The 144,179-nt window shown below is 32.4% G+C and overlaps 8 protein-coding genes, 2 long non-coding RNA genes and 2 other non-coding genes across 17 annotated transcripts; 6 read left to right on the forward strand and 6 right to left on the reverse strand.

Annotated features, from left to right (window-relative positions):
- The first annotated feature begins 5,481 nt into the window (after window positions 1-5,481).
- On the forward strand, window positions 5,482-15,808 carry LOC103485605 (protein S-acyltransferase 8-like). Its single transcript, XM_008443278.3, has 5 exons — window positions 5,482-5,886; window positions 8,947-9,132; window positions 13,029-13,334; window positions 13,469-13,702; window positions 14,774-15,808. Exons 1-5 carry the CDS (start codon window positions 5,848-5,850, stop codon window positions 15,290-15,292), a joined length of 1,284 nt encoding a protein of 427 aa, XP_008441500.1. The 5' UTR covers window positions 5,482-5,847; the 3' UTR covers window positions 15,293-15,808.
- A 6,099-nt stretch (window positions 15,809-21,907) lies between these two features.
- LOC103485606 (ethylene-responsive transcription factor ABR1-like) lies at window positions 21,908-24,162 on the reverse strand. Its single transcript, XM_008443279.3, has 2 exons — window positions 23,159-24,162; window positions 21,908-22,776 (listed from the first exon to the last, which is right to left on the reverse strand). The coding sequence occupies exons 1-2, from the start codon at window positions 23,628-23,630 to the stop codon at window positions 22,076-22,078; spliced, it is 1,173 nt and encodes a 390-aa protein (XP_008441501.2). The 5' UTR covers window positions 23,631-24,162; the 3' UTR covers window positions 21,908-22,075.
- A 25,882-nt stretch (window positions 24,163-50,044) lies between these two features.
- Window positions 50,045-50,118, forward strand: TRNAN-GUU (transfer RNA asparagine (anticodon GUU)). The gene has a single exon. It is a non-coding gene; the product is annotated as a tRNA-Asn (tRNA).
- Window positions 50,119-53,447: 3,329 nt separating this feature from the next.
- On the forward strand, window positions 53,448-53,521 carry TRNAN-GUU (transfer RNA asparagine (anticodon GUU)). The gene has a single exon. It is a non-coding gene; the product is annotated as a tRNA-Asn (tRNA).
- A 40-nt stretch (window positions 53,522-53,561) lies between these two features.
- LOC103485607 (5-formyltetrahydrofolate cyclo-ligase-like protein COG0212) lies at window positions 53,562-57,522 on the reverse strand. 2 transcript variants are annotated; one of them, XM_008443283.3, is made up of 6 exons: window positions 56,967-57,522; window positions 56,759-56,849; window positions 55,527-55,753; window positions 54,849-54,924; window positions 54,220-54,345; window positions 53,562-53,952 (listed from the first exon to the last, which is right to left on the reverse strand). In XM_008443283.3, exons 1-6 carry the CDS (start codon window positions 57,390-57,392, stop codon window positions 53,774-53,776), a joined length of 1,125 nt encoding a protein of 374 aa, XP_008441505.1. In that variant the 5' UTR covers window positions 57,393-57,522; the 3' UTR covers window positions 53,562-53,773. The 2 variants fall into 2 exon arrangements, with proteins under 2 accessions (XP_008441505.1, XP_008441504.1); XM_008443282.3 differs by having other exon boundaries at window positions 56,759-56,872; window positions 56,948-57,496.
- A 3,785-nt stretch (window positions 57,523-61,307) lies between these two features.
- On the forward strand, window positions 61,308-88,588 carry LOC103485610 (uncharacterized). 3 transcript variants are annotated; one of them, XM_051081894.1, is made up of 15 exons: window positions 61,308-62,501; window positions 66,572-66,722; window positions 66,816-66,881; window positions 68,107-68,172; window positions 68,303-68,378; window positions 68,579-68,656; window positions 76,080-76,177; window positions 76,592-76,665; window positions 83,610-83,697; window positions 83,790-83,947; window positions 84,326-84,368; window positions 84,936-85,001; window positions 85,155-85,214; window positions 87,571-87,648; window positions 88,206-88,588. In XM_051081894.1, exons 2-15 carry the CDS (start codon window positions 66,624-66,626, stop codon window positions 88,320-88,322), a joined length of 1,167 nt encoding a protein of 388 aa, XP_050937851.1. In that variant the 5' UTR covers window positions 61,308-62,501; window positions 66,572-66,623; the 3' UTR covers window positions 88,323-88,588. The 3 variants fall into 3 exon arrangements, with proteins under 3 accessions (XP_050937851.1, XP_050937852.1, XP_008441506.2); XM_051081895.1 differs by having other exon boundaries at window positions 61,308-62,494; XM_008443284.3 differs by lacking the exon at window positions 85,155-85,214.
- On the reverse strand, window positions 85,568-86,518 carry LOC103485609 (uncharacterized). Its single transcript, XR_536880.3, has 2 exons — window positions 86,331-86,518; window positions 85,568-85,961 (listed from the first exon to the last, which is right to left on the reverse strand). It is a non-coding gene; the product is annotated as an uncharacterized LOC103485609 (long non-coding RNA).
- Window positions 88,589-96,745: 8,157 nt separating the features above from the next.
- Window positions 96,746-101,655, forward strand: LOC103485612 (protein ROH1). Of its 3 annotated transcripts, none has more exons than XM_051081897.1 (3): window positions 96,746-98,433; window positions 99,490-99,559; window positions 100,542-101,655. In XM_051081897.1, the coding sequence occupies exon 1, from the start codon at window positions 97,144-97,146 to the stop codon at window positions 98,317-98,319; it is 1,176 nt and encodes a 391-aa protein (XP_050937854.1). In that variant the 5' UTR covers window positions 96,746-97,143; the 3' UTR covers window positions 98,320-98,433; window positions 99,490-99,559; window positions 100,542-101,655. The 3 variants fall into 3 exon arrangements, with proteins under 3 accessions (XP_050937854.1, XP_050937853.1, XP_008441509.1); XM_051081896.1 differs by lacking the exon at window positions 100,542-101,655 and adding an exon at window positions 99,712-99,863; XM_008443287.3 differs by lacking the exon at window positions 100,542-101,655 and having other exon boundaries at window positions 99,490-99,863.
- An 859-nt stretch (window positions 101,656-102,514) lies between these two features.
- Window positions 102,515-104,719, reverse strand: LOC103485611 (uncharacterized). The gene is made up of 4 exons (XM_008443285.3): window positions 104,408-104,719; window positions 104,198-104,313; window positions 103,467-103,871; window positions 102,515-102,708 (listed from the first exon to the last, which is right to left on the reverse strand). Exons 1-4 carry the CDS (start codon window positions 104,535-104,537, stop codon window positions 102,640-102,642), a joined length of 720 nt encoding a protein of 239 aa, XP_008441507.2. The 5' UTR covers window positions 104,538-104,719; the 3' UTR covers window positions 102,515-102,639.
- A 4,656-nt stretch (window positions 104,720-109,375) lies between these two features.
- On the forward strand, window positions 109,376-109,720 carry LOC127148598 (uncharacterized mitochondrial protein AtMg00820-like). Its single transcript, XM_051082685.1, has one exon. The coding sequence runs from the start codon at window positions 109,376-109,378 to the stop codon at window positions 109,718-109,720; it is 345 nt and encodes a 114-aa protein (XP_050938642.1).
- Window positions 109,721-112,278: 2,558 nt separating this feature from the next.
- Window positions 112,279-119,911, reverse strand: LOC103485614 (uncharacterized). Its single transcript, XR_007819337.1, has 3 exons — window positions 118,833-119,911; window positions 113,678-113,707; window positions 112,279-112,863 (listed from the first exon to the last, which is right to left on the reverse strand). It is a non-coding gene; the product is annotated as an uncharacterized LOC103485614 (long non-coding RNA).
- A 3,754-nt stretch (window positions 119,912-123,665) lies between these two features.
- On the reverse strand, window positions 123,666-124,055 carry LOC127148600 (uncharacterized). The gene has a single exon (XM_051082686.1). The coding sequence runs from the start codon at window positions 124,053-124,055 to the stop codon at window positions 123,666-123,668; it is 390 nt and encodes a 129-aa protein (XP_050938643.1).
- Window positions 124,056-144,179: the final 20,124 nt, after the last annotated feature.

The raw sequence follows: 144,179 nt of genomic DNA on the forward strand, positions 1-144,179 counted from the left end.
CTCGACTATTAATGATTCATCGAGAATAACCATCAACATGCCCAGCGAATCACTAATGGCATCGGAAATTATTAAAACTATTCCTGACGCCAAGCATGGGACGTCAAAAATCGTGATCTGACATAATTAATGTTTGAATATTTTTTGACGGCCCATGCACGATGTCGGGAATGGTTTTAATTATTCTCGACGCATCACGAGTACTGTCAGGAATAGGGGTGTCCATTCCCGACGTAATGCATTAGGCATCAGAAGAAGATATATATTTTATTAAATTGTGAACTATTTCCAATGCCCTACACCCAGACGCCAGAAATGCCTTTTTGTTTCCCTACGTCCCATTCATGGCATCGGGAAAAGGTAATATTAAAATAATGTGTTCGCTATTTTCCGACATGTGCATAACGAAGTCGGAGAAAAGGTGTCTGTCCCGACTTGTTTTCTTCTGATGCTATTTTGTGCGTCGGGAACCCCCCCTCTCCCCCCGATTTCTTGTAGTGAGAGGACAATCCCTTGTGGGAAGGAGTTTATAATGCACTGGAGATTAAGAATAAGTTGTCTATGCCATCTAATTAGAATATAAACCTATCTGGTCAATGGAGTTATATCTAATGGTTACTATTTCTTGGTCCATTCTTATGCAATCTCATTACATAAGATACCCACACTAACATGTCATCTACACGAACACGTTGGATCCATCGGCAAATTTAGCATAGGCCCAGGGGAGCTCGAGTCCCTCTCAACTTTATTATCTTTATATAATATATATAAAGGAAACTAGCTATTTTTTAATATTTATAGTTAGCTTAGTGGTTATTTTGGCTGTTAGCCCCCATTTCAACCTAAGTTCAAATTTTACCCATGTAGTTTATTTTTCATATTTTTCTTTTAGTCCACTGTCAATATATTTTCTAGATAAGTATGTTTTATGACATAACCTAACAAAACATCCATTAATAGGGTACCCAGTTAGATTGTATGGGTACTCACAATTGCGATCAAGTACCAAAAGTTCATCCCATTCGAGGTTCGCAACGAGGTATGTTTACAAGAATCGAGTTCGTGCTACGGTGCACTAATCGGGCTAAATGGGAATTCAAGGGCCCGACATGTTACTAATTCCCAAAAAAATTGAATTGATGTAAGCATAAGGTTACAAAACATACGTTTTTGCGATTTAGGAGTCATAAAACAGAAATGTCATTACAGATGGGTCATCCATACAAAAACCTCCAATTATCACTCATAAACATACCCTTATTTGAGAAAAAAGAAAAATACATAAATAACTTTAATTTCACAAATGAAGGAGGTTGGAAGAAAACAGTGAAGGGGTGGTTAAGGACCAGGATAAATTACAATCTTTTCAATGTTTTTAAATATAGGAAAATGAACTAAATTATTTTCAAAATATATCAAAATCTTAATGTCTATCATCGATGTACCGTGGGTGATAGACATTGATAAGCATCTATTAGTATTTATCATCTATGTATGTTTATCACTAGTAATAGACACACATAGATGATAAGTATTGATAGACGACTATTAGTGTCTATCGATGTATCACCAATAAATAGTAACATTTTGCTATATTTATAAATATTTTCAACAATTATGCTATTTAAAATAATTAACTTTTGTTACATTTATTTATCTATTTATTTTTCTAATATTTCCTTAATCCCTCTTATATTATACTTAGTTAATGTGAGTCACAATTTATATATATAACTTTTACATATTCGTAAGGTTGTTTTAAATTTATGTATGTATACTTTCTAAAACAAATATTAGTTTAAAATTATACAAAGGTTGACCTACAAGAGAGCTCTTAAAAGACGTACACGCTAAAATAGGTAGTTCAAAAATTTGTACAGTAAAAAACCGATTCAAATGTAACAATGAGATCCAAAGTATTAGTAAATATAGCACAATGTAACAAAAAATGAAGGCATGGTAAACTTTTATATTCAATTTTTTAAAATCTATTAGTGACTATATCATTAGTAAAAGTTTATCGACAATAAAGTTTATTATTGATAGATTTTGCTATATTTATAATCATTTAAAAACATTGTTATACACTTGATTATTATTTACAAAAGTGTTACCCAATGCAATTGTCTTAAAATGTGATGATTTATGGCAATGCAAAGATCAAAATTCCCAAAGAATGTCAGCACCGTCATTTTCTTCTAGAACGAGTAGCACTAGTCTAAGGGATCGTTCACACCGCCTTAATGAACAGGGGTAGAATTGGGAATATTTTTGACAATGAATAGAAATGGAAAGCTACCTTTTCTTGGAATAAATTGGTCAAGGGAGGTGACAAACTTGGATTACCTTACATTCTTAAAAAAAACAAATGGTAAAGGAATCAACCTTTTCAAGGAATTTTTTAATACAACCATTGAAGTAGGGGGATTTGAATTATGACCTCGTAATTACTAATATACTCAATTGTCAGTTGAGTTAAATTATTGTTTACATCAACCCTTTTAAGTTTGTATAATGGTTTTTGAACAATAAGTAAATGTAACGACCCAACTCTTTATACTAAGCTGAGGTCATTACTAAAACGAAACAATGACAAGAGACATTTTTTTGAAACGAGGGTTTCATTAAAAACGGATATTAAAACACTGAAACATAAACGCGGAACAAAACTGAGTCCCCATATGGACTGTCACGGATCCTTCTCTATCGCTCGCCAGCTTTCCTCTACCTTTACCTTCGCCTGAAATGTTAAACATAGAAAAAGTGAGTATAAACATATACTCAGTAAGGGACCTACTACTAGTCCCGCTAGGTGTCTGTTAACTTTCCATTAGAGTCCTGAAAAGGTACCCAATAACTAGCTCATTTCTGAACACGTGCAACATGCGCTCCCGTAGGAACAAAATCTGGTCTTCAGCGTCCCGAGGGAGCACCTAGGACATACTGGTCTATAGCGAACCCGAAGGAAACACTAAGACAATCGGGCTGAGAGGATCCCGTCGAATCACTCGAATCATATCTATATCCATGCTAGACTGGCGGTCCCGTCGGACTACGCAGTCCTAAAAAAGTGGTGATCCCGAATGACACCCATGAGGTACGACTCTAATAGACAAAGTTAACAGAACACCCTATACATAGCATGTAGCACAACATAACATCATAACATGGCATGAATATTAATCTTAACGTCCTTAATCATGTGATTAATATATCATGCATCAACAATCATCAACAGTCATCAACAACATACTACCGATCATTAACATAACATCAGTCATCATCATCAATCATCAAGTTATGCATTTTAGCTACCATCAATGCATAATCATAATTACATGTGGTCTCTTAAATTCAGTTCGAAGGTCTAGTAGGAGAATCTCTTACCTGGAGATTTTAGCCAAACAAAGTACTCCCTAGTTGACAGTAAATTCTCCAATTAACTTGATCCTAATCATAAAAGGAAAACTCAGTATCTTAATTAATGAAATTAGCAATTGACTAACATCCAAAAATTCTCCCAAAATAATTAACTTCTCAAACAAAAGGGGTTGAAACCAATTCAACCTTGATTGGGAAAAATTCAAGATTTAGATTTTAAAAAGTTTAGCCAATTGAACCTTTAAACAAACCCAAAATAGATCCAAAATTATATTAATAAAATATTAATTTAATTTCATTGGCTTACCAAGGTTACTCAAATGGATGTTGAAAAATTCTCTTATCCTTGATGGAAAAATTCATTACTTTAAATCCTCAAACTTTCAAAGAGACCAATAGAGACCAATATTAACTTCAACTGATGAGGCGACGGGAAGAAGATGAATAACCTTTTTCTTTTTCCTTTACTTTCTCACTTAAGCATTTCAATGCTATTTATAAATCCAAATAATAACAATAATAATTATTATAATAAATGTCTTAAATGCACAAAATCTTAGACATTTATAACCATTATTCTACAATAAATATACAATAAATATATATTTATTTAAACAATTATTCTCTCTTATAAATAAATATATATCTTTTTCGTCCAATCAAATCAACCATCTCTCTCTTCATGGATTATCTTTTTTCCAAACAAATATAATTATATTCCATAATATAATTAACTTCACTTTTCCAAATTATTAATTATATATATATATATATATATATATATATATATATATCCATATATATAGATACTTAATTAATTCCAATTCCACCAAAACCAACTTTTCCCTCCAAAATCTCAAATTAACTTAAACCCTCAATTAATTTAATCAATCAAATCTTTTCCAATAAATCACTTATAACTTCCAACATGAATTATCTTAACTCAACCATAACAACTTCACTCCATAATCAAGATTTATCTTTGTGTAGAATAATTAATTATTTTCCATAATAATTAATTATTATTTATCTTTATCCAAAATAATTAATTATCTTTTACAATAATTAATTATTATTTATTTTTCTCCAAAAATAATTATCCTTTTACAAATAATTATATTTTTCCCAAAATACAATTATTTTACCTTTTCTCCCTTCCTAAATATCCTTTTTCCAAAATACAATTATCTTTTCCTTAAATAATATTATATTTTCCTTTAACATAATAATTATATATATATCTACACACATACATATAATTATTGAATATCCAACAAACTTTCTACCCCACAATTTAATTAAATAACATAAATAATTATTTAATTAAATTCGACTCCAACAACACTAAAAATCCACAACTTTACTTAATTCTCTTAACTTACCATTTAATCAAAAGCTCAACAAACACCACATGTCAAAACCTTTAATTAATTAAATATTCATCCAAGAAATATTTAATTAATTTCAATTCGCACATAAATCAAATAATTCTCATTAAGCGAATTCAAAATAACGCCCAATAAATTAAATCTAATTAAACAAAATTAAGATAATTAACTTCCAAAATTATCTTAATTTTTGGGGCATTACAGTAAACTTAGGGATAATCGATCTTTTCCTTTAGAGATGAATGTTTAATCTCCTGATGAAATGGTTTTAATCACATAAAAAAAATGTAAAATCATATAAATTTTTGAACGAGGTATAAACAAGTTTTACATGGTTTACCATTAATCATTGTTTTTCAATTTAAACTATAAGAAACTCTATATGTATGTAATTGAATCTATTAGAACATATATATCCTAACGATTTAAATTCTTTAGTATCAAATCTAGTTGAAGTCAAAAGAAAAAAAATAGGAGACAACACATTTGAAATGTCAACTCCAACCTTATTATTTGTCAAAAGAAAAATAAAGCATACTACATAGGACAACAAATTTATTAATATTGGGAAATAATTAACATTCAAATATTAAATGAAATCATAAAATCCAAGTCAAAGGGGAAGGTTAAATATGTAATTTCGCTAAAAAAAAAAAGAAGAAAAAAAGAGCACGAAAATAGAAGTGCTTTAGTAAACGAGCAGCGTGAAGGAAGAGTTTTTTTTTCCTTTTTCTCGAAGGCCTTTTAATTCAGTTTGTTATTTCGTTCGCAAAGAGATTTTCCTCACAAGTTGAGGGGGAGAAAGAAAGAGGGCGACCACTGTAAAATCTTCAATTCCTCATTTCCCTTTCCAAAATCTCTTCACAATTGGAATCAACAATCGCCATTAGCCGCAAAAACCCAAATCAAAGCTTAAGTTTGCTCCATAAATCGCCGTCGACTGATCGGGGTGAATCGTCCCCTGTGACTTTTTTACCTCGGTCGGTCTGAATGCCGACGAAATGACCATCCATAAGTTCCAAATATTTGACTCTGTTCCTGCTTAGTTTCGACCCGGAACTCCGTGCCTGCCATCATGGCCAAGCGCGTTTATCAAGTTTGGAAAGGGAGTAATGTGAGTTTCTTATAAACTCTGCTTTTTTTTTTTTTCGATTTGGTTATGTTTTTCTTCATCTGCGTACTCTCTGATTTTTCATATTTCGACGGAATTTTGGTGGGTTATGTTTGGATTTTGTATTGGTTTTCATTTTAATTTGATGGAGTTTGGATTTTTGGTCCAATTAGGTTTCATTGGGTTTGTAGCTCATTGTTTTGATGGGGTTTGATTAGTAAGTGGAAGCAACGAGGATAAATTCCAAACTTCCAGTTCCTGTTTTTGTTTTGTGTATTACTTTTCTTGGCCTAGAAATTGTCGAGTTCAATGGCTTTAGTTGACTAGAGAGCTTGCTTTCCGTTCTTGGAAGCAAATGGAGTTCTTTAGATCATAAGTACTCGCTCCCCCAGATCCTTACACCCCTTTCAAATTTTTGCTACGACGAAAGAGCAATTTATTGCATAGGAATAGGCTCTAGGGAGATTGGACAGGCAAAGTATGGTGTAGTCGTTTATCTGAGTAACGTGGGGCCTCAAGACATTTTAGGTGACGTGGCATGCCTTCGACATCTAAAATTGTTGGTTTAGAGTTTAGTACAAAGGTGGAGTTTTCTGAGGCCAGCTTCCGGTTTGTACCTTTTAGCTTGGACGTGTGTGTCTTTTTGTCTACGTTATGAATAATTGTGAGTCTCTTGGAAGGATCCATATTGACGGTGTTTTATTTATAGACAAGAGTTCAAATGCATTGATTGTGAATAGAACTGGGATTTTTTTAATAACAGGTGTCTTTGACTAATTCTGGGTGAAATTTACAAGATCATGGGAGGCCTTTTGGTATATTTTCAAACTATGAGTAAAAAGTTGTGAACGCATATTGCAAGTACCATTTAAATTTTAATGGATTTGGTTTTGTTTGTTCCTCATATTTGAGCTATTAAATAACTATATGTCATCAATTGTCATTTACGAAGAAACCAGGCCCATGAACCTAGGGATAAGCATCTCCCTCACGGTTGTTAACATGGGAAGACTGTTAGATCCACCGTAATAATGATGGAAATAAGTTGAACTCTATTTTGGTTTGGTCGTTTGGAGAGCATGCCTATAGTTGTGCCTACAGTCAACCACGGTTTGATTACTCCAATGATGGAAATAAGATTAGATTCTTGGTTAAAGTATCAGAATGGTTGAAATGGAGCAGAAAAATTGACTTGGGGTTGAACCGTTGAGGTCAGATAACATATCAAGCATACTGGCAAGAAAAGAAATTAGTTTATACTCTTGCTGTCACATTCAACGTAGACATGTTTTTGTATGCATCTCCTTTTCTTTTTTCTATTCTATGTCGTTCTATCTTGGGCTTCAAACAAAGTCTATAATTGTGCTGACCGGAGGTCATAATATATTTATTTTTATATTTAGAATGGTACATCACAATTTCACCTTTAGAGAGGGTGGTTCTCTCCTGAGGCTACACCAATATTACATCAAAAGCATAAACCCAAAACAGCAACTCAAAATACGTTTATATCGGCGCCTCCTAACGCATGTGTGTCTCAACAAAATCAATTATTAAATAGGAGAATTTCCCTTACTACCCCTCCTAACGTATGTGTGTATCACTGGAGGTCTAACACATGCCTTGGAGAAGCCCTAGATTGCATAGTGTGTTGCTGTTAGGATACCGCCTAACAAAAATACTCAGGGACACTAAGAACAACAAAGAACACTAAATATAGAAATATATATTTCAATATCAATGAAGAAACTACAACATACCTCGACACATTCTAGAGGGCTGAGAATACTCTCCCAAATTTTCCAAAGGAAATCCCACAACATTTTTCACAACTCTAACCATACTCTCTACTTATAACCAAAAAACCTAACAAACTTAATGTCTAATTAATATAATATCCCTTTCTGCTAATCATACTAATTATCCCAATATATTCCTAACTAGGAGCCTTACAGTTGCTTTACTCTAGCGGATGCTTTTAGCTTCTTGGATTAATCTAAGTCTTCAGTGCTGTGGTAAAACTACTTCAATATTTGAAGCTTTTGAGGCTATTTGAAATTAGTTAATGTGTTCAGGATTACAATTTTGGCCTCCTTATTTTAAACGAAAATCATTATCAGTAGTTATACAAATTTTCGTTAGTAAAAACCCCTTGGACACCCCAACATTCAATGGATCCGATATTGACAATATTGCTTGAATGACATGTAAAAATGTTGTTTATATCTATCTTACATCATGTGTCAGTTTTCTAACTGTCATCCCGATTCCTGAAATGGAAGGAATCATATAGAGAAGTTGGAATCTGAACAAAAATATTGACAGATTTACACTTTTACGTATGGTAGTTACTTAGACTTCAAACTTATCCTTCTTTTCCTCCATATCTGAAAATCATCCACGCACTTGTTAGGCACCAATTGTATATCAATATTGGAGGAAGGGTAAGTAGGTAGATGCAGGGAGACAAGATCGTTCCATGAAGGGAAGGGCTTTGAGTGATTTCTTATTGTGGGGACCACTAGGTTGTTAACTCTCTTGGATTGGAGAGACGGGAGAGAGAGAGAGAGAGTTTAAAAGTAGGTGTTGTTATATTTCCTTTTTCACGTTGTCAGTTTTAAGGTATTTCTCATAGAGAGAAGGGAGAGATCTCAACCTTCTCAATAGGGTGGTAGTATTGTAACGCCTTAGGGCTATTTTCACTTCTGATATTTTCAGATGCCTTACCTCGTCGTCATGGTTTAATGTGGAATTGCATTTTTGGTTCAGTTGACTGATCTCTTGCGACACTTCTCCACTTTGCAACTGTGGCATCTTTAACGTTGAATTGGATTTTTTGTGTAACCTTTTTCATAAATTTAAATACTCATTCAGTTGCTTTATTATTGGTTTCCAAGTAAAACCATGTTTGATTTCATTCTCTCCGATGACAGAGATTCTTGTTTTATTTGGATCAAGAAAAGCCGTGGAAAGTTTCTGCTTATACAATAGTTTTTTCCTTTGTCCAAACTTATGTTCTATTCGATACATTTTCTGAAAACTTTTTTGACACCTCTCTTGCAGAAGTTTATCCTTGGAGGAAGGCTAATATTTGGGCCTGATGCAAGGTCACTCATTGTGACTATTTCATTGATCACTCTTCCCGTCATAATATTTTGTGCATTCGTTGCAAGGAATCTTGTGCATGAATTTAAACCATATAATGCTGGATATGCAGTTTTGGTAGTAGCTATTGTGTTTACCATCCACGTAAGTAGTATTCTCTGACTTTTCCCTTTGGTCGAGGTGATGTTTTGACATTTATTTGAAGTCATTTAAGACTGTTTTTCCTGTTCATGTTATGGATTTATATGCTTAGATAGTGAATTATGGATTTATATGCTTTGTTCCTTCGAGTTTGTAATATTTGATCATTTGGATGACCACATCTTTTTGGGGGGATAGAATCTAACAACTTTCATTGAGAAAAATGAAAAGAGTACAGGGGTATAAAAAAAAACCCACAAACCCCTCTAAAGGAAGGGTTTCCATCTAAGTAAGATGTCAGATAATATTTACAAAAAAGCTTTGGTACCAAAGCCTAAAGTGAAACATGAAACCTCACGGAGGATCAAACATTCTATTGTTCCTCTCTCCCCAAATATACCAGCAAACCACAGAGGAAAAACTCCTCAATCATCACACAAATATTCCTCTGGCCAACTATCTCAACATCAAACTCCTATACGAAACAATTCCACAGAATTAACACTCCCAGAAAATTGATGCGGGTTTTTCTCTGCCTTCTAATAAAAATATTGTAGAAAGGACCCATTAACAAGAGTTTCTTTCTGACAAGCCTATCCAGAGTGTTCACTTGACCTAGCAAAACTTGCCAAGTAAAGAACTTGATTTTCTTTGGAATTTTTATCCTCCAAACCACGTCAAAGACCGGTTCACTAACATGAGATGGATCTGGGCCATCTGGCAATAACCTATTACAAGAATATCATTCAATAGGGTTAGGACTCCAGACATGAATGTTCCTTCTCCCAGCCCTAGAAATGCGCTTATCCAACAAAGATAGAAAAGAGGCAACCTTTGTTGTTTCTCTACTGGATAAATGATGATGGAATCCGAAAGAAAGGACATAAAGCTCCCCAACCAAACCAAGAAAATCAGAGACCAGACAATTGTTTAATAAAGACAAATGATGTAGATGAGGAAACTCTGAGCAGAGGAGACCATCCTCCACCCACTAATCTTCTCAAACATACATATCCTTACCATCCCCATAATGCAACGGACTAAATGGGAAAAAGTGGAAAGCTTAAAATACCTTTCCATTAGTTTCAGGTTGTGCCTTTAACCCCTTTAGCCACCCAATGATAGGCATCGGCGTCATGTTGACTCACAATAATCCTATCACACAAGATTTGCGCTCGACGCTCACGGCAAAACTCCAAAGCCATTTAGTCCACAGAGTTCTGCTGCGAAGCCTTTAATTTTCAATCTCCAACCCTCCTGATTCACAGGTGCCTTACAACCTCTCACCTAACCAACATCTATCTAACCAGAGTAAGTTTACCATCTTTAGAGAAAAAGCTTTCTTCCACAAGGCAAGGCTAATCTCTTACAGATCTTCTCGGTAATGGGGTTCCAAAATGACGTGGCCTTTGGGATTCCACCCAAGAGAAGGCCAAGGTAGGAGGAAGGAAAGGAGTCATCCTCGCAACCAATCGCATCTGCCCACCCTTTAAGCTTTCCTTGATCACAATTAATGCTCAAGATTTAGCACTTGCTCCTATTAATTTTAAGTCCAAAAATGTCCTCAAAATACCCCACCATATGATTGAATCAAGAAGCAATTCTCATCTGGACTTTAAAAATGGTCACTACTCAAGATTATCAATATTATATATAGCTTCTACGGGCACTTGAATGTTGGAATTTTATTTCTTTTTGGATAAGATACAATTTCATTGATTGAAAAATCCAAAGATATCAAAGGTACAAAAGGTCCATTTCATAGGGTATACAAAAGATGTGTCCAGTTTGCAACAAGAAAGGAAAAGCTGTGGCTATTAACAACTAGTATCTTTCCGCAAAAAGAAAAAAAGAAGCAGTGTGAACGTGTTTAGACCTCCTATTATCCATACCTACAGACGCAGGGGTAAAAAGGGGAATAATCAAGATGACAGCATGGCCAATGATGATAAATGAGGGGAATATCCTTTGAGGGACCCACCAAGGGAATTGGGGTACTTAAGGAATGTTTTTGGGGATTGCTGAGGCTAGGTTATATTTTGGGAAAAAAGCTGCTGAGAGCTTTTGGAGAAGAACCAGCCTTCTCGAAATTGCTGGGGGAGTCTTTTATTAGTTTTCCTTGATAATACCTTGCTGTTCTTATTTTCTTTTGTTCTGGTGTTACATTGTGAACATTATCTTGTTTTGGTTGCAATATATATATATCCACAGAGTACTGTCTCTGTTTCTCTAGAATTGTTTGGGATTTTCTGAGTGCAGGAGGAAGAGTCCTAACAGAACAATAGTATCAAATAATGTCCTTTGTCACTCTGAATTTTTCCTGGAAGATTCTAGCATCTCTCATCCCAAATCTTTGGTAAAACAGCACAAACAATGCATAACCATAAATGCACTTTAGAGACTTTGAAGAGTGGGGAACCTGGTCGGTAAACGAAGCCAACTCTGTGTGTCAAAAGGGAGAACAACCGACCAGTTGAAGGCATAAAAAATCTCATACAAAATCCCTCTAGAGACGGTGCAGTCAAGAAATCATGTTGGACAGATTCGTTGTTGATTTGGCGGAGGCAACATTAAGTGGAAGAGAGGTTGATCCCAGGACTGCTCTTCTGTAACATATCCATGGTATTAAGACAAGAATTAGTGAATTCCCTCGGGAGGAATTTCACCTTTCTCGGGCTGGGGCCAGGGGCATCTCCAAAGTTTCTTGAATAAATCATCTGATACCAAGTTTTGTTAGTAGTGAGGATAGTATATAAAGATTTAGTGGAAAATCCTTTAGATTCTAGCTTCCATGTCAAGAAATCTCCTCTGCCGGTAAGGGTCAAGTTTGGAAGATGGGTGAAGGAAGCCCATTCAGCAATTCATCGTCATTTAAGTGTTTTGTACCTTGAATAGTGGAAAATCCTTCAGAAAAATGAATGCAAAATTTTAGTTGAAGGATGGGTATGGTGATTGGTGAAGATAAACGTGAAATTTAAGTTGAAGGATGAGTACGGTGAAGATCAAAAACAAATGTAGGTCTTGCTTTGTGCACTTGTTTAAATTTTTAGTGATATTGGGGCAACAATCATATTTTGTATATTCTAAACAGTGATAGAATATGCTAATAATAATACAAGATGGCACTGATCAAAGAACCGGGAGAAAATTTTATCCCAGAGATACATATTTTAACCTGGATATTCAGAAGATAGCTGGAATATTCGGGCAATGAATTTAAAGATGGCTGGAGTAAGCACCATTTTATTCATTTTAGTTTATCTTGTTCAGTTTTCAATTGGAAATCTTCGCTGTAGTCACCTAACGTAGTTGGGGTTTTCCCTTATTTCATTCATGAACGACATGTTTCTTATCTAAAGAAAAAAGGGAAAGGTAGTAAGAAAATAGAGGAGGTGACAGATCAGAGTAAAACTGAGAAATTATATAGGCTTTCATTCTGCATAATAGTCTCTAGAGCTATCTTATTAAAATAAAAATAAAAGCCTAAGAGAGCAGAAATAAATTCTGGTCGACTTTCATATTCCTGTGACGAAAAACCTGACGGCTAGAAATGAATTTTTTCCTTATCAAAAGCATCACATGGCTGCTACACATCTTGGCACAGCATACAAAAACGTCTTGCCTCCAAGTCCTACTGGAGTTGTGGCACCACTGAAAATTCTAATTTTTAAAGAGCTAATTCTCTAGTGCCAAATAGTTGAACCCTATGCTACTATGGATATTTACACGTGACTGCATATGACATTGTTTCCAGGCCAGGATTACAAGTATCAGTTTTACTTTTGATGCCGAGTACTCTTTTTAATTAAATTACAAAGTTCTAGTAAACTGTTTTTTTTAGAAGAAAACAAAAAGTGTACAAGATTTGATATAAAGTGATCTCTTGGTTGTTCCCATAGGTATTGGTGCTGCTTTTCCTTACTTCCTCCCGGGACCCTGGTATAATTCCACGGAATCCACATCCCCCAGAAGATGAAATTCGTTACGAGTCTTCTATGCCACCCGAGCATGGGGGAAGACAAACACCAAGCCTCCAGTTTCCTCGAACGAAAGAAGTTATAGTCAACGGTGTTGCTGTGAGGGTGAAATACTGTGACACATGTATGCTCTACCGTCCTCCTCGTTGCTCCCATTGCTCTATTTGCAACAATTGCGTTCAAAAATTTGATCACCATTGCCCGTGGGTTGGTCAATGCATTGGTCTTGTATGTTCTTAGACTTCCTCTCAATTTCATTACTAACTTTAATTTCTATACTGTCCTAGCTAAATTATTCTCAATCTCTGTTGATTTTCTTTTGCATCTTAATACCAATCCAATCACCCTTTGTACTTGTGCAGCGTAATTATCGCTACTTCTTTATGTTTGTGTCATCTTCAACCCTTCTTTGCATCTACGTATTTGCAATGTCAGCCTTTTACATTAAAGTTCTGATGGAGGAAAATAAAGGCACAGTTTGGAAGGCAATGAAAGAGTCCCCTGCTTCAGTGATTCTAATGGCTTACTGTTTCATCTCTCTGTGGTTTGTTGGTGGACTCACAGGCTTCCATCTGTACCTTATAGGCACGAACCAGGTTGGTTAAGTTCTGCCTTTGTCTATAAATCCAGTTTCTGCATCCACTGGTGTTATAACTCAATAGATAAAAGTCTAATTAGTGGGAGAACTTCATCTTTATATACTATCCTCTCTTTCCTTATGTGGGAAAAATGAGGGATTTGGTCAGGATTTTACTGTGTGTTTTTACCCAATTATAAATAGATTTGCTAGCTTACTTATTGAATAACACCGGGAGAACTTTTAAGTTCTAGGATTTTAAGTTCGATTTTAAATTTTGCTTTATATTTAATGATGAACCAAAATCTGCCTCACGACTTTGATATGGGTTTTTCTTCTGAAAGGCAGTAATAGGTAGGAATGCTAGGTCGCTGAATTGTTAAGGCTCCATTTGGTACCAATGCTGTTTTTAGTTCCTTTTTTTTTTTTTCTTTTTTTAATGCTTGTTTTCTCCCAAATTTCATATTTTAGTCCTTGCAATTCTTGAAGAAACGCTTGTAATTGTAGTCAAATTAAAAATAATAATAAAATAAAATGGAAACTATTTCTTTTGGGCCCTTTAGTAACCATTTGATCTTTTTTTCTTTAGTTTTTGAAAATTAAGCTTATAAGCTATGTTTCTCCTCTAATTTTATTTACTTGCTTATCTATTTTCTACCCAAATTTTTAAAAACAAAACTAAGTTTTGAAGCTTTTTTTTAAAATATGTTTTTGTTTTTGGAATTTGTTGGACTAAGAATTCAATTTTTTTACTTAAATGATTGAGAACCATTAGAAGAAATTGAGAGAAAATAGGTTTAATTTTCAAAAACCAAATGGTTACCTGACGGAGCCTTAGTTTTAAAATTTGACTTTGGGTTTGAAATTAAGACAACAAAGAAACTTTAGAGTTGAAGTATTGTTTAATAAGCTTAATTTTCTGAAGTCAAAAGTAAAAAACAAATAGATTATCAAACAAATCAGATTTTCATTTTGAAGTTGTGAACGTTGTGGCTGTAATTTGCAATACACTGGGTGCCTAGCATTGTATTTTGTGTATGCGTGCATGTTTAATTTGTATTAAGCAGCTTAGATCACTCTATTTTTCCAGACCACCTATGAAAATTTCCGGTACCGAGCTGACAGCAGGTCGAATGTCTACAATCGAGGTTGTCTGAATAATTTTCTGGAAGTATTTTGCTCAAAAGTAAAGCCCTCAAAGAACAACTTTCGGGCCCTTGTACAAGAGGAGGTACCGCCACCTCCAGCCCCTCCTCCTTTGCGTGAGATGGGTGCAGCTGAACAAGATGATTTGGGTGGGGATCCACGTTCAAAGGTTGAAGATGATCTGGATATTGGTGAGGACCTACTGAAGATTTCCCAGCGACGTAACATCGAAGACATTAACGAGGATATACGCAGTAGAGGGAGCACTGGTCCTCAGCTTAATGTCTCAGAGGTAGACTCTAGTTTGGGTTCCGATCATCGAGCCCCCACCATTCGATCGGATGCTCGACACTCTAGTTGGGGTCGCAGGAGTGGAAGCTGGGACATTGCATCGGACGTTCTTGCCAATGCCAATGTTACCGAAAGCAGAGGCTATGCCCCTTCAAAAGAAACTCGTCAGTGACAAAGTCTATCGTATCCTATCAGCATTCCCAATAAAAATTATGATTCTAACAATCAAGTCGAAATTGTCAAGAAGCAGAGGAAGAAACAGAACTTCTTCACTCCGGGTATGAATTATACTCTTATATTTTGTGGTAATGCTGGTTATTCTATTTTGCAAAGTATAGGGCATGCTATGCAGCTGCTTATTAATTGTTGTTGGAGGAAGGTGAAAGAGTGTTTTCTCTGCCAAAGTCATTTCTACTTCTCATTCTCCTCTTTGATGTTGATAATTCGTGTAACATTCTCTATGAACTGAATTATTTTCCTTTGTGGTTTATTCTTTGTGTAATTAGTCACTACATGAAGCTGGGACTTCAAAATAGAAAACAAAAGAGAGAGAGAAAAAAAAAAAGATCTAATTGTTAATGCTCCCCTTTTTAAGTTTGAACTCTGATGTATCAGTTGATGAATTGGATGGCAAGAATTGAGACAGAACCATCTTCATAAATCTAGATGGGCTTTGAATTATTGACAACTAGAAATATCCATATAACTGTAGATATTTGCATATAATATGGATTTTTGAAGTATTTGAGTCCATTTAACTGTTTAATATTTACTTAAGTTTTCATACTTTTGTAATTTATAATGGGTTAAATTATTATGTGCGTTACATTCTATTTTAGTTTTGTATCTTTGAATATTCACTTTGAATGAAGTTTTATAATTCATCTCATTAGTATATTCTTTATTTTTAATCTTAGGTTTTGAAAGTATAATTAAAAAGGGTCTTTTTCTTGAATGAAAATTATTATTATTGTTTTCTTGTGGATAAATAAAAATTAGTCCATGGAAATGTTTGTTTCTTTTTTTTTTTTTTTTTATATATTATTATTAATCAAAACTCAAGAGTGCTATATTATAGAATTTTCACGTATGATGCTCATGAATGGAAGAGTTGTACTCCAAAACAATTTTGTTTTTCGTGTTTAATCAAATAAAGAATTGAATTCAATATCTCTTGATCTTGAATATTACTTTGGTTGCAAAAATCTAAGTAGGACTGATCATTTTGTAGTTTGCTTGCTTCAAGGCGTAACAATTAGAATTTAAGCATGCTCAAGTAGAGAATATATTATCCATTCAATTGTTCATTCAAATATTTAATTTGGGTAAATTACTCATAAAAAAACAAAGGTAAATGTTCAAAAGTTGAAGGACTAGAAATAAATATTAAAAAAATGTATAGTTTTTTTTTTTTTATAAAAGAAAAAGAAAAAGAAAAAGAAAAAAGATTTAGTAAGACCTAAATATGATAGAGTAGTAGGGTAGATGGTTTGGAAAGGGTCATAGCAATGGGGGTTTGCCTCAATAAGAGGCACATTTTTGGTGGTGATTTTAAAAAGGGTTTCATTTTTCAAAATATAAATATTTTTTTGAAAATGAAAAAGTTTTATCCCAATTTAGACCATCCATTTTTTAAAACAGAATTAGGTTTACAAACCCAACAATTTTATTTGTGGACATTCTAACTTTATCATTCTTTGTTTCAAGTTTGGTTTGGGTCACTTCTCAATTTCAAACAAATATCTTTTGTTTTCCTTTTCATTCTAAAATGAAAGATGTAGAATTTCTGTCATTTCTTCTTCTGTTTTGTTTTCTCAATCTTTTCATCTGTAAGGTTTGTTTTTTATTGTTTATTGATCTATCCTTTTATTAATTAAAATGAAAAAAAAAAAACAAGTGTTAGGTTTTATTAGGTTCGACTTTTCCTTTTATTATTTGAAATTTTCAAGTATTAGAGTAGGACGTTTGATAACTATTTGGGTCTTGCTTGAGATTAAGCATATAAATATCATTTATATCTCTAAATTTCTTGACTATTTTTCGCTAATATTTTCAAAAATCAATCCAAATTTCGAAAACTAAAAAAAATATCTTTCAAAAAGTTTGTTTTTTTTTCTTTTTGAATTTAAACTAAGAAAGCAATTGTTTTACTCAAAAAAGTTGTATTACATTATAAAAAATTGGAAGGATATAGACTCTATCTTTCAAATACGAAAAATTAATTGATTACCAAACAAGGTCTTAATTTTTAGTTTTTGATCTTTCATAATTGAATTTATAAACACTATTTTTATTTATTTATTTCTTTGTTTTATCATTCACTTTTTCAAATTGTTTTAAAATAAATATCGAAAATTTTCCATCAAGAAAATTAAAGTCGTCGAAAACTTATGTTTACGATTGACTAAATAATCGAGGATGTAATTTAGTTAGTAAAAAAAAATTGATGAAGAAGTTGGATAGAAGACAAACACAATTTTAAAAAACTAAATGGAATTTAATAAATTATTTTTTTAATCTTTTAAGAAAAAGATTAGGATCCAATTGAACTCGTAAAATTTCAATTCTAAATTTAAACTTAAAAAAAATGTAAAAATGGAACTTTTAAAGTCTCGTTTGGTAACACTTTTTTGTTGTTTGTGTTTTATTTTTTTAGTATTAAAATTTTGACTTAAGTTTTTTAAAACCATTTATAAAAAGTAGATAACAAGGTAATAAATTTGAAAGCGAAAGTAGTATTTATGAGCTTAATTTTAGAAAAAAAATGAAAAATCAAATGATTATCAAATAAAAGGTAAACTTTTACGATTAGATTAGATTGTATTATGAGTTTGTTCATGGAATAACCCTGTAAATTGAGAACCCACCTAGGAACAAAAGAGATATGAAGAAGGGAATGAAATATGATAGGCCAATTTGATTTTGAATTGTTCCATATTGAAATTCAACTCTTTTAAGTTCAATTTCAACTAATTCACCTATTAATTCTAACATTAAAATTAATTATTGCTTTTTAAATTTAAGGTTAAATTTTTTGTAACCTTAATTTAAATTTACAGTTAAAAGTTGATGAAATTAATTTTGGGTTCCCCCCAACCATGACTTAAAAATAAAATTCATATATACCCAAAAATAATAATAATAATAATAATTCAAAAAACTACTCATGGATAGGCCTTTATTTTTTCCAAAAAAACATGTTTGTTAGTTCTAATTTCTTTTTCCTTTTCCATTTTTTCAAACCAAGTAGGTGAAAAAAAGGAATAAAAACCCATTTTTCAAAGAAGATTTAAACTTTAATTAGATTCAAATATAAATAAGTAAATAGAATAATCAAAAAGTACAAATAATTGAGAAGAAAAGGAGAAAAACAAACAAAGCTCAACTCATGAATATAATTACCCAACCAAACTTTATTACAAAAAAAAAAAAAAAAAAAAAAAACACAAAATACAAAGCACTCATTAATTAAACAATTTCTCATCTTTCTTCTTCTTCTTCTTTTTTTTTTTTTTAAAATTATTATTTCAATATAATTATCAAACAAGAAATGTAATACTCATAAAATTAGATTATGTATCTATTTACACCCATTCCACTCAATGTGGCGTTTTAATTTAGTTACTTAAGGATTTAATTTGTTTGTAATTATCTTCTCATTTAAATGCTTTTCAAATATTAGAATGTTTTTAATCAAAATTAATTTTGTTCAATTATACTATATTCAAATATGATATTCTATTATTGATTCTGTATGTCTTTTTTAATTAGTTTGCATTTTTAATCACTTGGTCTTTTAGGATTTTCTGTTGAACACTTTTAAAGTATTTTTTTAAAAAAAATAATCTTGGTCATTTCTTTGTAAAAATAATGATAATAATAAATAATCCAACTTTCAAAAATTATTTTAGATGTATTGACCTAAGGAGTTAGAATCGGAACGTAAAGTTATGAACTAATTATTCTTTCTTTACTCTAAGATGTTTGTAGGTCACACAACTAAAATACATCAAAGATAATTATAAATGGTAACAAATTTTAAAGATAATAATTAAATGTATAACATATTTTTAAAAATATTACAAATATAACAAACTCTATTGTCGATAAATTCTTATAGTCTATCGTTGCGGAATAATATATGCAATTTATTAGTATGCACCAATTTAGTATGAGATTCATGTCATATTTCACTTAGGTTATCTTCCGAAAAAGTGTTTAACAAAAATGAAAATAATTTTATTCCGACCAGAGAATATTGAAGCGACAGCTTCCTTACAATACAAATACATAACAATATTTCACATCAAAATCTATCACCTTTTTTCCTCCCAAAATGTCCTTCCCCCCACTTCTAAATCAAAACTAACTAATTTTATGATTTCAATCCTTTCTTCTACCGCAACCTACCTTTTTATCACAACTATTTTCATGCATTTCTTTAGTTACAAAAAAAAAAAAAATATATATCCAAATATTTATTTTTAATGTAGTGTTTACTATTTTATAATTAAACCAAATAGTCTACACATTAATCATAAAATATTATAACTCAAATTAATATAATATATGCCTCAAACAAAAATTATTATAACCCAATTCTAATAAATTTTGACTATGATACTCCAGGCAAAAATCAGCAAATATAAATAAATAATATAGATATATATATATAATGTCTTCAATAAAAAAGAAATATATACTAAAACAATGAAAATAGCAATGGTAATACAAAGGCAATCAGAAAATGGTCAAGGCTGACTGAATGTGACGTGGAAGATGAGTATTGGGTAGAAGACAAAACAGGAGAAAGACTCGTATCCTCTTTCATGGGTTCTCATTAAAACTAAATCATCTGCGGTAGGTAAACGACCAATCCCTCCACCGACCTTCCCTTCCATCACACGTGTAACAATTCCTAATTAATTACGCACGTGTCAATTCTTTCCAAGTCCACATTCCGACACCTCACCCACTTCTTCTTCTTCTTCTTCTTCTTCTTACGTGGATCACACTCCCTTCAAAATCGCTTTTGACTCCTCGATTATATTTTGTCCACGTGGTACTTTGTGACGTCCGAACTAATAATTGATAATGGAAAAAAACCATTTAATTTTGTTTCTTTTTTAATTACTTATGTATAATTAAAAAATTTATTCTTAAAGCTCTATTTATTTTTTTCTTATAGAAACACGTGTCTCTCATTTAGGAATAGGAATAGGGACACGACATGTGTTGGGACCATAAAGATATCTTGAAATTTTTGGGGGCCAAACTCCTTTTTCCCTTTTTGTTTTTGCTAATTTTATGTCTATTCAATTAAATTCCATTTCTTATTCTAATTCATTGCAATACACTACACAAAGCTCAACATTGAATCTACTAAATCCAATAATTTTAATTCAAAACAATAAAATAAATATAAATTCAACCCACAAAAAATTTGTAGAATTATCCCAAGCTCAAGCTACACTTAAACTCCAAGTAAAACAAGTAGGCACACGCATGCATTTCAACAAAATAAAAAATATCAGTCTTAAAGCTTTGTTTGATTGGCTTAATATAGTGCGATCAAATCGAAATAACCATAGTTGCATTCAACGATCCAACACACTCTATAGTCTTGACCGTTGAAAATAACTTTGATGTTGCAAGTATTATACATAAGTAACCAATGAGTGTAAGAATATTATAAATAGTCCTAATTGACAATCTAAACAAAAAATAATTATTATTTTTCGATAATAGCTTTAATCTAATTAACTTCTTGTGTATTTAGCATAATTATAAATTTTTTGTGCAAATCTAAACATGGATGCATGTCAACTTATAAATTGAGACAAACTTGAGAAAAACGAATTGAAATTCTAGTACACCAAAATCTCGAAGTAAGAACGAAAAAAACTATATACATATTATAAGCCAATATTTGAATATAATTTTGTTCTTATTTCAATTATTAATAGGAAATATACTGAATTAAAAGGCAACTTGATAATACCATTGACAAAGAACCGTCCAAGAAAATTTAGAAAGAAAGTTGTAATAATATCATCAATCATTTTCATACATTATTACATAGTTGACCAAAAATATAAATGTGTATACATATATAATATATATATATATATACCAACAACAAGAATATTATCACATACATTGAATAACATGTGTATGATTTTGTAATTTTTTCTCTCCCTTTTTGAATAAAATTTCAAACAACTAATGAACGAGAGAATTAATCTTATTGTTTACAGTATTAAAAGAAGGAACACAGTTATTAATAATAATAATAATTAAAGGGAATGTATGTTTTATTTCATTTCATTAATTATAAAGAAGACTTGCAAGTTACGAAATAATAAAAATAATTAAGTTAAGTTTTTTCTTTAATGAGAGGCTGGCTTCAACTAGATATGGAAAAAATTACCTATTAGATTAAATTTTGCTAACATATCCCAATTAATATAAGAATCTTCTACCAATTTCTATATTACAATTTCAATTTCAATTTCTTATTTTATCGTAAAAAATTTCAAATGTATATGATACTCTCAACTAACATAAAATATATATTTATATTAATATCGGAGAGGTACATAGCTCATATTTTCTAATGACCTAATGTGTCTAGGAAACATATATATATGTATATATATTCATTAATTAAAAAAGAAACGTCACAAACAATTGAACCTTCAATGTTATGAAATAATGCCATAATGTGGCCTTGAAGAGTGAAGAAAATTTCGTGTTCATCATACGATAATTAAAAAAAAAAAAAACATGCAAAACTTAGAATAAAGAAATTTAATTTTTGTAGGGAAAAAATGAAAAAGAAAAACTATCATCTCTCTAAGAACTGAAAAATGGATGGACAAACTCTCGAGCAAAAAAAACAAAAATAAAAATGCTTTTATTTTACTAATGAAAATGGGAAAAAAAAAATGTATAATCAACCGGACGACGAAGAAGGATATTGGCCGCCGGAATCATCCCATGACGTAGCCGGAAAGTAATCGGAGCCACCCTGATTTTGATTATGCGGCGACGGTCGGAAAATCCCCATTTGCTGCTGTTGCAGCGTCGGATTGAAAAAAACAGAATTCGAAACAGAGGACATTGACGGTGCCGGAGCAGGCGACGACGAGGATTCAAATGGAGGCAACTGCGCATTATAGAACATTTGTTGCAGTAAACTCGAAGGCTGCCGGAGAATATCGCCGGAGTTCTGAAGCAAATTGGAATATTCAATGTAATCTCGGTAATTTTGGCTCTGAAACGCCGCTGTCGGCTGCGGAGCAATTTGGGGCAGCGCGGCGGAAGGAACGGCGGCCGGTTGCGGCGGATGAATTAATCTGACATTTTCAGGGAAATTTAGTTTTGCTCTATTTCCTCTGAATCTGAGGGCTGCTTCGTCGTAGGCTCGGGCGGCGGCCTCTGCCGTGTCGAAAGTGCCGAGCCAAACTCTCGCCGCCTTATGTGGGTCGCGAATCTCCGCCGCCCATTTCCCCCACGGACGTTGTCGTACTCCTCTGTATCGTCGTCTTCTCTCGCCGATAACTACCGCGTCGTTGGATGTCAACGACGAGGGTGCAAAGGCGGCGGCGGGATTTGAAACCGCGGTGTGCGGTGGAGGTGGAACTTCTTCTTTGACTAGAGACAAATGGAAGTAATTAACAATGTGAACAAAAAATTTAATACCCAAAAGGGAAATAAAATTGAAATATTTTGTACTGTTATATTGCTGCTTATTAGATAATATTACAAACCCAAATTAAGATGAACTTTCACTTGATATATCAATGCTTCAAATGCTTAATTATGGAGGCTTGTCTAAAAAGAAAGGTTGATTATCTCTTGTTGTAATTATTTATTATGTTAATAAGTTAATAACATTAACATTATTTTGGGAATTCAATATAGGTTATGAAAACTAAAACACATTATTAAAAAAAAAGGGTAAAAAAAGACAAATTAGGAAACTTGAAAAGAAAAGTGGAATGTAATGTAGTGGTTGGAATATGGGGATACGAACCTGGAGCATTGGAAGATTGTCCTTGTTGAGAATGAGAAAAATGATCTTCAAAACCCCTAAAACTAAAACCTCTCGAAACAGAATCAAAATCATGCTGTGTTTCAACACTAATTTCTTCTTCACGCATTCGTTTTTGCCCAACCCAGTAACTCATCCCCGGAACATACCTCCGTTCCGAACCCGATGCCGATGAAGAGGAAGAAACAAAACCCTGCCCCCCGCCGTAGCTCCAATCGGGAGCCGCCTGCCCAGACATTACGTTAGTTAACGTAGACACAATTGTGGAAAATTCTCCAACGCCAGAGGTATAGTCGCCGTCATCACGTTGACCATATAATAATCTATGAGGGTCGTCGCTGCTGCTGCTTCCGCCGCCACCAGTGTCACCGTCTCCATCTCCGGCGCCGCCACTTGGAAATTGTGCCAAGTCACTTCCAATTCCTCGCCGATTCGCCACCTTCAAGGAGCACATACAAATTCTTCCCTTAAAATCGAAAACCTAAGAAAGAAAAAGGGGGGAAAAACAGAGGGTTCTTTTTTTTTTTTTTTTTTTTTTTTTTATAAATAAAAGAATTTGAATTTGAATCGGAGATTTTAAAGAGAAAGTGGAAAAATTGGGGATTTTTAAAAACAGGAAGGGAGCCGAAATACGAACAGTGGAAGTCTCTGTTTTTAAGAATTAGGATTTGAGATTTTTGGAATGATTAGTAATAACCTTAAATCAATAATCCAAAAGAACGAAAGAAAAAAAAAAAAAAAGATTTTTTGGAGATGGGGACTAAACAATTTTTCTTTTTTTTTTTTTTTTAAATTTTGAATATTTGAAGTTTCTTTTGACTGATTAAAACAGGGGATGCAATATTTTGGATATGAATTAAATAATTGTCGGTCATATTCGTTGTTTTTTTTTAAGAGAGATTGAGAGAATTCATATTGGAATTGTTCTCTCATTTTGCCGACTGAAGAATGTCCCAACCTTTTTCTATTTTCTCTTCTTTCTTTTTTTTTTTTTTTTTTTTTTTTTTTATTTCTTTTGTATTTTAATTTTATGGAACTCCTGTTTATATCTTTCCCTAAATAAGACATAATTTATTGCTTCAACAAAAAGAAAAGAAAAAAAAGAAGTTGAATGTATTGGTTGCTTAATTATTGATGGATGGATTATTCATTATTCCAAAATAAAATTAGATGGAGGAAATTAAGGACAATTAATCTATATGGAAGGTGGGATTAAAATTAGAAGATTGTGTGTATGCTATAATGAACAATTTAGTGATATATTTAATTAAAAAATTTCTATCATGATTTATTTTAAGAGCTTTTTATAAAAAAAAAAATAGAAAGAAAACAAACAAACTCCTTGTAAATATTTTGTTGAATTTTTTATTTTTGATAATTTTTCTTAAATTTAATTGCTTTCTTTTTTTCAAAATAAATAACGAAAGAATTTCACATAAGATTTCTCAGAGAATTCCACCATAAACTCCTTGAAAGAATTCATGTGGATGAAGAATGAAATGGGAAGCAAGGAGGGAGATGGAAAATGACATCCCCAACTCACACCACAATATCTCTATGTGCAGGCGATTATATTACTCATTATACTTATTGACATAATTAGAGTATTTTTAGGAAATATTATTCTTAGAAAATATTATATTATTCTTGTATATTCTTTCCTTTAGTGTGTTTTAATATGGTTATATATAGGGCTGTAATCTGTCATTATTATCAATGAATCATCAATGAAATACTGATATTCCATACAATCTAACAATACTAACTCAATAAAAACATAATTACGAGTATATGTTACGATTTTTTTTAATTTTTTTTGGTAGATTTTCAAATGAAAAAATTATCAAAATATTTACGTTTAATAGAAAAATCAAGTATAAAAAATTTTATCGTGTAAATAGTTTGTCAATTTTTTGTAAGAGCCGTATTCAAATTTCAAATTTAAATTTAAAAAACTAAAAATATACATAGAAGTTTTGACCCATTTGTTTTTTATTTTTGAATTTCAAATTCAAATATAAAAAAGTAGTGAGAAAACGAAATATTTAAAAGTAAAAGATTTAAATGGTTATCATAAAATGTCAAATTTATTAATTTGACCTTATTTCATTAGAATATAGAAGAATATTGAAAGGGAAAAAAAGAAGAAGAAGAAAAAAAGAAAAGAGAAGTTGTTCTAATTAAGCCATGTGGTTGATGTAATGTGAATGAAGTAATTGAGATAACCAAGTTGTTATATCAAATACTTCTTTTTTTTAACTTTCAATCTGCAGCTTTTTTCTTTTTTTATTCTATTTATTTAAAGCTATTCCATTATTTCTTAATATAAATTTATTGATTTTAACCGTTGTTATATTATATTATTGATGAGTCGATAGGATGGATGATGATTTTATTATTAAGTTAACTATTAATATTGGGTATTGTTATACATATATATATATATTTATATATATAAAGTCGAACAAACATCACTTGAGTCCTTGGACCTATACTAAATTTATCGTGGAGACGATACAATTCAACTTGGTCTATAATATAGATCGTAGTTATGAAATCATAAGTCTCATTTCTTCTCGCCGATGATCATAAAAAGAAGAATGTGCCACTAAATTTTAAGAGTAAATAGATTAAAATTATAAGTAATAATTCATATTTATTTTTACTTTTACATAATTGGTTGTAATGTAGAAAATTAAAGGAAAACCTATTCATTTAGTCAGAATATGTGTGTTTGGTCCTCGATTTAAAAAAGGTATGTTTTTAGTTTTTGTATTTATAAGAATAGACTCATTTATTTCTTGAATATTTTGAATTTATATTTTTAATCCCTAAGAGGCCGTTTGGGGGTAGGATTATAAAGGGAACCCAACCCTTGTTTGGGAGAAGGGTTATCATAACCCTAGTTTTATCCTCTCAACCCTTCCTCAACCTTTTCTCAACTTTCTCTCCATCTTTTTTTTTTCTTGTTTATAATTTTTATATTTTTGAATTTTGCAATTTTAATCTTTTTATTTTAAAAACACAACTTGTTTTTGAGTTATGAATTTGGTACAATTACATTATTAAAATTTTAATTTTTTCCTTTATTCTTGAATTAGGTAATTTATGGTGGTTACACAATTAAAATTTTAATTTAATTACCTTCAATCAACTCTACGTTTGAATTCATATTAATATATTTATGAAATTAAAATTTTGATATCAATCTCAACCTCATTGTTTTTTTTTTTTAATTAGCTTAAATATCCAAGGAATATCAATTCAATAAAAGAAAAAAATAGCAAAATTTTAACAAACTATCATAAATTGATTACAACAATTAGAAAATTATAAGGACTATTTGATTAATTTAGGAATTGGTAGGGCTGTAATTTCAACAAACCTATTATTTAGATGTGGTTTGTCTATATTTTCCCACTTTCATAACGTTGTTTTGGTCATTAAATTAAGTTTGGTTAAATTAACATAACAAATTCTTTTGTTATAGAGATGGTAGATTCATGAATTTTTTATCCAATAATTATTGAAAAATGACTAAACTAAATATTTTGAGAGTATATAAATCACTGTTAAAAAAGAAAAAAAAATTAAAGTTAATATTTTAAAAGTAGACTAAATTGAAGAGAAACCTAAAATTAGATTCGTTGTAATTTTTCACTAGAAAACAAAACTAGAGTTGATAAAAGCGTTGATTGTTATTTTCTGTTTATGGTACTTTCCATTTCCAATTGTTATTTGCATTTATTTACATATTTACGAGTTACGTGTCACGTTCATGAAAACTAATTTATTGAAACGTAACGTATACTTAAAAAATGTTGAAAAAATGAACAATGTAGTTAAATAAATTAAGGCAAATTATTTTATGAAAACTAGGACGATTTGGTAAATTATTAAGTACACAAAATTCGTGTATTGGATTTAGAATATGAATTTTAAAAAAAATTATTCACACGTAACGATTACTTGACAAAGGTTGAAAATGAACGTCGTCGTATTTAAAGAAATTAAGACAAATTGTTTTACGAAAACTAGGACGATTTTGTAAATTAAATATACGAAATTTGTGTATTGGATTTATAATATGAATTAAAATATATATATATATATATATATATATATATATATATATATATATTTATAACACTACCTACGTAACCCTTCCTTTAAACACATTTTATCATAACACTATCAAAACCCTACTCACATAACCATTTTCCCAAACACATCTTATCATAATACTATCATAACATTTCCTCTATAAACTTTCCTCCAAACACATCTTATCATAACACTTATTCCATAAACCTTCTACTAGCCACATCTTATCACAATTCTAGATTTATCATAACCCTAATCCTGTAATCTAACCCTTCTCTCAAACCTCATAAGTTTTTAAAAAATAAGCTTAAAAGGGGTTATAAGTATCTTTTGTTTGATTTTCTAAAAATGTAATTATAAGATATCTAAGATTGGGAAAAAAAAAGTTTTAAAAAGATAATATGATTTGAGAAATTATACATAATTATTTAAAAAAAAAAAACTTTTTTAAAGATATTTTGATTTCACAAATTTATTCTTGCAATTGATATGTGTGACATAATTATTTAAAATAAAAATAAAAATGATTTGAGAGACTTTTTAAATGTATTAAAAAGGCATGGAAAAATGCAAAAGAAATTATCAATTTATTTCTCATTAAAGTAAAATAAAGTGAAAAAATGTGGTTTATCCCTTATCTCTACATGAATAGTAAAGGAATAGAGTCATAAACTTTATCAATTTTGCAATTCATACACAAGAAGAAGTAGAAGACTCCAGACACATATATACTTTATCAATTTCTTTTACCTAAACTTTTTTCATTTCAGAAATTATATTAGGTGCACTAATTATTTAATTATATGACGTTTGTATTTTCAAAGGGAATTTTTATAAAATAAGAAAAATCACATGTAAAATAATGTATATTAAAATAGACAAAAGATTTTGAAGAAACTTCTCCATCACTTAATCCTTCCCACGTGTGAACACCCATCAGATTAGGAAGAACCAAAGCATCTCTAAACAAAATTATATTGTTATAATATTACAAATTTATTAAATATATTAAAATATCACAATTTATTAGATTATGACAGACTATTATTTATATTTCATAAAAATTTATATTAATTTCTTGTTGTTTCTTAGATAGACTATGGTATTTATTGTTTTATTATAAAAAATGACTAATAATTATAATAAATATATTTCTTTTAAAGAAAACTAAAGGGAAAGAAAAGTACATATCAAAAGAAGTTCAACATCAAGTGAGCACTTTTTTTTGGATATTTTGTTTTTCTATGGGTTCATACACATTTATTTGGACCCCAACAAAAAAAAAAAAAAATCTACTTTTGTATTAAAATATATTCTATTATATCCGTAATTTATCCTTCGATTTATAAAATATATTCAAATTATTCTTCATCAAGTTGAAAGAAACAAAAACCAAAAGAAATGAAACATAAATTTCAATAATAAAAACTAGAAAAGGAAGCAATTATCAAATTGCATCTATAGGATTAAATCAACCTAGACAAAAACATAAAAATTTGCCAAATTTCTTTTTCTCGCACAATCGAAGTTTGAAAAAACTAAAATATTAATATTATTTGTCTGTCTAATTTAAGATCCAACATTTAAAAAATACAAAAGAAATAGACAGAGGATAAGACATGCATTAATACTTTAAATTTTGATTCTTCAATATCCCAAAAAAGTTTTTCATTTTTGTTTAAGAAAATTAAAAAATATGTATATATACATATATAATTAATGAATGAAAAGATAAGATTGTACTAGGTTAGGCTTGTGCATATTGTTTAGCTACTTTGTCCACATCCATATCAAAGAAAATTCTAAAAAGACAGCCCATTAAGTATATAAATTATAATTAATTTTCTTAATTAAATAATAATAATTAAAAAGAAAAAAGGGTGGATAGAGTTTGGGATATGGTGGACTTTGACTAATTAAATTATAAATGAAAATAAGTGTTATTAGATTAAGTCTAATGATGAAGCTTTTCATACTTGCAAGTTACATTTTTTGACATTTCCAACTTGTTCAAAATTAGAGATGTTTTTTTTTATCACGCACTATTTTTAATTAATAATATCTTTTTCTTCTTTCACATTTCACTCCCAAATTTCAAAATCTAAACAAAACTTTTATAATAATATTTTAAATTATATATATATATATATATATATTTTCTTAAAAAAAAATTACTTTGTGGAGGGTTTAGTTGCAAATATATTTAGTTTGGCAGTAAAGTAACGAACTTCTCTTTTATTTATTTTTATTTCTTCTTTTAAAATATGTATTATGTTTCTCTTAAGATTTCGGTGCTTTTTGTCGTATTACTGACTAAGACATTTTTTGTTTCTTCATATCTAATTATTCTTTTTTTTTTTTTCAAAAGAAAATCCAATTTGATTTCTATTGATATATTCATTATATCCCCATCATAACTCAGAGGATAATTATTTTTTAAACAAACAATAAAGCATAAAAGTACACATTTTAAAATTCGAAAACCAAACATAATAGTTTTAAAAAAAAAAGATCTAACTGCACCTTAAAATATTTAACTGTTAAAAAGATAAATGGTTTGAGGTTGTATTCTTAAATGTTAAAAATTCTCAATAAATTTTCTAATAAAGTTTATTATAGCTAAATTTTTTTTCTTATAAATTTTATTTTTGTTAGTATTTTCACCATAATGATGAAAATTATATATACATATTGGGCTTCTTTGTATATAAATTATTGTAATTATTTAATCAATTTGAATAAAAAGTAATATGAAGGGGACCAAAGTTTAAGATGTAATGACTAAAAGTTAAAGAAACTTGAGTGAGTGAATTATGGTATAAAGTTAGTTAGTTAATCCAATGAAACCATTGCTATTAAATAGTTTAAAAAGAAGTGGATGATTTATTTAGAAGTCAATTTAAGTATGTTATATGCTTTGTCGTACTTTGAAATGAGAATTTGGTCAAACTTTGAAATCGTACAAGTGGACTAATGAGGTGGCAGTGGGACCCCTTTCATGAAAGAGATTGCAATTTTTTTTGTTTTTTTTTTTGACGTCTTCTTTTGCCTAATCTATATTTAATAACCCATTATTTTACGATAACTACGAGATTAAGTGAACCCCTACCAAATAATAATAATAAATAATTATAATTTTCTTTTTAAAAACCCAACCAACCAAATCAAATATTTAAATATGCTTGTCGTACGAAATATTTATTTAAGAAACAATACATCAAAGCATCATGTGCATTTAATCAATTTCATTTTCGTTCGTACCATAATTATTCATTTATAACTTTCTTCATCCAACTTGTTACCACCAATATATATCCATAACTATAATTATACATTCAAGTTTTTGTACTGCAATTCTTTCCCTCGTCCATTTTAGTTTTTGATATAGTTCATATAATTTCAAAATAAATTTGTTTACTTTTAGATTTGTTAAGTTTTTGTCACCGTTATAAAATATATCTTCAAAATTAAACATCAACATTTGTTACTTATAACTTAAGCTTAATTTCATTAATCATTTGTTTTTTATAACTAAATTTATTTCTTATCAATTTCCTACCTTCTTATTGTCTTTATTTAGTAAAAAGTTTGATTTTTTAGTCAAACCCCAAGTTCCAAATTTTCTTTTTATTAAATTTCAGTTTTTTGTTTAATTTTTAAAACATTAATAGAAAGTTGATTAAAAAATATATTAGAAATGGAAGAATTACTTATTGTATGATTAATTTCCTTTTTTAGAAAAACTAAGTGATTACAAATTGGAAATATTAGTTTATAAAATTTAAAAACTAAATAATATTTAAGAATTTAGATCACCATGACGTAACATGTAATGGCTTTCATTCCTTACTACTTAATATGTAACGATCCAACTCTTTATACTAAGCTGAGGTCGTTACTAAAAGGAAACAATGACAAGAGACACTTTTTGAAACGAGGGAAGAATAAATTTTCATTAAAAACGGAATATTAAAACATTGAAACATAAACGCGGAAGCAAAACTGGGTCCTCATATGGCATGTCACGGATCCTTCTCTGTCGCTCGCCAGCTTTCCTCTACCTTTACCTTCGCCTGAAATGTTAAACATAGAAAGAGTGAGTATAAACATATACTCAGTAAGGGACCTCTACTACTAGTCCCGCTAGGTGTCTGTTAACTTCCCATTAGAGTCCTGAAAATGGTACCCAATCTCTGGCACGTTCCCGAACACGTGCAACATGCGCTCCCGTAGGAACGAAAATCTGGTCTTCGGAGTCCCGGGGGAGCACCTAGGACATGCTGGTCTGTAGTGAACCCGGGGGTAACACTAAGACAATCGGGATGCGAGGACCCCGTCGAATCACTCGAATCATATCTATATACATGCTAGACTGGCGTCCCGTCAGACCACACAGTCCTAAATAGGTGGTGATCCCGAAGGACACCCATGCAGGTACGACTCTAATAGACAAAGTTAACAGAACACCCTATCCATAGCATGTAGCATAACATAACATCATAACATGGCATGAGTATTAATCTTAACGTCCTTAATCATGTGATTAATATATCATGCATTAACAATCATCAACATCAATCTACCAGTCATTAACATAACATCAGTCACCACCATCAATCATCAACATAATAATCTCAGTCATCATCATCAACATCAATACAATGACAGTCATTATCAGTAGCATCAAGTTATGCATTTTAGCTACCATCAATGCATAATCATAATTACATGCGGTCTCTTAAATTCAGTTCGAAGGTCTAGTAGGAGAATCTCTTACCTGGAGATTTTAGCCAAACAAGGGTACTTCCTAGTTGACAGTAAAAATTCTCCAATTAACTTGATCCTAATCATAAAAGGAACACTTAGTATCTTAATTAATGAAATTGGCAATTGGCTAACACCCAAAAATTCTCCCAAATTAATTAACTTTCTAAAAATTGGGGTTGAAACCAATTCAACCTTGATTGGGAAAAATCCAAGATTTAAATCTTAAAAAGTTTAGCCAATTGAACCTTTAAAGAAACCTCAAATAGATCCAAAATTAAATTAATAAAATATTAATTTAATTTTATTTGCTTACCAAGGTTACTCAAATGGAGGTTGAAAAATCCTCTTATCCTTGATGAAAAATTCATCACTTTAAATCCTCAAGCTTCCAAAGAGACCAATCTTAACTTCAACTGAGGCGGCGACAGCAGAGGGTTATCTTAGAGAAGAAGATGAAGAACCTTTTTCTTTTTCCTTTATTTTCCAACTTAAGCATTCCAATCTATTTATAGACCCAAATAATAACAATAATAATAATTATTATTATTTCCTTTTCCTTTTCCTTTTAGGATATATATAATAACAATAATATTTATTATTATTATTTTCTTTTCCTTTTCCTTTTAGGATATATATATAATACCAAAAAATATACATATATCTTTATTCCCATTATCTTTCCTAAATCAATGCCTTAATCTTAGGCATTTATAACTATTAGTAATAATAATAATACTTCTTTATTATTATTATTTTTCTCTCACCAAAATCTACAATAAATATATATTTATTTAAACCATTATTCTCTCTTGCAAATAAATATATATCTTTTTTGTCCAATCAAATCAACCATCTCTCTCCTTATGGATTATCTTCTTTTCCAAACAAATATAATTATATTCCATCATATAATTAACTTCACTTTTCCATATTATTAATTAAATATATATATCCATATATATATATACTCAATTAATTACAATTCCACAAAAACTAACTTTTCCCTCCAAAATCTCAAATTAACTTGAGTCCTCAATTAATTTAATCAATCAAATCTTTTCCAATAAATCACTTATAACTTCCACAACATGAATTGTCTTAAACCAACCATAACAACTTCACTCCATAATCAAGATTTATCTTTCTGCAGAATAATTAATTATCATCCACAATAATTAATTATTATTTACCTTTCTTCCAAAATAATTAATTATCTTCTACAATAATTAATTATTATTTATCTTTCTCCAAAATAATTAATTATCTTCCACAAAAAAAATTAATTATTATTTATCTTTCTCCAAAATAATTAATTATCTTCCACCATAATTAATTATTATTTATCTTTCTCCAAAATAATTAATTATCTTCCACAATAATTAATTATTGTTTATCTTTCTCCAAAGTAATTATCCTTTTACAAATAATTAATTATTGTTTATCTTTCTCCAAAGTAATTATCCTTTTACAAATAATTAATTATTGTTTATCTTTCTCCAAAGTAATTATCCTTTTACAAATAATTAATTATTGTTTATCTTTCTCCAAAGTAATTATCCTTTTACAAATAATTAATTATTGTTTATCTTTCTCCAAAGTAATTAATTATCCTTTTACAAATAATTATATTTTCCCAAAATATAATTATTTTACTTTTTCTCCTTTAATAAATATCCTTTCTCCAAAACACAACTATTTTTTCCTTAAATAATTATATTTCAACAAATATAATTATCGTTTCCTTTAACATAATAATTATATATATATTTCCACATATACATATAATTATTCAATCTCCAACAAACTTTCCACCCCACAATTTAATTAAATAACATCCATAATTATTTAATTAAATTCAACTTCAACAACACTAAAAATCCACAACTTTACTTAATTCTCTTAACCTACCATTTAAACAAAAACTTAACAAACACCACGTGCCAAAACCTCTAATTAATTAAATATTCATCCAAGAAATATTTAATTAATTTCAATTCCCACCTAAAACAAATAATTCTCATTAAATGGATTCAAAATAACGCCCAATAAATTATCTTAATTTTTGGGGCATTACATAATATTTGTTTTGTTTTCAAAATCACTTTATATTATTACATATTTATTTATTTATTTGTGGATTAGGATGAAGAAGGGTATGAGGCAAATTGGGTGATTAGCTCATAAATGGTCAATTAATTTCATATTTATCTACATTTAAATAATTATTAAAAACATTATATATATAGTTGCACATTTGATATTACTAGAGATTGAATAAATTTAAGGGGTTCCCACCCGTTTCTGCACCAACTCAGTTTAATTAAAAGATGATATATTAATCACGTTTAGATTGTCTGATCTTATTTTAATTAAAACCACTAAATAAAAATATTTTACATTATTATTATTTGCTTTTTGCATGCCAACACAATACACATATATATATATGTGTGTGTGTGTGTGTATTTAGAAAAAAGTGTATGAAAATGTCAATTACGTGTATGTTTTGTTGTTGCAGATTATTATAATATGATAATTATTAAGGAATTTAAAGGCATTTGAATTTGTTGGAAGTTTCAAAGTTGTTTTGAATAGCCAATTTTAAAGAATATTGATAATAATATAATATAATGCCAAATTAGACTAATTAATTATCAATTCCATATTAGTAAATAACGTAAAATTGAGTAAATCACAAAACCACCACGTGACTAATATAACTAAACCAACAAATGTAGATATTATTCAGACCATTGTACTTTTCAACTAACCATAATAAACTTCGTATTTCTTTTTGTTTTTCTTTTTACTCAATAACCGTTGATGTACCATTTGATTCTTTTAAGTCGGATTAACGTGTCTTAATTATTTAAGTTATGTTCAAATTGATCAACATAATTTTTTTTTTATATTTAACCAAAAACTATATTTTGATTATTTATTGTCTATTAATTAATTTCTACCATCTATATATATATATCAACTTTTTTTTTGCAAGGAGACGGACGTACTAAAACACAATAATTAATGTTTTACTAGAAAACTTGAGCGAAGATAATTTAGCTATAATTATCGACATATATATACTTTTATTTTAAAAATAAATGTTCAAATATCTATCCTCTACTATCGTTATAGCTATACATTTTTTTATTTTTATTTTTTGAAAATTAATTAAGTTTGTTTTTTCTCAAATTTCTTATGAATTTTGTGATGTTGGTTAAATAAAAGAGTTGATAATTGCCAAAGCCTAAAGCTTAGAACAAGTTTTTGAAAAATACCTTATGAAACATTTTAAGTCTCTCAAAATATCAATAAAAATTATATCGCACACCAGACAATTTAGCGGTACAAGAAAAAATCATAGGTTAAATTTCTACTAAATTAAAACTATAAATCAAATTATTATTAATAAAGTTTCTTTTAATTTTTTTTTAAAAAAACTCATTTTTATTTAAACACTCTTGATATAAAACTTTTTTAAAAACACACCTAAAAAATTATATTAAACTGTTATCAAATACCACTTAAATTTTGTCCAAAAAAAATAACTTATATTTTTAAAAATTAACCTCCAATATTAAAAATAAATAATGTTAATAGGGATATAGGATGGTATGATAAATGTGGAAAGAAAGGTTAATTTTGAATAGTGGAAGAAAGATTTGGGTAATAGTAGATATAATTAAATAGACATGAGACTAAATTAGGATAAAATTAGAATAGTTTTGGAAGGTAAGACTTAATTAGGGAATGGACGTAGTCTGTTTTGTCCAATGTCTCCGGCCGACAACGAGGAAATGGACGTTTCCATGTCCTTAGTCTTTTTTTTTTTTTTACTTATTTGGTACTATTTTTAAAAATATTTCTTTTATAATCTGTTTTCTCTTTACTACAAATATTTAATATTACAAAAACAAATTTCAAATTAAAAACCATTTCTTTTTTAGTTCGTTAAAAATATAACAATCACATGCAATATATCCCCATATATATATATATATATATATATATAGTAAGTTGGTCACATTGTTGGTAAAAGTCTACACCAACAACCAACAATAAAAGTCTATCAATACTAGACTTTGTTATATTTGTAATTTATTTATGATTAAAAAAATCATTATACAATTAATTATTATTCCTAAAAAATACATTTTTTATTCCAAAGTATGGAAAGAGTCAGTCACCAGATTTACAATCATAGACCTATTTGGTCCTCAAATTTTAATAACAATAGGTTAGTAGGTCGTTAAAGTGATTTTATATTTTTATTTTAAATAATTAGTGATATTTAAAATTAGAAGAATTATTTCTAGAAATCATATTTTCTAAAATTAATTTTTTAATCTTAAATATCATATAATTATTTTTTTAAAAAAATAAAAAAATATATATATTTTAAACCTATTTTTAAAAACTCAACAACTACAAAATTATAATTTAAAAATATACAAACTAAATAAGTATTCACGATAGGAATGATATAATTTTGAAACTCAAAAAACCAAACATACAAATATATTTTTAACACAATTTTATTGCTTTATATTTCGATGAATTAGTAGTATATATATCTTTTTTAACATCAGGTTTTATATTTGTGTACATTTTATTTTTTTAGAAAAAGCATAATAATATATAACCACTTTCAAAAATAGTTATGAAAGAAACTTTGGAATTAAACTATACAATATTACCATACTTATCTTTTAAAAGTAATATAATAAAATAAAATAAAATATTAGTCGTGCTTTATTTTTATTAATTAATTATTATACATATTGGTTCATCTAATTTAGATACTTGGAATTAATTATATTATAATGTTTTTGTTTTTTTGTTCAATGTACAATCTAAATTAATTTAGTCACGTTTTTTGTTATTATTATATGTATGGGAAGAAATTATGATTTATGGATAATTTGATTTTAATTTGCTTTCGGTTAATAGATCTGTGCCTATGTCGGCTAATTCCTTTTTTTTTAATAATAATAACTATAGTTTAAGTATCATTAGCATCGGATTCGCCTTCATTCTTTGCCACGTGTCTCCTATTTCTCCAATAATCCACTCTTAATTAATCACTTCCTGCTTTTTAGCATTGGACATTTACCCATCATAATTAATTAAAATCATCATTTCAATTCTTAATATTCATCTTAAATCATGATTGATGTAGGTAACATCTCAGTTTATATGAACTCAACCGATAATTGTTATTAGAAATCGAGTAAAATTACTTTTGATGACTTTAATTATTGATGAAGTAACCATGCAACCAAGAAACACATAAATGATCTTTGAAAGTTAAATTGATAACAATGTATTTTGTGTACTCTTTTTAAATAGATCTTGTTTCTAAAATTTAAGATATGTTTTTAACAAAATAATCATATTTGAGAAAACTACACAGATTCATTTTTCTTTGTTATGTTTTTGTTTTGCACTTAATTATACATTTATAAATTCATTGTGGATTATTTTTGTGTGTATCTATATCCAAAATTAAGAGAACGAGTTTATAGGACACCATCATTTAATATCATAATTTTTAATTTTGAGTAATTAAATTTAGAGTTTGAAAGTTAAAAAATTCAACACAACCAACAAAATAACAACACTAAACTGAAATAAAATTTAGAAATATAGTGATGGATTTTAAAAAGTAAAAAAAAAAAAAAAGTCAAAATACCATCATGATTTCTATATCTAGAAATTTTTCTATTTTAGTCTATAAATATTTAAATGTCTAATTTTTCTCTTCATATTTTTAACCTATCCATCTTAAATTTCATCTATGTGTTTTAGTTTGTTGATTGTTTTACTAAAAAAAAAATTATCTAAAAATGGAAGACACATTCACATATTTTATATCATTAGAAGAAAATATATATATTTTATTTAATTAATATTAATAAAAGATTAATTTTGAAAAGATAAATTTAAGAGGAAGGATATTAGATTGTTTCAAGTGATTATGGAATCGCGAGAACTAAAATGGTCACCAAAACAACAAACAAAGAGGAAAAGAGCGAGTCCAAAAAACTAAGAAAAACAAGCTTAGTCGGTCTTGTTGAGCCGAAGTCGAGTCCATCAATAATGGCTCAGGGCAGATGAACCTAGCACAAACCTACTAAAAAAATGGAAAGAATTTTAAAAGTGTTAAAGTAAGAATGTTGGGTAAGTCAACCTTGACCTAATATAAGAAATCCACTAAAGCCTAGTCGAAAACTCTAGTCATATATGAAAAAAAAATGTTCAAAATGGAGAAGAATGTAACCATTCACCATCAAACACATACTTATTTTCTTTCCATTTTCTAACTCAACCATCAAAGTAGCTATTAACTTATAGAGTCAACATTTCAATAGAGAGTAGATAGGTTTGTTTGGTCGGGGGGTGCCATTGTCACCCCCTACTACAATACTCATCATTTTAATACCAAAAATAGAATAAAGGAATTTATTTTTAAAAAAATACACGTCACAAACATTACGGAATTCTTCACTAATTCTTAATCAAATTATTATTTGAAAATAGAACAAACAAACAAATAAATAAATAAATAAAAAGTAAGGAAAAGGGAAGGGGACAATGTGGACAAAAACCATTTTAGTTTTAAACTTTTACTATAAACTATTCATTATAATATAAAGTTATCATCGTTAGTATAAAAATCCATCTTTTTATGTGACCCGGGACCCATCCTATTTATTGCAAAAAATAAACTAGGAAATAATATATTTGTTTTTGTCGATAAATTTTAATTATTTTGATTTTTGATCTGTATATAACCTAAGTTCTTAAATTTTGAATATTATTTTATTTAATTCTTAATTTCTAAGATTTAGTCTTTTTAACTTTCATTTTTTTTTTTTGGTTAAATAGTGACTTTGAATTTTAATGTCAATGTCTATTAATTTATTTAAAATAATTAAAACAAACTATAAACACAATCAAGTTTCAAAGACAAGAAAAAAAAAAGGTATTTAAAGTTCAAAATTTTGCAACTTTAAGGAATCAAATTAAAACAAAAACCAAACCTGTATGGTTAATTAAAATTTTAACATTTAGAAATTTATGACTTCATTGAAATCAAATTAGAAAGGGAAAACTTAAGAACTATAAATTAATATTTTAAAATTTATAGATTAAATGAAAACTAATCCAAAACTTAGTTAAAAAATAGGGGTATCTATTTGTTAAAAGATGAAGCTTTAAAATTAGGTTCTTAAACTAAATATTTTTTTACATTCACAAATTTTAAGTGAAGGTTGATTTTATAAATTAAAAAAAAAAGTACAGGATATTAATAATTTTTTTATATAAAAAAAACATGCTTTAATTATAAGATTAGAAATATAAAAATAAAAGAAAATGCGTGTTAATAATTTAGAAAAAGAAAATAAGTTGTAATTCACTCTAAACTATACAATCAATAAAATACGATAGTTAACATTTTGTTTATATATAATTGTATTAAATTATAATGAAGAAGGACATTTTAATCTTTGTAATCTTACAAGGAAAATGTAACCATTTGGATTGTGGTTAGAGATGCGAATATATATAATTCATTGATTAGTATTAATTAATTTAATGTATATAGTTATTTCATTGATACATTGATTAGTAGGTCCATGTTTAATTGGATTAAAAAGTTTATTACTTCTTTGACTACAAATCAATTAAAGGTTAGTTGATCATGATAGGTTAGGGTTTTCTATTTATTTGGGAAAATTTGGATTTTAGTTGAACTATTTTTTGACATGGTTTGGTCAATACAAGATGATTTGATTTTATTTGCTAATTGATTGTAAATTAAAATTGTAGTGGAGAATATTAAAAGCTCATGCATGAATCTAAATTTTCAAAAAAACAAAAAATCCAATAGTCCCCATTCACAATCAAATATCAAACTCATTATAAGAGTATTATATGGTAAATTCATTAGGTGATTTTGACACAAGAGAATAAAAACAAAATAAAAGATACACAAGATTCTAAAATTAATACAAAACCTATAAACTAAAAAAACTCGATCATTCATTGGATGATTTTATTTGTAGTCATATTATATTATCTTTCCGACTATTAATAATATGATTTGATTCTTCAACTCCTACTATCGTACCATTGAGCATAATATATATATAGCACGTGTTGAATAATGTCTTTTTTTTTAAAAAAAAGTATTTAGAATGTATAAAGTTTCGTGTTCTTTATGAATTTTCGAACGTTGTTGAAGAGAGGTATTAAAGATTTGATTGAAGATGTATGATTAGAAAATGTAGAAGAATTTGAATAACAATAATATAAATAATGATATTCCAACCTTATGATAAAAGAAGAATATTAGGAAGATTTGAATGTAAAGTTAATAATAAATATAGAGAGAGAAATGAAGCTGAGAGATTGTTATAAATATTCTTTCTTGATATTCCATTTTTTCTTATATAAATTTTTTCGCAATGATAATTTAGGATGATTTGAACTTATCTCATCTCTGTCAATTTAGAAAAAGGAAAAAGAAAATTAAAGAGGTGTGAAAAAAGAGAGAGAGAGAGAGAATGATTTAGAGAAGGGTATGAGAAAAGAATCTTCATACAAATTTTAATTGACCAAAATAATAATGGATTTTGAGAAATGGGTTTGGCAGTGTCTCTAATTTTAAGTGGATTTTGAATATTATATATATATGCTTTGATTTCCCTTTTTTCTTTTTTTTCTTCTAAAAGGAAAATATGTCTTTCTTTTTTTGTTTTTATAAATATTTCTTTTGAGGTTCAGATCATGTGGGCTTCTCTTCCACCAAACAAACAAACAGTCTTAAGTTTCACAGTCAAAGTCCACTATGTCTTTTTTTTCCCTTTCTATATATATATATATATATCAACGTTTTCAAATATTACAAAATAAATTAAATTATTTAAAAATATTACGATGAATTGCGATAAATCAAAATAGACTCCTATTTGATAGATACAGATAATGGTCTATTAATATAATACATTGTTATATTTTATTATATTTTATAAATATTTTCAATAATTTATAATTTAAATTAACTTCATTAACAATTAATTCAATTATGGGTTTTTTTTTTAATTTTTGTGATATTTTTTAAATATTTTTAGAAAATTTTTAATTTAAAATAATTTCAATAGAAAAGGATTCAATTAGGGTTAATTTTTATTTTAATTTATTTATTTTCAAATGTTTCATTTTTTTTTTATGAAAGGGTATTGTAATACAATTTAGGGTAGGAGAATTAAACCAGAGATCTCTTGTCCTGAGAATTAAACCAGAGATCTCTTGTCCTTCTTCAAATACATATATGTATCAATTGAGCTGAGTTTATTTTTAGATATTTGGACTAAAGATTGATTCATTCACAATTATTTTTTTAATTAAATTGAATAAATTTGATGTGGCTAATTAATAATTTTCATTTAAAGAAAATACAATATGTGCTCTTTTAAAGAAAAACACAATATGATTTGGGAATAAACTATAGAGAAAATGTTAGTAGTAATATCCTTTTAAAAAGATTTCAACAATTATATTTTCAAATATAATAAAATAAATTAAAATTAACATTAGTATATGACTTTTGAATTCAACAATTCCTTTCACATTTCATAAAAAGCAATTTGAATTCTTAAATCCACTTTGAATTTTGAAAACAATAGTGAAAATTCAAAGCAAAGAAATATAGGGATGAGAGTGTTGTTGTTGTTGTTTTTTTTTTTTTTTTTTTTTTTGTGAACTTACTTTTCATAAATAAAATGTTAAAAGTAAAATAATTATCGAATACAATATTTAGAAAAAAAAGGGGTAAAATATAGTAAATATATTGACAATTTGAAAGAAAAGTATCAATTTATTTACAAAAGTTATTTAAATGGTACAATTATCGGTTTCATATGAAGTTTTTTCAAATGGATGGTATACATTAATATAACATAAATACAAAATTTAAATTTACAAATAACTCTTTTATAGTTTTTCTATGCAAAATTTATAGTGTCACATCAAAATATATTTATATTTTATGAAATGGTTGGAAATAGCAAAATAGAAAAAATATTTACATTTCATATAAAAATTAAGTATAGTAGAATTTTTTTTATAGAAGAGAAAATAGTTTATTGATTTATTTATTGATTTATTATTATTATTATTGAAAAACCCATAATACTTATTGAGTTTTGTTTTAAGAATAATATGTAATTAAAAAAAAAAAGAAAAAGAAAAAAACCCTCAAAGAATTAGTTATTTAAAGACTATATATATATATATATATTGGAATTATGAGAAATGGGTTATTAGGAGCTTTCCATGAAAGAGGGTTTATTAATGGTATTGAATGAGTGTAAGTCAACTAATTGACTGAAATGAGTATGCATGCAAGCAATATAGTTATTTGTTAATCATACTTCATTTTAACAAATTTTCTAATGTCAAAAACTTTATCACAAGAATTTTTGGAGAATTAAAATAGTATTATTGAAAGTAATATACTAAATTTGAGTAGCCACTTGTTCCAATCAAGGAAAACAAAGAAGGTTATTTCAACCAAAAGACTTTGAAATTTTAATTCTTTTTTCCCCTTTTCGTGAAAAAAATAGCCTAATTTGCATTCATTTTGACCATGAATAAAAAAGAGAATGTTGGACTATAAGCAAAAAAAAAAAAAAAAGGATTTAAGATAATGAAGAAAAGTGAAGGCTAACTTGAGGTTGACTGCTTTGCTTTCATGGTCTATTGTTTGATTTTGTAATCCAAATTTAATTTAGCTAACGTTGGTTGTTTAAAAAGAATGCTAGAATATGTTTAGGCTCTTTGTAAGTTTAACAAAATTAGTTTGATAAATTAGGTTTATAGTACACCATTTTTAAGTATACAAAAATTACAAATTAAAGCCGGTCCACACTTAAAAAATGTAAGATTACAAAATTACCCAATACAATTTCCCCTGCAATTTCCCTTTTATACCCAAAATTTCAGAGTTTCACTTCAATTGGACAAAAACGAACGAACAGACTTCTTTCGGACGAAAACGAACAGACTTTCCTTCGGACGAAAACGAACAGACTTCCTTCAAACAAACTTGTTATTTTCTTTCCCCCCTTCACGTTTTAACTACTCAAATGAACAAACTTCGGACAACATCTTGTTGACACACTTCATAACTTCGATTCACTTCAATTGAAAATGGCAAGGTATTTCATACACTTTATTCACTTCATAGAGACCATTATTTGATTTTTTTTTCTAACTCATACACTTCTACATTTCTATACACTTCTATTCACTTTACTGAGGTATTTTTAATTTCTTTTTCTAGTATTTTATATTTTTGTTGAATACAAACAACTTTTTGAAACTAATATTTTATATATTTTTATCGAATACAAACAAAATGAAAAAGTTAAAACGGCAAAAAGAAAAATGAATTTTGAGAAGGGTGAAAGTTCAAAGAGTAGAAAAGGACAAAGAAAGAAGAAAGGATCATCGAAGAAAGAGGTAATTACTGATACCAATATATACTGTTGATACACAAATATATGTTGTTGATACACTCAATCAATTACATGCACTTGATGCATTAAGCATGATGCATTTTATGTATTGTTGATACATTTGTTATGGTTTGCTGATATACTTGATAGATTTAATACACTTAATCACTTGCTAAACTTCCTTGATATATATTATTAGTTTGAAACACTTGGTATGTTGTTGATACACTTGCTAAACTGTTGATACACTCAATCAATTAAATACACTTAATGCACTAAGCATGATACACTTTATATACTGATAATACACTTGTTATGGTGTGCTGATGCACTTGATGGATTTATTACACTTGATATGTTGTTGATAATACATTGATTTGTATACATGATCAACTTGATTGAATGAATCATTTTTAATTTACTTAAACAGGTTAATGCTGAGGAGAACCTTGCAAACAAAGTTCATTACTATTCAAAGTTGACAATAATAAAGTCAATTGTCAAAAAGTTGTCCAAAGAGCAAATGCAAATGTTTAGGAAGGGTCCATGTGGGCACATTCTTGATATTCAAATAAAAAAGTGTCCTAGACAATTGTTAGTTCATTTGATTAGAAGAATGTCTAAGCAATCAACTGACGACACTTTGATTTTCAATCTATAGGGTAATATAGTAAAATTTGGATTGAGAGAATTTCATTTAATAAGCGGACTGAATTGTCAACCATTCCCACAATCCACAACTTCAAATATCAAGGAGGAATTCAATAGTGAATTGAGAACCGTCTGCTTTAGTAATATTGATACATTAGACAAATTATTGCAGCCTTTAGTATAGCACAACTTAGTGACCAACTTATGGTTAAACTAGCAAATCTTCTTATTTTAGACTGTTTCATCAACTGCAAACAACTTCATAATGTAGTAGATTGAGAACACCTTAAAATGATAGATGATGAGGAAACTTTGCTAAACTTTCCATGTGGTAGGTTGTCTTTTAACTTAACTGTTGAATATATGAGAAGAGTTGCAGAAGACTTGACTGCCAATTTCTCACTACAAGAATTTTCACATATTTTAGTTTGTTGGGCACTAGAAATCATCCTAAAGCTTTCTGAAAGTCCAAATGGGATAGCCACAAGAATTGGAAATTAAAGCCCAATAATCATAAATTGGAAATTAGAACAGGAACCTATTTGAACATATCTGCAACGGAATTATTTCAAGTCAAGTGATTTAAGTTCTTTTTCTTCTACAACCTAATTAGTTATATACTACATTGTAGGTATATCACTTTGTTTATGTACCTAGTTAACTTCATATGAAGTGTATCAACTAATGTAACTTTTATTTTAAAAATGCAGTATATAGTTATCCCTTTCACTCCAACTAGCGATGAACTAACCTCTCCAAACTTTCAATTCTTCCTAAATGACCCACCAAATGAAGTCGAGAAAGAACGAAGTGAAGAGACAGAAGATGAGAACAAAGTTAAGGTATATCAACGTCACAGACATAACATACAACTTATATAAATGATACTGATATACATCATTTGTTGATACTGATATACTGATATTACAGATTAATGAAGAAGAAATTGAACAAGAAGAGAATGTAGAAGAGCTGGAGCATGCAATCAAGAATATTGATAAGTTCATCAACAATGTAATATACATTTAGTTTACCTACGATAATTTTATTTTTCTTATGGATATTAATTATTCAATTTACTTATACATTTTCATAAATCATAAAAGAATCAAGAAGATGCAAAAAAAAAAAAAAAAAAAAGAGAAAAAAATAGAGACTCAAGAAGTGAATGTAGAAGATCAACCAATGAATGTAGAAGATGAAGACAAAAATGTAAGTAACTTATAATAAACTTTCATAGAACAATAAGGTATATCATTTTATTGTTACACTTGTTTTAATAAAATTTTCTACTTATTTATTAAAAACTGAAAAAGACAATAAAGAAAAACAAATGAACGAAGTTTCAAAAGAAGCACATGACCCAACCATAAGTAATTTAGTATATATTTTGATAAAATATATAATATTAGATATATCATCTGACTTAATCACCTATTTCATACTTTTCATTTAAAGATCGAAGAATCTGAAGAACAGCCAAATGAAAGAGAGTTAGATGGAAAGGAGTTAATGGAAACAAGCCTCAAATTAGTTGAAAACATCCTCAAAATTCAAGAGGTTGTAACTAAACAATATATTTCTAAACTTAAGCTTATGGACTGATACACCTTATTATTCTATGTACATAAACTTGCCGATACATGTTAATTTAACGCCAACAAAATGAAGAAGGGAGGACAAAGGGAAAGAACAATAAAGGCAAACAAGTGGTAAAATTATTTTTAAACTATAATATTTTTTAAATTTTAATTTTCTTTTGTAAAATACTAATAAATAAAATTGTATTTTTTTAAGCTATTAAAAATAGAGTACTTACAAGGAAAGCTTCACAACTTGCTGCTGCCAATGATGAAAAGTGTAAAGTGCAACATGAGCGGCCAAAAAAAAAAAAAAATTGAAACTCACACCAAAAGCTATTGATTTGGAATTGGCCCAAAAGAATAAATCTCTCAGAAAGGGAAAAAAGTCAAACGTTGCATTTGAACCACCAAGATTTGATTTGCTACATTGATAAACTTTTCTTTTGGACACTTTTGAAATATGTTTTGATATGTGATATACTTTATCTTGAATCACATAGGTATTTTTTGTATGTAATATACTTTATCTTGAATCACATAAGTATTTTTTGTATGTGATATACCTTATCTTGAATCACATAGGTATCTTTGTTATGTGATATACCTTATCTTGTTTTGGTATCTTTGCATTTGAAGTATCTTATATTGCATATATCACTTAAAAACAAAATGCTTTATGTGTGTTGATAGACCTTATATTGAGTATATCACATGTATATTGAACTTACCTTATATCAAGTGTATCAATTAAGGACAAAAAAAAAGAATGATTAAAAAAATGAAGAAGAGAAAGAAAATATTCCAAAATAAATTGTTCAAATAATACATCATTGATAATTGCTAAATTTCAAAATAAGTAAATTGTTCAAATAATACATCGATGATAATTGCTAAATTTCAAAACAATTAAATTGTTCAAATAGGTTCAAATGTACAAGTTCTAATATTATGGTCGGCTCTCTTCAACGACTACATTTTGAGCTCTTTGAAACTTCACCAATAGAAGGAATCCTTCTTTTTTTAGGCCTTCCTGCTGGAAGTCTAAATACTGAAGGCAATATATTGTCATTCACCTCCACAACACTCCAATCAGTATGGTTACAAATCGAACAAACTATACCACCATAAGTTGCAGACAATAAAATAGTATAATAATATTATGAAACGAATACGTAAGGATTCAAATTAAGACTACGAATCACAATAAGAGCATGAGCACATGGAATTTCTTCTAGATCCCAAAAAAGACAACTGCAGCTATTACAATTCAACTTTACCAAAAAATTCTTGCCTCCATCAACTACTTAAAATTCAACTTCACTCACAGGATTCACCTGAACAAAAAAATTATGGTATATCATCAGTGTATTAACTAACCGTTACACTTTAATATAGTATATCAATAATTGACTATTATATACAAATATATAAAACACGACACTTACAATGAAGCTTCTTGATTCATGAACTAGCTTTCTTATTAGTCCTTAGGTCCAAGAACTCAAAACACTCTTTGAACATGAGCTGCTTTTCTTCTCTCATAAAACCACTGTTGAAGAAACTCTCTAATGGCCTCAAGCAAGGTTGCAACCGGTAAGTCTCTATCAATCTTCAACTTAGAATTCAAGCTTTCACAAATATTCGTTGTCATTATTTGATATCTTCTTTTTCTAGAGTATGCATGTGACCATCTCTCAAAACCAACTTTCATAAGATATCCTCTAATAGATGGGTATATCGACTCCATCCATCTCATATATAACTTGAAATCATCTATTGTATACGAGTATGCACATTGACGAAAAAGTTTTTCAATTAAAGAGTATTTAACAACTTGACACTCTTCAAAAGATGTTCTGCACAAATGCAATATTGTACCGATGGAAACACATTTAAAACACCCTTCGGAATACTTATATGTTTATCAGAAAAAATAACCAATCCCTCTCGATCTCCAAAAGAAAGTTTTAATTGTTCAAAAACCATTTCCAAGAAGCATCTTTCTCTGAATCTACTATATTAAATGCAAGAGGGAAAATTTTACTATTACCATCCATAGTTGCTGCAATTGACAATGTTCCACCATACTTACACTTTAAAAATGTCCCTTCAACTTCTATATTTGGTCTACAATATCTCCAACCTTCAATTGATGATGCAATAGCCATGAAACAATATTTGAAATGGCCATTTGGATCTATTTCATATGTAGTAAATGAACCTACAAAAAAGGAACAAAATAGAATAATCAATTTAATAGATGCACTAGATAGTAAAACATATAATCAATACTACATACATCATACAATAAGTATACTTCATAATAGGTATATTAGTAAACTGATATAAAACACTAAATAGTAAAACATGTAATCAGTATTGCGTACATCATACAATAAGTATACTTCATAATAGGTATATCAGTAAACTGATATACAACAACTAGTTAGTATACCAGCTATACAAGTAAAATAGTGAATGAAAAATAGCAATAGTATAAAACGCAATAAATTGAACAATATAATAAATTAAGTGATAGAAAAACAAACCTGGATTATTTCTTTTAGCTTTGAGAAGAACTTTGGAATCAAAGCATAAGAATCATTAGCATCTCCTTTCAACAACTTCATAACAAATTCTTTTGCTCTCCAAGCCTTATAATAACTAACAGAAACTCCATAATTCATACGCATATGATGGATGATATCTTTTGGTGTTGAATGAGAATAACTATACCTCAAATAATCAATCATACATTGACCAACAAATTTTGGACATGCTTGCTTATGAAAAGAATGAACAATCATTGAGCAACTATGATCACTAACGTATTTTCAAATCATCCATAATTCACTTCTTTTATAACGCGATGCTCTAACAAACCAAAGACAACCATCTTCATTACATCTCAACTCAATCGATCTTGAATTAGATCTCAATGTCTTAAATTCAAAATTACTCTTGACAGCTATAAAGCGGAATGACTTCAGCAAAATTTCTTTACTATAAAACAAATCCTTCTCCTTAAAAGTCAACTCATTCTACTATTAGTAATATCAACATCTCTAAAAATTGCTAATTCATCTCCGAAATCAACCTCAACTATGGAAGAAGAAGAAGAACCAATTGAAACATCCAAAACTGTATCTACAGAATGAGTAACTAAAGAAAATTGGGTTGATTGATCCTTAACCAATGTCAAGAACCAAGTTACATCTTTATTTTTAACAATCTTTAGAACATGTTGAACACCATTACTACCTATAGGCAACAAAACCGAAAGTTCAATACATGACTCAACCTAAATTTCAGCACGTATCAAGTTCACAAAAGAATCAAATGATGATATAACTCCATCAACCAAAACACAATTTGTTTTGTAATCCACATAGGATTGTTGCTCATCCATTGACCACTATGAAAAACAATTACCGCAAGCTTAACCATAACTACGATGAACTGCAACGATTTTGGTAAAATAAAAAAACGCGTAGTAAGTGTATCAGTCAACTAATACATATAATATAAGTATATTATACTACTGATATAAAAAATTGATACAAATTATAAAAAAAAAAAAAAAACAGAGCCAAATGTAACTAAATAAAACCAAACTAATCTACCAAGCCCCTTTTGATAAAAGATATTAGGAACAAATAAAAGAGATGAGGAAGAACAAATCATAACCCTAATTTTAATAAATAATATATGAGGAATTCACAGAAATAATATTAGGACTTTAAAAAGGGGGGGAAGAAATACATACTAATAGAAAAAATAAGAAGAATAGGAGAAGAAGACGAGGAGAAGATGATAAAAAAAAAAAAAGCCGACGAAGAGAAAGAACCAAACTGAAGAGAGAAGAAAAGGACGGTGGAGAAGAGGCAGAAGAAGACAAGAAGAAGAGAAGTAGGCGAATAAGAAAAACCGTGAAAAAGAACGGTGGAGAAGAGGAGAGAAAACGAAGAATGAAGGAGAATGATAAAAGAAAGAAACGAAAGAGGAAGAGAAAACAATGGAGATGTAGAGAAGGACAATTTTAATAATGAAAAAAATAAAATAAGAAATATCAACCAAAATTAAAAAGTTGCTATATTTGCAAAATTAAAAAGGTTAGTGTTGATATTGCTAAATTAGATTTTTATTGTACCAACCAATACAATTTTCCAATATGTTTTTTGCTTCAATTAGCATTAATTTGATTAATAATTAAAGTTACATCTTTGAATACGAAGGCTGGAATAGCTCAGTTGGTTAGAGCGTGTGGCTGTTAACCACAAGGTCGGAGGTTCAAGCCCTCCTTCTAGCGCTTTCTTTTTTATTTTTCTCTCAATTTTCATTGAAATATCAATGGTGCACAATCAAATCTGCTGCCGCCAATCTTCTGAGATATGAACCGAAAATAAAAGATTTTGCTTAAAAGTCTATTGAGATTCAATATTGTCGTGGTAACTCAATAGCATGCAAGCTATCCATTTGAATCTAAAACAACTTAACATCAAACAACGCCATCGTTCTTAAACCAACATTGTACCTCTCTGTACACATTATCTCATCTGCTTCACAAAAGTTGTCTTCAATCGATAATTTCATGCAAGTAAATTCGTAAACAACCCTTCTCTTTTTCTTGAGGATGACGTTTCAAATATATATACACATATATGTATATATTAGGAAGTCAACTGCTAAACTATCTAAGCACAGCTAAAAGGTGCACAACCTAAGTTAATAGTAAAGAATATTTAGATATTAAGTACTGAAAATTATCTCTACCTATTAAATACTTAAAATCACTTCATTTGTTCATAATTGACCATTTTAAGGACTTTAAAGTCAATCTAAAGAGTTCCTTAGTCTTTCTTAGTTTTATTTATAAACAAGATAGTACTAGTTCACATATTTTGAAGTTTCTCCTCCTCACATAACTTCATGCAGACCTTGTGGAATGCAATTTTTCACATAGACTTTGTAAAGATCCAACATATCCTTGATTGATCTCTCTTCTTGATAAGAACTACAATGTTATTCGGATTAGCAAAAAGTTCCCTCTGTTCTTCTTACTAATATTGTAAACCTTGGAACCAAGAATCCCTAAGTTTTCTGAGGAACTCAAGAGGTAAATAAGGGTGGAGCTTAGTTGGAGAAAAATAGTTTAAGATTGGTGTTGCAAGAAAAATTGAAAAGAAATTTTACTAAAGTTTTGTGGTTGTTAAGTGTTATGAAAGGTTTGTCATTGTTTTAGTATCATGGTTAAAATGACAAAAGGTAAGTGTCATCATAGCCAAAGTAGACTTGAGATATGTGTAAAGTTTGGCTAAGTGTTTGGCTAGGCCTTTAGTGTGCCTAGCATACTTTAGGCGACTAAGGCTTGCTAGGCATCTAAGTTAGAAGGTTTGGCCATGTGAGAAGAGATTAGGCAGCCAAGGGCTAGTCTCTAGATGACATGGTTTGTGGAAAACTTATGAGATGGTTTCAAGGTTATAAGGTGTGTCCTAGGCGTTCTGAAAACTTAAGCTAGGTGGCAAGAATTGACTAAGAGCCTCTCAAGGTAAAGGGGTTGGCGGCCAAGAATGTCCAAAGCATTATGGGTCAATAAGTGAAGTGGAGTATACAAAGTGGCATGACATGCGAGGCACCTAGGTTTTGCCAAGTAGGAGGTGTAAAGTGATTAACATGAGGTAGAAATTGACAAGTATGATGTGCAAGAGGCGAGAAACAGGCGTCGTTAAAGGATCAGCATGCAAGGGCCCCTATATAAAGGGAACTTTAAATAAATTGTGTTCACAATCCATCTGTGCCAATTGGGTAATTTCACTTGAAAAATCTTCTAAATAGAGTCTAGTGTCTAGGGTGGGGCGCCAAATAGAGTAGACGCGAGGAAGGTTATGAGCTGAAGGGAAGAAAGCCACGAATGTCATTTTCAAATAAGTAAAATTGGGAAGTGTTGAGTGTTTTGGAGCTGCAGAACTCACATTACAAGAAGTGGGGCGACTTCTGATGCATAAAAATATCGGCGTAAGTGTTAATAACGTCGGAAAATGAATTTTTGACGCAGAAAGAGACGTCGAGAAACCGATTCCCAACGCATCACCAACAAGGCTTCGGGAATACACTTCTTCCGATGTAATCATTATCAACGTCTTCAATGTGTCGACGACAAGGCATCCCCGACGTCCACAGTTCCAACGACAACTATGCGTCGAGAATAACTATTCTCGACGTTTGTATATCGGACGTCATCCATGAGTCAGCAATAACCATGCTCGACGTGACGTTTGTACCATAGTCTCAACATATGTACTGCGTCGAAAAATATTTTAAATATATTGTTTTTAAATTTTTTTCCTGAAATATTTTCTTGTAAGATTTATTTTTTGAAATATTCGCATTTGTTTTCGATTCAATTAAAGAAAGTTCAAAATAAATTAGTAAATTATGAAATACAAACACAAATTCAACAAAAAATTAAATGTTCATAATACAAAGAAATTAAAAAAAATGTAACAAAGTTCACAATATAAATAAAAAATATTCATTGTAAAAAAAAACACAAAGAAAGCCATACATCTCCTAACGTACGCCATTCTACATCGCGGGTCCTACAATGATACAAAAGTGGCTAAGTTTAGTACATATATATGCATATCATCATCGAATACTATCATTTTCAATAACTTAAAATAATAAAAACATATATACGTACCATAAAGCTAGGAATCATGTGATGATCCTTGTTGTGCCCGACTCATGTCTTTTATGAACTTCCACATTCTTTCTACTTCCAAAACTTAACGCATCGTGATTTCTTGCCTGTTCTAACATATTCAAAATTTTCAAAAAGTAATTCATCTATAAGATATGGATTTGAAATTTGTATTTTTTTTATTTAATTTTTAACATGTATGAATTCAAATTTTGTGTAAAATGTAACACTAAACTCTCAAATTTGCCAAAAAGCTATTAGATGTAAAATTAGAAGTTTAGGAATTAATGGACATAAAATTAAAAATTTGGAGATCTACTTGACATTTTTTTTAAAGGTATTAAATTCATTATATGCCATTAAAAGTTAAAAGGAGCTATTAGACATTTTTAAAAGTTCATAGATTAAATAGATATACAAATTCAGAGACCCTTACAATTTGACCAGACTATCATCATTGACCAAAGAGAGATCGATTGACATTAAAAATCGCCAATTAAACCAGCTAATGAGTGTTCAAATTCATTATCAACTTGAAACGTAGTTTGACAAGAGTAGGTAGATAATGTATAGAGAGCAAACAAGCAAACAAGAAGAACAAGAGAAATCATAAGAGAACAGACCAATAAGTAGAAGAAGCCTCACATCCTTCTTTGGGGAATCCAAATTAACCTTCACGCACTATGAATCCCTCTATACTTTCAGATCACACAACTGATTGCAACTTCATTTCTTCAAGTATTTGCAGAACTCGAAAGGAATAAAAAATTCCAATATTCAAATGATCAAATCAAAACATTTTCTGAGAATTTCCGCTCACTCTATTGGCAGCTGTTAAATATATAATGGCTACAAACTAAAAACATATGTATAAATTGAAAAACAAATATATTAGAATTGTTTTAGTATGTAATATTACAAACTTATTAACAACTGCTGGAATAGCTCAGTTGGTTAGAGCGTGTGGCTGTTAACCACAAGGTCGGAGGTTCAAGCCCTCCTTCTAGCGTCCTCTTTTATTTTTTCCTAATTTTCATGAAATATCTGACTACTGTAGAACTCTTTTTTTTTTCTCTTTCCTTCATTTTGCAAGACAATAGTTATGGTACAACGTGTTACAAATAAAAGACTGAGGGAGGAAAACCACGCCCTCTTTATATCTTCCTCGTCTGTTTTAGGAGAGTGCTTATTCAACATTGAAACTTCATAATGAAGAGCAAAAAAAAACACTGGTTTGTTTCTTTCTCCACTTTCCCCTTGTTCACTTCTTAGAGAATGCACGTTTTCCAGGTCTCGAGGTTCGTTGAGCTGTAGGTGGAAGTTTCTCTGATGGACCACATGGCAGCAGTTTTCCAGTCTCCCTCTCGATCCGACGTTTGAGCTCCCTGAGTATTCGAATTTGGCTAAGCTTCTCAGGAGACAGCATTTCCCAGTAAATGCCTGCAATTCAAAACATTTTGGGTTGTATATATGACTCTATCAATTGATATTACAAACTCAATCATAGACTCATGTCCCTCAAATCTCAAGCAAATTGTTGCACTAATCTTTTGAGATATGCACTGAAAAGAAAAGGTGTCCATATACTCTGATAAATTTTGCTTAAAAGTCTAGAAATGTTGAATATAGATGCAGATACCTGAAGGATCAAACTTGTAATTCGGGGGGGGGGGGGGGGGGGATTAGAAAAGCAAATAAGCTGCTAACCTTGGGGTTTAGGGATTTTCGTGTTGGTTAAAATGACCTGCGTTGGAGTGCATACGATGTCTACAGGCACATCGTGGACTAATAGCTTCTGAACTGGAATATCATCAACCAATTGGCAATCGTGCACTGCAAGAGAATTGGAAGTTTGTATTACGACAAGACATTTGATGAAAATCCACAGCCAAAAGCACCAAGATAATATGGACTTTGAAATGTGTGAAGCAAGGGGAACTAAGCTATCCATTTGAATCTAAAACATCTCAACGTTATATCTATCACCATCATTCTAAACCAACAGCCCGTTGGACACAAAATATCTTAACTGCTTAACAAAAGTTATCTTCAATCGATAATTTTATGCAAGTAAATTTGACAAAAGCTCCCTTTTTCTTGAGGATGAGAGAGGTTTGAAATTTATATATATATAGGAAAGTCTACTCCTGAATTATCTAAACACGGCTAAAGTTGCATGATCTACATTGATAGTAAAGAATATTTAGATATTAAGCACTGAAATTTATCTCCACCAGTTGAATTATTAATTACGTAACACAACATATTGTGGCTGAAAAGAATGGAAAAAATACGAGAAACTACAAAATAAGATTGAAGCAGAGTAGTTACGCAACCAGAAGTAACTATTAGAGTTGAGTCATCAATGGCTCCCATATATCGCAACATTCCATATTCTAATTCTGCAAAACCCTGCATTTTATAGTGTAGAGTAAATTTAAGTTTCGTTTATAAACTTGTAGATTTATATTTAACTTTATGTCTAGTAGATTTGTGAATTATAAAAATATTAAACGCATCAAAGTCCTGTTAGTCAGAAAATTGAAAGTCTAAAAGACCTATTAGGTACTTTTTTAACGTCAAGAAAACTATCAAATGTATTGTTTTTTAAAGTCAAAATAGTAACTTCAGCGCCATAAAGAGGTATAAAGAAGCATAAAAAAAATCAAGCATACTATTTCACTTGCATAAGATTACAACACTTGGGGTTTGTTTGGGTTACTTTCTAACTACTTAATAACACTTCATTTGTATATAAAAACAAGTAAACAACTTTTAAGAACTCAGAAAGTCAATCTAAAAGGGTTCCTTATAAATACATTCCATTTCCAAAGTGGCAAAGAAGTCAAGAAATGAGCTACAGATGTAGGTTATGTGCAAACAAATAGATCATAGGTGGCTGTAGAGAAGATATGGGAACATAATAATAGAGGACTATAAAATCTTCCCAGCAAATATATTTTATATACATCCATTTCGATGTAAAAGGTAAAGCCAACAGTAAAAACTCTTACCTCTCCTTTGCCAAGCCGAGCACCCGTTTTGGGGTCAACAGCAACAGAACCAATAACGATCAGATCAACTTTAATCTTTTCATCCAGTCCAATTGGCTTTCCATACTTTGCTACCCCAACAGAAGTACAAGCTTCCTTAATGGTAGCTGGAGTCAACATCCCAGATTCGACTATGGAGAAAAACCCTGTTCTCAACCGAGGCTGAGGTGTTAACAGTTTTTTGCCACCTGATCATAATCAAAACACCATTTAGTTTATGATTTAATATGAAGAAAGCTTTCTCGCTTATTCACAGTCAAAGACGATATATACAACTCAGTCAAAGCTTACACAGTATTGTTCAACCACCAGAAATAACCAAGTCTGACAACGTCATTGTCTATACTTCCAACCACCACATTTTCCATGGAAATTCATAATCTCAGTAGATCTTATATTTCCTAGTTTTAGTTATAAACTAAGACATCACCGGTTGACATATCTTGACATTTCCTTTTGCCATACAGTTTTGCACATAGACTTCGTAAGGTTTAACGTCCTTCGATGAACTCTCTTCGTGACAAGTACTACTTGAACATTTATTTACCAATCATTGATCATATTTTTGCAGATAAAGGTACATAGATGTGGAATCATGTATAGACAAAATTCTCTTCAAGAAAAGAAAGAACAATAAGTCTAAATTACAAGTTTACTCCCTGAACTTTTAGGTTTTGTATTTGGCCTTTAACTTTGAAAAGTGCTTAATAGGTTTCTAAACTTTCAATGTTATATTTATATATAACAGGTCACTAAGATTTAAAAATGTTTAATAGGTCCAAAAATTTTAATTTTTGTCCAATAGGTCCAGGATAAATTCAAAATTAAAAAAAAAAATGATCTATTAGATATGAATCTAAATTTAGTGTACGATGGAATACTAAACTTTCAATTTAGTGTCTAGTAGACTAAAAGTATCCAACAGGTCAGTGATATATTAGACACAAAACTGAAATTTCAAAGATCTATTAAACGGTTTTCAAAGTTCAATAACCTGTTGGCACAATTGAAAGTTCATAAACGGTTACACACAAGTTCAAAGACTGAATTTTCAATTTGACCTTACAATCATTGAGTGTTCGCTAGCATTGAATGTTCGAATTCCTCAACTTGAAACATAGTCTCTTAACGATAATAGTATATGACAGACGATGCTAGGTAGACAATAATCTAAAAGTATCAGCAGAACTGACCCGTAAGCGTAAGAAGCCTCACACCCTTTTGAGGAGAATCCGGATTAACCTTCACGCACTGTGAATCGCTAAATACTTCCAATTCGCACAACTGATATAACTCCATTTCATCAGCTATACGCAGAAGAAATCAAAATTTCCAATACTGAAAAGACCGACTAAAAATTTTTCTTTCCAAGAAAAACAAACCAGGAATTGGGTAGCTCACTCTATTAGCAGCTTCCATGGCACCGATGAAATTAGGGATACGATGGTGAACGGGACGAGGATTTGCAGCGACATTTTGCGACTCCATGAAATCCCAAATGCGTTTTCGGATGACCCACTTCCAAGCTTTTGGGTCGTCGTCCGAAGCGCCTTCAGTGTCCCTCATTGAAGCTTCGGCCATAGATTTTCTAGCTTGGGCGTCGAGGCGAGATCTCTCGGCCTCGAATGCTGCTTCGTCGAAAGGGAGATCGCGTTGGGTATCAGTGCCGCCATTTTTAGTGCTCTCCAGCTTGAAGTGCCTCCGCTGGATCAAGTGAAGACTTCCTCGGAGGGAGATTGAAGAAATGGAAGGAGGTGTTCGAATTGCGTTGAGGAGTGTGGATTTGAGTGATAGTGGTTGGGATAATTGCATGAGAATTGAATCCATTAACGAGAATTTCAGTAGACTGTTTAGTGTTGGCGCCTCCTCGCCAACGATGAAGAAGATAATATTTTTATATTTATTGTTATTATTATTCACATTTCACATCTTCAATTATGGAATAAACCAAAATACTTTAAAACATACACCAAATTCACATCCAATGCTATCCACGTCTATTAATAAATGTCTGTTAGTACCTATCCACATCTATCATCCATCCTATCTAAAATTTTGTTATATATTTTATAAATATTTTCTTCAACTTTATTATTTACAACAATTTTCTTTATTGTTATTATGATTGTTGTTATAAAAAACGAGATCACAATTGATAAAAGTTTGATCCACAAACTTATATAATTGTTACTTTGAAAATCCATCTTTAAAACTTGAATAAATTTGAGGGCCTAATTTTAAAGTTTAAGGTTATATTTGCGACTGCTATCCTATTTTATGGGTGATTTTTGCAACTTACCCTATTATTTTTGTTTTTACAAAAATTGAAAAATGTTCGTGTGTATAGGTTGAAATTATGAAAATATATTCACATATTGTATTTTAGTAAAGATTAATTAAATTTAACATTTTATTAAAAGTAGAAAAATTTGTAAAAATTACCTCAAAGCTATAGTGGTACTTGCAACTATATTATTAAAATTTCAATTTTAAAAAGTGAATCTTCAAACTTACGTAAGTGTTAAAGTCGTGTCAAATTTATAATTATAAGTCCAACTTAAAGAATTATTGTTAGTTTGAAAGTTAAGTTTTAACCTTTGTTAAAGTTTAGGGGTCCATTTTTTATGATTAAAAGTTCAAAAATGTAATTGCAATTATAATTATATTTCAAGAGTGGCTTTTGTGATTTGTTCTTAAAAGTACGAGGACTAAAATTTAAAATTTCAAAATATAAAACTTAAAATTGACAAAGTTTGAAGGGATCTTTTTAAGAATATAAAAAAACGGCAAAATATTTACTCTATAAAACAATTCCAAAAACGGAGCCCAGAGGCCCACTATGTAAAATACCAAAAATTCCCTTTCAACCACGCCGTTAATAACGCGTGCGTAATATATTTGCGATTTATTCGCGATCGTTTAGATATGGTTCAATATATTCGCGATCGTTTAAATATGGTTTAATATATACGCGATCGTTTAAATATGGTTCAATATATACGCGATCGTTTAAATATGGTTCAATATATATGCGATCGTTTAAATATGGTTCAATATATATGCGATCGTTTAGATATGGTTCAATATATACGCGATCGTTTAGATATGGTTACAATTTATAAGGATTGTTTAGATATGACTACAATTTATACGCGATCGATTAGACGTTTAATTTTGTTACACAATCGTTTAGACTCGTTTAGATTTTTTTACAAGATATGGCTACAACTTTGTTTTTTTCACATAGTACTTTATATTCTGGTTTGCTATTTTATTTTGTATATTTTTTCGTAATTCAAAATAATTACCAAGACAAATCTTATGAATATATATTACTTGATCTATTTGAACAAGAAATCAATTTATTATACTGTGCATTGTATTATTTTGCCATTGTATAGGTGGATGTGATCTCAAGCTAATAATATTACAGATGTCAAAGCGAACTACTCCGACATTATAGGATATGTTACAAGTCTATGTTTGACCGCTTAAGGTAACTGTAACTCATATCTCTTATTGATGGAATTTGATTGTAACAGTAGTTACAATTCCAACATTGAAACGGCTTCCTTCGAATTTGTTTGTAACAATATTTTATGAGATGAAGTATGCTTGAGGAAGTGACTTGGCCAAGTTTATAACAAGCTCTAGGTACCAAGTTACATTTCAGTACTACATTTCATCCTCAGACTGATGACCAGTCAGAACGAACTATTTAGACCTTGGAAGACATGCTTGGAGCTTTTGTTTTGCAGTTTAAGAGTAATTGGGATGCTCACCTACCATTAATGGAATTTGCATATAATAATAGTTTTCGTTCAAGTATTGTAATGGCACCATATGAGGCATTGTATGGTAGACATTGTAGAACTCTAATGTGCTGGGATGAAGTTGGAGAAAGGAAGTTAGTGGGGCAAGAATTAGTACAAACCACTTTAGAGAATGTGAAAATTATTAGAGAAAACTTGAAAACAGCCCAGGATCGTCAAAAGAGCTATGGTAGAAAAGGATCTTGGATTTTGTGAGATGTTGGAATGTATTGGACCATTTGCATATCATTTGGTGTTTCCTATGAAACTCAAATTAGGTTCGTGATGTGTTTCATGTGTCAATGTTGCGTAAATACGTTCCAGATCTATCTCATATTCTTGAAGTATAACCGGTTCATTTGAAAGGAAATTTGTCCTACGAAGAGGAACCAATACAAATTCTTGACAAGAAAGAACAAGTGCCAAGAAACAAAGTCATACTATTAGTCAAGGTTCTTTGGAGGAACCATACTACTGAGGAAACAACGTGGGAAAGTGATCAAACAATGAGAACTTGATACCCACAACTTTTCATTTGGTCACTTCAATTGAATTTCAAGGACGAAATTCTTAAAATGGAGGTAATAACTTGTAAGCCCTCATTCCATTCTCCTTTTATGTATATTAATATTTCCTAAATTGTGAAAAACAAGTTTAAATCCAATTTTCAATTTTTTTTAAGGTTGAATTGTTGTGATAAGAAAATTGAAACAATTATAGTTTGAAACAAGACTTGGAAATTAAGTGTTAAAATGATGAAAAATATAAGAAAATGGTCAAAGTAGAAGTATAATATTAAGTTGGGGGCATTATGGTCATTTCTCACTATTACTATCATTATTATCTTCTTCTTTCCTTTTAGTGGGGTTTTTTTTTTAAAAGATAAAAAAAAAAATAAACAACTAAATTTCTTCTTCTCCAAATCGTGAAGCCCCACCCCTCTCTAGAAACCTCTTCCGCTCACCGCTTCTCTTTTTCTCCTCTAGTCGACGCCACCATCAGCCACCCCCTTGCGACGTTTGACTCGCCGACCAACATAACCCAGTCGAAGCCAGCGTTTGTGTCTTCTTTTTCGTGCGTCAGTTACAACGTGGCTCGCCGACGCCAATCAACCGCCGTCGTGCCGCCCATCTAGTTGAACAACAGCCACACCATGTCGAGCCCTTCGTGGGTCATGCAAATTTGAAGTCTTTAGGTTTGATTGAAGTCATTCTTCAAGCCGAACCACTGCCAGCTTTGTTTTTTTCCAACTCCTTGTCGTTGAAACTAAGTTTTAGGTAAATCTTCTTTATTCTAGTTGGATTTCTTGATGAGTTTCAATTACCTATTAAACTTCGACTTGGTTTTCACGATACCCATTACATTTTAATGCTAGATTTGGGTTTTAAAGGAGTTTGAACCCCTGTTCAGCAGTTTGAAAGCTCGAAATTTAGGCGTTTGACACAACTTGGATAACATTTTAAGCTTTTTGGAGTCGATCTTGAGTACCCATCTAATTTTAGTGATAGTATTGACTAAACCATGATGGTGGATGCTTGATTTTGAACTTAGAAGGTGGTTAGGATGTTGCCCATTGAAGTTAAGAGTACTTTAATTAGTTCTTGGCAAGTTTTGGAGTAATTTAAGTAGATTTTCTTCGAGTTCTTACATGCCCATTGTATCTAAGCATTAAGATTAGATTACTCATAAGACTCGGGTTCTTGTTCGTTAGAGGTCAAGAAGGGACTTTTTTCTAACTTTAGAGTTTTGTTTGGGTGTTGCGTATATATGCTTCGAACACACAATGGTTTTAGATCCTATATTTGAATTTACAAAGGCATTAATGTGTTATCAAGGCGATTTTGACAAGCTTTTGATAAGGTTGTAGATAAATTTAGTGGGTTCTCTCATAGTTCTTAAATACCCATATTGTTTTGTATGAGGAATTGAAGATTGAGAGAACTTGGAAGCATCGATCAACATGGTGAAGGTTGTTTTAAATGAGTTTGGGTAAGTTTCTAAGTTATTTATTTGTTAGTTTGATATTGAGATTGTTAATGGATCTAAACATCTAAGGTATGGATATTGAATATAAGAGTGAGGAGTTAAAAGACGACTTAAGTTTGGATCCTTGTGGCGTTAAGAGTTTAAATTGAAGTCTAAGGGTCCAAAAGTGAAATTTTAACCTAAATTAACGCACTTGGGGAATAGTTCAATCTAAATCTTAGGAAGTGCTCAAGGTTGTTGGTCTTGTGTGATATAATAGATATAAAATCCCAAAACATCTTTAATAATGGAGATAAAAGTGTACCCACATAAAAGACCTGTTAAGCTTTAACTAAGTTGAGGCTCATTGTGTTAAGTAATTAGACTTCAAGTCTAAGGATTCGTAGGTGAAAAGTCTAGTCTAATCTAAGGCAAATTGAGAATTTAGGGACCTTAGAAACATAAAATAGTTGAGTTGGTCTTATGAAGTGACTTGAAGATTATTGCGTCGTCTTGCTTTGTGAAGCATTTGCTTCATGCCAAATTGAGGTGGAAAAAGCGTATAATCTCGGGGGATCGAGTCATTGATAGTGAGTGGCTATTTTCAAATATTTTCGTTATAAATTTATATATGTTATTATAGTACGCTATAATTGTGACGATTACTTGTATGATTGTTTTATGATCTATATGTCAAAAGTGTTTTCAAATATGAATTTCGGTACTATCTTGTATTTCGGAATTGTGGTTGAAACCAACTTTACTAAGCAAGTTCTAGATGACAACTAATTTCTAAAATCTTCATTGATTTATAACTAGATTTGAATAAGTTCTAAAAGGATGTATCAATTGCTAAGGATAAAAAATGATTTGAAATGTGTTTCTAACCATGTTTGGTTTTAAACTTTAAACATGTGATGTTTATGAAATAATGTTGGTGATTTCCCTAAAGGCTACGTGAATGTGTTTCCGTAGCGTTACCTATGGTTATTAGGGGGTTCCAGTGCTGAAAGAGGTCGTGACCGGAGATCCGGGAACCTGAACCTAAGTGAGGATGTGGATGGAGGATTGTGATATGGCTTCAAGCCTAGCATAACCTGTGGTGGGTGGCTCTATATGCACATAGGAGCGAATATGGACGTTGTTACTGTGGTAGGTGGTAAGTTTACGTAAGCTTCGTTTGGCCATGTGTTTCCTTGTGGATATAGAGCACGTGTGAGCTATTCCTGAGTCGTATACTTAGTATGCTATCATGATTGGATTGGATTGGTTAGAAGTTGCCATCGTGGAGGATACTAAAGATGCCTGAGCTAATTTTGGCCACATGATTCTTTGTCATGTGCAAGCTATCTTTGGCTGTATCTTTAGATGCCTTACCATGGTTGGATCGACTACAGGTTGTTGGTGGACTGATGGCTATGAGTTAATGACGTTTTCAATTAATATTTTATTACTAATGCATATTTACAGTTTTTCTCTTAAAGTATATTTTACAAGCTTTACATTTAAGAAACTTACCACTCACTGAGTATTCGACTTACATTTTTAATGTTTTCTCCCCTACTCAGATAGATAGCGATCAAAGGCCAAGTGTTGGTTGAATTCTCCTCATTTATTATAGATCTTCACTGTTCTTTTGTATGTATATAGTTATCTTTTGTAATGCATCATGGAGTGGTTAGAGGTAGCGAGAGTAAGGTTAAGAACTTGTGATTGGGGAGATCCCTCTTTTGATTGAATTATTTTGTACGATATATCTAAATAGAATATGATTTTCTACCTAAAACTCTAGAACTATGGAACTGTCTGAATAAGTGTGTGGTGAGACACACTTATGCGTTGTGGATTCTGTGGTTGTTCATACTTTATAGAAGTGTAAAATTTCTTCCCTTTACAGGTTTGGCTAACCTATATTTTAGGGGAGGTGCTACCAAAATTTTTATAGAATTTTTTTCATATGCATTTTATCAACTTTACGTTTGAAAAGGATTTTTTTAAAGAGTAGATTCACATCACGATTCTAGGTTAAACGAAAATCTTAGAACGGAGTGTGACAATCTATTAGAGTCGTACCCACATGGGTGTCCCTCGGGATCATCACCTTTTTATGACTGTGTAGTCCGACGGGATTACCAGTCCACTATGAGATGATATGTTTATGAGTGGTCTAACGGGATCACTCATAACCCAATTGTCTTAATGTTTCCTTCAAGTTCACTAAAGATTAGTTTTGTACTATGTTCCTTTGGGTTCACCGAAGACTAGAGATGTTTCTACGGGATCACAGATTGCGCTTGTTCGGGAACGTCCCAGTGTAAGGGTACCACTTTACAGGACTCTAATAGGAAGTTAATAGTCACCTAACGGGTAGTAGGTCCCTTATTGAGTATATTTTTATACTCACTCTTTTATGTTTAATTTTTTAGGCAGGGGTAGAGGTAAGGGCAGAGAAAAGCTGACGAATACAAGAAATGACCGTGGCGTGCAATAGGGAAACACTTTTGCTTCCGCCTTATGTTATTATCTTTTGATTTCAGTATTTATGCATTTTTAATTTTACTCCTTTAAAACTAGATAGGGCTCGAGCTAGGATTTTATTGTAGATTTATTTCTACTTAAATTATTCATTCATGATTTTAATGAGTATTTGAGGTTTTGATTATGAATATTTGTTTTATTTATTTTATTTAAGAAAAGTTTTATTTTCCTTTAAGTAGTAATGATTTCAGCTATTGGGTTGTTACACCTCACTCCTCCAAGGATTATTATATATTTCACAAATTTTAATTATGCCACAAACAAATTCATCCAATGAATTTTGTTAGAAAAAATAAATTAGAAAAAATCTACTTTGCTAATAGTTTCTACTCCAAACACAACTTATAATACTAATAGTTTGCATCTCAAATACAGACTATAATAGTTTGCATCATAAACGCAGACTATTATAATTTCCAAATAATTATAATACCCAGACTACTATAATCTCATACTATTATAAATAATTCGTTTAAACAATTTGTTTGAAAAAAAAAAAGAAAAAAAATTAAATAATTATTCTGTGTTTGATTTAAAATATATTTTATTCTTAAAAAGTTATAATTTAAGACCTATCAAAAAAGAAGGATATTTGAAAAAGAAATGTTTTTTTCTAAATTAGATTAAAGAAACAGTTTTTACTTATTGGCTTTTTTTTCTTCATTGTTGTTCATATTTTACAGGAAATGTAAAAGAAAAAAAAAAAGAAAAGAAAATCCACTTCCCCTCCTAAATAATTAATTTTTATGTCATCTTAATACATTTAGAATTTTATAGGTAACCATAACCATTTGAAAAATAATAATAATAAAAAAAAAATCCTTTGAACCTTTTTCTAGTTCTTTTCCTTTCTCTCTCCCTCATTTTTCTTCTTCCTAATTTTCACTGTCCATTCATCTTTCTTTCCTTTTTTTTTTTCTCCCATACTTTCCAACTCCCACAGTACGTAGTGAGACCCGGTCGGGTTATGAACAAGGGCATGCGTGCCTGCCCGAGATACGAAAATTTGAATACAATTTAAAAGAGATGAAGAGTTAGGTAGGGATGAAAAAGGAAGAAAGGAAGAAAAGGAAGGGTTTAATGGCCTTCTCCTGTACTAATGAAAAGTGAGGGTCCATATAAATAAAAATAAAAATAAAAACTTGTTTTTGAGAAAGGGTCTTATTTTCTAAATCAAAACTTAAAAAGTCCTAATAATATCAATTACCCATCCATTTTAACTAAACTTACTTCAACTAAGAGTGGTTTGACATGAACTAAAATTGATTTTTAAAAAGTATAAGATATAACCATTTTAAATTGATTTTGGAATAATTAACAAGGTGGATCATAACATTTAAAGCTCTCTGATGGAGGTTTAGCCATGGGAAACCTTAACAACAAAAACTTGGCTTTACTCTTCAAATGAAACTGGTGCTTTTCTTAAATAGTGAGAAGCATTCACGGGGTTTACATATTTTAATGGCATACTTTTGAAAACTTTGGTCTTAACCTCTAAAGCGTTTGAAGAAGCATTTCAAAAATTGGGAGCTTGCCTCTTATAAATTAGGTGATGGTAGGAAAATAACCTTTCAAACGCTCTTTGGTGCATGAATTGATCCCTCAAGGTTACTTTCCTAGATTTGTCGCATTTCCACTGACACAAACAATAATATACACAACCAATGAAGCCAAACAACATCAACATGGATTCTTCCTTTTCGTCAAGCCCTTGAAGAGGAGGAAGTATAGAGCTTTAAAAAATTATTGACACATCTTCGTGGCGAAACACCATCTCATAACCCAAATTATTGAAGTTGGTCTTTGGATCCTTCAAGCAAGTACGTGGTAAAGTTTCTATCCAATTACTTAGTTACCTCTTGAGAGTATCTAGAAGACTATCTTCCAAGTATTATAGAAGATCAAGGAGTCATCAGTGAATCAATATTCTAATTTGGATTAAGATATTTGGTACTCTAAATTGGTCAGCAACACTTTAGAGCAAGCTTCAAGGCACATCACTCTCCTCCTTTTGTTTACCCTTTTTGTCTAGCAAATGGTGATGATCTACAACACCTATTACTTAACTGGCTTTACTCAACTAATTGCTGGCGAAAACTCAGTGTTGCATGCAGTTAAAGCATTCCTATCAAAATTACGGTTTGAAAGAAATCAAAGATTCTTTCAAAATAAGTCTAGTGATTGGACAGTTCGTTTCGATTCATGTCGACTCCTTGCCTCTTCTTGATGCTCGGCTGTTCACTATCTAAACTTTTTGCGTACTACCCTATTCAAGATGTTTGCCTTAACTGTAATGTTTTTATCTCATGCACTTAGAGTATATTCTCAAATATTGGTATAGTGAGGCCATTAAAGTGGTACAAAAGTGTATCTTATGATTTTTAACATGTTTTAGAGTCATTTGGAGTGAGTATTATATAAGACTATAATAATCATCTTTAACTACAGTGAATCATAATCATATTGCTACTACAATTATTTACTATTTGCTTCTATTTCAAACACAAACTATTACAATTCGATTCAAATCCTTTCCCAGGGTAATAACCACTATTTACACCCTTCAGTCCACCAGCGTGGTTATGGTATTAGATTTTGGCAATAACATAAATTTGATTCCCCGACCATCACTAACGCTGCTAATGCACGCATCCCCTCACCTTGGCGGCCATTGCACCACCAACTTCCCAGTCCACCGGCGTAGTTTTCCCCCCTCCGCCATAGCTTCAACTTCAGCAAAGCAATGTTGAAGGCAAAGGGTCTGAGGAAGGCGGTCGTGCCGTCCATTCTCATCGATCATCCTTCCCCCGGGAATATCCAGCCCACTCGTCTCGCCCTCCATGTACGTATCTTTACTTCTTCCACCTCTTTCATCATCTCTAACCCCTTTACTCCGTTTCTTTCATTCTATCTCAACCCTTCTTCTCCTCTCCAGGTTAGTCCGGACGGATCTTCCTGCTGGGTCTTCATTGCTTCCGGTTCTCGCGTGTTTAAACTCCAGGTATGCTGCTGTTGCCTGAGCTGCTTTTCAGAGTCTTGGTCTTGGGAAACTTGAACTAGTATACTGTGTGTTGCTCTGGTTTATAGTTTTATGTGTTTTGAAGTTTTGTTGTATCGGAATACAGTTAGAAAGCAGGTCCGTTCTGTTGTTGTTAGTGAGAATGGTGTTGTGTGACTGATTGAAATGCGGGCGGCTGTAAATAATTGGGACTGATTCTTTGGTGCTTTAAGATTTATGTGCTTCTTCTAGTTTTAAAAGGCTGAAATGAGGTTAGTGTTAATTGACTCTCAATCAATATGTTCTATATAGTGATCGTATTTGGTTTTTCTCTTGTGTGGGATATCAATCAAGATTGCCAAATTCATTGAGGAAAACTTCAGAAATATTTTGTGGCCAGTTATTAGGTTCCGCGGTGGCAGTAGTTTTATTGGATGTCGAACTGAGGGCTTGAAGTTGGCAACCTAAGGATAAGGAGTGTTGCACTGATAGCGTGGTTGGTTCATTGCCATAACTGTGGGTACTGATTGTACGAGTCTTTGACATGTCATTTCCATTTGCGAGGGGAATCTGGAGAATATGGAGTTTTTTTTATGTGAAAGTTGGTAGCGGTGCTGTGGTTGATTTTCGTGCTTATTCTTGGGTTTCTGATTCTCCTTTAACAGGAAAAAACCTGAGAATTTTCCTCCTTTAACAGGAAAAAACCTGAGAATCTTTATCCAGCAATTTCTAGAAGTTTTACTGCCAAACAATGTGGGAGCAAACGCATGGAATCCTCTCCTTTGAACAGCTCCTGATCATAGGGAAGTTTCAGAATGAGTAGATATGTTAACAGTTTTTCTCAAAGAAGTTTGGTCCTCATCATTAAGTGGTTATTTAATTTGGAGTTTGGTGTCTCTCATCTCTCTTTCTTCAACCCCAGGAGAGTGTCCTTCCTTATCTATGCAAAGCCATTTAAAAGTTAGTTTTGCTAAACCTTGGGGTTTGAGCATCCTGTAAATATTGGTGGTAGATGCTGTCACATTGGCTGTTACCCTTTCTTTATGTGTTCAATGCTTGAAGCTAGGGATTATGTCTGCATAGTTAGGTTAGACCTGAATAAGGGGACTGTTTGAATGCAGTGGCACCAAACATTAATTGTTAATGTATTAAATCTATCTTTTTCTGTCTCTGTCTTTCATTTTATGTACAATATTGATTGCAATATATTCCACTTTATTTTCTTTAGATTTCCATGGATGAATCATCAGTCCTTGAGGGAAAAGATAGCTTACTGATCCCCGAACAGACAAAGGTATAATAATTATATCATAGTTTTGGTCATGGTATTTTGCTACTTTCTTTAGGCCTATTTGATATTCATCAAATAAAGAGTAGGAGAATTTCTAATGCTGCCACAATCCGTCTGCCCATGCTTATTGAAGGTTCTAGACTCTTTATTACTGGATCGCTGTCCTCATCGCTCAGAAATACAGAGCTTGGTCCTGGCTGAAGTTGATAGTTAAGTCAGTTTTTTCTTTCTCACACATGTCGTGCATCTGTGGAATGCCATAGATGAATAACTATTTCTATAACCACTTAAAAAATCAATGATACATCATTTTCTATGAGTCGGACATACTACTCAAACTAGTCTCCAAGATTCACGTATTGCTATTATTGTTTTTTTTTCTAATAATTGATATGGTGCACCAATTCAGGTTCCAGCAACCAATTACTGGGGACAGTAGATTCCTATGGCCACCTCATCGTTTCTAAACTAGATGCCGCTGGCAAAGGTACATTTTCTTTACACTGTTGTACTGTCATGAATTTCAATACCAATGATTTATGGTCAAGTTTCATCACGAATATTTGGATCGTTCTTTAATATTAGTTCACAAAAGCTGCATATTGTTTGTACAGATAGAAATATTGTTTGCGACGGAATCCAAAGAATACATCGATAAAAATGTGTATCCTTTGAGTTCTGTTGCAATTTGTTCAATAGGGAAATGATGGAGGTTGCCTCTCCTCTTTCTTTGCTTGAGGGGTGTAGTTTCAAGGAGGAGAGAAGAGATGTTCGTATCTAGATACCTAACCTGAGTAAGGGTTTTACGTGTAAATCTTTGTTTACTTTACTCTTGGATCCCTCTCCCTCTAAGGAATTTGTTTTCGATGTGGTATAAAGGATTAAGGTTCCTAAGAAAGGTTCTTTATTTGACAAGTCTTACTTGGTCGGGTTAACACTGTCGATAGGCTTGTTAAAAGGTCTCTTCTTGTTGGACCTTTTTGTTGTTTACTTTTTCAGAAGGTGGAGTAAGACCTTGATCATCTCTTTGGGATTGCCAGTATGTTCGTGCTACAATCAAGGAGCTCCTCCTTCATCCACCCTTCAGAGGAAAAAGGTGTTTTCTTGCTTTTTGGGTGTGCACTGTGATTTGGGATTTGGGGGGGGGGGGGGGGGAAGGAATGATTAGGTGTTTCGTGGTTGAGAGAGGGACCACGGTGAGGTTTGGGCTTTGATTAGATTTCATGTGCCTCTTGAGGGCTTCAATTTCGAAAACCTTTTGTAACTCTTCCTTAGGAAACATTTCAATTACCTGGAACCCCTTTTTTATAGGTGGGGTGCTTTGTTGGGCTGGGTTTTCTTGTATGCTATTATTCTTTCATTCTCTCTCAATGAAAGTTGTTGTTTCTATAAAAAAAATTGACACGGTGCTATTAATGTCAAACATTGGGAACTTAATTCAAGTTAGAAAGTGGACCGATAGAACACTAGTATTGTGTCTATTATATTGATAGGAATTGAAGGAATTGAAATTACAGAATTAAAATCCTAATGTTTCAATAAGAACTGAAACAAGGAAATACAAAGAATACAACTTCTACAATATTTACAACCTATCGAATAAAATTCCAAACTACGATATCAAACCAAAACATCATGAACAAAACTAAGAACCTGTAACCTCTGCCATCCACCCTTGGATTTGGCAGCCCACTTCTCACTAACTTTTTCCACCCCCTCCTACTTCTAACTTCCTCCATTTTATATCATGTTTCACTGTAACTAACCATAGGTCCCACCAGAGTAGTTACCCCTTTATTTCTCAATTTCATTACCTTCCTTACCTATATTTTTACCCTTATTTCTTCGGCTATATGTAAATCTTATTGGAGGTGTAACATTACTCTCCTCCTCCAAATCCAGCTTGTCCTCAAGGTGGAAGTTCGGAAATTACTGCTGGAAATCATTGCAAATTTCCCACGTAACTTCATGTGGAGGTAAACCCTTCCAACTAATTAACACCTTCTGCTTCTCAATAGCTAGATTCTTCCGGTAGCCATAGACTTCTTCGGGTTGAGTCAACCATTCATGATTCTCAACAGACGGAACAAGTGGATTCATCTTGGCATGATCCCCCAACGCTTTCTTCAACTGAGATACATGAAAGATAGGATATACTGATATCGTAGCTAGAAGTTCTAATTTCTCTATGATTTTGAATGGCCCAAAATACTTAGGAGACAACTTTTCATTTCTTTTCTTCCTCAAGGATGTCTGTCTATATGGTCTAATTTTCAAGAAAACCATATCATCAATCCCAAATTCCACATCTTGTCTAGATCTTCATATCACATACTTCTTCATCTTCTCTTGAGCTACCCGTAAATATTCTTTTAAGGCCCCTAGTGCAATGTCTCTCTCTTTCAATTCTTGATCTAAAGTGGAGTTAGAGTCCCCATATCACCGTAACATACGACTTGGAATGGACTAATACCAATGGAACTTTGATAAGTCGTGTTATACCAATACTCAGCCCAGTGTAACCATTCTATCCATTCCTTGGGTCTCTCTCCACAAAAACATCTAAGATACGCTTCTACTCCTAGATTAAGCACCTCCGTTTGCCCCATCAGATTGTGGGTGATAAGCCGAACTCTTATGAAGTTTAGTTCCTACCAATTTAAACAATTCAATACAGAAATTGCTAATGAAAACTCTATCACGATAAGAAACAATGGAACTAGGAAATCCATGTAAACACACCACTTCTTTCACAAATACTTCAGCTACAGGTTTTATCGAGTAAGGATGTTTTAGTGCAATAAAATGAGCATATTTAATCGTATGGTCTATTACCACCATAATGATTTCCCGCCTTTGGAAGTCCCTCTATAAAATCCACTAAAATATTAGACTAAATCTTATCTAGTATTTTAAGAGGCTTCAACAATCCTGCTGGAGATAGGCTAAAGTCTTGTTTCTTTGACAAATTAAACATTCCTCACAATACTTCTTGATATCCCCTTTCATTCCCTCCCAATATAGTTCACCCGTCAATCTTTTATATGTTCTAAAAGAGCCAGAATGACCCCAGACACAGAGTCGTGATAAGTGTGCAACACTGTTGGTATTAATGCAGAAGATTTAGAAAGAAGTAACCATCCTTTGTACTTCAAAATTCTTTTCTGCATAGTAAAGTCTGGAACTTCTTCTTGATGATCAAGGATTCTGCTTTTTATACTCTTCAAATGGGTGTCACTATCCACTTCTTGCTGAATGATAGCTAAATCTAGCAAAGCTGGTGCTGAAATGTGATTCAAATGAGTTGATGGTGGAACTCTAGACAGTGCATCCGCAGCTTTATTCTCCAATTCCGGTTTATATACCACATCAAAAGAATACCCCACAACTTAGCTATCCACTCCTAATATTGAGGCTGAATCACACGCTGCTCAAGCAAGAACTTCAATGACCTTTGGTCAGTTTTCACAATAAACTTCCTTCCCGAAAGATACGGCCTCCATCTTTGTACAACAAATACCATTGCAATTAATTCCCTCTCATATACTGGCTTAGCTCTTTCTCTCATGGACAATGTTCTATTGAAATAAGCTATGAGGTGTTAATCAATTGGAAGGGCCTACCTCCGCATGAAGCTACATGAAAATTTTGCACTGATTTCCAGCAGCAAATTTCAGACTTCCACCTTGAGACAAAGTGGCTTTGGAGGAGGGAAGGAATGAAAGGGGATATCAAGAAGTATTATGAAGAGTGTTTAATTTGTCAAAGAAACAAATTTTTAGCTTTATCTCCAACTGCCCCTTGAAATACCAGATAAAATCTGGTGTGATATTTCAATGGATTTTATAGGACTTTAAAGGGCAGGGTGGGAAATCATTATGGTGGTGGTAGATCATATGAGTAAATATGCTCATTTTGTTGCATTAAAAACATCCGTACTCGACAAATCCTATAGCTGAAGCATTTGTGAAAGAAGTGATACGTTTACATAGATTTCTTAGCTCAATTGTTTTTTATCGTGATAAGTATTCTCTAGCAATTTTTGGAATGAGTTGTTTAAGTTGGCAAGCACTAAACTTCATAAGAGTTCAGCTTATCATCCTCAATCTGATGGGTAAACAAAAGTTGTTAATAGAGGGGTTGAAGCCTATCTCAGATGTTTTTGTGGGGAGAGACTTAAGGAATGGATTAAATGGTTGCATTGGGCAGAGTACTGGAATACACGACTTATCAAAGTTCTATTGGTAATAATCCGTTCCAAGTAGTGTATGGAAGGTTACCTCCACCATTGATATGTTATGGTGATGTGGAAACTCCCGACTCCACTGTAGACCAATAGCTGAAAGAGACCAACAACTGAAAGAGAGAGATATTGCACTAGGGGCTTTGAAAGAATATTTAGGAGTAGCCTAAGAGAAGATGAAGAAGTATGCTGATTTGAAAAGAAGAGATGTAGAATTTGAAATTGGTGACATGGTTTTCTTAAAAATTAGACCTATCCTTGAGAAATGAAAAGTTGTCCCCCAAGTACTTTGGGCGGTTCAGGATTTTATTGAGGATTGGAAAGGTAGCATATAAACTTGAACTTCCAGCTACATCAGTACATCTTGTCTTTCATGTGTCAGTTGAAGAAAGCATTGGGGGATCATACCAAAGTGAATCCACTTGTTCCTTTCGTGAATGAGAATCATGAATGGATGACTCAACCAGAGGAGGTCTATGGATACCAGAAGAATCCAGCTACTAAAGAGTGGGAGGTGTTAATCAGTTGGAATGACCTACCTCCGCACGAAGCTACGTGGGAAATTTGCACTGATTTCCAGCAGCAATTTCCAGACTTCCACCTTGAGTACAGGGTGGCTTTGGAGGAGGGGAGTAGTGTTAGACCTCCAATCAAATTCACGTACAGCAGGAGAGATAAGGGTAAGAAAATATGTGAGGAAGTTAATGAAATCGAGGAAGAAAGAGGTAACTGTTCTGGTGGGGCCCAAGGTTATGAAAGGGAGGAAGTTAGATGGTGAAGGTGTGGAAAAAGTTAGTGAGAAGTGGACTGCCGAATTTGAGGGTGGAGGGCAGAGGTTACAGGTTCTTAGAAGTTGTTCTTTACTGTTCTGGTTTTTGTTGTGGTTTGATATTTTATTCAATAGGTTTTAAATCTCGTAGAAATTGTGTTGGCTGTATTTTCTTGTTTTATTACATTTGTACTTTGTTACTTGAGTTCTGTAATTTCGTTTCCATCAATATAATAGACAGTCACACAATACCGGTGTTCTATCATGGACATTGCCAAAAAAAAAAAAAAAGAATTGAAAATTAAAGGTGTTTTTGTTTCGTGTAAGCTTCTTTTTTTTGGCAATGTCCACTTTCAACTAACCTTTTTGTGAACCTTCTTTGTATTGCTTAATTTGTCTTTGTTGGAAATTAGGAGCTAGTGTAGGGTTTATATCCCCAAAGGTATTTATGTAATTTATTGGACCCAAGTTTTATTTCCCTTTTTGTTAGGGCTTATTATAGCCTATATATATTCTTCTCTCTTGTACTCTTTTGGGGGCTATTTGGGCCCAGTTTATCACTATTGGGTTAGGTTACATAATCCTAACCCTTGTTTGGGGCCCAATTTATGGAAATCCTAGTTGTAAGGTTTCCATAATCTCCCTAAATCTCTTGCCTTAACACTTCCCCTCACTCTGTCATAATACCCCTGATTTCAGCATAATCCTTCCTCAGTCGTCTTCTTCCTCTTTCCCCTTCCTCTTTTTGTTTTCCTCCCTCCTTGCGTTTTCCTCTTTCCCCTTCCTTTCTCCGTTTTCCTCTTTCCTCTTCCTTTCTCTGTTTTCCACTTCCCCCTTCCTCTCTTCGTTCCTATCTCCGTCATGATTCGTTTTCTCTCCTTCCTCATCCTTTTGTTAGTTTATGTTCAAGTTTCATAGCTAATATCCAGAACTTGTGCTTTGTTTTGTACCAAATAAACGATGGTGACGCTTAAGTGGGATTTGGACTTGGGGTTAAATGAGATTTTTTTGACAATTTTGTTTGTGAATTAGAAGCCATTTTTTGAAAAACAGTGACTGAGAGAGATGATGGGTGTTTGGAGCTCTGTTTTTTGGGATGGGATTTTGTTGAGATTATTGGTTTTTGAAGATTCATATATAATGTGTTGAGTTTTATGGTTGGTAAGAAATAGGTATCAAAGGAATTTGCTTTCCAAATAGGAATAGTATAATTATATTTCTGTTTTGTGAAAGATATGGATAATCTTTCTCTTCACATTTGGTTTGGGTGTCTATCTATTTTAAATCTTTTTTGATGTGTTCAGTATAATTAATAAATGTATAACTAATTTTCTATATGGGTATATAGGAGCAGGAAACCTTTCTTATAACTTATAACTAATGTTTGTTATTGATGTTTAATTTGTAAGAACGGGAGAAACAGAAAGATTCGATTGCCATTTGTGTGTGAGAAAAATCCTTTCTTCGTCGGAGTTTAGCAAATGGGACGAAGAGAAAATTCTAAAAAAATATGAAGAGAAGTTGAGGGTAGTTCTATGAACACTCAATATTTTATTAATCTGTTAAATTGATTAAATATATAAAATTATTTTGTCAATTTAGTCAACTGAATAAATCTTGCCTACAAAAATTAAATACATAAATAAATGTTGAGAATTCGCCATTAGAATTGTGTTTGAAATAAACTAAAAATTTTAATTGATTTGAGAGTTTGATTGTATAATGAAATTGATTGTAAATGTATTTATTAAAATAACGTCTTAATTAAACTTAGAAATTCTTTTTTTTCTTTCACAATTTGGTGTTCTTTAAACTTCTAAGATAAATTTTGAAAATAAAATATATTTTGTAGTTAAAGAAATTAAGGCAAATTGTTTTACGAAAACTAAGACAATTTGGTAAATTAAGTATATGAAATTTGTATATTGAATTTAGAACATGAATTTAATATATATCATAACACTACCTACATAATCCTTCTCTCAAACACATATTATCATAACACTACCTACATAATCTTTCCCACAATGCATACTATCATAACCCTACTCACATAACTCTTCCCCCAAACACATCTTATCATAAAACTACCTTTTTAAACCCTTCCCCCAAACACATGTTATGATATAGTTTTATTATAACCCTAATCCTTCGATAACCCAACTCTTCCCCAAAACGGCCTCTTGATTATTAGGTAAATAATAAGAGTGGCTACTATCATGGTTTTTTCTCCCTGTACTATCGTTTTCTACGTATACCTAGTGTTCATCTTTTTCTTCTTTTCAATAGTCTTAATTTTTTAAGAACGTAAGTTTTACAACTCTTTGCATGCATCATTAGACTCATCACGAAGTGAAATTGAAGACATGACATTTTTGTGTATATATTGTAATACTCGGCTCTTGCTCTCAATTCTCTCTAGTTGCTCAAAAAATTTATTTTCCTTTTTGTATGGTTCATTAATATAATTTTCTTTTTCTTTAATATTTTTAAATTCACATCTCTTGTTAATTGACATGTTTAAAGGAAGGGAAACACAAAAAAAGAGGAAATGAAAATTCAACGAGTAACGAGAGCGAGAGTTGAGTATTATTAGCATGTGTACACAACCAGTCGATTCCATAACCTCACTTTGTGATGATGCAAGCAAAATGATGTAAAGCAACATCAACTAGAAGCATCCAAAGTATGTTAATTATTATATTACCAAATAAACTTGGCTGTTGTATATTCTTTCTATTCTTTTCTTTCTTGTACACGAGACTTTCCATTCTTCGTGTATTGCCACTTATACTTCTCTTATATTTTTCTTTTCCTGCATGTTTATACATCTTCTATTTTGTGATATAGGATCTTTCAAATGTAAAAATAATTGATCAATACTTCTTGAAATTTCAGATGCAGACAGGTTTACGTATTCTGTATTGCCTCGAGATTCAGGTCTTGGTGAGGGCAGCTGGGCAGGATTATGCTTCAGTCCAAGTGAATTGTTCACGGTTTTCTATTTCTTAATTGATAATTTTTAAACTCTTAGAATCTTTCCTTCTGCTAAGTTCGAGATGCTTACTAATTAACACATATACTAATACACACACACAGAAACAAACATACATCTTCAGAATGAAAAGGTTCTATGTGTTTGTTTTGCATTATTGGAACCGTAGGTGAAACTTTGTCAGTGATTGTTGATTCCCATTGTTAAATTTTCAAGCTTCAAGTTCTAATACACACACCATGTACACTTACATCCTGTAATCTGACTTTAGAATGAAAAGAGGAGAGACTATAAAAATATATTAGATGCTCTTTTATAGTTTTATTTAACCAGAAATGTTATCGTTGCCCCTATGTATCTACGCCTATGCATTACAGTAACCCACTAGGTACTCTGTTTTTTAAATTTCTTACAGGCAGCTGTTGCTCGTAGCTTTGGCAAAACTGTTGATATTTATGACCAGGATGTCCATGTTCGGACATTACGCACGTAAGTACTAACATAAGTTGTTTATTCATTCTAGTTATTGTGCTACCTTTTTTGGTGAGGTTCATTGTCTTATCAGGTGTATCCACGTTGAAAGAAAAGTTTACAAGGAAGGCAACATAACTGCGTTCTAGTTGGCTCTATTAGCTTTAGGAACTAGGGTTGACAGTAAAAGTTAATGAGCTAACATGAACTCTTTAGGGAGGATATGGAGGCACAACATCAAAGATTTTTCAAGCCATGATAATAGGCTGCCAAATTACTATGCCCAAAATTGTCATTCTAAGGGTAAAACAAACAGTTTAAAATTTATCAACATGCAATGATGCAAAAGTGAACATTTACATTGAAACTTTCCTCACTACAACAATTTTCAATTTATTGAGTTGCTTCCCTTCAGATTTTATGTTAGTTAACTTCCTAATACACAGTTAGGTACCCAATCTAACAAGGAAACACTCAAGAACACAAAGAATAAACAAAAACACTAAGTGATACAATTATATGAAAATATATTGGAAATATGCTATAATATGATAAAAACAATTAACAAGTAACCACTAGCTTTTCGAGAGGGCTAGACTCTCCCAAATTCCCTCGCAAGGAAATCCCACAAAATTCTTCACCCTTTCCCTCAACCCAACTCTTTGTTTATAACTAAAAATCCCTAACCAACTTACTATGTAATTACTAATATGTCTCTTCTACTAATCCTACTTGTTAGAATTAGTAGGGCTTTGCCCTTAGAGTATTTTTGCAAAAAATAATATGGAAGATTTTATTTCCTAAATCTTTTCCTTTCTTACTCCTACTGTATTTATTCTCTCCTTTTGTACCTATTGTATTCATTCATAAGAAAAATAATAAAAGACTAAAGTATCATGTTTTTTCTCCCGGTTCTCGGGTTTTCTCGTAAGCCTCGTGTTGGTGTTAATTTCTTTCAATATGGTATCGGAATAAAGCAATAACGAAACCCTAGAAACTAACCTAGGAGAAACCCAGATCGAAACTGAACCCGTCACCGCCGTTGCCGCCATGGAGAAATTGCTCTAAAACCTACAGAAACTGCCGATTTACGCAGTGGGAGTAGTCTCGCAGCCGTGCGCGTCGCCGTCTGACCAGAAGTGGCCCACGCGCTGCTCCTGTTTGGTGCGTGGACCCACGCGCCGACGCCGTTTCATCTCACCGTCCAGCCCATTCCACTCTATGCGCCGTCGGATATCCTACCGTCATACCCTTTCGGCCATCCACATTCCCATGCGCCGCTTGCCCTCCGGACAGCAACCCTTAACTGTAAATCTGTCAAATCTGTATAGTAAGCTTCCGCTATATGTTGACTCTTTAAAGCAACTGTTGTTTTCTGGTAATGGGATTGGTCAACCCTAGAATAGATCGGACATTGAAGCGAGCGAGTCTTCGACGCATTCTAAACAAATCGAGTTGCCCATGTATTCCAAGAACCCGGTACCTTCGTTTCCTAATTTACCGTCAAATTATATAACTGGCTCTTTGGGTTCGTCTACAGAGAACTTTTCAGGTGAAAAATTAAATGGGCAAAATTATTTCTCTTGGTCCCAATCAGTAAAGATGTTCCTCGAAGGTTGCCACCAGCTCGGCTTCTTAACTGGAGAGATTATACATCCTCCACCAGGTGACGCCTTGGAACGACTCTGGAAAAGGGAGGACTCACTTATTCGGTCCATGCTGATTAATAGTATGGAACCTCAGATCGGCAAGCCTCTACTATATGTAGCCACAACAAAAGATTTGTGGGATACAATCCAGACCCTTTACTCGAAACGACAAAATGCCTTTCGGTTGTATACACTGCTAAAACAGATCCATAATTGCAAACGAAGGACCTTGGACGTGACTACCTATTTTAACAAGCTCTCTCTCCTTAGGCAAGAGATGGATTTGTGTAGAGAGATAGTTTGGGACACACCAAATGACGGTACATAATATGCTAAACTTGAAGAGGCTGACCGTGTTTATGACTTCCTTGCAGGACTTAATCCCAAATTTGATACTGTTTGTGGTCGTATACTTGGACAAAGACCTCTTCCCTCCCTAATGGAAGTGTGTTTTGAAGTCCGCCTTGAAGAGGATCGCACTAATGCAATGTGTGTACCGACTACCCCTACCATTGACTCCGTTGCCTTTTAGTGCTCGGTTCTCGAATCATGATAGTGACAAGAATAATGGGAAACCAATCCCTGTGTGTGAGTACTGCAAGAAACAATGGCACACCAAGGATCGGTGTTGGAAACTCCACGTCGTCCCCCAGGAGGTAAGAAACGGTCCTCCAATGAGAAACAGAACTCAGGACATGCCTACATTAGTGAGACTACCTCTGCCAACACTTCTCAATCAACTAGTCCTACTGCAAGCCAGACCAAGACTTCGACTCTAGGTGTCATTGCTCAGTTAGGTATGCCTCAGTCCCTTGGGCTTATTAGCGTTGATGACAAGAATCCCTGAATCTTAGACTCGGGGGCTATAAATCACTTAACAGGTTTTCGGAACACTATCTCTTATGCCCCATGTGTCGGTAATGAAAAAATCCGGATAGTTAACGGCTCTCTAGCCCCGATCGCTGGCAAAGGACAAATAGTTCCCTTTGACGGTTTTGCTCTCCAGAATGTTTTGCATGTCCCTAAACTGTCTTACAATTTGTTATCTATAAGCAAGATCACTCGTGAGTTGCATTGTAAACCTATCTTCTTATATGAATTTGTTTATTTTCAGGACATGAGCTCGAGGAGGAAGATTGGCACTGCCCGACATAGCAAGGGACTTTACATCCTTGATGATGATACCTCTTGTAGTAGCTTCTCTAGGGCTAGTTTACTGTCTTCCTACTTTAGCACTTTTGGACGAGATTGTATGTTTTGTGTCATTTTTGACTGGGTCACCCAAACTTTACATATATGCAATATTTATTTCCCCATCTTTTTTCTAAACTTGATGTCTCTTCTCTATCTTGTGATGTGTGTATCCTATCCGGGCAAAACAACATTGAGTCTCTTTTCCCTCACAACCATATAAATCTACACAACCATTTACCCTCATCCATAGTGACGTTTGGGGTCCTTCCAAGGTCACCACCTCATCAGGAAAGCGGTGGTTTGTAACTTTCATCGATGACCAAACCCGTTTTACCTGGGTCTACCTTATCACAGATAAATCCGAGGTTTCATCCATTTTCCTAAACTTCTATCATACTATTGAAACACAATTCCATACAAAAATTGAAATTCTTTGGAGTGATCTTGGTTGAGAATTCCAAAACCATAACCTTAGTGAATTTCTAGCCTCTAAGGAGATTGTTCACCAAATCTCATGCGCCTAACTCAACAAAATGGAGTGGCCGAGTGAAAAAATTGTCACCTTTTGGAAGTAGTCCGTTTCCTCATGCTTTCCACTTCCCTTCCTTCATACCTGTGGGTAGATGTTATTCTTACAGCCGCTCATTTAATCAATAGAATGCCTTCTCGTATCCTCCACCATTAGACTCCCTTAGATCATCTTAAGGAGTCTTACCCCTCTACTCGTCTTGTTTCTGAGGTTCCTCTTTGTGTGTTTGGGTGTACCGCTTATGTCCATAATTTTGCTCAAATCAGACCAAATTTACCCCTCAGGCTCAAGCTTGTGTGTTTGTTGGGTATCCCCTTCACCAGTGCGGTTATAAATGTTTTCATCCGCCGTCCAGAAAATACTTTGTCACTATGGATGTTACTTTCTGTGAGAACCAACCCTACTTTCCTGTTAGCCATCTTCAGGGGAGAGTGTGAGCGAAGAGTAGAACAACACATTTGAATTTATTGAACCTACTCCTAGTACCGTGTCTGACGTTGATCTTCATCCCATAATCCTACCCACAAACCAAGTTCCTTGGAAAACGTAGAGGAATCTCAAAAAGGAAGTTGGGTCCCCTACGAGTCAGCCGCCGGCTCCAGTGCAAGACTCCGAACCTCCTTGAGATTAAGGTATGGAAAACCCTACAGAACCTTGTGTACTAATAATACGATGAGTGAGAATGACAAGTCTGATGTTGCTGTTCTTGAAAATGTGGAAGAAAAAGAACCGTGATGATGATGAGATTGAGGTCAAAACAGAAACCAATAACAATGAAGCTGAACAGGGTCATACAGGGAAACTTGATGAGTATGATCCCTCTCTTGACATTCCCATTGCTTTGAGAAAAGGTACCAGGTTCTGTATTAAACATCCCATTTACAACTATGTTTCCTATGATAGTCTTTCTCCACAGTTTAGAGCTTTTACAGCAAACCTTGACTCTACGATAATATCGAAAAATATCTACACTGCTCTAGAGTCTCCTGAATGGAAGAATGCTGTTATGGAAGAGATGAAGGCTCTTGAAAAGAATAGAACTTGGGAGTTTGTGCTCTACCCAAGGGACAGAAAACTGTAGGATGCAAATGAATGTTCTTTCTCAAATACAAAACAGATGGTACTCTTGATAGACACAAGGCAAGGTTAGTTGCAAAGGGATTTACTCTGACTTATGGTATTGACTATTCATAAACTTTTTCTCCAGTCACTAAGTTGAATACTGTTAGAGTCCTGCTATCTGTTACTGTGAACAAAGATTGGTCTCTATACCAGCTGGATGTTAAGAATGTTGTTTTTGAATGGAGACCTTGTGGAGGAAGTCTATATGAGCTCCCCACCAGGATTTGAAGCCCAATTTTGTCAGGAGGTGTACACTCCAGAAATCCCTATATGGTCTGAAACAGTCTCCCAGAGCATGGTTTGACAGATTCACTACCTTTGTCAAGTCCCAAGGGTACAACTAGGGGCTTTGACCATACTTTATTTACAAAGGTTTCCAAGACAGTGAAGATTGTTATTCTAATAGTTTATGTGAATGACATTGTTTTGACTGGAGATGATCAAACAGAAATCAGTCAACTAAAACAGAGAATGGGTGATGAATTTGAAATCAAGGATTTGGGAAATCTGAAATATTTCCTTGGAATGAAGGTGGCCTGGTCTAAAGAAGGTATCTCTGTGTCTCAGAGAAAATACACCTTGATTTGCTAACCGAGACAAGTATGTTGGGATGTCGTCCTGCTGACACTACTATTGAATTCAACTATAAACTAGGAAACTCTGATGATAAAGTTCCAGTTGATAAAAAAAATATCAGCGCCTTGTAGGTAAATTAATTTGATTATCCCATACTCATCCTGATATTTCCTTTGTTGTGAGTGTTGTCAGCCAGTTTATGCAAGCTACCTATGAGAAACATATGGAATCCGTTAACAGAATTCTGAGATACTTGAAAAATACACCCGGTAAAGGGTTGGTGTTTAGAAAAATAAATAGAAAGACCATGGAGGCATATACTGACTCATATTGGGCAGGATCTATTGTTGATAGAAAGTCTACCTCTAATTATTGTACCTTTATTTGGGCAATCTTGTAACTTGGATGAGTAAGAAGCAAAGTGTCGTGGCTAGGAGCAGTGTTGAGGCCGAATACAGAGCTATGAGTTTGGGAATATGTGAGGAAATTTGGCTCTAGAAAGTCTTGTCAGATCTTCATTAGGAATGTGAGACACCATTGAAGCTTTTTTGTGATAATAAAGCCGCTATTTGTATTGTTAACAACCTAGTTCAACATAATAGAACTAAAACATGTTGAGATTGACCGGCATTTCATCAAAGAAAGACTTGACAGTGGAAGCATATGCATTCCGTACATTCCTTCGAGCCAACAGGTTGCTGATGTTCTCACCAAGGGCCTTCTCAGACCACACTTCGACCTTTGTGTTAGCAAGTTGGGACTTATTGATATTTACGTCCCAACTTGAGGGGAGTGTTAGAATTAGTAGGGCTTTGCCCTTAGAGTATTTTTGGAAAGAAAAATATGGAAGATTTTATTTCCTAAATCTTTTCCTTTCTTACTCTTATTGTATTCTATTTATTATCTCCCTTTGTACCTATTGTATTCATTCTTAAGAAAATAATAAAAGACTAAAGTATCGTGGTTTTTCTCACGGTTCTTGGATTTCTACGTAAGCCTTGTGTTGGTTTTAATTGCTTTCAATATTACTAATACTCTATTAATAACCCCATGTATCTCTAACTAGGACTCTTACAGACACCTCTCTCTTTTTGGAGCTCTAAAGATAGAGGAGTAATAAAGGGCCGGTGGGATAGAATAGATGGTATTTAGATGAAGTTTCAGTTTCTTATTTAAAAGAGAGAAAAAAAGAAAGAAAAGGAAAAAAGAAGCAGTTCAGATGAGCAGGGGCTCTTCCATCCATCGGAGTGAATCCCTTCTTTCACCTATTAAGCTTACCAGAAATTCTCCCTAAATACAGTGCTGGTTCTGAAGGTTCTAAAAAGGTCTCGTTTCATTGTCCCTGTCCCTTGAATTCTCTTTTCACTCATGACATGAGAATTTGGAGACAGTGCTTCATGATCCTACTTCTTACCATGATAGAATCATTTTGGGTTGACCTGAAAAGTCTTGTTGGAGTCTATGAGGACAATAGGTGTTTAGCAAGGATTCCAATAGGATTAAAGCTAGAAGGATTTCTGAGAAATTTGTGCAAGGGTGAATTGCTAGAAATATGTGAATATACACAAACTTGAATGGTTCAATCTTCTTTTGCTTTTAATGTTTTTGTTTCATTTTATGAATGATGAAAGATGTCTTAGATTTGCCTTTTTGAGCTCTGTAACAAGACTCTTGAATTATTCTTAGATTGCTTTTATTTGCACTATACATGGTAATAAGAAGTTTTCTCCCTTGAGTCGAGAGTACTTTGAGAAATTATGCGTTAGATGCCAGTTTGTTTCTTTGAGTTTGTGATGGCATATTATGGCCTTTTTTGGCTTCACTTTCATTTTTCATTAAACGAATTCGGTAAAAGATTAAGATTACTATTATTTTTTAAATAACCGTTTCAGACTGTTGTATCCAACTGCATTGACCTTCATTCAGAATCATTGTTTTGGGAATGGAAGCTCTGTGTTAGCTGTCACCGAAGGTTGTCAGGTAGAAGTGTTATGAGGCAACACTTACTACTTAATGGATCTTTTATTTTATGTTCCATGGGCTCTCTTTTTCACCTAATTCAATAACTGCAGTTGACGATCTGGGATTTGAGAATGAAAGAAAACGGTGGTTGTCTGCAAAGAATCTGTGGCTCTGTTGGTGATAATTTCTATGCTGTCTGCACTTCCTCAAATGGTAATATTGCGGTGGGTGGTGCTGATCGAACTATAACGATATATGATCCTCGAAGGTGATTGCTATTGAACTTTGTATCAAATATAATTTGAATAGATTTCCTTTCTCCCTAGCCGTTGATTTTTGTACAGAAGTTTTTTGAGACCAGAACACAGATTTATCTGTTTGAAATTATTTTCATGCATGGAGGTTTGCCTAAGAAATTCAAACTCTTGAGGCATGCAGTTTTGATAGAACTCCTTTTCTCAACAATACACAAGTTCATTACATGCTGATGCTAAATAGTATAATTATATTGACAGTACATGATCGTCAGTATTCTGTCAATTATGCTCTACAAGGATATGTGACGAGAAAATAGAGCATTATCGTGATTATCATGCTTTCAGTTGCTTCACCACGACTAAATGACAAAATTCACATTCTAATTTAGGTGGTCAGCATTATCAAGATGGGTTCACTGCTCAAAGTACGAGGTTAGTGAGATCCCCCCCTCCCTCCCTCCCTCCAGTTTCTGTAGAGTAAGTTTCTTTTGATTTTTGTGGTCATGAAGGTCTTAGAGCTGGCATTAGCTTGTCTTTATCTACTTTAGGTCAATATTGTTGTGTATTTTTTTAGTACGTGGCAGTGAATGTTTTTTATGCCATTGTAGAGCCATTGTGGGCATGTTATTCAAATGTTCAATGATAAGATCTGGTCGAAAAGAAAGAAATGAACCAAATATTATTATTTGGATTACACATCAATTTTTTACAATATCCATGTAAATGTAAAATGGCTAGTTTGTTTCTTGACTATTTTCATCAAAATACTAACGGGTTCATAAGATGGTAATGCTTGTACTTCTGTGAACCGGCAACGCATAATAATGATCTCTACTGCGTATTGGAAGACAGATCTGCCATTAGTTCATGGCTAGTGCCTAGTGGTCAACATAACACCTTTCCCCTGTTCTTAAAGATGTTTTGATGCATTCTTTACTCTTTTGTGAAATTTACTTAGACGTATAGTTACCAAATGCCCCATTTTTCGCACATTCGCAGATTACGGGATTGGCTTTCTCGTCAATTGACTCTGATTGCATTTATGTCCAGGGAGTTGACTATGAGGTAAGCTTCTCAATTAATATGGTTTACCCCTGTCAAGTGCAAGGAGTCTCTCTCATTGACATATTGTCCAGTAACTCTTGTGTGGATGAAATTTCACTATACTTGAGTATATTTGCCTAGGAAACCAAAACTGGTCTCATCTATTTTTCTTAGGTTAACAACGTTCCATTTTGCAAATCTCATTTGGGGGATAGCTTTCTTCGGCTACTTTCGGTATTGTTTCATCTAGCATTTTCAGAACAACTGGTGCCATGTTGTGTAATATTTTTGGGTATTATATGACTGATTAGACGGATTAAGAGTCGTTAGAGTAGGTGGGATCTATGGTTAGGTTCAATACCATGGGATATAACAAAAAAAATTCTTAATATTCTTTATAATATTATCTGTAATGACCTAGTTAAGTTGAGGTCATTACTTAAATAAAAATAATACTTTTAACACAAAAACCATGCAAAGTTGAGGTCACTTTATAAAAAAATAAAAATGAAGACAACCTCGTTAAAATAATAAAAAACTTAGTTGGGGTCCCAATTAAGTCATTAAAAAAAACAAAAACGTTTGAATAAATTCAATGACCATCTACCCAAAAGTTCATAGCATTCAAAAATCATATAAATAAAAATAAATAGCGAAGGTATGAAAAATTAAATATACAAGGGTGGGTATATGAAATACTTAGTAAGGGAGGGATCCACTACTAATCCTTAACTTTCTATTAAGGAAAGGTTCCGTAGGAGAGACCCATTGCTAACCCTTAACTCCTATAAAGGAAATATCCGGTAGGAGCACACATGATCTCATGGGGTACACTTTTTGGTTAGTTTAGCGATCTCATGGGAGCACATGAATTTGAGGGTACACTTAACAGCAGTGATCCCATAGCGTCCCGTACATATGGGGTATACTGGCCTACGGTTACCGTCGATCTAAAAACTTTCTAATTCAATCAAACTCAATCTGTCATAAATCATAAAACATTTATTCAAGATTATTCAATTTACATAACCATCATACACATGATTTTAGTATGATTTTACCAAATTAAATCGGTGTCAATGCAATTTAACCCAATTTAATTCAACTTGATATATATCCTTATCAATTGAATTTAATCCAACTCGTCTGTGTGGAAGCTAAATGTAACAATTTAAATTAATAGTTTTATCCACAAACTAATTTTAATTCTCTGATTTTAACTTAACCAATTGACATTGAAACTTCAAATTCCGATCTTGTTGGAAAAACTACATGAACTCCATAATAAATTTCTTAAAACCAATCTTTATCAAAACTTAGAGTCAAACACCAAAACTACCAAAAACTCACCTAAAAACAATCGGATAGCGGTGGTGGGCGGCGGAAACATGTGGAGGTGGACAAGCAGCCGGAAAGAAATTCGAAGGACGGGTGGCGGTCCTCTTGAGGAAGAAGACGAAAGCTCCAAAAAAAAAAAAATTCTTTTCCATTTCTTTTAGTAAATGCACAGATTCCTCGTAGAGTAGATACTCCAAACCCTGTTCACTTTTTACTTTATCCTTTTCCCAAAATAATATTTAATAAAAAAACATATATTTCTATAACCCTTTCTCCTCAATAAATACAATCTTTCTCAAAAATTAATTATTTATATAATACATACGTCTCATCCTTACTTTTTTCCTCGAATTTCCATATTATCTCTAATTAATTATATATAATCTTTATATATATATATATATATATATATAATTTAATTACTTAATCAACATTTCACTAAATTACATTTTTCTTAATCTTCCAATTTAACTTAATTAACATCCCTTATAATCTAATCCTAAATAAACCAACTTATACCTTAAATAATTCAAGATAATTAAATTATGTTACACTATCAACAACCAAAACCTTTTTTGTTTTGTGAACGACACGTGAAATGGGTGTTTTGTGAAGAAAAAATTAAAAGTTCAGTGAACTAATTGTTAGTTGGTAAACCCTTGCTAAGTATTTGCATTGTACATTATCTCATAGCTTCTTGGTTATTTCTATTTTGTTACCTTCCTTGTATCTTGTGCATTAGACTCGTCCTCTTCGTTTCCATTTTAAAATACATTTATCAGTGAAAAATTAGAAAACAATCAAAACCTTTTTTTTTAGTCTCTCTATTCTTTTGCTCTGTGTCCTTTTGTGGTGGGTTATTTCTTTTTCTAGTTACCTATTTATATTCCTTTTTTTGTTTTAAATTGAAGCCTATACTTTCATTAAAGAAATTACATCTCAATATCCTGACTAATTTGATTATATATAATATTGATGAAGCGTATAATCTCATGTTCTGCATTCTTTATTCTTGAGACCTCCTGTTTGGACCCGTATTTAACGTGTATTCCATTCCTTCTTCTGGATGAGGTGTCAAGTGAACTTGCATACTTCATCAGTAATTCCAATTTCCCGTGACACTTAGCAAAGGATCTCATTATTATAACATTTACTTGAAAGTGTGAAGGCCACTTTATATTGTCTCATATTGCGCTCCTATACCTTAAGGGGGATTTCTCTGAATAGTAACTTGAACGCGGAGATCATGCAGGTCTTTTGTGGACAGTGGAAAGAACGCAACAAATTATTTTCATTAAGAGGAGACTCAAATTGGCTTGGATTTAGTAAGGTATCAAATTTCTCTGTATGTTGCATCAATTTTGTGCTGTTTGAAGCAAATAATAATAAATACTTTTCTAAATTTGGAGTTATATTAGCCAAGTAAAGTTCATTACTGCGTTTGGATAATTTTTTGTGAGCAAGTCAAGTTGGTACATTAGTAACTTCACTTTAGAATAAACTGAACTGGACATCTTAACCTCTGATTAGTCTAGTGTGATGTTACCTTCAAACATCGCCCCGAGTTAATAGAAACCAAATTTGGATGATAACAATATCTTTGTAACAGTCATGGTTGAAAGTCCGGATTGATTTCCCATTAATGAGAGGTGTTTGGAGAAAGCATATTAACAAATAATCACATCCTTTATTCAAATTTAAAATTTTCTGCCTGAAGAAGACTTAATATGATGTCAAATTATCCATTGATTTCTCAAAATTGTATCATCCCATTATTGGATCTTCGATAAACTGGTCAATTCCTTATAATCAATATAAAGACAATTGCTCGTGTTGTTTGGGGAAAATGATTATGACATGACACATCAGTTCTATGTCATATTTCAGAGCAGCAGGAGGGATGTCTTAGGCGGATGGTGTGATTCAGGTAGCATCTTTTTGACAGATGTTACTCGCAACAGCGAAGAAGACACGTCAAATGGCTTCGTCAGTGGCCTTTCCTGAGCACACCTTGTGCTGTTTTCTCTTAACGGTACTCTTCCACCTGATATCAATAATGTTAAGTTAGTTCTGAAGCAGCTAGTTAGGTTTTAGTCAAACAAAACCTTTGGCTTATCATTAACTCATCTGTTGTGCTTATTCAATGCGATGTCTACTAGTACAGTTCGCTTTATACACTGTTAGGTGATTCTAGTACCCTTGCACATGAGATAACTCCTTATTCTACGTAGTATTTAAGCAACTTCATTCTGTGATGGCGGTTACACTGATGAGATTGTACTTTGTTCTCACCCACTCCCTTTTTTCTCAAACTAATAATTATTTTGAAATAAAAACACACATATGAAAGATTGTTATTAATTCCGTAGCCATAGAAGATCATAAAGAATTCTTCTAAAGCAACTACTAGGTGGGATGGGGATGTAGACACAATTTCAATTTTCAGTGAAGCAAATCTGAATGAAATGGATTCTTCAAACAGTCTTAGCAACAAGGAACAACTTGATTTGATTGGACTGGGTCAATTGAGATAGGCTTGGTTCGGCAAATAAATCATTCACTTAGGAATAGGACAGACTTGAAAGCCATGGGTTAGTGGTCCTCAAGACCCCATTATTTTGAGGATTTCTAACTTGATTGTGAACATTTCAAAGTCAAAAGGGTCAAGAAATGCTGGATCTGGGACTTGGTGTGCCCTCTAGTTGGGTAACGCTTGTGGGGTTTTAATCCCTTTATTTCATCAGAAAAACCTGAAAAAGTGTAGGGCCCTCCCTTCCCTTCTCTCTGATATCATCTATCGGATCAAAACAGCTCACCAACTACCATCAACTTACATTATCTAGTTTGGCTTTGTCTTAGCTGTTCTTCCATCACATTTCTTCCCGTCACATCTCCTCCTCTCTTCTTTTCATTTTAGGTTTGAGTTTCATTTTGATCCTAGTTTTCATTTCGTATTTGTTCTTTGTTGGTTTCTAAACTATTAGACATCCTCTCATAAAGTTGCAAAACTATTGTTTTGATTTTGTATTTTGAGTTTATTCCATTTTAGTCCTTTTATTTTTCAAATATCTAGATCTAGTCTCCCTATTTTTAATAAATCTTGAAAATAGTGTTAGTAAATCTTTTATATTTTAAAAAAGGTCTATTGTTATTTCCTTTATAAGTTTTGGAAATATATTCACATAATTGTGTCGGTTTTTTTCTTAAAATTGTGATTAATTTTTTAAAACTAATTTTAATCTAAATTAATTTTGAATAACTAAATTTAAAATATATTTAAAAACAAAGACTAATTTTAAAAGATTGTGCATAATGCATCTTTCAAAATTAGTGATATACTTTGATCATGGGTTATAAATAGCACCCTCCACAATGAGTTATTCTACTCGTATTTAGACAACTAGTAATATACTTTGATGTTTGATGTTTGATCTTGGATTATAGCTATTTGATGTTTGATGTTTGATCTTGGATTATAGCTATTTGATGTTTGATCTTGGATTATAGCTATTCATTAAGCAACCATGTTATCCACCTCTACACCATAAGGTATTAAGGAAAAATCACCTTTATATAAAGACAGTGATCCTATTCCTAGGGTAGTGGATAAGCATAAGAGCTATCAAGGAATTTCACTTCACTTGTGTAGTTTATATGAAACTTCCAAGTACTCGATCAAAATTGATATTTTAACCCGATTTTGTTTTATTAACGGTTTATTAGTTTCATAGGGTATTAATGTTTAAATGGTTGGTGGACAAAGAAACTAGTGGCAATAATTGAAAAAGAAATTTAGACCTATTTGATGTTTCTTTGGTTTGAAGGAAAAAAGGAAAAGAAAAAGAAAAAAGCATAGTTTAGTTAGGAAATAGTTGAATGGAAGTCTAGAAGGAGGAGTTCCACACGTGTACCAATTGTTTGTTTAAATTTAGGTTGAAATTTTCAAAAAGGCTAAGAGATTTTAAAATATTAGTGAAGTTGTGATATTGGGAAAGTGATTGATCCAAAAAAGTGCTTCAAAATTTTTTGTTTCCTTTTTATATTTTCAAAGAAATAGTCAACTCTTTGAAACCATCCTTTTTTATGAATAATAAAATCTTATAATCCAACTTACCTTCCTCCATTGATAAGGACTTGTAATTAAGATCCATTGCCTTTATAAATTTTAGTACTTAGGATTACTAATATCCACTCACTGTGGATATATATATATATAATATACACACACACGTAAGAAATACAAATGAATATGTGGTTAATAATGATAATTGAAAGAGAATTGTGGTTTTGGGGTATTTATTTTTTAAGGTTTTTTTTTCAATTATTTTTAGTTCACCCTGCCGAATTTAGGGTTTAGGGTTTTTGAGGTACAATAATATGTATCTGTATTTATAAAAATATTACGAAGACTAAGAGTGACAAAGCTAAGGGTTAAGAATTTTTTTAATATTTTAGAGAATTGAAACTAAACACCATATCTCATAAATATTTCTATTTAAATTTTAGGTGTTCAGGGGGAAAAAAAGTGTAGAGAGTTGTGAACTATGAGAAGTTGAAGCATAAATTAGATTTTTTTTTTTTTTTTTTTTTTTTGTGAAGTCTACAAACTCCTTTGAACAAAGAGTGGAGTTTACTATTCCACTCTTTCCAGCTTCTGTTCTTTCAACTTGTTGTGCCAAACATCTATCTTCAATGGAATTTGTTTTTGTTATTCATCTTAACTCCACAATCTCTCCTATTTTTTGAAGCTTCAAACGTGTATAAGTAGTCAACATGTGCTGAATTAAAATGAAGCTAATTAGCGACTTTGAGGTTAGAAATTCAATTCTTTTACTTCACACGTGGTTAAAAAAAAACGTTTAAGTAAGACCCTATGTATAAGAATAGATTGTTGATAATTACATTAAATTCCTTGAGATAGAGAAGAAAACTACATGTTAAATGACCATTATTTTTATTAAAAAAAAATCGCCTAAACAAAATGTACACTTTGAAGATCATACAATAAAAAAGAATTATTACATAATCTTAATAAGCAAGCAAAGAAAAATAGACGAGCGTATTAATATCTTAAAATCGAAAATGTTATGACTTAGTACGTGGCATATGTCTAACTTAAGTAAAAAGTTTCAATGTCAAAACGAGATTTACTTCTAAAAGTTTAGAGTTTTAATTGACATAACTTTAGGGAAGGAAGAAAGAAAGAAATTTATTAAATACATTTATTTTTTCAAATGATTACATATGTGTATATATATATATATGGAAAATGAAAGGAAGATATACCAACCTTTGTAAATGGGTTAATAATGGTTGTCATTGAGGGGGAAAATGATAAGAAATAAGGTGGGAAGGTATAAAGAATTAAGAATGATACAAAGTTGGTTTTGTATTTTGACTTAGAGACCATTTCTTGTTGGTTAGGCCAATGACAAAAAATCTCTTAACACTTTGCATTTAGAACCCTCAATTTCTACTCTTCTTTATTTAGGCCCCCACACTTTCATTTATTTATTGTCTCATCTCATAATGTATATTTTCTTTAGGGCCACAAAATGCTTCCTAACAATAAAATATAAAGGGCCCACACTTTTCCTTTTTCATTCTAATTATATTTATGTATGAATGATAAAGCATATGGTTATTTGAAAGGTTTGAAGTGTTCATACTTTCTTTTTGTCACATTGGTTTTACTTTTTCAGAGGAACAAAATTCCAAAATTCCATCAAATCAATAGCTGCACATTCCAATTCTATATCTTTTGCTTCCTCCCCAATCTTCCTTTAATTTATTTATATTGCCTTCTTTACTTTAAAACACACTAGATTAATCTATTTTGGAAGTTGTATTAATCACATTTTTAATATTAATAATTTGTATCTATTTGAATCTTTGTTAGGAAATGGTAATTAATTACAGAGGAAAAAAAAGAAAAAGTCAATTAAATTAATTTTGGACAAACAGTAGTATGATTATGATTTTAGTTGCAATTATACTTTCAAACTTAAAATTGTTAAAATTAGGTCTTTCAACTTCTACAAATGTTAACATTGAGTTAAATTAGACTTTCAAAATGACATTAATTGTATAAATTGTAACATTTGTTTAAGTTTGTGGGTTCAAGTTTATCATCCATAAATCTAATTTTTACAATTGAAAGTTTGCGAGTGTAATTGCAACTGCCACTATTATTTATGGGTGATATTTGCAATTTATCCGTTAATTCGTAACACTCTTTTATTTGAGTTAGTTGCAAATATAACAATCAAAATCAAAATTTTAAAATTTTGCAAATATAACTAAGTTTATCTGTCTATCACCAGATCACTATGGATAACCATATTGTTGGTGTTCTATCGCTAATAAACCATGATCATACATGTTGATTAGTGATATATAAGTTTATCACTAATATAATTTGAAAAAACGGGTGCATCAAACGAAGGACACAATGTCACAAACAATATATTCAACATGAGGGTTGTTACGGAAGCATCCAGAAAAAGTAATGACACAAAGATTGATAACTCAGTTCAGTGCAAAATCACCTATGTTTGGGGACAGTGTGCCCGATGGAATGAAACTTCACTATATAAAGAGTTTGGCAATTATAATGAGAGTACTTATTTGTCATATTTCCTCTTTCGTGACCTTCATATAGCTTATTCTTCATCATTTCAACTTAGGCTTCCCCTAAGTTTGAGCTCCCCTCACTTCTACAAAAATGTTTTATCAAGCGTTGTATGTGATCTCTCAATACAATATGCTTAGGCTCTTCTTAAGAGTGAGATCCCCTCACATTGACTATGTATAGGCTCCTAAGTACAATATCAATATTGAACCAAAAGTAGAAGGGTTTTCAATATCAATACATAAAAGTTGAGGTTTGACAAATCTCAAGCTCAAAATTTAATATGGTCCTTAGGTTTTAAGATTTATCCCCTTTAACCTTAATCATTCATTAAACACCCACTTCCAATCATTTATTAATAATTTTAAAATAATTACGAAATGAACTTAAAATTTATAATTTTTAGTATTAATTTATGTTTCTTTTAAATTATTTAATAAACATTAACACTAGGAACAAAAAGTAAGTATTCAGTGAAATGTTGATATTAAAAGTGTAGATCATAAAATCATCCAAGTAATAACATTGAAACATTTTAAAACTGATTGATTAAATTGGAAAACAAATCTAAACTTAAAAGATTAAATGTAGAATATTTTGAAATAAAAAAACCAAATAAAAACTAAATAAAAAACCAAGAAAAAAAAAACAAAAGTATCATTATCCATTTTACCTTAAAAACTAATTTATAAATATTACACAATATTCTTTCAAATTAATAATTCCCAAAAGTTGAAAGAAACAATATAGTTTCTTCTTTCTCTTAATAGAAAATCATGATGTAGTTTGAAAATCACTACTACACAATTTATTGATTCTTTTTTTGGTACATTTAGCTTTAGCTTTGTTGTTTTCCAGATACCTTAAAAGTAGTTTCTACCTTTCTAGGACTCAATTTTAATCAACACATGTTTTAATAAAACACTTCACTTTTCTTTTATATATATATATATATATATAGTTTCCATCTATATCTATTTCTTTATAATAAATTCCGACATTCTTTAATAAAAATTTACGTCTTATTTACGTAAATATACTTTTAACTTTGATTTATTTTGGTTTTATAAATTTTAATTCTTATATATTTTCATCTATTTAATTTTGAAAACAACTATTTTGTTTTAGATTTTTCTATTTTTTATTAGAAAGTCGTTCTACTTTCTATTGTTATCACAATTCAAAATTAAACATTGAATTACATTGTTTATATATTCTTCCTTTATTGTGTGTAAAATTGTGTTGGGATTTTTAAAACACAGATTCTAACATTGATTTTCTTAAATTACATGAACTAATTTATACCTTGTGAAAGTTTTAAAACCAAAATATGTAAAATCCAAAAAAAAAAAAAACAAACATAGACTAAAATATAATTTAAACCTTTTGTAAACAAAATAAATTGTTCAAATGTTTCCATTCCAACAAATTTTGTTAAAACCCCGATTCCTAATGATAACTAATAAGAATACATTGTTATCTCATTTTGTTGCATTCACCAAATATTCCACAATTCATAATAATAAAATTAAATACATTTTAAAAAGTTTTCCTAAAATCTGAGAATTTAATTTCAAATATATTTATATTTATGTAAATGAAAGGTTAGGAAACATTTCTAAATATAACAAATTGAAATTAGTTTATATATATAAACCTAATTTTTGCGTAAACAAAATATTAATAAATTTAAAAAATTATTAGGGAATGTATTGATTGTTATTATATGTACTAATTAAGATAATAATAATTGTTATGTAATTAAAATATTAGAAATATCCAACATTAAAGACTGATTTAAAAAGAAAGAAAGAAAGAAAGAAATAAATAAATATGATGATGATGATGATGATGATGATCATCTTCCATATATACATTGCATATAATTTCTCCATATATTTAAAAATAAATATGGCATTTATAAATACATGTGCTCATTAATGAAATTTCAAGCAAAGTATGGCAAATATTCATTTCTCTTATTTATTTATTTATTTATTAGGGATTTTATTATTTCTATAAATATATAATTGTAATAAAGACATTCTCCTCACCTGGTCAGACTCAATCATACTCATCTTTTAATTTATTTTCATTTTCATTTCAAAACTAATTCCAAATTATGTAATTTAAAAATACTAATCTTATTTTAATTTTGTTTTTAAGATTATTATTTTATTGGATAAGGGTTTTAATTTATTGTATCTACAAGTTAAAAAAAGAATATAAAACATTAGGATCTAATCAAAGAAATGGATTTGTACGGATAATCATTCTATTTCTCTGTTATGACTATATTTTTTTTATCGTAGTGACGTACCTTTTCGTGGATGGATGTGATTTAAACCCTAAATATGAAAAATTACAATTTAAAATTAACATTATAGATGAACTAAGATTATAAATTTCTTTTATTTGGATATTGTTTTGTTAAATTCATAATGTTTCCAATAAAAGATAGTTAAATTTAAACTAACATGTACCAAAAGTTTGTTAATTTTGATGATTAGATTGAGTAAGAATTTAAAATTTAAATCCTAATTTAAGATATTTTGCGAAAAAAGTAAGGTGAATATATTTTAAAGAAAAAACTAATTTTATAAAAACCACTTCTAACTTGAAAATTCTTATTTGGTGAACATTTTGAAAACTCAAAAAAAAAAAAAAAACAGTTTTTAAAACTTGTCCATGTGTTTTAAATTTGGTTAAGATTTCAACTTCTTCACTTGAAAAAGACGTAAATTATAGTAAGGAATTAAAAAGAATTAGAGTTGGTTTTTGAAAACAATAAACTAAAAACGGAAGGCCTAACAAACATAGCCTTGATTTCTTGTTTTTAGATTTGAAAACCAAGTCTATATACATCTTTTCTATATATATATATATATTTTTTTTATATTTTACTAAACATTTTAAAAGATGAAGCCAAATTCTAAATCCTATAAAGAGTAATTCTAAAAATTCCTTTTTATTTTTGAAGTTTAAACGAGAGTTTGTACCGACTCAAAAGAAGAAAATTATGGAAACGATAAGAGAAAGTAAACTTTTTTAACTTTCAAAAACCAAAAACAGTTAATAATATATTTGGATTATAAAAGAAATGGAATTGGATAGTAAACTGACATTTGAAATTAAAGGTTAGCATATGATATTGTGTTGTATGGTTTAAAATATTTGAAATTGGGTTACTAAATATGTAACCTATGCATTTTCTTTAACTTAATATTTCTTCAATTTACTTTCTTTTTCCAATATAATAATAATAATAATAATAATAATATTATTATTATATTAAAAAAAAAAGAAAAAAAAAAATAAAAAGAAAGAAAGAAAGAAAAGAGTTTGATGGATGTCGTATTCATATTTAAGATATTATAGCGATAGTAGCTTAATTTTAAATTATATTCTTAAAAGAAAAATAATTTTGTTGGGTAAAATTCAAATATGGCTGAATTATAGAAAAAAACAATAATAATAGTATACTGCCCTTTCTCTATCCAAAGTTACCCCAATATTCATTTTATTTTTCTTAAAACATTCCAAAATAACCAATAATTCTTTTCAATTTCGCATGAAAGTTTTAAGATTAACAAAAAGATCTTAAATTCTATCTCTCTAAGTTATATTTTCATTAAATAATAATAATTTTCTGTATTCATCTTAATTTGCATTAAAAGAATTAAAAAAAGAAAAAAAGAAAGAAAAGAAGGAATTTGTTAAATGTTTTTTTTTTTTTTATTTTTTTCCCTTTGATATTGCAATTTGAACAACTGCCGAAGAGAGACACGCGGTGGTAAATTCTCCCAATAAAAGGGGCTTCCTCTCTAGGTTTTCCATCTCAACCATTTTTCATCTCCATCGTCATCGTCATCCTCATCATCATCACCATTTCTAAATTCCTTCATTTTCATTCCCCTTCATTTTCTCATCCTTCTCTCTCTCTCTCTCTCTCTCTATTCTCCCTTTCTTCCATTTCCCTTTTTCAATTCCGATCTACCTTCAATCTTCCGGCGTTGATTTAGCCTAGTGGCCTAGTTTCGGCGGAATTCCATTTCCAAGCTCTCAATTTTCTGTTTGGTCGAACCAAAATTGATCGACTATTAATTTAATTAAATCCCTCCTCTTTCATTTCGGTATTTCTCGATTAGGGTTTCTGGTTCGTGATATGTGAAAAAGGTGTCTCTTTGTGCGAGGATGCCAGCTACGGATTACCAGGGTTCGTCGGCTGCTTTTACCAACATTGGCCGTCCGGTTCAAGGTATTCGCCGTGATCAGCTTTACGCTATGGATGGTTCTCCCACGTCTCCTGAGCAAGATCTTGATTTCTTTCAGAAACAAGTTGCTGACCGGTTTTTGGACCTAGCATCGGTTGGTCCTGATGACTTGCTTTCCCTATCATGGGTTCATAAGCTTTTGAATTCCTTCTTGTCTTGTCAGGAGGATTTTAAGCTTGTTCTCATCAGCCACAAATCTCAAATCTCTAGACCCCCTTTGGACCGTTTGGTTGCTGATTATTCGGAGAGAAGCGTTAAGGCGCTTGATGTTTGTAATGCGATTCGTGATGGGATTGAGCAGCTCCGGCAATGGCAAAAGCTTTTGGAGATTGTTCTTAGTGCGTTGGATAATTGTAATAATCAGAAAACTCTTGGTGAGGGGCAATTTCGTCGTGCTAAGAAGGCTCTTATTGACTTGGCTATTTGTATGTTGGATGAGAAAGATTCACATACCTCTGCTCTTGCTCATCGCAATCGTTCTTTCGGACGGAACAATGCCTCGAAGGATCCACGGTCGTTGGGTCACTTTCGATCGCTTTCGTGGAGCGTTTCGCGGTCGTGGTCGGCTGCGAGGCAGCTGCAATCGATTGGTAACAATTTAGCAGCCCCTAAAGCGACTGAGCTTTTGACTACAAATGGGCTTGCAGTTCCTGTATTTACAATGAACATGGTGTTGTTGTTTGTAATGTGGGCGTTGGTGGCAGCTATTCCTTGTCAGGATCGCGGCTTGCAGGTTCATTTCTCCTTGCCTCGAAATTTCCCGTGGGCTTCTCCAATCCTTCAACTCCATGATCGAATTGTGGAGGAGTCGAAGAAGCGAGATCGAAGAAATTCATGTGGGCTGTTGAAGGAGATTAATCAGATTGAGAAGTGTACGCGTCTCATGAATGATTTGGCAGATTCAGCTCAATTCCCATTGGCAGAGGAGAAAGAAGCAGAGCTGAGACAGAGAGTGCAAGAGCTAACCACAGTTTGTGATACTCTGAGGACTGGATTGGACTCGTTGGAGCGGCAAGTGAGGGAAGTTTTTCACAGGATTGTTCGTAGCAGGACTGAAGGGCTTGATTCTTTGGGACGAGCAAATCACTCTGAATAGAATTTGTTGGACCTTTAAAACAATGTTCTACTTTGGTTTCCATGGTTTCTTCTAGGAATAAGAGAAAGAACAGAGGATGAAAATATGAAGACGAGAGTGACAAGTTACTAAATGGTGAGGGGACTCTTTGTATTTATTTACTCAAGCGTATATTGTGTAAAGAAATTTGGATTTGAAAAAGATTGGCATGGATCTCCTCCATCTGTTGGTATTGGTAATGTCATATTGTTTTACAATGCCATATTTATCAGCCCACGGTTGACATGTATTGTTCATTGTTATTTACACAGTCTCTTGATCCATGTTTTATACAATTCTGCTGGAAAAAAATGACATTACTATCAAAAGTTTCATTTATCTTTCGATAATAGATTTGTGTTCTCTTGGTGTTCTTTCTTTGAGATCCTGTGAGTAAGCTAATCAAAAATGTTCATCTCCTATTCATTGATGGATTCTCTTTGTAATCCTCTTTCTATCCCATTGTAATTGGCATCCCTTGACTTATTTTATGAGATGGGAAGCTCTTCACTTCTTCCCAATTAACATCCTTGGAAAGCATCATATCATCCTTTCAACACGAAAGGTTTCTCTGAGCCCTTCTTTCAATTCTACCCCTCCACTTTTGAAATATTATGTTAAATCTGGATTACATTTTGATATACTGAAAACAAGGAATGGAATGTTAGTGTTTATTGTACTACGGCTGTTCTCAAGATCAGGAGGATACAAAAAGTTCGATGAACGTATTGGACAATTACTTTTCAAAGGTGTCTTATCTTCTGCCATGACTAGCCCACCCCCTTTGCCTTCCTGTTAATATTACAAACTTGAAATTAGGGATTTAAAAACTGCATGCATAACCAAGAAGTTCTGTTTCTGACCAGATGGATGGATTTGTTTTTAGTTTGTTTGAACTTCTTTGTTAAGTTTGCCCCATAGCATAGGGTGGGAGAAAATCTATCCTGCACTACTCTCTTCGGTGGCTACAGAGGAAGAAAGAAGGATATGGTGGTCCAGGTGATTGTCGTGTCCCTTGTTCTGTGGTCATGAAAAATCGTTACTGACAGAATTGAAGAAGGTCTTTGGTTGAAGCTTTGACAATTTGATTAAACTTTCTGGTCTTGTGATTATTTTATTGTTGAGATCTGATCTTGATTTGGTCTTCTACAGGATCTGCGAAGTTCGAGGAATGCTGACCCTTGAAGGAAAGAGAGAGTTTGACAACTTGGTCAGCATAATGGTAAGATTTGTTCTTACACTTTTGGTCAAAGTCTAAATTTGACTTTGAAAATTATCCTAACCAACATATTTTGACTTTATCCTCTTCGATTTAAAGAGTGAAATCCCTGCTGGGTTTGACTGTCTCCTTTTTCCACAACACTTATTTTACAGTGCTAATCATAAAAGTTACTCCATACGTTGCACTGACTGTCTGAGACTTGGAGTTTTTAGTTGCTTTGTTTGCCATGAGGAAAAGACTTGTTTGCACACTTCAGTTGGTAGTTGAAATTCAATGTTTTTGTTCTTTTGTTTGGATCTTGAAAGGCTGATTTTCCATTCCTTGTCTGTTTCTTCTTCTGCTTGAGTCATGACGATTCTCTGTTATGTTTAAGCATAGCCCTTTGGATTAATTTTAGGCCATGCTTGTAACGAGATTCTATCTATCGATAGTTTTATTCCACCATCTAAATATGATTAGATTACTTTTGATAGCGTGTACTTATAATTATGGATCTATCACATTTATTGTTATCGTTAGCGTTACTATTGTTACCGTTTGACAAATTCATATTTCTAATAATGTAACAATAACACTAGTTATGGTAACAATAACGATAACATAATTTTCAAACATAATTGATTGATCAATCATTACATATCAGTTGATTGTGTTTTTTGATTACCAATTTGGCATTGGGTCTTAGATGTTAGTACGCGTAGGTAACACAAGTAAACGACCTCAATTGTAATAAAACATGTTCCACTTTTTCTGATTGCAATTGGTTCATTACGTTTCACATAGGGTAAACATGACCTTCCTTTTCTTTTCGGTCTCTTAAAGGCTCTCTCCCATTCTTCCATTTCTTTTCGGTCTCTTAAGAGCTCTTCTCCCATTTAAATCCGGTGTTTCTGCCTCTAACTTGATGATGTGTATTATGTTGCTAGCATGTATGTGTGTCTTTATTCATTGATTTTTATTGGTATTCTATCTTTTTTTGTAGTATTATCATTCACATTCTAGATGAACCCCTTCTGAAGAAGTCACACGATTTCATCAAAACTCCACCGAGGTCCCTTCTCTTATGGAGTTTGACTTCTTCTATGCATCATTTCTAATAAAGTAAAACCTTCATCTAATTTTTTTTGAGGTGCTGGTTGTTTGAGTACAATCTTCCCCAGCTATTCCTTCGGAGGAACTCGACAATATATCAAATTCCATGATGATCGGGGTCCCTCCTTTGGTAGACTTTGACTTCTATCTACCATACACATTGCAGTCTAATCTTCACTCAAATTTTTCTTAGTGCTGGTTTTTTGTGGTATGGCTTTTCTGTAAGAGATCCCTTATGATAAAGAAGTTGACATTGTAACGAATCCCTCTTAGGTCCCTCAATTTTGTTGAGTTTTGACATGTTGGGAATTCTGGTTTCTTCTTGGCCTCCTCGATTCTATCCTTTTAGGGCATCCCTTGCTATTCTCTCCATAGTTGATGAACTGGGTTGGGTCCTACAAATCATGGGACAGGGTCCCATTCCTCATAATCTTCGATGTTAACTCTCTCTTTTCCATTAACCATTAGTTCTTGATATTCTTTTCATGATAAAGGAAACTAGAGTACCCACCAAAAATCATTTTCTTTCAGCATGATAAGACACCTGTGATTTTAGGTTTACAAATTTGACCATTCATTCAGAATCTTGTAAGATTCTTAGACCCAGAATTTAATGAAGTTTGGACGTTGGAGCGTTTCGCTAAGGTGACCTACAATAAGTTCTTGCCAATAATCATGAACCAAATTATTAACCCGAAAGAAATAATGAAGAACGATTAGACTAGGTCACAATCTAAGTTTCCTTCATAAATATTGGATTGGATTTTCGAACTTGAATGAGATTTGGGTATATACAAATAGCATCTCCATGGATAGAGAATAATGGAGATTTGACCCTAGGAGATAGAGTGGGCATTGTTGCAGGTTGGGATAAGATTGAGAAAAATATTGGACTATTGATTTTATTTTCATTTATTTGTTATGAGTAATTTAGTGTTGTTGTAACTTTATGAATAGTTTTCTTCACGAATTTGAATAATTAAAAAGTAGTATGTTTTGAGAAATATGGTTCTAAAAGAGTCATCTTATAGTACATCTTACATGTACTAAAAGTAATTGAACCATCAAAAGTAGTCTTGGATAATTCATTTAATTTTGAGCTTTATTCTTTCAAATATTCTTTGCTTTCTTTGAGATTATAGTCATTGGCGTTGGCTTAGGAGTAGAAGAAGTTCATGTTTTTCCTTGTCGTTTGTGGAACGTAGAAATCGACACGAAAGTTTAATTTAGAACTTGACTATGCCCAAAATGACACCAAGACCAACTTAGTAATCATTATAACACTAAGCAAAAGGTTATTCCATTCAATTAATTGGTTAAGACATCGAAACCTTAAAAATCAAGTAAATAAAAACCTTAGTCCATGGAGAAAATAAAAGTCCAAAGTCATGGGAAGCATTCAAACAAAGTTAAGTTTATGAATTGGATTAGTTCAAGTTGGATTATCTTTATTAAAACCTAAAACTTCAACATCTTTGATAGATTGAAAAGGTCAAAAGATTGCACATTTCTTAAATTAAAAACTTTAAATAAACATTTTTTTAAATTGGAAGTTGAAAGATAACATATACATTTTTAAAGAACTTATTAGACAATATTAACTACCCTTTTTTCTTTTAAAGAAAGAAAAGAAATAAAAGATGAAGCCTGCTAAATGGCAAAAGAAAAATACCATTGACAACCTGTGGAAAGACCTTCCCACCATTACAATAGACTCAAAACATCAATCTATATGGCCAACATCATGATGTAAACTTATAAAATATATTATCTTAGTGGAAGGAGAAAAAGCACTTTGTAGTTAAATATATAGTTGAATTTGATTGTTGAGCATGTGGCTATAAATAGAAATCCAAAGTTTAGAAAATCCAAATGCATTGATTGATTGTATCTCATCATCATCAACCATTCTAAAACATTACCTTCATCATTTTTTTTACACAAAAATTGGGATACTCTAAAATCAAATCACATCTCTCTTTCTATTTCTATAGAAACAAGATTGAAATTAAAGTCATTTTAAGTAGAAGAGGAATTGCCATAATTACCTGCACATTCTGCATACGAAAATATATGTATTAGTAACAAATAAACAATCATCACTCTTTTAATATCATCAATGGTAAAGTTCATCATCATGTCAAATATGAACATACTTTCTTCTTTTTTTTGTCCTTCAATCAAGGATGTAAAACCACTTTTCTCTTTTCTCTTTTTGACTTTTGCCTTAAAAAACCCTTCTTTTCTTCTTCATATATGAGCTAAGGTTGTGAACAAATTCATCATTTTTGTCTACTATTTTGGCACTTTTTTTTACTTCTGTCTAATTTAGTTTTGTTTTTTAATCACACCAACAAAAAAATGAGTTCTTTTTTTGGTTTTAGGGTCTGAATAGGTGAATTTTTTTTATTAGATTCAAAATTTAAATTTAAATTTCAAGAAAGTGGACCTATTTGACATTTTTAAAGTATTGGTTACCTAAATTATCAATTAATTATAGTAACAAAATTTCGGTATTAAAGAATATGAATTTTCATTTGATAACCATTTAACATTTTTATTATTGATTTTTCAAAATTAAGCTTATAAATAGTTTAAAAATCATGTTAAAAATAATAATAATAATAAGCTTTCTAAAAATATAGTTTTTAAGTTTACCTAAAAGTTTCAAGCTTCGGAGCAAAATTTAACTTATCATTTCCCTGGTTACTAAAATAATTTTGAAAAGAAAAAAGAAGAAGTAACGAAATTGGAGTGACATCTGTAGCCCTAGCAAATCTAGAGAGAGAAAGAAGGTGTGAGAGAGAAAGGGTACCCTATGAGTTCCATCGTTCGATGTTTGCAAAGGTCGAATAGTGGCCGTATCCACTTCGCCGGTGGGAAGTGGAACCGCCGGATTACTGTTAATAAACGCCATACCTCCTCCTTTCGCCGGCACCGTCAACGGCACACTAGCACTCGGCGGCATTCCCGGCGACGGACTTGGCGACGACGCCCCCTGCCGAGGGTGAAACGGCCAAGGGTATGCCGGAGTAGACGGCAAAACTCCATTGGAAACCGGTGCCGGAGCCGCCATTGGAGGGTTATGTGGAGAAAGGTGGGAACTTTGAGGCGGAGATGAAGCAGAGACCTTCACAGCAAACTTTTGAGAGCCATTGCAAGAGCTTTTAGAGCCATTGTTGAAGGAAAAGAAGAAAATGCCAAGCCTTGATGGATGCCACTGAAATTTTTGAAGTTCAAAAACAGATAGAAAAAAGACTTATCAGAAACTCAAAACTCATGGAAATCTGGAGAAAGAAGGAATTTTTATACTAATTTCATAAACCCCACAAGTAAAAATGAGTAGAAACTCAAAACCCAGTTAGGAATTTGGCTAAAAGTGACAAATTTCAACTAATTTAGCGAATCCCACAAGAATAAAGAAAGAGGGAAAGATGAGCCATTTTATGAACACCCAGATTCTATTAAGTTAACACCAAAGACAAGTTAGGTAGAAGTTCGAACACTCGTTCATAAAAAATAAAGAGAAGAGAGAGAGAGAGATACCATGAATGAAGTGGAATTGGGTTTGGTGAGAAGAGTGGCATGAGTGTAATTGCAAAGATCAAAAGCTCTTTGATCACGGAAAATGAAGAGCTCATAATGAAACTTGTGCTTGAAAACTGAGAAAAAAGCAAAAGGATTTAGAAAACAGAGTAAGAAAGAAATCATGAAGAAAGAGTATAAGTTTTGTTTTTGTTGAGTGAGTGCTCTTACTGATGGAATCTCCAATATGGACAGAGGGATCTTTCCAATCTGAAACACCATCAACAACAATGGTAACAGAAGAGTAACACATATGAAACAAAAAACACAAGAACACAAGCAACAATAAACGGATCTTCATCTTCGTTTTGTTTGAAAAATTTTAAGTTGTTTTGAAGATGAAATGAAGAGAGGCGCAGGGTCTTTTGAAGAAATAAAGAGCAAAGAGAGAGAGAGGAAAGGAGTTGGAATTGGGAGTTGAAATGACAGAACAAATGTTGAGGCTCCGCCGTAGCAAAAGCTTTCAATGGATGACAGACAAAATATTGAAGAATGTGCACTTTTATGTGTTTTTTTATTTTTTTTTTATTTTTATACATACAGTAAAAGTTGTCATGATTTTGGTTTGTGGAAAAACTACCATAGTAATTCCAAGAAAAAGGAGGTGAATTGAAGATGTCAAAGAAAGAATTGAATAATGGACTATGGAATATACGTTGGATTAAAAAAAAATCTTCCCATCCTTAAAACTTTTTTAGAAGAGTTTGTCACAGAGAGAATCGTCTTAAAAGAAGATGAGAGAGGATGAGTTTAATCTATTTCATGAGTTTTTCTTATATAAAAATATTATTATTTACTATTTAGTGAGATTAATCAAGACACTAAATAGTCTTTACATTTTAACATATATCACTATTCCAGTAATAAACTTTAATTAAATCTTTATAATACTTTGTCAATTTTAAAATTACAAACTTAAATTAAACTTTAATTTCGAAGTTCTTTTTTTTTTTTTTTTTTTGTTGGATTTGTATATAAATTTTTTTTAGAGTGGCTCTAGGAGTAATGATGGGGTTTATTATTCTTAAATGATTACTTGAGTGAGTGATTATTCATTCTCAAGTTCTTTTTTTCCTCTCTTTTTTCAAACCATATATAATATAATATATAATCTTTGCTTTATCTTTCCTTTCTTGAAATCTTTACTTTTTATATATATATATATATATATATATATATAAATAATGTTTGCTTTACACAGGGTCATGATGCTCATACTTTGATGCATTTTTATACCATTATTTATATTTATCTTTCTTTGCTTCTTTTATTTTAATGTTTGAGGACTCAAAAGTGACTTTGACCCTTTTGCAAAACTTTCAAAAGAAGACCAAGGAATTTAAAAGAACAACACACCATTGTTAAGATGAGAAAACTAGATCCTAAGGAAAAAAAAAAAAAAAAACACCAGAGACCTGTATTATGTCATGTCCCAATGTGAAATAATAACAAAGGAAATGATGATATTATTTTTTATTTTTATTTTTGTTATGCACGATATTAGACCTTTAAAAGATAAAAATGAAGCTCCGAGAGTTACCTAATCTAAAAAACAAACTCAAAATTGGTAAATAGAAGAAAAGGAAATCAAAGTCTTCACTGTCGATGGACAACACTCGACCAATAAATCCTTCAACATATACTAATTCAAAATTGCCTCTCTAGTCTAGAACATCCCTAATAGCTCAATCTAGCTCTTGACGATTGTCGTTTCGAATGAAAAAAAAAAAGCAAGTAAAATTATAACTATATAGAGATGTGGAAGATCTATGAACTCCAATATAATTAGAAGCTCAATTCCTCCTTAAGAAAACTACTTTCTTTAATTTTTGTATTGAAATCTAATTTAAGCATCGAAATGCCTTGACAAGCACCAAAACGGTAGGTTAGTTTTTATTGTTTTGCAGGAAACTTCTTTTAAGTTATAAATTTACCATCAATGACATGAGACAATCAAGTGAGTTTACTTAGTCAGATTTTGCAATCAACTTAGGAAGTTTGTGATTTTGTTATCATTAAAACATGTGCCTAGCTAAGAATTACTATGTTTTTCTTGTTGTTGAAACTAAAGAATCTAAGGTGGAGATGATAAAGATGATATAGATTGGTTTTAATTAATAAGTATTTAATAATTATTGTTTATGATTATTTGGTGTAAAAGAAAATGGCTGCAGCTGCCTAAGAGAGAATGAGTAGGTTTTTCTTGTTCTTGGTGAGTTTTTGGCCCTATCTAATATTGAATATTAAAAAGAGGAAAATAATAGATAAAAGTGTCTCTGTGTAATGTGCATGCTCTTGGAAACTTTACCCAACTACTGGATTTTTTTTTAAGAAAAATAAACAACACTGTATATGTATATACATATATACTAAAGAATCATTATTATTAGTGTATAATATAAATCCTAAAGTTAAACTCTCTGTTGATACTTTCATGAGAAAAGTAAATATGTTGCACTCTTTTTCCCCTTGATTTTGATTTTATCCCATTCAATTTTCCTAGGAAGATTTGTAATAGGGTTGTTAAATTTTTATATGAACAATGTACCTTTTTTTTCTTGACTTAAATTTTTCCTACCAAGGTTTTAAATAGACATATAAATATATGTATATACACTATATGGATATCTAAGAGAAGTATTATAAATACGATAAATTATATATGTTAATTCTCATATGGTACAAAGTTGATCTACATTAACCTCCACGTTATTTTCCATAAGTGTTTTTTGTCTCATCTTTGTGTTTGCTTTTTACAACCAGTGTTCTTACAATCCTATAAATAGATACTGTATAGATTTATTTGTAAGAGCACATTAATTGAGAATAATACATTATGCTCTTAGTCTTTACTTTCTTCTCTCAATAATCTCTTCGTTCTTATGTTTGTTACTTTTCTTTTCGTTCCATTTTATAACAAAATTAACAATAGGGTAAATTGCAAAAACTACCTCTAAAATATGATAGTAATTGCAATTACATACGTAATTTTTCAACAATAATAATTATAAGTCTCTAAATTTCTAAAAGTATTAAAATTGGACCCTCAAGATTACAATGATCGTAGAGATCAGACTTACAAATGATAAAAATTAAATACTCAAATATATATAATAAATATAATTTATATATTTACGTAATTTTGATGGTCTAATATTAAAATACGAATAAAATTGAGATTTTGGAAGTTTAAAGAAAATAAATGTAAGTATAAAATATGTCACAACCCTCATTCTCTTCTCTTGGTATTATTAGATTAAATTCTGACATATACTTTCATTTCTTACTCTTACTCTTTGTTGTTATTATTATTATTTGTAAATGGATATATTATAATTATAATTTATAATATTTAATCATTAACTTTCAATATAATAGTTAGTATATAAACTTTAAAAAACTTTCTAATTTACTTTTAAAGGTTATACATAGTGTGTGTATATATATATATATATGAAGAGAAGGTTTTTGTTGTTGTGAACTTTACAAAATGATGCTCTTTTAAAATTTTGAAGAATTTTTTTTGAAATTAATATTCACAAAAATCAATAGAATAACCCAACAACCTTAGATCAATCCTTTGGAGGATAAGGGATAAAATAGGGAGAGGAAAAAGCTTCACTAGAAGAGGAGATCTCGTATGAAGAAGTGAAAGTTGCTAGATTATGACCAACTTCGTTTACGACCTTATTTGAACACAATCTGTTCTATAGGTTGAATATTTGTGTCCTTGAAATTTGTTGTCTTCTATAGGAATTTTACAAGAGTGAGAAACATTTACATGTTGAATAAGTAAGAGAGTCTCAACAAAAATAAATACATAAACCTCATATAAGATAGAATTCTCTCAATTAAAAAATTTGATGACTTTGATTGAATCTAACTTCCTCTCCACTGAAGAGGTGATATCTACTTGATCCATTGTATACTTCAAAAGAATATGAAAAAACTTTTGAAATTCGAACCTGTTATTGCAAAATTTTAATTTTAATTGACAAAAAACGAGTCAAAATTCAATATTCTTTCACTTGTCGTCGTTTTTTTTTTTGTTATTAATTATTCATTTTCTTATCTTCAGTCGATCCCACTCTGATTTGACTTCATTTTCAACTATTTTTGTTTCTCTCCTAAATTTTCTCACTTTTTTACTTTTCTTTCATGTTTTTCATATAATCTTGTTGTGATCAAATATATATATTTTCAATTTTTTTTACCTATTTGCCATATGTATTGGAGAAGGTTGCCACACAAGCAATACATGGATCCTCACAAAATGCCACCTCAGCATCCTCACGTAATTATAAAAAAAATTAAAGAACATTCAAATGGTTAGAAATTAGTTGGACGAAGATTTCTTTACCAATTACTTGCTTACACTTGTATAAATTGCAAGGCGTCTTTACTATTATTTTATCCGACATATCTTGGCTAGATATGCAATCTGAGTTATTGATCTTTGAAAAGCGCCTTGAACATCAAAACTCTTAAAGAAATCCACGAACTATTATCTCAAATCCCTTTGTCAATATAGCGCAAAATAGACTGAATGATACTCGACAGAACTCTCATGTTTATCATTTTGATGGAAACCAATCTAATCAAAATGGACAGTGAAACAACTTTAATGGCCGCGGACGTGGTCGAGGAAGAGGTAACAAACCTACATGTTAGGTATGTGGAAAATATGGCCACTCAGCTTTGATTTTCTTTGATAGATACAATAAAATAGTTGCTGGAAATGTAAATCAGAATAAAGGATTTAATCCAAATCAAAATGGAAAACAAATTTCTGCTGCTGCCTTTATTACCACTTAGAACTCATCTTCATTAGCCACACTTGAGACTGTGGTTGATACAAACTGGTATGTCGATAGTGGTGCCACAAATCATGTTACATCTGATCATACAAATCTGTAGAATATTGCTGATTATTCAAGTAATGAAAATGTAGTTGTTGAGAATGGAAATAAATTGCAAATATCATGTGTTGGTTATGCAAGTTTAACTGATGAGAAAAATTGTTTAAGACTTGACAATATTTTGTGTGTGCCTTAAATTAAGAAAAATCTAGTTAGTTTGTTGAAACTATCTCAGGATAATAATGTACTCCCAAATACCATACCTTTACCCTCTCATCCTATGACTAATCAGGCTAAAGCAGGTATATTCAAACCAAAAACCCTTCTCTCCACGTCCTTGATTGACTGGTCATTAACAAAACCGACGAGGGTTAAGGATGCTTTGACTACTCCCTCTTGGAAACAAGCGACAGATGAGGAGTATATTGCTCTTGTCAAAAATCAAACATGGCACCTAGTTCCACCATCTTCAGATTTGAATGTGATTGGCAGTAAGTGGATATTTCGAATTAAGAGGAACTCATATGGGACAATCCAACGGTATAAGGCACGACTTATTGCCAATGGATTTCATCAAAACCTGGGTGTTGATTTCTTTCTGGTCGTTAAAGCTACAACCATTTGAATAGTCCTCAGCTTGGCAGTTTCGAAAGGTTGGTATTTAAGACAACTCGACTTTCATAATACTGTCCTTAATGGTAGTTTAACAGAGGTTGTCTACATGGTTCAACCTTCTAGGTATGTTAACTCTACTTTTCCCAACTATGTCTTCAAATTGAATAAAGCAATATATGGCTTGAAACAAGCACCTTGTGCTTGGAATACTGCTCTCACCAATGAACTTCTGAAGCTTGGTTTTATTAACTCCAAATCTGATTCATCTCTTTTTATCTTCAGAAAGCATAATTGTGTCATTCTGTTTCTGGTTTATGTGGATGATGTGATAGTTACTGGCAATAATTCTGTTGAAATTAGTAGATTGATAACCATGTTGGATGCTAAATTTGCTTTAAAGGACCTTGGGCCTCTACACTATTTTCTTGGATTTCAGATTCATTATCTTGAGTCCGGATTTATTATGAATCAAGAAAAGTACGTTGACTACATAAGCTTCAGCTCACTGACTTAAAACCAGCATCGTCCCCGAGTGTCCTAGGCAAGCATCTATCCATTACTGATGGCATACCTTTAGAGGATCCGTTTATATATCAAAGTACTCTTGGGGCTCTTCAATATCTCACTAATACTCGATTGAACATATCCTATATAGTAAATCACCTTAGTCAATTTCTGCAGAAACTTATTGATCTTCATTGGCAGGTTGTTAAACGGATACTTCATTATATCAGTGGTACTAAGCATTATGACATTTTATTTCAACCAAATACTGACTTGTCTATAACAGCTTTCTTTGATGTCGATTGGGCTTCAAATATTGATGATCGCTAGTCTGTTGCTGCATACTGTGTTTTTATGGGTAATAATTTGGTTTCTTGGTCTTCAAAGAAACAAAGTGCTGCAGCTCGTTCAAGCACCGAATGGGAATATCGTGTATTAGCACATGTTGCATCGAAAATTATTTGGGTCACACAACTACTTTCTGAACTCTCTATTCCTATTCATACTAAACCTATTTTGTGGTGTGATAACATTAGTGCAGGGGCGCTTGCAACCAATCCTGTCTTTCATGCTAGAACTAAGCACATTGAGATAGATGTGTTTTTCGTTTATGATCAAGTTCTTCGCGGTGCACTTGAAGTTCAATATATACCTTCATCAGATCAATTGGCAGATTGTCTTACAAAGCCTCTTACCCATTCTCACTTTTATTATTTGAGGTCCAAACTCAGGGTAATTGAATTACCCTCTCGTTTGAGGGGGAATATTAGAAAAGGTTGCCACACAAGCAATACACATGGATCCTCAACAAATGCCACCTCATCATTCTCACGGAATTATAAAAAATTCCAGAACATTCAAATGGTTAGAAATTAGTTGAAGGAAGATTTCTTTACCAATTACTTGCTTACACTTGTATAAATTGTATTGGGTCTTTACTATTATTTTATTATTTTCTTTTCCATCATTCTAGAGTTTACTGCTGTATAAATGCATCCTTATCTTCATTCATTAATACAAGAGAAAAGGAAGAAATATTATCTCTTCAGAAAAATCTTTCTCCAAACCGATCCTTTCTTTCTCCACGTGGTAATTAAAATCCTTCAATTTTTGTATAGTTTGTATCAAAAAAAATGGAAACACCCAACTTCTAGTTTTCAATTAATCACCACAATGTATTTGGCTTCACTTTATTTCAAAACGAACGGGATTGTTTTCTAACAATTTCATATTTCAAACATCAAATGTTAAAATCAATAAGAATAATATGATAATGACATGATATAATTAAAACATATATCATAAAAGTTATATGGCATAAATTAAGCATGTGCTTATCTACGTTGTTTTAAAAATATTACATAAACAAAAAACGATAAATTAAAGTTAGGATCTTTTAAGTTTTACCAAACATGATCTAAAATTGAGTTTAGTCACAGACCTACATATACATATATATATGTTGGAGTTTAGAAAATGAAAATGTATCACAAAATAAAGGAGAATAAATAATTAAGTAGGGGCAGTACGGTAAAGTGGAAGTGAGTTAGTTTGACTTTGACTAAAACATGTAATTAAGACATCAATGAAGAAAAGACTAATTATATTATATGGTCTAACGTTGGATAAATGAAGTCAATCGTGTTGGGACTTGGAAATTTCAATCATCTTTATTAAATATAAATTCAATTAAATAATTCAACAACATTATATTAAATGACAAGAGAGAAAAAAAAAAGAAAAAAAAACTTTTTTGGAAGTAGACGTGGCGGTGACAGTGGCATTAGGGGGAGTTGTTAAAGGTGTGGCGAGGGAGTTTTGAAGTGCTGGATAGGCGGTGGAGATTCGTGGAGGTACGGTTGTTTGGAGGTGGAATCGTGGAGGAGAATGAAGTTGGTAGGCGATGACATGCGTGCGAAGTATGAACTGAGTAGATTGGAGAAGATGAACAATAGTGTAGTCTTGTAATTTAGACCGTACAATTTGATCTCATCATATAACAAATTTAATCCTATTACCCAAAGCATTCTCCAACTGCTAAGAAAAACTGAGGAGAAATAGAAATAACCAATCATAAATTATATATACCTCTATTACCACCACCCACTACACTATTCTAGCAATTGTATGTATTATAACAAAACAAGGAATAGTTTTGTCATATGTTGTTAGATTTCAACTATCCAACAAAACCATATAAAATGCTACCACTCGAACTCAACTTCTTCCTCTATTTACTCTCTCATGCATTTAGAAAAAAAGCAAAAAAATGTGAGACAGAGCATCTCAAGTTTCTACCTTCTTTATTTGCTCTGATCCACTTTGTTGTAATAACACCTATAAATCATCTGTTTTTTCATGTATCTTGTTGCTGTTGTTGTCGTCTCTGCCCAATCAGTTCTTTGATAAAAGGATTGTTCATTATATTCCCTGCACTTTTCCTTTCAGCACCGAAGAATATGTTTTTAAGTAACTGTTAAATACTATTGCCTATCTCTCTCTTTCTGTTTCTTCTTGCCCCTACTGCTTTCATTATCGGTTGTACCTGTGTTGTGGAAGATGCATAGTTCACCATTGCATGGAATTAACTCGTCGAATCACTCGCTGGGGTCGTCGCTTTTCAACCACAAGAATCACCTTGTCCATTAGCTGCACCAGGAAAAAAATCTCAAACCAGCAATAAATGAAGTGATGTAGTTCAACTTTAAACTTAGTCACCCTAGAATGAAAACTGAAACATCGAGCAAACATATGAATAACCAGTTTGTGAAAATCGTCAGATGAGTATATGCATAATGCTGTTTTCTAAATGCCTAAAAAAATTTTGTGTACTCAAGAACATGCTTTTATACATTTAAAAAGTCAGTCCAAACATGTTAAGGACACAAATGTCAATATACACCTCAAAGAGAAAGAAATACTAGGTTTAATACGTTCTTGCCAATACAAATATCAACGACATGGACATCATTCGGATTGAACCTAGTGAACCATATTAACTTACATCCTCAGTTGCCAAAAGAAAACATTGATATTGCAGCCCTAAAGTTTTTTTTAACAAAAATTACAAGTCTAAAGAATGTTAGACGATGGAGAATAGAGATTGACCATACTTCCAACACGTTACAACTATATGTAATGCAATCAAATATTCAATAAGCCAATATTTGACGAACTTCAATTGCTTCCAGTCCCAAGAGGACTAAATTTAATGACGTCCTCAGTAACAGCAAAGTACACTTCAATTAGGTTAATGAAACTCAAGTATTGATCAAAGATTTCTCAGCAAAATGGAGCAAGAAAATTAACTACAACTGTTCTAACAAGACCTCTAGATTTCAGAAATTCACGTTACTCTATCTTTTCTAAAAGAAAACAAGAAAGATAGCACAAGAGAACTGAAAGATAATACTCAACGCACACAGTAATATTAATTATTAGGTTCGAAATTTAAAACCAATACCTGCTTGAGCCTCTCTTTAGTCCTCTCGGCCTGCAAAAGAGAGAAATTTTAAATGCTACTATACAATCAACACAAATGAAAACAGACAATAGTGCTCTATTTATACAGCTACAAGATTGTCAATCTACAACCACTCTGAACAGAATCATAAAAGTAATATGAAAGAGGAGGCAAGACCCTTTTTAGTACAACAAATAGGGTAAGAGGATTTGAACCTCTGATCTCAATAGGAGTGTACATGATAGTTATTGCTAAGCTATAAGCTGTGAAGTTGAGCAAATTTCAATGCTAGTCCAAACCCCAAGGTTCATGCAAACATTCACTTGCACAACCTAAACAGAGACTAAAATCCTTACTTCCCAATCCTAGCCTATACTAAGTTGGATTCTACACATCTAAGTCTCTCCTTTCAGAAATTGATAATTTCCAGTCCTCTAGATTTTTGAAATAACAGCACACATTATAAAGGTATTTCTTTTCATTATCATATTTGAAATAGTAAAAAATGGGATCCACAACTATTATTCTCTTCCTTCTCCAACACTGTAACACATACCCCATATATGAATATTTAGTGATTTTCCCAAAATATCCTACAGCTTCATTTCTATTAGATGAAAAGTACTTTGTCTAGTAAAAATTCATTTTTTTGTATTCTTTTGAACTCTTTTACAATCAGAAATACCTAACCCTTTAATTGTTCAGTGGACAAGAATTCAAGATGAACAACTTAGTACCCCAACACATCAAACTGACAAATCACAAAATTTTAACCATACTTTAATTATGGCTCACAAGTACATAGCAAACAGAGAATGCTCTCTAGTCTCCACTCCAAATAATATTTTCTTCCCTATAACCCACTATTAGTTCAATTCAAATAAATGATTATTCACTATGCATTGCAGCAAAGATATGGCTCAAGATCAAATTTGGAGTCGACAGAAGAAAAAAGGTTTGATGCATCCCAATTGTAGTTAGATGCACGAGGTCACTCTAATTACTTAGTACTTTTGTCAGCAATAAACTGTAAGAATGATGAATTACTTGATTAACAAGATAGAAAATCACCACAACCAACGAATTAAAATTATATAACAGTATACTGGAAACTATGAACAGGGGATACGAGTGGAACTGATCAAGAGACTTCATGGAGGTCTGAAGGCTTTTAGGGGAGAAGCTTATCGTGCTTCAACTATAGTGCAGTTTTCCAAAATGACCCATTGATTCTTTTGAATATGCTCCTTATTGGCCTCAATGTTCAAGAATGAGTGATCTTGTAGACCTTCATCATCAAAGTTTACTTTTGGCTCATTTGGAATGAACAGAATCACCACATCTTTGAGGATAAAGAGATAGATTTCCCTCATATCCCCTTTTGTATACATCACTCACTTGGTGAAAATTCACTCCATTTTTTTGCGATCATGATCTTACATGCATCCCTTATTTCAGATAGAAATAGCATTTTGTCATCCCTCAGAGAATCGTTTGCCATTTTGTAATTTCATACTAATTTCATGAAGGCTAAGAAGAATCAGAAAGAAAAAAAAAAAAAGAATCAAACGGAGGAAGAAAAGCTGATGTAAGACCAATGGCCATAGAGTTAGTTTTAACTAACTAACCATCAATTAGTTAGCAATTAGTTAAATCACAGTTATAATAAAAACTACATTCCTCTATAAAAAGCACAACTACCTTCAATTTGGTAGACTGAGAATTAAATAAAAAAAAAGAGTTTAGTTGTTACCAAACTTGGTATCAGAGCATCTTCGGACTTGGGACCGATGATCAATCAGCGTGGTAGAGCTCTAGCGGCTGAGGAACGACAAGAGGCGGGAGAAACCCCCATCCTTTCTCCGAGGACTTCCTCAAGATGCTTGCGGTCAGTGGAAGCTTCCATCGAAGAAATCCGGCAACTGTTGAACGGCGTTGTACATCGATTAGATGAAGAAAATGCGCGGCGAAATGATAGAGATGTAGAACCGCCGACATTACAAAATTGGGGAAGGAGAGGTAGAAGAGGTCTTGAATATTTCAAACCTCAACAAAATTTTCAAGAAAGAATAATACCAGAAGATCAGTGGCTACTTCCGCAAGGCAGACGCGATCGAAGGATTGAGTGGCGAGCGCACGAAGAAGAAATTCAAAACTCCTCTTCTTCAGAAGAAAGCGACAACGATGATATTAATGAATTCAGACGACACCGATATGTCTAAAACGAAAGACAGCAACGAGAAAATTCTGAATATAAAATGAAGATTGATCTCCCGAGCTACGACGGTAAACGCAACATTGAAAATTTTTTAGATTGGTTAAAGAACACAGAGAATTTTTTTGCTTATATGGGGACAGCCAAAAACAAAAAAGTTCACTTAGTAGCGTTGAAGTTAAAAGGTGGTGCTTCAGCGTGGTGGGATCAAATCACAGTGAATCGTCAAAAACAAGGAAAGCACCTTATTCGATCGTGGGAAAAGATGAAGAAACTGATGAAACAGAGGTTTGTACCTCCTAATTATGAGCAGACACTTTACACACAATACCAAAATTGTAGACAAGGAATGCGAAAAACGGCTAAATACATCGAAGAATTTCACCGGTTGGGGGCCAGAACAAATCTGATGGAAGGAGAAAAACACTTAATCTCATGGTTTGTGGGAGGCCTACGATTTGATTTAAAAGAGAAGGTTAAGCTCCAACCATTTCAACATTTATCAGAAGCCATTACTTATGCTGAAACGGTAGAAGAGATGATTGAAAACAGAGCAAAATCAACAAGAAAAAGACCCTGGGAACCTTCTGCCTCAAAGAAAACTACTGCAGGAAATTCCAAATTAAAGAACTCAACATCTGAAAAACCAGTAGAACAAGAAGAGAGTAGTGGAAAGAAAGAAGTTCCAGAAGGAGAAAAGAAAGGAAAAAACCCTTATCAACGTCCCTTCTCAGGTAACTGCTATAGATGTGGACAGATGGGACATCCTTCAAACCAATGTCCACAAAGGAAGACTATAGCAGTAGCAGAAGATAATGATGATGGAAGTAATAGAAGTCTGGGAGAATTTGATGAAGAGACTGAAGTGATTGAAGCTGATGAAGGGGATAGCCTATCTTGCATCTTACAGAGAGTTCTTATTTCTCCAAAAGAAGAAAATCAATTGCAGCGACATAGTTTATTCAAGACAAGATGCACAATTCAAGGCAAAGTTTGCAATGTAATCATCGATAGTGGAAGCAGTGAAAACTTCGTGTCCAAAAAACTAGTTACAGCCCTCAACCTCAAAACTCAACCGCATGAAAAACCTTACAAAATCGGCTGGATAAAGAAAGGAGGAGAAACGTTGATCTCTGAAATTTGTTATGTTCCTCTCTCTATTGGGAATAGCTACAAAGATCAAATGGTATGTGATGTAATTGAAATGGACGTTTGCCACATCCTATTGGGGAGACCTTGGCAGTTTGATGTCCAAATTATGCACAGAGGCCGAGAGAATACCTATGAGTTCATGTGGATGAATAAAAAAGTAATTCTCCTTCCTTTACAAAAAAGAAAAGATGATAATATTGAGAAAAATCAGAAGAAAGGCAGCCTATTCGTAACTATCAGTGGAAAGAAATTTCTTAGAGAAAGAGAGAATGAAATTTTGGGCATTGTCATGTCCGGGACTGAAGATACAACAAGAGATGAACAAATCCCTGAAGCCATTAAAGAATTGTTCAAGAAGTACCCTAAAATCAGCAAAGAACCTACATGCCTTCCTCCTTTGCGGTATATACAGCACAATATTGAATTACTTCCAGGTGCCTCTTTTCCTCACTTACCTCACTATCGCATGAGCCCAAATGAATATAAAATTTTACATGATACCATTGAAGAACTATTAAAAAAAGGGCACATTAAGTCATGCTTCAGCCTTTGTGCAGTACCAGCACTATTAACTCCCAAAAAAGATGGAACTTGGAGGATGTGTGTGGACAGTAGAGCTATCAACAAAATCACAGTAAAATATAGATTTCCAATCCCGAGGGTCAGTGATTTGTTAGATCAATTGGGAGGTGCTTGTATTTTTTCGAAGATTGATCTAAGAAGTGATTATCATCAAATACGTATCAGACTTGGAGATGAATGGAAAACAACCTTCAAGACCAATGAAGGACTTTTTGAGTGGCTTGTAATGCCATTTAGCCTTTCTAATGCTCCTAGCACTTTCATGAGGTTAATGAACAAGGTACTGCACCCTTTCTTAAACAAGTTTATTATAGTTTACTTTGATGACATTCTTGTCTTTAGCAAAACCTATGATCAACACCTCCAACACATTGACCAACTGTTCCAAGTACTTAACCACAATGAACTTTATGTAAATCTCAAGAAGTGTATTTTCTGCTCCAATGAAATAGCCTTCTTGGGGTTCATAATCAGAAAAGACCATGTTTTAATGGATGAGAAGAAGGTAGAGGCAATTAAAAACTGGTTAACTCCAACTACTGTCAAACAAGTGCAAGCATTCTTGGGATTGGCTTCATTCTATAGGAAGTTTATTCAAAACTTTAGTTCCATTGCTGCACCTATAACAGATTGTTTAAAGAAAGGAGCATTCGATTGGGGCCCTAAACAGCAAAACAGTTTCAACCTATTAAAAGAAAGTCTAAGCAACATCCCAGTTCTTAAACTACCAGATTTTTTCCAAGCTTTTGAAGTAGCAGTAGACACCTGTGGCACTGGTATTGGAGCTGTCCTTTCTCAACAAGGACACCCAATCGAATATTTTAGTGAGAAACTAAGCAAGTCTAGACAATCATGGAGTACTTATGAACAAGAACTGTACGCATTGGTGAGGGCTCTAAAACAATGAGAGCACTATCTTCTCTCTAGAGAGTTTATACTCTTGACAGATCACTTCTCATTGAAATACCTACACTCTAAAAAATCAATCAGCATGATGCATGCTAGATGGATTTCCTATATCCAAAGATTCGACTTTGTCATTAAACACCAAGCTGGAAAGGAGAATAAAGTTGCTGATGCACTGAGTAGAAAAAACAACTTATTATTTATTCTATCCTCAGAAATCACTGCCTTCAATCACATAATCGAACTATATAAGAAAGACCGTGATTTTGAAAGTATATGGGAGAAGTGATGTAACCATACATATGCTGGAGATTTCCACATATTTGATGGTTTCCTATTAAAAAATGATCTCCTTTGCATACCACACACGTTCCCTAGACCTTGCTGCAGACTCCCTGTTCTTGATCATCCTCCTTTGTCTTTGCTCTGCAGCTTTATCTAAAGGTTCCAAAGTAGCTCGACCTCTTTTACCTCTCCCCCCACTTCCACTACTACCAATCAAATCAACCCCATTAGCAAATCCAATAATGGATCCTCCAACCTTATCTAATGCCTGGAATGTGGTGGAAGGAATTGGATCAAACAAAAAATTCCCACCACTGAGCCTCTCAGTCTGAGGAAATTTAATATCCTCGACAGGCACAACTCCATATTTCATAAGAAAATCCTCAAGGGTTATGATCTTATTAGCAACCTCCTCCTTCAATTCCTTCCTCTCACCAGAAACAATCTCCCTCTACACATCATCCACAGTTTTAGTGGGTGATGCAGCAGAGGAAGAATTATGATTACTATCGATGACGACAGAGGAATTAGTGATGGTGGGGGTGGTTGTATTGATGGGAAGAGAATAGGGGTTAGAAGAATCAACAAGAGTAATCTGTGCATCTAAGAGAATAGACGACTCCGTGGGATTAGAATTGTAGCCATTAGGAAGTAAGCCATCGACGGTCATTGTATGGGGTGGTGGATTACGAGATGGGGAGTCATAATTCCTCGAATGATTGGAGAGAAATTGGGGTTTTAAAAGGGAGGCAGAAGAGGAAGAAGAAGAAGAACACCGAGATAGATTTGAATTTCGCGAATTTGAAGAAGGGAAGAGCTTGGATGAAGCCATATTGGACGTCAAAATAGGCAGGGAAATAGGAGAGATTCTCTCGAAACTCGAGTAGGAATGTTGTGGAAGAATGAGTATGGGGAACTGAGAGGGGCGAGGTTTTGAGGTTTTTTGTTGTGATGATGGGTGTGAAGAGGGAGAGAAGAAGAAGAGAGGGCATTGGGTTTGGGACAGAGAGAAAGAAGGAAAGATGGCGAGTGAGAGCGCGTGAGAAGTTGCAGAAAGCGAAGGAGGAAGATGGAACCGGGAGTAGGCGGTTGCCGGTGAAGGGTTAATATTTATTTTTATATATTTTGAAGTTTCTAGATGCTTTAGGAAAACTCTAAGCCTATGGCCGGCCTCCACGGCCTCCACTGCCCCATCACCCAAATGCCGTCTTTTTCCTTTTCTTTTTCTTTTCTTTTTCTTTTCTTTTTCTTTTTAAATAATAATCAATTAAAATATCTTTTCATAATTACCCTTCCTTTTGATTTTTATTTCGTTTTTAAACACATGGAAATGATCTTCTTTTTTTTTTTTTTAAATTCAAAAACTTAAATTCCAATGTTTTTTAGTATTTTAAATCAATCTACCATTTATCATCTTCGCATGTTGGTATGGTACAAATCAGTTAGAAATGAGGGTAACATGATGACTATTGTGTTTTGTGGTTTGTATGGTTGCATCAATAGAATAGAGTAGTGATTCAACTTAGGCTTAGGCATAGTTCTAACATATATAGGTCTAGTATTGATTTAGGTGAGCTTGAAGTAGCCTAACTTCTTAAGCATCGGTCCATAGCCCAATCTTTTTTGTAAGTCAAAATGTGGATTGGACTTTGTCTTGCATCCGCTTTGGATCAACCCATCAAATAAAAAAGATATTTAAAGGGGCTTTGATTATTAAATTATGGGGTTTCGGCTAATATAGCCTAAATTGCTAAATGATATTATACAATATAGCTTTCTTTCTAATATATTTCATAAAAGTCTTAAATGGGTTAACATTTTTCATAAAAGAATCAGCGAATTTACTTTATTACCCAAATTTCATTAATCTTGAACAATATTTTCCTTAATTATCAACAACTATATTTATTATATCAATTGTAGCTTTCTTAATTATTAATACATATATATTTGTATTTATTAATGTAATATTTATTACCTTTAGAATGATTTAAATATGATATAAATTATTATCTTATATGGTAATAATATGTAGAATTATCCTACAAAATAAATATTTTCAATTTCTATGCCCAACCAAATTGTTCTTTCTCACATTTTTATTACCTTTAGAATGATTTAAATATGGTATAAATTATTATCAATTCTGGCGCCAACACTCTTCTCACGTTTCTATTACAAAAAAAATTGTTCTTTCTTCTTCCCTTCCAATTTGCTTCTTGTGATACAGTTAGTCTTTTTTTTATATATATATTATTTATTCTTCCGTTTCATAGCATATATTTTTTTTCCTTAAAAAAATTGTTATTTCTTCTTTCGTTTCGTAACATATATTCTGCTAATGTTCCTCCTATTTTGATTTTTCACATATGCTACTGAATAATACATTGTTACATATATACTACTACTGCATATATTCAATAATACATACACATATTTTTTTTCTCATGTTTTGTAATTTTTTTCTTACTCAATTTATATACTACTGCATATATTCAATAATTATGGCATGTTCCGATCATCTTATTCATATTTTTTTAGTAAAGTTTTCGTGAACAATATATAAATTTATATACCACTGTTTAATCTACTTCTATTATGTGATTTATCAGATATATATATCTTATTCATATTTATGTTCTGTGATTTGTTACATATATACTACTGCATATCTTCAATAATACATAAATTGTAGTTGAATCTCATTATATGTCACTGCATACACAAACGATGTTATCAGTATATACATCTATATATATACAATAACAGGTATTTAGTGACACATATTGTAACAACCCAACTCTTTATACTAAGCTGAAGATATTACTACTTAAAGAAAAATAAAATTTCTTAAATTAAATTGGAAAGTAAAACAAATGTTCATGATCAAAACTTCAAATACTCAATTAAAATCATAAATAAATAGAAATAAATAGAAATAAATCTCAAAATAATAAAATCCTAGTTAGGGCCCTATCTAGTTTTAAAGAGTAATAATGAAAGTACAAGAAATACTAAAATCAATCTAAAATCATAATGGCAGAAGCAAAACGTTCCATATGGCATGCTACGATCACTTCTTGTCATTCGCCAACTTTCCTCTACCTCTCCCTTTACCTTTGCCTGAAAAATTTGAACACAAAAGAGTGAATATAAAAATATACTTAGTAAAAGACCTACTACTAGTCCCGCTAGACTGTTAACTTCCTATTAGAGTTCTGTAAAGTGGTACCCCTAAACTGGCACGTTCCCAAACATGCACAATCTGTGATCCCGTAGGAACATCTCTAGTATTTGGTAAACCCAAAGGAACACCTAGGACAAAATTGGTCTTCAGTGAACATAAGGAACACCTAGGACAAACTAGTCTTTAGTGAATCTCAAAAGAAACACTAAGACAATCGGGCTGTGAGTGATCCCGTCAAGTCACTCGTAATATATCATCTCATACTGGACAGGTGATCCTGTTGGATTACACAGTCATAAAAAGGTGGTGATCCTCTAATAGATAAAGCTAATAGTGACTCATTCACAGAATGTAGCATAATATAACATCATAATCATGACATGAATATTAACCATAGCATTCTAAATCATGAGATTTATAATTCATGCATAACATCAACATCAACAGTCATCATCAACATAACTCAGTCAGAACTAACTGTCATCATCAGCATAGGCTAGTCATGACTACCCATCATCATAAATCATGAACACATTATGCATATTAGAATCCAATTAAAATCTAACCTTGGTTGGAAAAAATTCCACAACTCAACTTCCAATTAAAATCTAACCAATTTAATCCAAAATCTAAAATTAAATTAATTAGAGTCCAAAAATCAATATTTGTTGGGCATTAACCAAAATTCAATCCACTTACCCAAAGTTTACCAAAACAATAGGTGAAAAGTCAAAAAATAAGCTTAGTGGCTCAAAATGACTTGGTTAGAGGGGAAACTAGTTAGGCGGCTTGACTGAAGGAGGGAATCGGCTCGGGTAGGGCGCTGCTCATGCAGAGTTAGGTTGGCAGCTCGACTCAGTGCGAAGAACGGCTCAGGTAAGGTGTGGCTCGTGGAGAGTTGGGTTGGCAGCTCAGCTCGACGTGAAAAATGGCTCGGGTAAGGCGCAGCTCGCTTGCGACGGAGATGGACGACTAACATGTGGGACGAACGACTTGCACGAAATAAGTAGGCTTGCACGACGGTCGTCGATCGGAGATAGGTGGCGGCGGCGGCGAGGCGCGGCTAGGGTTTTCTCTTTAAGATTTTCTTGTGATGAGGAAGAAGAAGATGAATAGTGTCATGTTTTCAAAGGAGTTATTTAATGAAATAATAATAATATAATTATTATTACTTTTCTTTTATCTTTTCTTTATTTTATTCCAAATAAAACAACCCATTCTCTCTCTTCATTTAAACCCATCAAGTTTACTTTTTAAACTTAAATCTCCCTCCCTCTCCAATCAAATCAATTTATCTTTCCCAAAATAAATATTCTTACATAATTATATTACCTACATAATATAATTATTTCAACTTCAAATTTAATTACATAATCATATATAATTAATCAAATTTCTCCCAAATACAAATCTCTTAAAACAAATAACTTTAATCATAAATTCCAAATTTATACAATTAGATATTTTCTAAAATATCTAATAAATTCCAATCTCTACAAATCAAATATTTCAACAATTGAATCAAAATTACACCAAAAAATTTTCAAAATTAAACTTAAGATAATTGCGAATAAATTACTTAAATTTTGGGGTGTTACAATCTTCCCTTCTTTGAGAAACTTTTGTCCTCGAAAGTTCTAATCCTCGAACAGCTTGGGGTACTAGGCCCTCATGTCATCCTGTCTCTTCCATGTGGCCTCTTCAGCTCCGTGGTTTCGCCAAAGAACTTTGACCAGCGCAATTCCTCTATTACGAAGCATTTTGATATCTCTTGCCAAAATCTTAACGGGTTGCTCCTTGTAACTCAAGTTCTCATTAATGTGCAATGGCTTAAAGTCAACTACATGTGTCGGGTCTGCCATATACTGCCTCAGCATAGAGACGTGAAACACATCATGAACTGCAGAAAAATAGGGAGGCAACGCCAAACGATATGCTATGGGGTCAATTCGCTCAAGTATCTCAAATGACCCTACAAAACGTAGACTTAGCTTTCCCTTCTTCTCGAACCTCAAAACACCCTCCATAGGTACTACCTTCAGAAAAACCATGTCTCCCACAACAAACTCTAGATTCTTACGTCATTCATCAGCATAACTCTTTTGTTTTATCTGTGCTGTCAACATACGAGCTCTAATCTTTTGTATGGCCGCATTGGTGGTCTGAACTAACTCAGGGCCTAACATCCTCTACTCACCAACCTTACCCCAACATACGGGGAGATCTATAATACTTGTGATACAGAGCCTCAAACGTTGTCATGCTAATGGTAGCCTTGTAACTGTTATTATAGGGGAACTCCATCAAATGCAAATGAGAGTCCCAACTCCCTAAAAACTACAGCACACAAGCTCACAGCATATCTTCCAAAATCTAGTTCAGCAGATAGAATATTGAATTAGTTTTCCTTCTTATTATTATACTTTTAGTATGTTGTTTCAGAATTTTATTTAAAATATTTATATTCCAATTTTTAGTTCAATTATTTTATTTTCATATTTTTCCATAAATTTCCAACATACTAATCAAAGTTCCTCAATTTATTATATTTAATATACTACCCTTCATACATAATCACTATTGTTTCAAACATAACTTATTATTTTTTACATATACTATGAATATTTGAAATGAAATATATAAACCAATTTAACAAATTGAAAATACAACATTTCATTCGTAAAATATACAATGTATTATTTCATATATACTATTCATAAATCAATTTAACATATCCTATCTTTCGGTAAATGTATGTCAATTTATATGTATTATTGTATATATGAAGGGGTATATATACACTAAATAATAGAACCGATATATCATATTTTTTGAAAACTGTATGCCAACATATATTTATAAATTATATATATCAAGTGGTATATATCTAAATGAAATATTAGGATGGTGAGGAGAAGATTATGGGATAGGGTGGGGCCCACGTATATAATATCTTTAAATTTAAAAATTAAAAACTTGTGGGACCCACGTATTAAATATTAAATAAATAAATAAATAATATATATTCAATACCTTTAAATTTTAAAATAAAGGAAGTGGGGTCCACGCAAGCAAAGTCGTGTACGAGGTGCACGACTTCCACAAAACTACCCTATTTTTATCAATAGTTTGGCTTCCACCCTATTTTTGACATTAGTTTTTTAAAATACATTATTTTAGAAAAGGATTCATAAAAATATGTGCAATATTATATATATGAAGTGGTATATATCTAAAACAAATATTCCAGAATATAACGTTAAATGTTGTAGAAATACTACGATTTAATGAAGTACAAAAAAAAAAAGTAAACGAATTGAGGAAGACAACTAACTGGATGCATAAGGAGAACGAAAGGGCGAAATAAATTGAGATTATGTGGATAACGGAATCAGAATCGATCATGGACTAAATAGGAGATGAAGAACGTAGCTGGATGGAATTGGTAAAGAAATCCGATAACTTTCCGGCGGAGGATGTACCGGAATAGGTGGAGAAATTGGATAAATTGTTGGCGACAGATGTAACGAAGAAGAATGACTGTTAACGACGAAAATGGGATGTAAAAATTATGCTAATGAATAATTAAGAAAGAAAATTTTAAAAATTATTTCATATTCAAAGATATATTATTTAATGATAATTTAAAATAAATTATATAAGGTCACATTTTTTCTTTAATAATTATGATCATAATTAAGGAAGTTATAATTTAGACAATGATGATAAATATAATGTAAATAACGCAAAATATACTTCTTAATTTCAAATTACTTAAATAATTAATGTTAATCATAAGATTAAAATCGTCCTACAAATATGTGAATTCCTAATTAAGTAAAAAAATCTTGTTTTAGGATATTCGTGAAATTTTATAGTCAAATTATGTCTTTTGACCAAATCTTTATTAAATTATTATAGCCTAAATAGGGGTGCTTTGTTACAAGTTTGACCTAATGTTATCAAATTTTTCGTAAATGTTCTAATGAGCTTCAATTTTACACAAATGTAGAGCCCAAAAGACCAAACTATCCATCTTTATTATTAATTATATATTAAAAATAAAAAAATGAAATAAGGAAAATGGAAAATCGCATGTGATTAAGATTTGCATTTATTAGATATCCTATGTAAATATGGTATGCGATTAATTATATTATAGTAATATTATAATCAAAATTACCCTTTAATTATTTTTCTTTTGACGATTTTGTTAAAAAATTCTTCACTCAGTCTGATCTCTCTCACTTTCCAATCTCTATATCTGTCCATTTTTTCTTATTCCGTTCATTTTTTCTTATTCCGTTCATCTCTTTCAAATTTTTTGTGTGAGTGCATACTTGTTTCATATTATTAATTATGTGTATGAAATTTTGAAATATAGTATGCTAGTGAATTTTTTTGGTAAATTTTTCCAATAAAGAAAATTTATAGTGAATGAAGTATATATGTCATGTAATTTACAATATATACTCCTATTTACAGTCAGTCAAGTATATATACCATGTCATTTTCTTTCATTTTGCATTGTTTTTCATGTATATTTCAATGTAATATAATAATTTTTGATATATATTTATTATATTTCATCAAACTTGCATTGATTTTATATATTGGAAGTTAATTTGTAAAATCTTACCGTGACTAAAACTATTTTTGATTAAATAGATCATTATATATCCCTATATATTTAACATAATATTAGATAACAACAAATCAATGCATATTTTACATTTATTTTAATTTTGTAACAAATTTTACATAATATGAAAGTACAAATTTATATCAATACAATTAGGAAAAGGTATTGCTAATGATATTTTATATATACTATATAGTATATTATATATTATGTGTCTTCTGCTTAATGATATATTATGTGTGTGATGCTTAATGCTTAATGATGTTTAATATATATTGTAACATATATGAAATATTATGTGTCTGCTACTTAATTATATATTATGTGTGTGATGCTTAATGCTTAATGATATATGATATATACCGTAAACTATATGATATTTTTTATATTGTATGTTCGTAGGGTGCACCATTGATCTTAAAAAGAAATAAATGGTCTAGAGTCTAGAAACTTAAATAAGAAGTTCATTAACTACACATTACTATTAAATACGAAAAGGAAACGGAAAAGAAATTTATTATATATTGTATACTATATTGCATATTCTAATAAATAAAATTAATAACATGAAACAATTAGTCGAAGGAGATGACCATCATAATATACAGCAATTTTGGCCATACTTGACAAGAAATAATAGAGCTACATGTGTTACTGCTTATGTATATTTTAAATATATAGGTGTATAATAGGTCACAATACAAAATTGTTTTAAAAATGCAATGATATATAATAATAATGAAACAAATATACACAGGAAGGAATCATTGAAAATACAATTAAAATATATTGCAATTTTGTCTATACATGATAAATATTCATTCACTAATATAACTGTCAATACAACAAATAATAAAACTATATGTGTCACAAATTACGTATTATTGTAAACCGATAGGTGTATATATCTAATAAAATCACATAACAAAATTATAATATGAAGTGATATATAATAGTAATGAAACTAATATGAACTTAAAAAAATCGTTTAAAATACAATTAACATATACTGCAATTTTGTCCATACATGATAAAAAATAATCAAAATATATGTGTCATTGTTATTGTAATATTCTATATATGAAATATTTTATATTATTGACGACACATTTAAGAAACAAATTTAATAAAAAAAATTAACAACATGAAAAAATTATTTAAAGAAGATGATCGGATTATGCCTTCACTGTACTTTTTGTTCATCGAAAAAATCCACGAAAATTTAAAAAGAAATTATATATGGCAAAATTTACATAAATAGGAAGAGAAATAAATATGAACGAAAAAATTCTGCACTTACTAGATATACTTGAAGAAGTTGGAAATTTGAAAGAACAAGATCAAAAATTGAATAAATTCAATTTGTAGAAATTATTCAATACACTATTATCATATTATATTCAACTTTATACTATATTAAAATTAAATATCCAATAAATGATATCCTACTATTAAATGCAAATATAAATCTGGATTATTTATTACAGTAATTTGGTAAGTTATAAAATAGATAATAAATGTGGTATAATATAATTATGGTATTATATTATATATATTTTCGAAAATCAATTTTAATTATAATCCATGTGAACGCGTTTAAAATGATTCTAAAAAACACGAAATCTTAATTAAGATAATAAATAAAAATTTAAGATATTTGTATAAAATCTATACTATATATAAAAGTCCGTATATAGAGAAATTTTTTCTCCCTATTTTACACTTGTTTTATAACTATTTTTTCATTATTAATTTGATGGGTAATTTTGTCATTTTTTTAAATCAAATACATTTTTTAGCTTTTCTTTCTTTTATCATTACCCTTTTAATTGAATTCTATTAATAAAAATGATTTCTATATATTAATTATCATTAAATATAATCAAATGTTAAAGAATGTAGAATTTGAAATGTATTTTATCTACTTATTTCTAAAAAGAAAATTACTCTAAAATTTATGACTTTACCTTTAATTTATAATTACGTTGGTTTCAAAATTTTTGAAATTTTTGTAGTTTTGCAATGTCATTCTTGTTACTATAAAAGGAGTCTCAAAAGGAGTCTTCTTTTGGTTTCTTTTGCACACAACTCAATATCTCTCAAAATTCATTTTTTTTAACTTAAATAATGATAGATAAAGATTTTTTTTTCGTTCCTTCATCTACACTTTTTCCTCTAGCAAATTCTTTTCTGTATGATTGACAGATAAGGACAAAAAATTATTAAGGATTTTCGTTGCACTTCAAAGAGTTTTTAATAATTATATATCTCTTCCCATTCATGCTAGCAAATGTTGGTGGAATGATTTGTGCAACGCCCCAACAATTTAGATTTTCATTTTCATTATCCTAAGTGTAGTTAGTGAAATTTTTAATTTATTTGAGGCAACTTCACTAGTGATATTTTTTATTTGCATAATTATTTAAGTTGAGGACATAATTATATTGATTTGGATAATAAGATTGGTAGAGTTATATGTTGAAGATAAAGATATTTGGGATGAGGAGAGAGAGAATTGAATTTTTTTGTTAAAGGTAATGGTGATATATTATTTGGAAAAAGAAAAAGAAAGAGAAGGGATTGATGTGATTGGTTGAAATTGAATTTCAAAGAGGGAGATTTTGTTGGGTTTAATTGAAGAATCAGAGTATGAGATTTTTTGGGGAAAAGAAAAGATAATAATAATGATAAAGAATTATTATTGTGGCATTAAATAGCTTGCACTATTCATCTTCCTCTTCAACCAAACCCAAAAGAAGAAACCCTAGCAAGCCGCCACCCCTCCCTTCTCTACTAGTCGTCGCCGTCGAGCGTTCGTCACATAACAACCGAGTCGATCGCCACCCAGTCGAGCCGTCGCCATCAATCGAGCGTCTCTCAAGCCGACAACCTTCGCGGATCGGAAGCCGACCCGCGTCTCTCCAGCTGACTTCTTCCGCCAGCTGCTCGATCAGCCACACTGTCGTACGCCGCACGCCGGTCGTCGAAGCCCGCGAAGCTCAGTCGTGTCGCGCCTCCGGAACCTGAGCCGCACACTCGTACCCGACCGCGTCTCCACTCTGCGTAAACACGAGCGACCTGCATCCACCCGCATCGAGCCGCACGCACGCCGCGTCTGCACCGCTAGCCGAGCTGCATCCATCTGCACCGAGCCGCATGCGTGCAGCACCTGCACTCGAGCCGAGTCGAGCCGCCAAGCCCTTTTGAGCCACCTAGATTTTTCGATCCTTTCCCCACCTATCGTCGGTAAGTTTTTGGTAAGTTGGTTGGGTTTTTGGCATACCCAACGAAGAGTAATTTTGGTTTTTAAATAATTTAATTTTGGATTAAATTAAACTATCTTTCTAAAAGGACCGGTTGGACTAGTTGGAGTTTGGAGCGTGGGATTTCTCGACTTAAAGGAAATTATTGCAACCTTGATCTTGGGATTTGAGACTTGGGAAGCGTGTGACCTTACTATTAGAATTCGATTTAGCAAATCTCCAGGTAAGAGCTTTCTACTACTAGCTCTACGACTAAAATCAGGAGACCGCATGCATTCCTAGTTATGCACGTTGAGGACTAGACTGTATAACGATATGTCAATTAATGAGGGCATGATGTGACTGATGATGTGATTTGATATGATGGCATGGTATAATGTGATGACGTGGCTTGTTATGACTTCATGTTTGGATATTGTGATGAGATGGGACTTGATGATTAGACTGATATGATTACGAGATGATGCTATACTATATGTATGTTATGGTTAGGGTACCTGTTAGCTTAGCCTATTAGAGTCGTACCTGCATGGGTGTCCTTCGGGATCACCACCTATTTAGGACTGCGTAGTCCGACAGGATCGCTAGTCTGGCATGGATATAAATATGATTCGAGTGATTCGACGGGATCCTTGCAGCCCGATTGTCTTAGCGTTTCCTCCGGGTTTGCTACAGACCAGTATGTCCTAGGTGCTCCCTCGGGACACCGAAGACCAGACTCTGTTCCTACGGGAGCGCATGTTGCACGTGTTCGGGAACGTGCAAGTTATTGGGTACTATTTTTAGAACTCTAATAGTAAGTCTTTGTTTTGTTTTGTTTTATTTTACCTTTTTGGCCATACGGTCCTTCGTCACTCGCCAGGTATGTCTTAAGGTCTTGTTAAATGTTATAGTTACAATCTTGCCTGAATGAAATGAGAATAGATAGTATGAATGTTATGTTTTTATGGTGAAAAGTTTTTACTGGTGAAATTTAGGGAAAATGCCGCCACGTAGAGGTGCACGCCGAGGAGGTAGTAGGGGAGGCAGAGGAGCCGGACGTGGCCAGCCGGAGGAGCAACCTGCTGTGCCGGCGGCCAACCCTAACGCACCGGTCACCCAGGCAGTTCTCGCCGCGATGGAGCAGCGTTATCAGGATATGCTGCAAGCTGCTCTAGCCCCTTTTCTTGCTGCCTAACTGACCCAGGCCACCCCTGTTCAGGCCCAGACCGTCACCCCTCCAGCCAATGTGGAAGCTCAGCCCGCGCCAGTTCAACTGTCGGTTGAGGCCAAACACCTGAGAGACTTTATGAAGTATAATCCTAAAACTTTTGACGGGTCCATGGACAACCCTACCAAGGCCCAAATGTGGTTGACATCCATAAAGACTATCTTTCGGTACATGAAATGCCCAGACGACCAGAAGGTACAGTGTGTAGTTTTCTTCTTGGAGGATAGAGGCACCGCCTGGTGGGAGACTGCTGAGAGGATGCTGGGGGGCGACGTTAGCAAAATAACCTGGGAGCAGTTCAAGGAGAACTTCTATGCTAAGTTCTTCTCTGCCAACGTGAAGCACGCTAAGTAGCAAGAGTTCCTAAACTTGGAGCAAGGCGACATGACCGTGGAGTAGTACGACGCCGAGTTCGACATGTTGTCCCGTTTTGCTCCCGATGTGGTAAGGGATGAGGCTGCTAGGACTGAGAAATTCGTTAAAGGTCTCAGACTAGACCTCCAGGGCATCGTCCGAGCCCTCCGACCAGCTACTCATGCTGATGCACTACGCATAGCACTAAATTTGAGCCTGCATGAGAGAGCTGATTCGTCTAAGGCTGCCGATAGAGGGTCAACCCTGGGACAGAAGAGAAAGGTGGAGCTGCAGCCTGACTTGGCACCACAGCGAAATCTAAGGTCAGGAGGTGTTTTCCAGCGTAATCGACGGAAGCTTGCAGCAGCCGGGAGAACTCTGAGAGAGCTACCCATCTGTCCTACCTATGGGAGAGTCCATGGAGGTCGTTGCTTGGCCGAGAGCAGAGTTTGCTTCAGGTGCAGATAACCAGGGCACCCGTCAGGAGGCCGAGCGAGCTGGTATAGTGGTGACAGGTACGCTCCCAATCTTGGGGCACTATGCTTTTGTGCTGTTTGACTCTGGGTCATCCCATTCGTTCATATCCTCTGTGTTCGTTCAGCATGTGGGTTTAGAGGTAGAACCATTGGGTAGTGTTTTATCTGTTTCTACTCCATCTGGAGAGGTCTTGTTGTCTAAAGAAAAGATAAAGGCATATTAGGTAGAGATAGCGAACCATGTGTTAGATGTGACTTTGCTAGTGTTGAACATGCGTGATTTTGATGTGATTTTAGGCATGGATTGGCTGTCGGCTAACCATGCAAGTATAGACTGTTTTGGTAAGGAAGTCGTTTTTAACCCTCCCTTTGGTTCTAGTTTCAAATTTAGGGGGGCAGGAATTGTATGTATACCCAAGGTCATCTCAGCCATGAAGGCTAGTAAACTACTCAGTCAGGGCACTTGGGGCATCTTGGCAAGCGTAGTAGATACCAAAGAATCAGAAGTTTCCCTGTCCTCCGAACCAGTGATAAGGGAGTACCTCGATGTTTTCCCCGAAAAGCTTCCAGGAATTCCGCCTCCCCGAGAGAGAGACTTTGCCATCGAGTTAGAGCCTGGCACAACTCCTATCTCGAGAGCCCCTTACAGAATAGCTCCAGCCGAGCTAAAGAAGCTGAAGGTACAGCTGCAGGAGTTGCTGGATAAGGGTTTCATCCGACCTAGTGTGTCACCTTGGGGAGCCTCATGGTTATTTGTGAAGAAGAAGGATGGGTCGATGCGCCTTTGCATTGACTACAGAGAGTTGAACAAGGTGACAGTTAAGAACCGCTACCCTTTGCCCAGGATTGATGACTTGTTCGATCAGTTGTAGGGAGCCACTGTCTTTTCTAAGATCGACATGCGATCAGGCTATCACTAGTTGAGGATCAGGGACAGTGATATTCCTAAGACGGCCTTCCGTTCAAGATACGGTCATTACGAGTTCATTGTGATGTCTTTTGGGTTGACTAATGCTCCTGCGGTATTCATGGACTTGATGAACAAGGTGTTTAAGGATTTCTTAGACTCGTTCGTCATAGTTTTCATTGACGACATTTTGATCTACTCAAAGACTGAGGCTGAGCATGAGGAGCATTTGCACCAGGTTTTGGAGACTCTTCGAGTCAATAAGTTGTATGCCAAGTTCTCCAAGTGTGAGTTCTGGCTGAAGAAGGTGACTTTGCTCAGCCACGTGGTTTTCAGTGAGGGAGTTTCTGTGGACCCAACAAAGATCGAAGCGGTTACCAATTGGCCTCGACCGTCTACGGTTAGCGAGATTCGTAGTTTCCTGGGTTTGGCAGGTTACTACAGGAGGTTCGTGGAAGACTTTTCACGTATAGCCAGTCCCTTGACTCAGTTGACCAGGAAGGGGACTCCTTTTGTTTGGAGCCCAGCTTGCGAGAGTAGCTTCCAGGAGCTTAAGCAGAAGCTTGTGACTGCACCAGTCCTGACAGTGCCAGACAGATCGGGGAGTTTTGTGATCTACAGTGATGCCTCCAAAAAGGGACTAGGCTGTGTTCTGATGCAGCAAGGTAAGGTAGTTGCTTATGCCTCCCGTCAGTTGAAGAGTCATGAGCAGAACTACCCTACCCATGACCTAGAGTTGGCAGCAGTGGTTTTTGCACTGAAGATATGGAGGCACTACCTGTACAGTGAGAAGATACAGATTTTCACTAACCATAAGAGCCTAAAGTACTTCTTCACCCAGAAGGAGCTGAACATGAGGCAGAGGAGGTGGCTCGAGTTAGTGAAAGACTATGACTGCGAGATTCTGTACTACCCAGGTAAGGCTAATGTAGTAGCTGACGTGCTGAGTAGGAAGGTTGCACATTCAGCAACACTTATCACCAAGCAAGCTCTCTTACTCAGAGATTTTGAGAGAGCCGAGATTGCAGTCTCAGTAGGAGAGGTTACCTCACAGTTGGCGCAGTTGTCAGTACAGCCGACCTTGAGACAGAGGATTATTGTTGCTCAGCTAAATGATCCTTATTTGGTCGAGAAGTGTCGTTTGGTAGAGACAGAGCAAGGTGAGGATTTCTCCATATCCTCTGACGATGGCCTTACGTTTGAGGGACGTTTGTGTGTACCGGAAGACAGTGCACTCAAGGAAGAGCTTTTGACTGAGGCTCACAATTCTCCATTTACTATGCACCCTAGAAGTACGAAGATGTACATGGACTTGAGGAGCGTCTATTAGTGGAGGAACATGAAGAGAGAAGTGGCAGATTTTGTCAGTAGAAGTTTGGTATGCTAGTAGGTGAAGGCACCTAGACAGTGGCCAGCCGCGTTGTTGCAACCCTTGAGTGTGCTAGGATGGAAATGGGAGAGTGTGTCGATGGACTTCATTACAGGACTGCCCAAGACCCTAAAGGGCTATACAGTGACCTGGGTTGTTGTCGACAGACTCAACGAAGTTAGCCCACTTTGTTCTAGGGAAATCCACTTACACTGCCAGTAAGTGGGGACAGTTATATATGACGGAGATAGTGAGACTGCATGGAGTACCTGTATCCATCGTTTCAGACAGAGATGCTCGTTTCACATCGAAGTTCTGGAAAGGACTTCAGCTTGCATTGCGCACGAGGTTAGACTTCAGCACAGCTTTTCATCCTCAGACCGATGGTCAAACAGAGAGGTTGAACTAGATTTTGGAGGACATGCTGCGAGCCTGCGTGTTAGAGTTTTCAGGGAGTTGGGGCTCTCATTTGCATTTGATGAAGTTCGCCTATAATAACAGCTACCAGGCTACTATTGACATGGCACCATTTGAGGCTCTGTATGGTAAGTGTTGTAGATTTCCTGTCTGCTGGGGAGAGGTTGGTGAGTAGAGGATGCTAGGCCCCGAGTTAGTCCAGACCACCAATGCAGCCGTAAAGAAGATCTGAGCTCGTATGTTGACAGCACAGAGCAGACAGAAGAGCTATGCTGATGTACGACGTAAGGATCTCGAGTTCGATGTGGGAGACATGGTTTTTCTGAAGGTGGCACCTATGAAGGTTGTTCTGAGGTTCAAGAAGAAGGGAAAGCTATGTCCACGTTTTGTAGGGCCGTTTGAGATACTGGAGCGGATTGGCCCTGTAGCTTATCGCTTGGCGTTGCCCCCATCTTTCTCTACAGTGCATGATGTATTCCATGTCTCCATACTGAGGAGGTATGTCGCAGACCCAACGCATGTAGTTGACTTCGAGCCACTGCAAATTAATGAGAACTTGAGCTACGAGGAGCAACCTGTTGAGATTTTGGCAAGAGAGGTCAAGATGCTCCGTAATCGAGGAATTGCACTGGTCAAGGTTCTTTGGCGAAACCATGGGGTTGAAGAGGCCACATGGGAGAGAGAAGAGGACATGAGAGCCATGTACCCCGAGCTGTTCGAGGATTAGAACTTTCGAGGATGAAAGTTTTTCAAAGGAGGGAAGATTGTAACGCCCCAACAATTTAGATTTTCATTTTCATTATCCTAAGTGTAGTTAGTGAAATTTTGAATTTATTTGAGGAAACTTCACTAGTAATATTTTTTATTTGCATAATTATTTAAGTTGAGGACATAATTATTTTAATTTGGATAATAAGATTGGTAGAGTTATATGTTGAAGATAAAGATATTTGGGTTGAGGAGAGAGAGAATTGAATTTTTTGTTAAAGGTAATGGTGATATATTATTTGGAAAAAGAAAAAGAAAGAGAAGGGATTGATGTGATTGGTTGAAATTGAATTTTAAAGAGGGAGATTTTGTTGGGTTTAATTGAAGAAACAGAGTATGAGATTTTTTGGGGAAAAGAAAAGATAATAATAATGATAAAGAATTATTATTGTGGCATTAAATAGCTTGCACTATTCATCTTCCTCTTCAACCAAACCCAAAAGAAGAAACCCTAGCAAGCCGCCGCCGCCGCCCCTCCCTTCCCTGCCAGTCGTCGTCGTCGAGCGTTCGTCACAGAACAACCGAGCCGATCGACACCCAACCGTGCCGTCGCCATCAATCAAGCGTTTCTCAAGCCGACAACCTTCGTGGATCGGAAGCTGACTCGCGTCTCTCTAGCCGATTTCTTCCGCCAGCTGTCGCCACGAAACCAGCCGTCGTCAGTCATTCGATCAGCCACACCGTCGCACGCCGCACGCTGGTCGTCGAAGCCTGCGAAGCTCAGTCGTGTCGTGCCTCCGAAACCCGAACCGCACATCCGTACCCGACCGCGTCTCCACTCTGCGTAAACCCGAGCGACCCGAATCCACTCGCGTCGAACCGCACGCGCGCTGCGTCTGCACCGCTAGCCGAGCCACATCCATCTGCGTCGAGCCGCACGTGCGCAGCACCTGCGCTCGAGCTGAGCCGCATCGCGTCTCCTTTCTTCCAGCCGAGCCGCCAAGCCCTTTTGAGCCACCTAGCTTTTTCGATCCTTTCCCCACCTATCGTCGGTAAGTTTTTGGTAAGTTGGTTGGGTTTTTGGCATACCCAACGAAGAGTAATTTTGGTTTTTAAATAATTTAATTTTGGATTAAATTAAACTATCTTTCTAAAAGGACCGGTTGGACTAGTTGGAGTTTGGAGCGTGGGATTTCTCGACTTAAAGGAAATTATTGCAACCTTGATCTTGGGATTTGAGACTTGGGAAGCGTGTGACCTTACTATTAGAATTCGATTTAGCAAATCTCCAGATAAGAGATTTCTACTACTAGCTCTACGACTAAAATCACGAGACCGCATGCATTCTTAGTTATGCACGTTGAGGACTAGACTGTATAACGATATGTCAATTAATGAGGGCATGATGTGACTGATGATGTGATTTGATATGATGGCATGGTATAATGTGATGACCTGGCTTGTTATGACTTCATGTTTGGATATTGTGATAAGATGGGACTTGATGATTAGACTGATATGATTACGAGATGATGCTATGTTATATGTATGCTATGGTTAGGGTACCTGTTAGCTTAGCCTATTAGAGTCGTACCTGCATGGGTGTCCTTCGGGATCACCACCTATTTAGGATTGCGTAGTCCGACGGGACGGCCAGTCTGGCATGGATATAGATATGATTCGAGTGATTCGACGGGATCCTCGCAGCCCGATTGTCTTAGCGTTTCCTCCGGGTTTGCTACAGACCAATATGTCCTAGGTGCTCCTTCGGGACACCGAAGACCAGATTCTGTTTCTATGGGAGCGCATGTTGCACGTGTTCGGGAACGTGGCAGTTATTGGGTACTATTTTCAGGACTCTAATAGAAAGTTAACAGGCACCCAGTGGGACTAGTAGTGGGTCCCTTACTGAGTATTTTATACTCACTCTTTCCATGTCATATTTTTCAGGTAGAGGCAGGGGTAAGGGCAAGGGCAAGCTGGCGGGCGACCAGAAGTGACCGTGGCGAGCCATAGGGATCTCTGCTTTCGCTTTACACCCCAGTTTAAACTTTCAGTATTTGAATTTTTATTATTCTTTATTTATTATTTCGTTTCTTCAAACGTAGATAGGGCCCGAGTAGGATTTTAATATTTGTTTCGTTTTGCACATTACCTTTGATTTGGTTTTTTTTAAATAAATAAAAATTTGAGGTTTTGTTCGTTTTAGCCAAACTTTATAACCTTATTTGTGTTTAGTAATGACTTTGACTCAGTATAAGGAGTTGGGTCGTTACAATTTTCATGTAGAAGATTATTCTTGTGTCATTGTAGACCATCAATATGAATGTTTTATTTGTTATGATATTTTCATTATTGATTTGGTTCTTCTTCCTTATTTTGAAGTTTATGTTTATTTTGTTTTTCCTCTTTGTATTTTTTCTTCGATATTCAATGATATTGAAAGAAATCCTTAATAATTAATCTATCATTCTTATACCTTTCTATTATTTTAGCAAATTTTTTACTTCTTCAATTATCTTTACATAAATTTTCAAAGAGAATCTAAAAGGAAAAAAATGTAATTCGAAGATGAATGTGACAAATCATGATATTGAAAAATGTTTGAAGTATCACAGACATCGCATGTGTTAAATACTGGTATTTGTAAAAGTACCACACAATATAACTATGATATATACGATATATATTTACATTTTTTTTACATATTATAACATATTTGATATATATTTTAGATTTAAAAAAAAATACTTGATTTTTAGTTATGAATATCAAATAAAATAAACAAAAACCCATTAATTCTAAATCAAATGAAATTAACTAATGACAAAAATAAATCGAATTCTCCTGTCGATAAGTAAAGAATAAAATATTTTAAATATTAATTGATGATAGATAATAAAAGTAAAGGGTCTTTTAAAAAATATAACAAAGCGAAAAAATATTTACACTATATTAAATAATTCTGAAAATAGAAAAAACTCACACCCACATTGAAAAATACCAAAAATACCTCGTCAATCACGTCGTCAACAACACATGTAATATATTTGGTACACGATCATTTAGATTTGGCTATTGTTTGGTATTTAGATTTGGTTATCTAAATCTAAACGATTTATTTTTCAAATTTATCGTTTAATTTGGTTGTACGATCACTTAATTTGGTTACACCATTGTTTAGTTTGGTTACATGATCGTTTGATTTGGGTAGCCAAATCTAAACGATTTTTTTTTTTAAAATTTAGTTCACGATCATTTAGAGTCTAGATTTGGCTAAACGAATTTTTTCAAGATTCTTTTGATACACGATCATTTAGATTTGGCTAAAGGAATTTTTTTAATTCTTTTGGTACACGATCGTTTAGATTTGTCTACACGATCGTTTATTCTTCTTACACGATCGTTTAGATTTGGCTACTTTTTTAAATTCTTTTTGTAATGTTCCAAATTAAGGTTGTTTATTCTTAATTATCTTAAGTTTAATTTTGACAAGTGTTGAAATTATTTTGGGTGTTATTTGATTTAATTGTTGGAAATATTTGATTTGTAGAAATTAGAATTAATTAGATACTTTGGGGAAATATCTAATTAATTGAATTTTGGAATTTATGATTGAATTAGTTTTTTTAAAATGATTTGTGTCGAGGATTTATATTTGAAAGAATTTTGAATAATTATATATAGGAGTATATAATTAATTAAATTTAAAGTTAAAATAATTTTATTTAAGGTTATATATTACTTTTTAGGAAAGATAAAGATGATGTGATTGGAGAAAGAGAGAGAATTGAGTTTAAAAAAGAACGATTTGTTGGGTTTAAATGAAGAGAGAGGTCAGGAGATTTTATTTGAAAAAGAAGAAAAAGAAAAGAAAATGATAATAATATATTATTATTAATTTTTCTTTAAAAGGAGCCTTGGGATGCGCGTGTAACTATTCATCTTCCTCTTCCTTATCACAAGAACATCTTAGTGAAACCCTAGCCGCTTCACTTGCTCCGCCGCCCGCCATTTAGACCGTCGCATCCCCTTCGTCAACCGTCGTTAAAAGCAGCCCACAACCCAAGCCGCTCCTCCGTCGCAAGTGTCACTGCGTTGTTTGTCCAGTCGTTGCTTCGTCGCTCGCGAACCATCACGAGCATCGCCGCATGTTACTTACGTTGCCAGCCGTTCTAACCGTTCTCCACTCCGTTTCGCCGTGCAGATCACCACCGACGAGCTGTCGTCCATCGTTGATTGGTGCATCTCATTCAATTTGAGTCGTTCTTCACGTCGAGCCACCTGCTAGCTGCACGTAAACCGCTCGCGAGTTAATTCGTCCGTCAGTCGAGTCTATCTATGAGCGTAGCTGCTGACCGCACGCGCAAACTCTAACCCGTGCAAGCCATATCTGAGCCTAGCCTCAGCCCGAGCCGCGTCGGAGCCACCTTGTCATCCAAGCCGAGCCGCCAGTCTTAGTTTTGGTCATTTTTTTCACCTATTTTGGTAAGTTGATTGGGTTTTTGGCAAGTTGATTGGGTTTTTGGCATACCCAAAAAAGATTAATTTTGGACTATAATTAATTTAATTCTGGATTAAATTGGTTAGATTTTAACTGGAAGTTTGAGTTGTGGAATTTTTCCAACTAAGAGTAAATTGGATTCAACCTCAACTTTGGGTAAGTTGAATTAATTGGATTTTTGGATCCTTAAGCAACTATTAATCAAGTTATTGAACTTAGTTATTTACCCTTACTATTTATGATTTATTCTTAGGAAGTTTGACCTTGCTGTCAGGATTACATTTGGTTAAGCTAATCTACAGGTAAGAGGTTCTCCTACTAGACCTTCGAATTGAAGTAAAAGCTTGCATGTAACTTTTCCATTATGCTCTAATGTAGCTAATATGTATAATGTGTTTATGTTTATGATGATTAATAGTCATGGCTAGTCTATACTTATGATGACTGTTAGTTCTAACTGAGTTATGTTGATGATGACTGTTGATGTTGATGTTTATGCATGAAATATTAATCTCATGATTAAGGATGCTATGATTAATATTTATGTCATGCTTATGATGTTACGTTATGCTACATGTTGTAGAAACTTTGTCTATTAGAGTCATACCCACATAGGTGTCCCTCGGGATCACCACTTTTTTATGATTGTGTAGTCTGATGGGATCATCAATCCAGTATGAGATGATATGTATATAAGTGGTTCGACGAGATTACTCATAGCCCTCGTCTCAGTGTTCTTTCGAATTCACTAAAGACCAGTTTTGTCCTAGGTGTTCCTTTAAGTTCATCGAAGACTAGAGATGTTCCTACGGGATTACAGATTGCACGTGTTTGAGAACGTGCCAGTTTAGGGTACTACTTTACATGACTCAAATAGAAAGTTAACAGTCACCTAGCGGGACTAGTAATAGGTCCCTTGCTGAGTATATTTTTATACTCACTCTTTTATGTTTAATTTTTCAGGTAAAAGTAGAGGTAAGAGCAGAGGAAAGCTGGTGAATAACAAGAGGTGACTGTGGCGTGTCATAAGGAAACACTTTTGTTTCCACCATTATGTTATTTGTTTTTATTTCAGTATTTTGTACTTTCATTATTTACCTTTTTGAAACTAGATAGGGCCTGATTAGGATTTTATTTTTTTTAGATTTATTTCTACTTACTTTAGTTTATTTATGATTTTAAATTATGAAAGTTAGTTATTGTTCAATTTGGTTTTAAGAAAGTTTTATTATCATTTAAGTAGTAATGACCTCAGCTTAGTATAAAGAACTGGGTCGTTACACTTTTGGTACATGATCATTTAGATTTGTCTACACGATCGTTTAGATTTATTTATACGATCGTTTATTTTTTTACACGATCGTTTACATTTGGCTACTCCAATCTAAATGATTTTTTTTCAAGATTCTTTATACACGACCTTTTAGATTTTGCTATTTTTTGTACACGATCGTTTAGATTTGGCTACTCAAATTTAAACGACGAAAAAAAAAGAAAAAAAGAAAGATGATGGAAAGATTAAACGATGTAAAAAAGATGAAAAGAAGAAAGACGATGGAAAGAAATCGCAACAGGAAAAAAGAAGAGAAAAAGAAGAAAGTCGATAGAAAGAACTTACAACGAAAAGGAGAAGAAAGACAGAAGAGCAAACCTAGAATATTTAAAAAATGACTAACTTCATGGGCTTTGTTACACGGACCATAAAATATTTTATTGGTTTATTATATTATGAAAATTAACCCTAAAATTAATAAAATGGTATTTAGAAAACAAAATTATTATATAATTAATAGTAAATATCTGAAAATGAATGTTTTCTTTATTTAAAAGTACTACAAAATAAAGGAATAGAGAGAATATGAAAAGGTTAAAAATGTCCTAAAATGTTACTAAAATCTAATTCTAAAATACTCCTAAATTTTAGAACATTCACGAAATATTAGTTCTATAATAGGCTAATTCTATTAAAAAATATTATATCTATATTATTACTGTTAAGATCTTTAATCCCACCAAATTAATGACAATAGTAATAAAATGACTTTGACTCATTTATTTTAGTAATTTGACTCATTTATTTTAGTAATCTAATTACTAATAGTTGGAATCAAAACTTTATCACTGCATTTCCTTGTTTATATTTCTAGTCATATTTCTTAGGTAATTTTTCTAAATATTTCTAAGAGATAATTGTAAATATAGCAATTAGATTCAAAATAATTAAGTGTATAACAATATCAAGACCGACTCTAATGACTTCTTTTTAGTGAGGTATTATAAAGAATAATTCAAAATTTTCATAGTATTACTGTTGAAGATGGACTTTGTTTGTTAATTTGGTTCCCATTTCTTTGCATCAAATTAAATTATGGGACACTTTGAAAATATAGCAAGATGAAAAAAAAATATAATAAAATTTTAGATTCTATTAATGATAGGCACTAATAAAAACATTGATAAACCTATGTGTAGGCAAGAATCTAAAATTTAATTGCTTTATTTTATAAATATTTTTAGTAATTTTTTTATCTTAAAATATATCATTTCACATTCATATTATTAAGATGCATTTGCATGTAGGGGGAGTGATTATTTGCATAGAATTTATACACTTTCATTATTTATTGTAAACTTTTATTATCCTATGCAATAATTTGTTTCGAGCTATTTGTACCATCAACTATTAACATCAGTAATAAAAGTTGTTATATTTACAAATTTTTTAAAAAATGATACTATATATTTAATTATTATTCTTAAAATTGTTACTCATCATAATTACTAATATTTAAAGATATAACCTAATTTGAAATTATTATCCTACTATGTTCTTCATTTCAAGATATATTCTATTAATAAGATTTTGGTTATTTATTGGACAAGATCATGAATTTTAGAAAATCTTTATTTCAAATTTCCTAACATTTAATTATTATTAAAGAGTCAATTGCATTTATTTTTTTTAAAAAAAATTAAATAACAAAGATACAAGTTATTTATATTTTAGGACAAAAAGAAAACGACTAGAGAACAAAAACTCTATTAATTTTTTTTTTAAAAAAAAAACTATCATTTTTAAAGTATTAATTAATCAATATTTTTATTTTTATTTTATTTATTTGATTTCATTAAACATTTGTCCTAACTAAATATAAGAATATATCCAATAAAATTAGATTTGTTATGAAATAAAGAACCAAAAACTAGATAAGAATACAAAAGAAGAATAGAGAAGAGAGGGAGAAGAGAAGACAATTGAACTCAATGTTGGTGTGTATACAAATGATATCTACAACCTCTATTTACAGGGTTGTGAGAATAATGGTTACAAAATCAAACATAAATAGGGGACAAGAAAGTTATGGATATTGATGGAGAGGTTATTGGATGAATTTGTAACCTAAAGAGGTTATGGACATCTAATAATATTTGACTTCAATATTGAATATTCATAACAAGATTATTTTCATTGTTTGTCAACCCTATCTTGCCATATTGTTTTTCCCTCCGTTGCATTTCCATTTCTTTTTATTTTCCATGTGATAAAGAGAGATTAGCCACTTCTTTTTTCTTCTAATTTTTCTTTGTTTTTTTGCCGGTGAGCTTCTTCTCACTACACACCTAAACATAATACTCTTAACTTTTTGGCACGTGGATCCACTTCCATCTATTCATCATCTTCATTTTCATTTTCGAAAGATAGATGAATATGTTATTTTGCAATTATTTTTTTTTCTCATTTACATGTTTATTTTTTTTATTTTTTTTATTTTGCTATATTTCAATATTTTTCTTATATTTAAAGTTGTGTTTCATAATTAACACGATATATTTCTCATTAGATGTATTATTATTTTACATCTAATTATTTTTTAATAAGTTTTTATGTATAATTATCAATGTTTATAGACATATATATATATATATATATATATATATATATATATATATATATATATAGTCTTTTGATGTTTTTATAAAATAGAATTAGTTTGTTGGGCCTAAGGCGTTACAATTTCTGTTGTTGTGCAATAACAAGCGCTAGATGACAATTGTCACTACCTGGTTGGAGAGGAAAAAAAAACATGAAAAGAAAATGACCACAAACAAAAGATTTGATTAACTCGTTAACCATCACACCAACATTTTATTAAGCCAACTAAATATCGAATATAGACCAAGACAACTTAAAATTATTTTTCAAGCATTACAAACTGAGAAGCCTACGACACTTTATGAACTATATAGAGACAACAATCAATAGGACGAAAAATGCAATTCCCCATTAGTACTTTATAATAATTTTGTCGTAAGGTTTGAATTTC

This window comes from Cucumis melo, chromosome 3 (genome assembly GCF_025177605.1).
Source record: "Cucumis melo cultivar AY chromosome 3, USDA_Cmelo_AY_1.0, whole genome shotgun sequence".
In the NCBI taxonomy this organism is placed as follows: domain Eukaryota; kingdom Viridiplantae; phylum Streptophyta; class Magnoliopsida; order Cucurbitales; family Cucurbitaceae; genus Cucumis; species Cucumis melo.

Excerpts from the sequence above, each read along its gene's own strand:
- LOC103485605 (XM_008443278.3), top strand. The coding sequence starts at position 5,848 with ATGGCCAAGCGCGTTTATCAAGTTTGGAAAGGGAGTAAT. Across the intron at positions 5,887-8,946 it reads AAGTTTGGAAAGGGAGTAAT|AAGTTTATCCTTGGAGGAAG; the intron begins GTGAGTTTCTTA and ends CCTCTCTTGCAG. Across the intron at positions 9,133-13,028 it reads CTATTGTGTTTACCATCCAC|GTATTGGTGCTGCTTTTCCT; the intron begins GTAAGTAGTATT and ends TTGTTCCCATAG.
- LOC103485606 (XM_008443279.3), bottom strand. The coding sequence starts at position 23,630 with ATGTGCTCCTTGAAGGTGGCGAATCGGCGAGGAATTGGAAGTGACTTG. Across the intron at positions 22,777-23,158 it reads ACAATCTTCCAATGCTCCAG|TCAAAGAAGAAGTTCCACCT; the intron begins GTTCGTATCCCC and ends ATTTGTCTCTAG.
- LOC103485607 (XM_008443282.3), bottom strand. The coding sequence starts at position 57,392 with ATGGATTCAATTCTCATGCAATTATCCCAACCACTATCACTCAAATCC. Across the intron at positions 56,873-56,947 it reads AGTGAGCTACCCAATTCCTG|CTGATGAAATGGAGTTATAT; the intron begins GTTTGTTTTTCT and ends TTCTGCGTATAG. Across the intron at positions 54,346-54,848 it reads AACTCTAATAGTTACTTCTG|TGCACGATTGCCAATTGGTT; the intron begins GTTGCGTAACTA and ends ATTCTCTTGCAG.
- LOC103485610 (XM_051081894.1), top strand. The coding sequence starts at position 66,624 with ATGTTGAAGGCAAAGGGTCTGAGGAAGGCGGTCGTGCCGTCCATTCTC. Across the intron at positions 85,002-85,154 it reads TCCAGGGAGTTGACTATGAG|GTTAACAACGTTCCATTTTG; the intron begins GTAAGCTTCTCA and ends TATTTTTCTTAG. Across the intron at positions 85,215-87,570 it reads GCTTTCTTCGGCTACTTTCG|GTCTTTTGTGGACAGTGGAA; the intron begins GTATTGTTTCAT and ends GAGATCATGCAG.
- LOC103485612 (XM_051081897.1), top strand. The coding sequence starts at position 97,144 with ATGCCAGCTACGGATTACCAGGGTTCGTCGGCTGCTTTTACCAACATT.
- LOC103485611 (XM_008443285.3), bottom strand. The coding sequence starts at position 104,537 with ATGAAGATCCGTTTATTGTTGCTTGTGTTCTTGTGTTTTTTGTTTCAT. Across the intron at positions 103,872-104,197 it reads CCAATTCCACTTCATTCATG|TGGCATCCATCAAGGCTTGG; the intron begins GTATCTCTCTCT and ends CAAAAATTTCAG. Across the intron at positions 102,709-103,466 it reads CGAACGATGGAACTCATAGG|AATGTGCAGGTAATTATGGC; the intron begins GTACCCTTTCTC and ends TTTCGTATGCAG.
- LOC127148598 (XM_051082685.1), top strand. The coding sequence starts at position 109,376 with ATGACTAATCAGGCTAAAGCAGGTATATTCAAACCAAAAACCCTTCTC.
- LOC127148600 (XM_051082686.1), bottom strand. The coding sequence starts at position 124,055 with ATGGTTTTTCTGAAGGTAGTACCTATGGAGGGTGTTTTGAGGTTCGAG.